The 103,297-nt window shown below is 40.5% G+C and overlaps 4 protein-coding genes and 1 long non-coding RNA gene across 12 annotated transcripts; 2 read left to right on the top strand and 3 right to left on the bottom strand.

The window, feature by feature from the left end:
• Positions 1-562: 562 nt before the first annotated feature.
• Positions 563-6,599, top strand: akt1s1 (AKT1 substrate 1 (proline-rich)). Of its 2 annotated transcripts, none has more exons than XM_071467139.1 (6): positions 563-697; positions 1,219-2,070; positions 2,157-2,424; positions 2,508-2,591; positions 2,668-2,843; positions 5,675-6,599. In XM_071467139.1, exons 2-6 carry the CDS (start codon positions 1,678-1,680, stop codon positions 5,810-5,812), a joined length of 1,059 nt encoding a protein of 352 aa, XP_071323240.1. In that variant the 5' UTR covers positions 563-697; positions 1,219-1,677; the 3' UTR covers positions 5,813-6,599. The 2 variants fall into 2 exon arrangements, with proteins under 2 accessions (XP_071323240.1, XP_071323245.1); XM_071467144.1 differs by lacking the exon at positions 563-697 and having other exon boundaries at positions 1,302-1,435; positions 1,620-2,070.
• An 838-nt stretch (positions 6,600-7,437) lies between these two features.
• LOC139612000 (tripartite motif-containing protein 16-like protein) lies at positions 7,438-15,785 on the bottom strand. Its single transcript, XM_071467125.1, has 5 exons — positions 15,662-15,785; positions 10,694-10,720; positions 10,509-10,571; positions 9,033-9,172; positions 7,438-8,243 (listed from the first exon to the last, which is right to left on the bottom strand). Exons 1-5 carry the CDS (start codon positions 15,681-15,683, stop codon positions 7,839-7,841), a joined length of 657 nt encoding a protein of 218 aa, XP_071323226.1. The 5' UTR covers positions 15,684-15,785; the 3' UTR covers positions 7,438-7,838.
• Positions 15,786-22,435: 6,650 nt separating this feature from the next.
• emc10 (ER membrane protein complex subunit 10) lies at positions 22,436-29,868 on the bottom strand. 2 transcript variants are annotated; one of them, XM_071467110.1, is made up of 8 exons: positions 29,689-29,868; positions 29,483-29,549; positions 27,643-27,755; positions 27,284-27,397; positions 26,145-26,329; positions 25,717-25,810; positions 23,532-23,629; positions 22,436-23,042 (listed from the first exon to the last, which is right to left on the bottom strand). In XM_071467110.1, exons 1-7 carry the CDS (start codon positions 29,851-29,853, stop codon positions 23,543-23,545), a joined length of 825 nt encoding a protein of 274 aa, XP_071323211.1. In that variant the 5' UTR covers positions 29,854-29,868; the 3' UTR covers positions 22,436-23,042; positions 23,532-23,542. The 2 variants fall into 2 exon arrangements, with proteins under 2 accessions (XP_071323211.1, XP_071323204.1); XM_071467103.1 differs by lacking the exon at positions 23,532-23,629.
• Positions 29,869-37,285: 7,417 nt separating this feature from the next.
• mybpc2a (myosin binding protein Ca) lies at positions 37,286-92,187 on the top strand. 5 transcript variants are annotated; one of them, XM_071467053.1, is made up of 30 exons: positions 56,838-56,871; positions 57,174-57,191; positions 57,501-57,521; positions 60,499-60,513; positions 61,184-61,267; positions 61,402-61,550; positions 62,853-62,970; positions 63,210-63,258; positions 66,408-66,464; positions 66,542-66,711; positions 66,973-67,105; positions 70,862-70,986; positions 74,600-74,705; positions 76,085-76,254; positions 77,926-78,091; positions 78,573-78,679; positions 78,759-78,788; positions 80,249-80,388; positions 80,626-80,785; positions 82,131-82,235; positions 82,409-82,597; positions 82,735-82,869; positions 83,961-84,128; positions 84,810-84,898; positions 85,926-86,121; positions 87,252-87,391; positions 88,944-89,103; positions 90,555-90,691; positions 91,294-91,480; positions 91,797-92,187. In XM_071467053.1, exons 1-30 carry the CDS (start codon positions 56,853-56,855, stop codon positions 91,829-91,831), a joined length of 3,378 nt encoding a protein of 1,125 aa, XP_071323154.1. In that variant the 5' UTR covers positions 56,838-56,852; the 3' UTR covers positions 91,832-92,187. The 5 variants fall into 5 exon arrangements, with proteins under 5 accessions (XP_071323183.1, XP_071323154.1, XP_071323173.1 ...); XM_071467072.1 differs by lacking the exon at positions 57,501-57,521; XM_071467082.1 differs by lacking the exons at positions 56,838-56,871; positions 57,174-57,191; positions 57,501-57,521; positions 60,499-60,513 and adding exons at positions 37,286-37,386; positions 52,571-52,606.
• LOC139611977 (uncharacterized) lies at positions 40,604-56,811 on the bottom strand. Of its 2 annotated transcripts, none has more exons than XR_011686410.1 (4): positions 56,510-56,811; positions 47,761-47,965; positions 47,502-47,620; positions 40,604-45,203 (listed from the first exon to the last, which is right to left on the bottom strand). It is a non-coding gene; the product is annotated as an uncharacterized lncRNA (long non-coding RNA). The 2 variants fall into 2 exon arrangements; XR_011686411.1 differs by lacking the exon at positions 56,510-56,811 and adding an exon at positions 50,493-52,187.
• Positions 92,188-103,297: the final 11,110 nt, after the last annotated feature.

Below are 103,297 nucleotides of genomic sequence, written 5' to 3'. Positions count from 1 at the left end.
TCAATATATATCCAACCGATGACAGTGGTGGAAGAAGTCTTTTTTTTTTTACTTAAATACAACAAGCATAACAATTCAGTTATATGTAATCCATACATTCAAAATTACTGATTTTATTAACTGCTTTTGAATCTTTCCCCGGAATAAATAAAGTCTTAACTTAACCTTAGAGCATCTATTAGCATTATTATCATAATTTAATCCTCACATCAACAAATTAATAATAATGATTGTATATATATAGCCCTTTGTGTAACCTAAAAGGAAGTACAGAGTTGTTTGCAAAGCCATGAAAACAAAAAACATTACCAGAGAATGGTAAATAAAAGCAAACTACAGTTACAGTAAGTTTACTAAGATACAAACAAAATGATACTCTCTCATAAATTAAACTACCAAACACTAAGCAAGTAATATAAATAATTCAAATCATAATTTAATATAATGTTATATATGTCAAATAAACGTGGTGTATTAAAAAATAATAATTAAAAAAAAAAAAAAAACGCGTGTTCATCGACACGTATTTTGAAAGTCATAACCGGAAACGCTTTTATTAGTCGTTGTTAGCTTGCTGCTGGTGCAGAGCCTAGCAAGGGGAGAGAAACCGTGGGAGAAGGTAGAATACGTATGATAAATAGAAGTAAAGTTTAAGGTCGATAAACATCTGATAAGGTGGAAGAAAGAAACTGAACAGGTAGGTGAACGTCCTCCCAAGTTTCTGTAATTTATACTTGTGCGTCTCTGCTCCTGCTAAAGCCTGAAAAATGGTGGTGAAATGTGGGTCCGTCATGAAGTGGCTGCACACAGCGCTGAATAAACAACCAGATCAACAACAACAACAACAACAGCTGCCGCTGCAGCACAGAAGTCCACAGCAGGCAGTTTAACCCGCGGCAGAAACGACTGCAAACATGGCACCAAGGGGAGATCAGTAGAGAGCGGGGTCATTACAAAGCTACAGGAGCTACAGTGGTTAGCACTGGTTGGTGTCATGCAACTCAAAGAGGTGGTGGGGGCTGCGACAGTCAGAGGACAGATTAGATCCTAGGGGTTGTGGTTATATGTTTATTTGCACGAAAGTAAACGTATGCAATCACTCTTGCAATCCATAAATCTGACCCACCCAAGGTAAATGAGTGGTCTTTGCATTTTTACAGTCTAACAACAACAACAACAGACAAACCTTTCCTTGCTCTTATGTTTTTATTTTACCAGGTATCACCAGCAACTTGGCAACATCTTTTCTCTCCCCTGGCTCTCCAGTGTGTAAGGATACCGCCCACTAATTTATACATACTTATACATCTATATATCATATCATATCTTAACGTCACCCAGTGCCTCTCGACCTGATAGATCATTATTTCCCCCTGCATCTTCACCAGTGCAAAAATTATCCGTACACCAGCAAGACAGAAGAAACAAAACTCGAGTGAGTTTTCAACCATTTGAACAAAGTCAGATGCACCAGAGCTACCAAAGTTTACCATCTTTAAGAGTTAACTGTAACTGTTAACTTTTAACTTTCCTTTGTTAAGTTTGATTCCCCCAGAATCAACCATATCTGGGTTTCTGCTTAGTCTGTATCTCAAAACTCTTCATTCATCATTCATCAGCATTGCTCTCTTCAAGTCAGTCCACTGAAGAAAGCTGTAAACAGCACTTAGCACCATTATGGCCTCCATCACCCAGTCATCCGAGCCTGAGATCCCAGACAACCACAAAGAGAGCTGGCTGGCGCTTCTTTCTGCTGCGGAAACATATTGCCAAAAGTCAGGCTGCGACCTGGCCATACTTACAGCCTGTAAGAAGTTCCGGTTGTCAGCGGGAGATGGGGAAGGGGTGAGGAAGCGGGAGAGCGGCAGTGCCTTTCAGAGAGAGTGTGATTTCTCCTACAACGTATGGGGTCAGGGGTTTCTGGCTGAGTCGGCGCGCCGCTACATGGACGACATCGGCGTGCTGCACTCCACAACCATGCTAACAGCCCAAAAGCACACGCGCCAGGCAGGGGGGGAGGGAGGAACCAAGCTGATGGTCGACCTGACCTCTGACCCCGGACACAGGGGGGTGAGTAGCCTGCTTGCGCTGCGTTCTGCGCTGTGGTACTCATTGAAAACGTTCACATCCATAATGTTGCTCTGTTGTTGTTGCAGAGCTTCACAGGGGACGGTGGGGTGGGCGGAGTCAGTCCCAATGGCAGACTCTACTCCCAGAGCTACCCGTCGATCTACAGCTCAGGAGCTGTTACCGGGCAGGGCGCCGGGCAGAATGGCAACGGAGACAGGGAGAGGGAGAAGAGCGTGCTGGAGGCCGAGCGAGGGCGACAGAGGTCTGGGATTGTGGATTTGGAGGAAGAATGTGAAGACGAGGAAGAGGAGGAGGACATGGATGAGAGGAGACCCTATGGGAATGAAAGTGCTGGTGAGGAGTGATACAGTTTATCTCTCTCTTTAAATACTTTTGCGTTGATGCTTAGGATTCACATCATCATCATCCTGCCGCAGGTGTCTTCTCGATGGATGAGGACTCCCTGTCTCGTGACTGCGAGCCGTTCTTTGAGTCCGACGGGGAGGAGGAGAGCACTGACGGTAAGACTTTGCTCCACTGACTCCTTGCATCCATATAACGCGCATTATCTGCATTAATTCTTTGTATCCGTCTTAGGTTCTTTGAGTGAGGACGCCCCTCCCCCATCTCGTGGCATGGCTGTGGGTCAGGCTGCGTACTCGTCCCGTCACGCCCACCCCATGGCTCTGGCCCGCTCGCTGCCTGTGACTGTGCCCGTGTGGGGCTGCAGAGGAAACCGAGCTGCTCAGGGAGACAGCAACAGTGGAGAGCGGGTGAGCACACACACACACACACACACACACACACACACACACACACACACAGTATCATTTTACAAAAGGACAAAAAGCTGCTGGTTTGCATCCTGGGGTTAAAACCTTGTGGTGCCTGTAACACAGAGCGAGATTAGTGGCTTATCCAGATATCTTTGGGCTTAAATCATTGCTTTCTGACAGCGTGAGGCTGGCTTAGGTTTGTAACCGGGTATCACCACATTAACCTGTTCTGCCCCAGTGCAGGTTAGTATCAGAGGGTCAGATTAAAATGTGTTTACAATGGAATCCATCCATCCATCATCAATCCTTCCTGCAGGATTTATTTAACCGTTGTTTGTTTTTTGCAATAGAGACAAAAGTACTGAATTACCAGTAAAGTCAGAGTAATGAAGATCAAAGAGCAACGTTTTTATAGATCAGAAGAGTCACTGTCTGTGATAATTATATCAGAGACAGAGGGAGTTGAAAACATGGCTTAGAACAAACAGATAATTTACCCTGTCAATTATGCACAATGCTCTGTTAAGATGAGGGGACTCTAATGAGTGTTCAGTCATTTTAGACTCAAAGAGATGAGAATTGGAATTAAAAGGTCTTCTCACCTTCATATTTTAATATCACAAAAATCCACACTCAGTCTAATTGTAACATTTCAGTCAGTTTTATCAGCAGGAACAGTCTTAACTTTACTGTAAACTGCACTAAATGCATCACTTGTGTAACATTTAGTTTAATTTCATGGTTTGAGTCGTATCATTGTGAGATGCACCAGGTGGTTTGTTACACAGGGGCTTCTGGGAAGGCTTCACTGGAAACTAAAGGGCAGGTGCTTTCAAAAAAATACTTGGTGATTGGATGAATCGTCCGTCTCATATAATGTAGTAGAAACACTACACAGCAACAATCCGCAGGCTGAGGAGCTTAGAAAGCTGGTTAGCATGTCAGCAGACGATTCCTGTCGCCTTTGTAAAGAAGGTTTGTGCATAAAAGGCACAAATACCAAAACAGTCACTCCTCCATAGCTGCCAGTAGTTCCTCCCTCGTGGGACACTGATTGATTGGTCCAAACCACTGTGGTTCAGCCACAAGCGAAGAGCTTGGATCACAGTGAGGCAGAAATCCAGCTGCCTTACAAGATTAAGTATGAGACAAAAAAAGCACATCACATAAATGTGTTTGTAACCATTACTTTTCTAACTATAGACTAAACATGTTGAAAATGGTAACTGTGTTTGAAAAGGCCTGTATGATAATCTCCACACTCATTTATAGCTTCAGCCTTACTTTTAACTTTTATAGTAATTTGTAGAGATTCTTATCCTGTTCTAGTTGGGTTATTTTATTATATGATAGATTTTAATCACTGAATATCACCCATTCATCTCATGTCACACTAACTACTCCGCTGGCGTGTAGCTGGATTAGTAAACCCAGAATTAACTAATTCTAACCAGCTTCATGATCCGGGTTATCCAGGTTCACCAGCGTGAAGCCAGGGAACCCACAGAGAGCCAGAATCAGTTAAACCTGCTTCATGATACAGAACTGCCTAAAGTTATTACTGCTGAGTCAGCAGCCAGTCATTCTAGTACTGGCCTGTTATGAAATAATTACAGGAACAGGATCTGGTGTTTATCTGTGTCTAAAAACCCTCAGTACAATCTAACTGTTAAAAACCAGGTTTTACATAACAAGGACAGACGTTCTGGGTGTGTGCAGGTCTGGAAAAGCCTTGAAAAGCATTGAATTTATTGAATTTAAAAAGACCCTTTTTAAAAGTATTAAAAAGTCTTAAATTGAATTTACAGAACTTTATGATAATAATGGTATCTGGTCTTCTCTGCTGTAGTCAGGCACGTTGGTTATAAAAAGGTTTTGTATCAGACTGTGTTGACTCAGTCAATGTGTAAAAACACTGTCACTGCTGCTGGTCCCAGCAGAGACAGCTCTCCATGACTGAATGATTAAATTTACAATCATTTTTATTGGTGAATTTATTCATCCATTTTCTGCCACTTATCTGAGACCATGTTGCCTTAATTCATCTTAATTGATTATTTCATTAGGAATTATTGTTATATACAGCTGGAAGTGCTAAAAATAGGATATAATAAATACTCCCATCATACTTTAATACAACTGAGATGAGCATTAAATCAAAGATGGTATCAAAAAGGTTTTTAAAAGTCTTGAATTTGAAACCTTATCTACTTCAGATCGGTAGGAAAGCTGAAAATTTGATCTAAGTAGTTTTGTAAATGTTTTAATAAATGAGATATTTATTTTCATGTCTGTGCCAGTTCCAGTGATGCAGATACCAATGAATCTCCAGTAAACTGAAAACTGTTGAATCTGTTGCTGTGTCATCCCTGTGACAGGAGTGACTGAGTGTTATTTTTTCCCATCAAATAAACAAGTTAATTTGAGAATTAACCACAGACAAAATACAAATCCTGTTTCCATCAGGTCAGTGCATCTGAAATTGCATAAACAGATTTCCATTGAAGTAAACAACATAATGAGAGAGCAGATCATTAAGCGAGCTGTTGTTTTTTTGTATTGATGTTGTCAGTTGATGCTGACATAACTTAACGCTGCCTAAAGACCAGGACAAAGAGACAATTCACTCCTCAGTTTTCTGATGCACTGGATAATGGCCACAACGGCTCCCTCAGTCCATGTGACCGTAAAAGTGTGTGTGACATTTGTGTGAGGTCACACTGGGCAAACATTTCACATGTAACATTAACAATGTCAGACACTATTTTGTGAATGAGCGAACAACAGGAATTTGAATTTTCGCCCTCCGTGTGTGTTTGTCCCCTCAGGTGGGCTGCGCTGACCTGGAGCACATCGCTGCCAGCATGAAAGCCCTGCTGGCCCCCGGAGCCACTGATGGGACGGAAATGTTTGGGGCCCTGCCTCGGCCCCGCCTCAACACAGGGGACTTCTCTCTCAAGCACTGAGGGAGGGAGAGGCGAGCTTAGACAGAGAGAGAGCGAGAGAGAGAGAGAGAGAGAAAGGGATAGAGATAGAGGGAGCGAGTTAGAGCGATTAAGGAAACACAGGGAGATGTCGTCCTGACAGGAGGGGACCTGGGTCGGCTGGCTGATGTGTGACGTACAGTATGTGAAACAGTGTAAAAGCTGGTACCTCCATTTATTTCTCACTAACCAAAATTAACGGCACATGCTTTTGAGGAGTAACTGAGAAAAGAAAAGTTGTTATGAACACTAGTAACATTTTCAACACTACCCCTCCCCCTCCCTTCCTGTTCTCCCACCCCGTCACTACACATTTCACAATACTAGCGACTACACATCCCCCAAACACTACATTAGGATCAGACGACGTGCTCCTGCAGAGGGGTAGAACCCGGGGAAATGGCTGACCTAACATAAAGCTTGTGGATTTTCAAAATGTGAGTGGAGGACACCAGCACCTCCTCATAACATGCCTATTTGTACTTTTACTTTTGCCAATGAATGACTGACTGATAGAATGATTGTAAATCAATACAGGGTTATTGGGGATGGGTTTTTTTTTTTTTGTTTTTTTTTTTGTTTTTTTTGCTCCAGATATGTTGACATGACTGAATGAATGAGACAGTGATTGTGTGTGTGAGAGAGAGAAAGCGAGAGATGCGTTGATTTAAAAGGAACAAATGTCCATCTCTGACATTTGAAAAACAAATAAATGTTCTGTTAAGTACTTTTATGTTTCAAATAAAGGAGCAACACCAAGAGAAGAGAAGACTCCTCGTATCATTACATGCAGAGGTGGACACAGCTGTATTACTGGAGTATAGATAGAAAATAGATCCTGGTCAAATATTTGAAGTGAAAGATGTTCAGTCTAATTTTTACTTGAGTTAAAGTACTGGAGTACTTGCTTTTAGAAATACTGAAGTATCCAGAAGTACGTTTTTTTTATGTCAACACATTTACACAACCTACTGACCGACTGTTGAACCTGTAGAATAAAAAGCTTGTAGACTATAATAAAAAGCCTGAAGACCCAACTGAATCAGCAAAAGGAGCCACTGTCATTTTCGTATTTTTTCTTTTTTTTAAGGCAGTGATAAAGTTTGGTAAACAAACCAAACATTGGAAGCTTTTTGAAGATAAGGCTGTGGTCTCTGTGGTGAATCTGCTGCCTCATCTTTATCTAATGAAACCATCGCTGGGACACTGCCATCAGCTGATTGGTTTCTGTGATGCACACAGGTCTGTCACATTTTCAAAATAAAATAAAATTCCTTCCGCTGACTCGCCTTTAAAAATAATGAGAACTTCATAGAGATGTAGTGAAGTCAAAAGTACAATAAAGTAAATGTCAGAACTTAAAAAAAATATGAAATAAATATCTATAAATTAAATATAATCAGATAAAAAAATAATACTAGGGTAAAGAGCAGATACTCAAAAACTATACTTAAGTACGGTACTCCAGTAAATGTACTTTGTTAGTCTCCACCCTAATTATGTGTGAGGCTGCAGTATTATTGAAATCCACTAGAGGACCTCAACGCTCCACTGTGCAAGAGAAGAACATGAGCTAATGTGCAGGGTCATAGAGAAATAAAACAGTGTCAGTGTTATTACACAATAGTTCAATTTATTGGCTACATCCAGCACATAAAAAATATATCGGCTCTAAAGTTAAACAAGCACTCAGGGACATGCAAAGCTCTGTGTGTAATAAAAACATACACAGCTTTGCCTGTTTTCTACATCGAATAAAATACATAAATAAACACACAGTAGTTAATAAAATAATGAGGCATCTTTGGATATAATATGAAATAAGGGAACTTTCTTCATGCACCAGAGAAAGCAAGCACAATCTACAGTGATCTCATGACGCGCTTCGGTTCAGTTCTACAACTCTGACATTTGTTCCCCAAACATCACAAGCTTTCCACCTTAAATTTACACTACCTGACCCCCCCCCCACCCCCCCCCACCCCGCAGGTTAAACCCTTTTAATTTGTCAATGATCCTTTTTCCGAAGAAGGCAGTATGAATTGGTGCCAAGCCAGAACCCAGGGAAAACCTTCTCCTGGATGTTGGCTTTGAACTTATGGATCAGCCGCACCTCCTTCTCGCCCTCTCCCTCCACCAAGAGGAACTTGATGATGCCGGCGGGCTGGTCGACGTAGATGCCCATGGTGGAGGATGGGGGGAGCTGGACGTCCACGTTCTCGCTATTGTGCCAGACCTGGTAGCAGGAGCCAGACCAGCCGGCGCCCCAGGAGGTGTTGTTCTCCCCGAGGCCGCAGGGCCCGTCCTGGCCCTTCCGGGGTGAGCTCTCGCAGACCAACCCAATCACCACCCAGCCGTCGTAGTCCACCTCCCAGTACCCTCTATAGCCCTGCAGACCCTCCTTACACAGCACCTGAGGCAGAGAGGTAGGGAGGTGAGCTACAGTCCAACATTACACAAGACCAGTCTCAGAAATAGAGCTGAAATCATTAGTTGACTGACAAAATTAATATCAAATAGCTATTTTGATCATTTTTTGGTCATGCTTTTCTTGTTATATGTGATAGTAAACAGAATATCTTTGGTTTTTAGACAAAACAAGATTTTAACCGTAGATTCTCACAAATTATAATTGAGATTTTTCATATAGATCATAGAACAAAAGATGAATCGATGAAATATTTAACACATTTATTTGATAATACAAATAATCCTACCAGCTTCTCAGGATGTGTGCAGATAAAGTATTATACACCTAGTATTTACCTTACACTGTCATTTGCACTTTTTCAACATGAAATAACTGCACTAACATATAATGCAGTTTATGAAGGAGTGAAAATGTATCTGAAATAACAGCAGGAAACAACCCCGAATTCCCCAAAGTATTAATAAGGAGACCAGTGGTGGAAAATAACCATTTTTCAGTCCTACTTTATACGTCTAATGCACCGAGTTTCAGAAGGAAATATTGTGCTAACAGCTGTTGTTAGGCTGCTAGTTTCTTTTCAGAACAAGATTTTACATTAAAAACATCTTTCTATAGAAAACATTTTAACAACAGATTAAACCAGTGATTCTTGACTTTTATGTGACCGCTTACAAAAAAGGAAAGTCTTTCTTGGGGATCCTGGTCTTCACAATTATTGAGACCAATGACAACAACGCTGCAGGTGTGAATACCCCCTAAACTCAGGCCTACCTGTGGGGAGTGTTCATATCTCTCAGGCCTGTTAGGATATGGGCAGACTGCATCAGATGTCCGAGCCACTTTAGACCCACCCTCTGAAATCCACAAGAGTTTCTGTGCAGTTTTATCATCCAGAGAGAAGTTGAACCAGTCTGGGAGAGTGGAGAGAGATAAACGCAGACAGAGAGAGGAAAACTAAAGGTGAAGAGGCAGAAACTGGTCACATGACATTAGGACACAAAGTGGCAGAGAAGTCAAGAATAGAAAAGACAAAGGGAATAAAAAAATATTCATTGTCTCTTTACAAGATGGTTTTAGTCATGACTAAGTCCCTGTGGTTAACAGGGAAAGCTATAACTGAGTTCATCTGAATATGTATTTGAGAATTGAAAAAGGGTCCAGTCTTGGTTGATGAAAGAAGTTGAGACAAGTGAATCTAAATTTGAAATGCCATGTTCAAATTTCAGAATATATTTCCTACTGGTACAGATATCTGCACTTACTTGCTCATGTGCAAAGTTAAAAAATTCAAGTGACAGCATTTTTGTTTTTGAGTGATTTTGGCTTTGGATATAAGCAGTCACCACTCCAATAATGTAAAAAAAATAATCAGTGCAGACTGTGGTTTACTGTGGTTTTTATTCTGGTTTCTTGTACTTATTCCCAAATAAATACAACAATCTTTCTTAAAAACCTCTTTTAAACCTAAAATTCATAAACTCTTGCTTGGTGGAAATTGATTTTTTCACTCAAATAAATTTCTCATATGTCATCTGATTATCATTGACTTGTTTACTAGTTAGTCTTACGGGTTATTAATTGATATAATTAACAATATATTTATATTTACAAAATTAAGGTTTATTAAATTTGTATGTATCAAATTTTTTCCCGAATCCCACACTGTACCCCCCCGGAGTATAGTTTGGGTTCTGTTATTTTTTTCTCTCCTCTCCTCTCCACTTGTCCCCCCCCCCCCCTTTTGCAGCGCAGTCATCCTGTTATGTCTGTCTTACTATATGTTGTATGCCCTATGTGTAGACGGGGTGATTGTTGTAATTTCGCTGTAATTGTACTTGTACTGTTACAGTGACAATAAAGCTCATCATCATCATCATCATCATCATCATCATCATCAAATAACAAAATGATACAATGTCTATTAAAGTAAGTTAAAAGTAAAAATAATTTATTGATAAATTTTGTCTCAATTTGTATTTTATTGATTTATGAATCTTTTTGTTAATTGTGGCCTAAAACCTGAATGTAAATATTCACTCTCTCCATTGTTTTAATATATTTATGTTTATTTTGACTTAATAATTTATGATATTTAGGTTGGCACACTGAAGACTCCCCACATTAGTCAAATAGTTTGAATTAATATTGTTTGGCATTAATTGGCAAAAGATAAGGGCAAAGCTGTTTTACATTAAACATTAAAACATTAAAAATGTGGCTCCCAGGCAATATAAAAAAAATCCTTACATTTCATGAAGTCAGCCCTGGTGGTTGGCTCAGGGATGTTTGGCTCATATGGCGGCAGCTTTTCTGAGGTGACAAACAGAGATAACAAGAGGATTAGAGGGGGATGCTCATGTCATTTGAATGAATTGAATGAATTGATCTCATTTACAAAGACAACAACATCAATACTTCATGTTGTTCTTTACCTTCTGCTGCAGCGCTGTTTTTCCTTCCTGGAAAAGAGAGAGCCAGTGTGTTATTTTGCCAACTTCTACCACAGCTTGTGTGTGTGACAAATAGATACTGTACAAAGAAAATGTTTTATAGCCTCCCCCCAAAGATCCCTCTTGCAATGTCTTGTATAAAACAAAATGCACAGCACTATTCAGGATGGCACTGACAACTAAACTGCAGCCAGCTACTTTGAAGCCTCTCATCTTTCTCTGTAGCCTCTCCCTTCATCAGTGCTTCTGTCAGGCTGCCATTCATCTAGAGTAAATCACCTGCGGCTGCTCTCAACATGCAGTCGATCACAGAGGGGAATGTGTGCAATGTTGGCTCAGCACTGATTCATGAAGTTTCCCCGAGCTGCTCAAGGTTTAGGTTTCAACACAAGGAATCTGGAGGCCCGCGCATACATTTGTTAAGGACACGCATCACGGCCACTGACAGCAGGAGTCTCAGTCTAATAATACACTTTCTGTATGATGCTGTTACTTCACACTGCTCAGGGCATGTTTGTCATGTTGTGGGCTGGCGTGTAATCTCTGTGCGTTTGTTCCTCCTCCAGTCTGTGAGTCACTCTGTGTCTCCTGACATTCGGAGAAAACTAGTACCGGCCGGTGTGGTCATCATCCGTCACCACCTCTGCGTGGGTCACCCAGTCCACGCTCATGTTACTGTCTCTCAGGTTTCACACAGACAACTAGCCCCTCATCACTCTTACTCACCTATCAGACAGTTGCATCACCACATTAGCTTGATTTGTGTGTGCTTTGCTATCGCCAAAATTAGACAGAACAGCCTCATTTTTCCTCTGGTTCCATATAAGGCGGCTTCTAACTGCGGTTTCCTTATGGCTCATGGCTGTGAAGTAAATGCATTAGTGAGCTCGGGAACAGGATTTCTCTACGTTTGCTTCTTTTTAATCTTACCCACCAGGTATTCCCATACTTTTCCAATTCAGTCTTAAAAATAGCATTTTCCCCGTGACTGCATGAGAGTACCACACATATTCTGTATCAGCTTGTTCCAACACTCGATACAGACAAATATAGAATTAAAATTAAATTGAATTAATTGAACTATTTAAACCCACGATGCCATGATTATGATTATGACTACACCTCTTCATCAAATGGAAAGATATAAATTTCTCTGTTGTTCAGTTGCCATACTTTGGGAACTTTACTCCTTACAATTTAAAATAAAATAAGAAGAAATAACGGTAACGGTTCTTGGCCATTTGCTGGAAACCGGCAGCTTCAGAAGCTTGGCTTAGGGCAGTTTTAACTGCTTTATTCCTTTTCATGCTTCATCTTAAACCAGTACATTGTTGCTTCTAGGTATCTACTGTTTTAGCAGAATAGAAGCAGTTTACATCAGAATGAAATATAATTAGACACGGCTTTTCATTCTCTCTGTAGCATTGAGTTTTGCATGTACTGATGAACTTTTGCACAATAAAAAAGAAATTTTAAATGTTCAGATTTTTTTAAACAATAATTTTAACAATAATTTCATTTTATCTCAGCTAACATTTACATTACTCTGAAAAGCCATATTATTATTATTATTATTATTATTATTATCATATGGTAATAGTTGCATCAAAGCAGCGACATGTTGCAAGAATCTGATATCTCAAAGTCCTGAGTTTACATGATTTATCTGGTAATCAGGTTTTTTTTATAAAGAGTTAATATTGGTGTTGCTTTCCACCTCTGGAGACAGATGTTGGTGAGTAAAAGGAATAAAGTTTGATGTTGAACTCACGTTTCTTCTAGATTGATAAGCAAACAGCTGCTAATGCTAACGTTAGTTACGTAGCAATAGAAAAACTTACAAATAATTGCTTTAAGTACAGCACTTAAGTAAATGTACTAATTTACATTTCACCACTGGAAGTAGGTTATTTTAACTTCTAGTATTTTTAGCTTTTATTGTGCTTCATTACACACAACACCTTGTTTTTCTCATGCTATTAAGCTTTATGTGGCTGTAATCAGATTATTAATATTCACATAATTACAATAAATGAATGCCCTTTTTTTAAGGTGACTGTTGGCGTGTTGATGCTGGTCCCTGCAGTGCTGGCAGCCATGTGCCTGAAGAGGAGAGTCAGCTCTTTCAGGTGAGGTGGTGGTGTAACATCTGCAAACATCAGATGGGACAGAGGGGACGGCATTGCTTTCTCTGAATCCTGCTGGCCTGCAGTTCTTCTAATGGTGGCTAATGAGTTGAGAAGGGTGGTGGGGCTTCCAGAGGGTGAGTGGGCCAAAGGCAACAATCCACTGCTCCCTCTTCAAAGCCTAAATACACAGTGTTACTGTTTTAGAGGAGACTGTTATGTAGAAGACAATTACTTCACCAAAGCCACTAAGACCAGAAAATCTGATAATTGCCTGGGCATGCAGAAATATTAATTGGAACCTACTGAGGCTTAGGATCCAGTAACAGACCAGATTTGAGTTTGGATTTTGTCCACATGTCCTTAGTTTCTGCAGCAGTGAGTACATGTGTATAATGCAGAACAGCAGATGGACAGAGGAGGAGAGGTTTGGCAGGATGCAGAGGGGACAGAGTGAAGGTCAGGTGCAGTCGTCGTTAGAAATTGGTGAAGCAGAGAGACGCTGGTGACAGATCACTTCATCTGTCTTTCCTCCCCTCCTTCCCTGATTAAAGGAACACAGCAGGTGAGATGAGGAGCACGATGAAAGAGAAGCCTTGTGCAGGCTTCATCAAGACATTAAGAGGAATTACTGAGGAGGGATTAGAGGACAGGTGTCTGGAGAAATGATACGGCATAAATAAATTCATCTTCAAGTTTATGAGATGTTACAACACCTCTGTAACCTTGAAGTGAGATATCAGGCTGGGGCCCGGAGACTGGCCTGCTCTCCAGCTGCTCCCCTGCAGATGCCTGTCCACGCTCAGGGAGATCAACAGGAAAGCCCCAGAGAGATAAACAGGTACTCAAAAAGACTGATGACTTGACATCACTGCAATAGAGACATGTAGGAGAAGGAGAGGGATGCGATATTGAGGTGTGAGCAATAAAAATATTTAAGGGCAGAGGGACCATAAAAAAAAAGACACCTCATGAATCAAGTGGGAATAATGGATGAAGACCTGGATGAAGCTGAGGAGAGAAACTGACAAGTAGCCGAGCTGGATTTGAGTGTAACTTCAAAAGGATGAAAGATCTTCAGCTGTGTTGGATTTTGGTGACAAGCTACAAAGCACATTTCATCCTTCTGAGCATGTGTTTAAAGGAGGGAAGAGCTCACAGAGGTCCCGCCAAAAGGTCAGAGCTGGATCTTCATGATGACACGTGAAGGCTGTTTGACTTTTTCCCTCCCCGGATTCCCCTCTCAGTGGGACAGAGCTACATTATCTGTGCAGATCAGGTTGAAAACATCCCACTGAGGCAGCAAGATCAGAGGGTAGCGAGATGTGGAGGAGGCAGAGAGAGATGAGCGGAGGTGGCGCGGGCCCAGACTCATCCCTCTGGTTCCTGTCAGGTGTCAAGACTCCCTGGCTGGAAGCCGTACGCACGTCTGAGAGACGGGAGACAGGAAGGAAATAAAACACATGGGGAGGCAGATGGATGAAGGAAGGATTCTGGGAAGGGTTAACACAAGAAATAAAAGGACTGCTCCTACAAAGAGCTGCCACATTAAATACACCAATCAGCCATTTGTATTACATTTTAGGCAACCAACATAATCACACTCGCTTATTATCAATTATCTTTCAGCTACTGTGACAAAGTAAAGTTTTGATGGTGCTAATTACTTCAGGAGAAGTCAGGGTGCAGAGGCCGGGAGGTGCTGTATGTTACATAATGACAGAATCAAACAGCCATAAATAAAACCGAGATGGGCTTTTACATTTTGGGACTTGAATTACTGTGCAGCATTTCACACTTCATTACTGTGGCTGCCAGAGGAGGGATTAGGAGGGGCGGGGAGAGGGCAAAGGGAGTGGGTTGTCTGAGTTATTGAATCTATTATTGAATGGGAAACACTGAGAGTTGATTAGAAATATCCAAAAAGAGGCAGGAGGGGGCACAATAGATTTCCATTTGGAGGAATTTCTGAGAGGAAGAGAATGAAGCAATGACAGCACGCAGGGACAGGTGCGTCGTGGGCAGAGGAACCAGAAAGACAGGCAGAAATGTGAGCTCTGAAACTGCAGACGAGGCCCAGACGTCGAAGGGACTTCAGGAAGAGGCGGCACAAGTGCAGAAGAAACAGTAACCGCCACCAGGCAGAGGCTCCTTCATGCACTTTGTTGACATGATTAATGGGCCAGAGAAAAGCGGCAGATTCCAAGGTGAGGAAGGCTGTTTGGCTCTGCGCTAACTCACAGGGATGGTCGGCATGTGGTCACTTAACAGCATTGAGTAAACAGCATATTAAACACACAATAAAACACTGTGACAGGCAACAAATCAAGTCCTATGTGCTCGAGAAGTATGGTACATCTCTATGTTCTGTTAGTATGTCATTACTGAAGCAATCTATATATGAAGTGTGGACGTTTGTAGTAATAATAGAAAGTAAATTAACAAAAAATAACAATAATGATTTTAAATATAAAAATTTCAGTGATGAAGCAAAGGAAAGATGTTAAAAAAACTGCAAGGAAAGACTGAAATTAGAAGCTTAACATAGTTTAGATTCTGCGTAGCTTTGAGAAATCAAATGTGAAAAATATTTATTTATTTTACTTGGAGCTAACTGCAAAGTTACCCTTGTATTATAAACACCACTGATCTGATTTTAACATCTGTGTTTCGTTATAAACTGAAGTAAAACTTAACTGCACTTCATCTAATGCTGATTATCATAATTTCAGTGATAAACAGAGGAAGCTTCTGGCTCATTTTCCCCACGGTGTAATGTTCCTCGCAGGTCCCCAGGGAGACTCAGGTGAGGATGGTTTCTTACCTGCTTTCTTGGGCACCGGCATGATTCCCTTGGTGCTGTTTAGCAAAAAACGGGGAGATTCTTGTGACAGTAATGCCTCTGTGTCCCTGGAGGGTCTCTCTTATTGACTTCCAGATGAGTGGGGAGGGGGTGAAACGAGCGGGGAGGAGGGAATGTGCATAAGTTTTGGTTGGATGTAAGGGTCACCCAAAGGGATCATCCTGTCACATGAAACTCTTGATCCTCTCTAGGGATCAGATGGATGTAGACAAGCAAACACCCAGCATATCCCAAGTATGCATGCTCATTTACACACACATGGACTAAGCATGTGCGCGAGGTACACGTCCTAGATCTGACAGATATGATATAAAAAAATACAAGTTTTTATTATAAATGGGAAGAAAATTCTGCAGCCATGTTTTTGGGGTTAAAATGTGACTCCAACAACATTTTGGTGTTTGACAAACAGAAATTTATATGATGGGTGTTTAGTTGTCTTGGCAACGTGACGAACTCTGACCCAACAATGCAGGGCAGCTGATTTTAAAACTTTAACTGCCCCTGACACAAGCGATAGGTGATTGTTTCTGCACAGAGAGCGAGGGACGTCAGTATTTAAGATGGAAGCCAGCTCCTCACTAGGAGGCCGTCATCAGTTTCCCATCAATCAGCGGCTGCTGTGGCGGCACCCTGGCAGAGAACTCAGGGCAAAGTGCACTGAACTGCTTGTGCAGCCAAAACTTGAAAATAACAGGTTGTAACTTGTGTGTGCGCAAATGTTGCTGATGTTTCCTTTCAGTCATCTCGTCTCAAATAACTGCTTTTAACTGAGAATAGATGTCTAAGTTAGTCTGTCTTGTATTTTGGCCTTTAACTCCCAAATTTTAAAGGAGCTATTTGTAAGTTTTGCTATCACTACATAGCCAACGTTAGCATTAACAGCTGTTTACCCATCAGTATGGAAGAAATGTGAGTTCAGCAGCAAACTTCAGTCCTTCACTCATCAACAGACCTGTCTGCAGAGGGGAAAGCAGCCCTTTTCTTTTGCTTCTGTTTCTATCACTTCTTTTCTTCTGCATTGGTTAGCATGCTAACCAGCTAGCCGCAGCCCAGTGTCCTGTAATGTTCAGTCTGTCGAGAGAACATAGCGCTGCTCAGAGGACGTACGCTGACTTGTGAGTACACAGCTGGTAATGGTCACGCAGGATATATAGCAATAAAACTTACAAATAGTTCCTTTAAACTCACAATTAAAAACATTTCAGATGAACCACTCTTAAATTTATATCTTGATAGAAAGCAATGAACTATTTCAGTAGTTGAATTTATTTTTTACATTGTTGTTGATGGTTTACTCTTCTTAATTTGCAGAGATAAAAGATTTTGCATCTGCAGTTTTCCATGTTTTCCTTTAAAGCACTTCACAATCTTTTGTTATTATGACTGCAAAATAAATAAAGGTTCTTCTACTTCAACTTCCTGCTTCACAGTACAGCTGGCGTAAAACGTATTGTGCTAAAAAGATTTTAGAAGAAGGTTTTTGCATAAGATATGGATCCTGTGCAGACCTAATATGATCTATGACTCTTGTCTGGTCTATATCGACCGAGATCCTGTGTGCACAAGATAAAAACATATGTTTTGGGAGCTCCATAACTTTTATTCAGTCAAACAATTAGTTGCTCTGGGATCTTACCATCGAATATGAAGCAAGTAACAGTGTAGTGGAGCTGCATAAGATGGAAATGCTCAAATACAACTTGGTCAAAATTATACACTGCTAATGCTAATTTCTTTAGTTATCAGCAACCGCAGACTGATGAATGTGAAAAGCAATGAAATGAAAAGTAATAAAGATTTAGATTATGTTTAAATCATGGGAATTAGTGGTTTCCTGCTTCAGGCTGTAGGGCATGTGTGAGCTGTCTCTGTGGAACCTCTGGGTCTGGAGGGTTTCCTCAATTAGCTGCGTCTTGATTGATACAACTTAATAGGAAATAACTAAGAGAACGTGCCTCACTGTCATTAGTAGAAGAATTTTAATGTAGTGTAACTACCCGCTTAGCGGCGGCTCCTATTATACCAGATATGCTCCGTACGAGGCATGAAAACAAATTTCAACACCTGCTGCTTACTGCTGTCAGTGAGTGGGCTTAAATAGTATTGTACCATGACCCCTGGGTGTGTTTAGGGGCAGTATTTCAGTGTACATTACCACCCAGCCTGGACATTAAATGCCCTATCATGTTACTTCATTACACATTGACATGATGGTGCTATGCCAACATGTATAGCATGATTGGGAGCAGGGGATCGAGGCTGTAATCTGTGAAGGCCTGCTGGGATGCTTTTCAGGGACTGTCAAGACTTTCCCTTGTAGTTTTCTCGGCTCTCCTCTGATTGACAAGGCAGCTGCTTCCTCCTTCTCACTTCCCTGTCTTCCTTTTTGTCCATGTGTATTTGTTTCTCAGTATGGACACTGTGGACTGTGTTTATCCCAGTGACTGAGCATCAATACAACAAAATCATAATATTATTACAATTAAAATCTTGGATTTAAAATCCAAGTATTATCTGTTAGATGTACTTAAAGTAAGTTTGACTCCTGATCGATATCATGAATTATATAAGAGATTATTAACATGGATGCATCAATATGGAAGCAGCTTTTTACTGCTGTAGTCTTTTTTTTGTTTTTTTGTTTTTTTGTTTTTTTGTTACTTTATATACGGTTTAGTAGTTTAGTCTAGTGGTTCCCAAGTTAGGGGTCCTCCAAAGGGTCACAAGATAAATCTGAGGGGTCATGAAATGATTAGTGGGAGAGAAAAAAGGAAAAAACAACGTTCTGCTGCAAAAATCTGTAGGAATTTTTTTGACTTTTCTCTAGTTTTCACATTTTTTGTGAATTAATGGATAATTTGACATCTTTGGGCCTGAAACAGTAACTCTGAATCAAATAATGTGAGAAATTTAGAAGGGAAATGTCAGCTAACGACAAACAGACATCTGAAACAGGACTAGGGGTCCAAACTAGATACTGCTTTATTATAAAGGTTCACTAACCAGAAATGTTTGGAACCATTGGTTTGATCTTTATTAAGTATTGTATTGTATTTTATAATCTTATTAAACATGTTTTAAATTATTAAACTGGATGTTACTAGTAAGTATAGCAGTACAAGAAAAAATACCCAAAATTGTACTTGAGTAAAGTACTTAGGTAAATATACTTTTTACTTTTCACCACTGGTTATTATTCTCCTAATGAAACCACAGCAGCTCTGAGAATCAGAACAAATGTTGTCTTCTGGACTATTTGGCAGGAGAGGTGCAGAGTTTAGATGCAGATCACAGCTGAGCATCTTTAATAAACCATCCATGGTTAAAGTGGCCAGATTTACAGCGTGGGAACAACAGGCCAAAATCAACTGGCCCCCCGCGGATTCAGTGCAACATAAACCTTGTAACTGCTCCTAAATCACAAGATGGCATAAAGGGGGGGGGGGGTTTGCCTAACACATGGCGTCATGCTGACACCGGTGGTCTCCAAGTGACAGACAGCCGTGAGATTTATGAGTAACCACTGCTATTCAAGCGGCAGCCTGTTTCATGTGAGCTCCTGTCCTCCCCTCACCCTGCCCCCCCCCCTCTTTCTATGATCATGTTTTCCTTACATAATATTACATTATTTACCTTTTATCATCTCATGCTGTCAAAGCCATGTGAACACTTATGTTCAGTCACTTAACTCTAATATGTTTGCATCAATAAATCATTTTTTATTTAAGATTTGACATGATTTACAGTTTCTACCGACCTTTACTTCCTTATAGATTATGTATGACTAGGTTGGACTTAGTGGAGAATTTTCTGAATTGACAGTGACAAAGCTACCAGATACTTTAACCACTGTCTGTTTCAATTATAGTGATTAAACCAAGGTTGCACAAACATCAACTATCCCTGTACAGTAAAAAGGATTTTACAACACACCTCTTCTGCAGCTTTATCAAAAAGAAGTCCCTTTTTTTAGCTCATTGTTTTAGGTGTTTGCTTGCATGTACAGAAAGCATAGAAAGCTTGATGCTCCCTTTGATTATCAGAAAAGGGAAAAAGGAAAAGGACCTTTAATGGTTTTTGTGGTGGTAGGTTTGGTGCAGAACAGTATTGGAGCGGTTGTGATTCACGTCATCCTGAATTATATTAACCACCTTTTTAATAAGATCCAGGCTGAAAAACAGTCAATTTATTCATTACAATATGAGTTTTTAATAAACTATTAAAACTGCAACATGCAGTGAGAGGCATAAAAAGGGCTTTTAATCCTGCTTGTAATTATCAGTAACTCAAATATTTTAATGAACCATTAGATTTGTTTTACATGGATGTAAGTTTGTTATGTTTGTGTTAATTTTAGCCTTTTCCTATTTGTTATGCACTTGTTGAAAGCGACATATGTTTAAGTGCAGACTCAATGTAACGGCGAGCACATGATTCCACCCCTAAGGATCACAACAATCACGTGGCTCAGTGTCAGTGTCCCTAAGCTTCCTGGTAGACGGACATACATCACAGTCCACGCTGATAGGCCTCCCATGATTCATTAGTGTTTAGGCTGAAAGTGAATTCACACACATATAACTGAGACTGTGGTTTTAAAGTGGAATAAGTAGCTGGATTGTTTGACACTTTAAAACATCTTTAATCACAGCTCATCATATCACTCTGATGGTATTACATAGATGATCACCGGCCTCTCTCTGGGTCGAGCCCATACCCCCACCTGACAGAAGCAGATCTCTCTACAAACTTTTGTCGTCCTGATCGCCTCATTAAAACTCTCCCCTTTCTCTCAGCTGTTCTTACCGCCTTATTCCTGATGTTATACAGCGAGATAGCAGGCGGAGGTGATTGAAAAGACGGCGTGTTTGTGTCATTCTCAGAAAGGCCTGGATGGTGATAGGTCCAGGGCAGAGGGCACTGAAGTGTTGAAGCTCAGCGCAGAGCCTCCTAAAATAAGAGGATATTCCTCACAGCTGGACACACGGACTAAAAACAGCCTGACTGACTGACTGACTGACACAAGGAAGAGGAGAGGCGATGTTGACACAGGGATTTCGGGACATTCTTTTTCCAAAGCCAGGTTGTTGTGAAGCTTTGATCTCCCGCCCCCGACTCGTGATTATAAATACACAGATAAGTGCAGGGTGATGGAGCAAAAACACAGATGTTCACATTAGGTGACCAAAAAAAGGCCAGAGTCAGACAGACTGGTTGTCACCCTTTAGTTTGGATTGGACTGGCTATTAAAGGTGCTGTATGTAAGTTTTGTTATCGCAACATTAGCGTTAACAGCTGTTTAGTTACCAGTCTAGAAGAAACGCCAGTGGTGGAAATGGACGCCGATGTTATCTCTTGTTTTGTTTCTATTTCTATCATTTCTTTTCTTCTACTGAAGTTAGCATGCTAACCAGCTAGCCCCACTGTAGCGTCCAGTCTGCTCTCAGGTCTGAATGAGAGGATGACGACATAGACTACAATGTTAAAAGGCTCTATACTCTTCCCTCCAAGTATGAAGAAAGTAATGCAGAAAACGATTTATTACTAAAATTGTGATGCATTTCTATTATTCCTTTTAAACTAATTCTTTTTTTTAGGCTGAAAAAACTAATTTTAAAAGAGAAGACCAATAATCCAATAATAATAATAATAATAAACCAATAATAATGTTTTATATTGCACGTTAAGCATAATATACCAACAACAGTTGCAACAGTCTCACTATATAAACATTTTCATGAAAAAATAATGAAGTATTTGGAGGAATACCATGCAATTATTTCATTACTGGACAGGGTTAGGGTTAGCAGCAGCTGCTCTAATCCCAGTGGGGTAAACTGCTGCACGGAGGCTTTCAGTTCAAATGTGACAAACTGACTCTGTGGTGGTTCTGTTGGACCCATTAGTAAAGGAAACCAGTCAGGAACCATTTGGACATCTGGGTTGTTCCTGGAATTAATTTTGAAAATGCAAGATCTACAATATTTGTCTTCTAAGTGTCACAGAATTCCTTGAGATATTATCTGTTACCTAATTTATTGTATGAATACAGCAAGATTACTGACCAGTGGTGAAACTAAGTACATTTACTCAAATACTGTGCTTAAAAACAATTCTGAGTATTTTTTTCTTCTGCTACTTTATACTTTATTCTAAAAATATTGTACTTTTACATTTATTTGATGATTTTGGTTATTAGTTACTTCATGGATTCAGATTAAGAATAAACCATAACAAACAAATAAAATATTATGTATTATTATAAGCCAAGATAAAACTTTATTGATCCCCTATGGGAAATTCATAAACTACCAAGATGCAACATTAATAGTTATAGTTATAATCCATTAATATAATGTACATTAACCTAAAACAGGACATTCTCTTAAAGCTATTTAACTTTTGGTAATTTATTGTATTCATACAGAAACTCCAACCATTTGCAATGTAAATAAATACATTACAACACATTTAATTTTTTCATTTATTTTAGTTTTTTTTCTTCCAAGAGAAGACTTTTGTACACCTTATGGAGTCCTGGATGACGTGTACAGGAGAAAGACGAGGTTTGAGTAATAAGCTATGTTATTATGTACGGTAGTTTCAAAAAGTATTCAGTTCTTCATTGTGTAGTACATTGATTTTGCCCATTAATCGGCACTTAGTGACCCATGATGACATAATGAAAACATGTTTTCAGAAACTTTTGCAAATTAAAAGTCCAATACTGAATACTTTCAAAAACCACTGTGACTTAATTTCATTTTAGACACATTATTTTACTCTAAGCATCGGATTAGAGTTAAGTGTAAAACTGTGATTAATCACTATTTAAGAAGATGTAAGCAGATCAATATCTCGTACATACTGATTCTTTTTCTCCTTCAGCAATCAGACATTTGTTCTTACTATATGTAAATACAGATCTACTTCCTGTTTTATGTGTATTTCATATTTCTGTACTGGTGTTACAACTAAATCTGAGCCTCAGAGCAAAACACAACGTGTAGCTCTAAAAACCTTCAGTATTCAAGTAATAAATACTTTATTTTCACATTAGTATTAAAAATGCAGTCATCTGCAGGGCACAATATCTCCTCTATACTGTACAGGTTTCAGTTGTGTGTGACAGACATTTTCTTAAATAGCATTATGTACAGCAATTAAAAACTGTTGTAGAGAATTATTGTTCGGTAAATCTTCACAAAAACAAAAACTGTTGTTGTCGTGCTGATCATCGGCCACCGCCGTTTGCTGCTCCACCCCCGGCTCCACCTCCTGATTGGTCCTGAGCGCCGGACATCATCAAGAAGAGGACGAGAGGAACGATGTACATCCACTGGAAAAGACAAGAAAAAAATTGAGGTAAATACAAAAATATCTTTCTTTTAAACATAACAAATTTAATTGTGATCACTGACGAGTCTTTTCAACAGTTCCTTCCCAGATTAGGTTCAATTTATTTTCTGAACAGAAGAGAAGAAGCGGTGAAGTGTAAAAGTGGGGGAGAGACTGTAGAATCAAGAGGAAATCTCAGGGTCAAACACCAAACACATGCTGAACATAATCGCACCAACAATTAAAACTCAAGATTTATTGACGGTTTATTATTACAGGCTTCCTCATACAAAATACTTTAATTCTGAAAATTTTAAATGTATTTGGCATTGAACCTGGAAAAAAATACACCAAAGAATAGCAAAGAAGGAAGGGGTGGGAAATGAGGGGATGGTTTTCAGTTAGTTACAATGCTTAGAAGTTATTTTACAAAACTTGACAGACACAGGAGGAAGGCGGACAGAAGTAGCCACAAGAAAGAAAACAGTACTTCAGTGGGAATCAGCTCTGCTCGCTGCCTCCCCCTGCTGGGGGCTGTGCCGAATTGCTGGCCATGAGGAAGATTGCACCTCCCAGAATCAAATACCACTGGAACACAGCACAGCACCAAGTCAACACACTGTCACTGGATGCAGCACAGAGTCAACACAGGTCACTGAACATGGCATGACACACACACAGCACAGTGCAAAACAAGACAGAGAGTTCACAAAAGAGCTCAGACGAGCCAGGCGGCAGGATGCGAGTCCAGGTTCTCTGTGGGAATGTTTCCAAACATGGAGAGATGGTTTTACTCCAACTGACAGGTCGAAATGTCAGGAGACAAACAAACTCTCTCTGCTGTTTGTTAAAGATGACTCAACTTTATGTTTCTAAAGTTTAAATCTAAACTTTGTGGGCAGAATAATCTTGGAGGACTAGTTCAGTTGAGGGCAACAGCCTCACACAGGGAAGAATGGCACCACGGAGCTGGGACTCAAACCAGGACTGATGTAGGGTGTTTTCATACTTGGCCTGTTTGGTTTGGTTGAAGCTAACTCTGGGTTTGGGCTTAGTGTGACAGCTGTCAGCTGAACTCTGGTGCAGATGTAACTGGCCCGAGACTCTCAGGTGGTCCCAGGTGGACTGGGACTGTGTGAGACTGGGGACGTGATTTTACCATAAACTGAAAACACTAAACTGCTATTAAATCAGTTTGAATGAACTGTTCACAAAGCATCCTCCTGATGTGTATAAACGATATTTATATGAGCACAATGGTAACCATGGGAACAGATACAGCATGCGCATCAAAACGTTGGTAAAAAGATTTTTGAGTGAAACACAGTGACCACATAGTAACTATCCTGCCTTAATGTTAATGTTGTATAATGACTGTCCTGGTTTGTCTCTTTATGACACACAGTCCAGTTACAGTTACAGCTAATAAGGCTCATAATCTGTTATTACTTTGTGAGATTACACCAGTAGAGATGTTCTGATACCATTTTTCTTCATGATCCTGACTCCACAACTTCAACTTGTGTGTCAGAGGGTAGGAAGTACTGATCCGATACCAGTGCATTAAAAAAAAACAAACTGAACAGCTGTATACTATTTACCCTATATGGATGTGACATGGTGCTGTCATTGTTGTATGGCAGGGCTCAGGTTAAACCCTTTGTAAAAACGAACAGACACATTAATGCCGTTTTCCTGGTGGGACTTTCCAGTGCAACATGCTGCTGAATTGCTGACACTTTCTAACAGCTAACTTTACACTATTTACAGGAAATCAATTCTTTGCCGATCTAAAACAGTAGCTGCCAGTGGCTGCACAGAGTAACTTCCTGTGTAAGCTACTGTTAAAGAGCAGTGAAGAAGAACTGATTTCTGGGAAAACTGTCATTTTCTCCAGGTGTCAAACTATGCAGTTTATTAATAAATTACATGGTACTGGATCAGTGCATAGGCTTGTGTACTTGCCGAATTTAAAGCAGCATCAGAGGGATTTACTATCATCAGTATTGGAACAACTCTAGACACCGGAGAAGATAAACAAACACATCAGGTTCACAAAAGTGATGCATAATCTGCTGTCAGGTTAAAATTCCCTGCAGTGCCACTGATGCAAGATGACTATAACTGTCCAATCAGTTAGTTACCAATCGGGCCACATGACTTCATGTTTACTCCTCTTGGTTTATTTGTGAGAAGTCAGTGTAAGCACAAACTGGACCTGAACTAAAAGGAAACAATGCATCAGTTTTTCTGAGCCAGTTGGACCAAACAGAGGGTTTGAAAGCAGGTTTAAACAGGAACGAGGGAAGCACATGGTAGAGTGAATCCACAACACCGAATCCAACAGGAAGAACAAACTAAAAATATGCAGCCATTTTGACTTTTTAGAAGAGATTCCTACTTTCCTGCCACAAACATTGGCAAATAAAACAGATGAAAAAACAAACTGCACCACAGTACTGATGTTCCCTCTATATTTTAACACATGCTGCATGTGTAGAAAAAGCTGTGGTGGGTCTGATGAAGCAAAAAATGATGAGAAAAACAGGCATTTTCATGTATTCATTAACTGTATGGGCCATTACTATTATCAGAGCCCAATTACTGAAGGAAGAGAATATATCTTTAGGCAGTGCCTACTGGTCTTATCAGCAGGTTTCAGTATGAGTACTTACATATTTAGCGAAGAAAGATTTCTGCTCTTGTGGATTCTTTGCTTTCTTCTCAGATTCCTGTTCCATTCGCTCAAGGAACAGAGCCGTCTCTGGTCTGGAAGAAAGTCAGCAATTAGTATTCAAACAACCCCCACAACAGAGAGTGTGTCTGAAAGGCAGAAAAGTGCAGAGAGACTTGTTCTACCTATTGGGAAATTATGTGAAGCTGCTAAGCCAAGGCAAATACAGTATAACTGAATCAAAGGCATCTGAAAAAGCTACAGTCAGATACACAAGAGGATTTCACTGATGCACAGACTGCTACAGATACAGATGGAAGCATAAGCAGAGTAGATTTATCAAAGTAGATGAGACAGAAAAGACAAAAACAACAGTGAGAAACAAGAGGGTGTGTAAAAAGATGAACAAACATATCATCTAGGACTGACCCAGGTGCATTCACAGGCGCCATGACACGGAGCGTGGTGTTGAAAACTTCAAGATCAACTTCATCCTCAACCTCAGTGCCCCTACAGGCCCCAGGAAACGTTACTATAGAGACACCGATGAGAGATCCAGAGACATCAGCGTGGAGAGTGATTGCATCACTGAGATGGGACTCCACCATGGCACACTGAAGATCAGAGTAGAATACGGGTTCATGTTAGAGTTACACCGGCATTACCCTGATAGTATCACCCACATTTATCACATGATGGATATGATGCCGTTTCATATATTACATTCACAGTGCACTCATTTTTAAAAGATCTTCTCTGCATCTTCTCTGCTTAGATATTCATCAATTCATACAAGTGTAGATAATTTTTATCTTAATCTTTGTTTTGTCATGCTGCTTTATACACAGTTTACAAGGGAAAACATTTTAGATAGTGTATCTATCTAAACGTTTCTAGCATAAAAATGTTATAATGGGGAATATGGGCCAAAATAGTGGCTGGCTGTAGGAACACTGAAAAAAATAGACATAACACAACTATTTTAAATGTCCCCTGTATAAAGAATTATTTTTTGTGTGTACACAACATGGCTTATGATAAAACATTTGTTACACAGTCACAAGTTCTCATTCAGTACCTGCAAATTTTAGAGCAGTTGGCAAAACAGCTTCTGTCTAGTCAACCAAGTAATTTGGTTTCTTTTTCATTTTGTCAATTTATTTAACAATGAGTGCAATTCATATTAAAATGCTTAGAGACATTTTGTTTAAAGTTAAAACAAAGAACAAAGTATAACAAAATACACTCAGAATGCAATTAAAACAGTGAGAGGTAAGTGCACTTGGAGCAATCAGTGGGGTTACAGGCTTTTCTCTGCACTGAAGAAGACACAACGGCTGAGGATCATTTGTTATCAGTTTAAAATCACCCAGAGAGACTTTCAAAAGAACTATCACTTCAGTTATTTGTCCCATTATTGGCACAAATATAACAGGAAGCTGACAGACTTCTAAAACCCCTCATGTCGTCGCTCTCTTGGTTCCCTAACACAGTCTTATTGAGCAATTTTAATTAAATGTTTTTTTTTCTTAAGATTATTTGCTGGCTAAGATGAGTGAAATACATACGGCTCTGACAAATGCTGTGAGGTAACCTTCCATCTGCATCTCTGTCTGTCTGTCTGCCTGCAGGAAAACACGAGGCACTCTGATTCTGTACAGACCGTCCACTGCAGCCACTTCCTGTGGAGTCATCCAAGTTCAAAACAAACATGTTAGATATGTAGGTTGTCGGGCATATTATTAATAACTTTTTTTCATATAGCCCATTAATTTTTTTGTATGACCTCTAACGTAACGAGCTCTTTGCTGCAGTCTTTTGGCCTGCTTAAAAACTTATTTAAAACATCTCTGCACAATAATCTATTTTGTACATGGCTACAGTACTTGTCACTCCATGTCCTTTCAACCTGATGATCATAGTTCACCTTGAGTTTGGTTCTGTCTTCCTCTGATAGTTGGTTCTGACTTAGTGAGACGCTGGGCTCCCTTCCAGGTTTCAACACCAGTGCTCCACGTCCTTGAAACTTTGCTACATCATCTGCAATATGGAGAACAACAAATAGTAAGAGGAGATACCATGAATAAAGGACTGGAGAGACAGCACCATAGTTACTAAGTTATTGTCATGTTGTTCAATGAAAAATCAGCAGCAGGACTGTTGATGGGTCATTGACATGACATGCATATTTTTGTGTCCGAGTGTATTACTTTCCTTTAAAATAATTTTAATTAATTCATGACATGCATCATTTTATTCTATAAAACTGCTGTAGTTTGACCATGTTTTCAGTACATTATAATAATGTATAAATTTTATATTTTGGCCTGTCAAACCACCAAAATGTCAGGTGGTGCAACCGTCCGAGTAATGAACAGCCTGAGAAAAGTATTAAATATGATATTTTAATAATAATAAATTCAAAATAAATACTGTGGCATGATTTCATGTTTGAGACCTTTCAAATAAACTAAATTCACAAATATTAATAGTTTTAAAGGTGTTAAGATAATTCAAAAACTTTTGTCCAGGAATTTGTGTATTGTCAAATGTCAGGGTGGTGCAACTGTATACGTGCATCTTTTATTCTGAAGTGAATAGTTACAACATCAAACAGGATATTCCATCAGCCAGAGGACCCCAGGTGATCTTTACTGATGAGTGAAAAGGTTTGTAGAGCTCTCTCAAATATTGATAAAAACAGCTACTTTCAACTCATAGTTGGGCTGGTGCACTTTTCATGTCAGGTGGTACGACCAAGGTAAAACTAGGAAAATGTTATTTTATTATAAGACTCTTCATTTTATTAGAAAACTATATGTATGAACTTGCTAGCAAAAGCTAAAGGTTAAACAGGTGTCTAAGTAGAAGCCAGTTTAATTTGAAATTAGCTGCAAAAGTCAGGTGACACAACTGAATCGTCAGGTGGTGCGACCAGGTAAAATATTTATTTAAACCAATAAATGATGAACAAATGGTTGAAAACTATGAGGTATATAGCTATTGTATTAAATAGATTCATTTGTATATCTATATACAAGTTTTTCTGTATTTAAATGTAAAATTGAATATTAAAAATATTAAATACCTGGCCACTGAAATGCAAGAATCTTAAATTATAGTTAACAAAAAACTCAACCACAAAGTAACAATGTGTTAGCCACTATAGACACACTCAGGTATACTTCCCAAAAATTTCACTTAGAATAAATAGAAGGAAAGTATATAAATTTGGTTGCGTCACCTGACATTTTTCAGGTGGTGAAGTTAAAAATACAGTCAAAAAATGAATTTAAAACTTAGAAATGTTGTAACACAAATAAGACTTAAGTAAGACAAATAAGACACATTATTCTAATATCAAAAATAATATCAAAAATATGCATAATATCCATTTTAAAATTACATTTTTAAAAGCTTTATTTGTCAATGACCCTGATAACGTTTACATATCAATTACTACAGCAAAAACAGGAAGTGACTCTCCGTTCAAACAATGTAAATATTGGAGCTAATGGGAAAAGATGACCCAAATGTTTCAGTGAGACAGTACGTGAAGCTGTAAAGCTGTCCACATTTGTTGAAACAGCTAATTAACTATGTATATACACACAAAAAATATGAAACTAACACATTTTGAATGGAGTTAGTTATGTAGCTTTCTCCATTCGGCTAAGGCGTTATCGCTGGTAGCACACGGCTGCTTAGCTAGCTCACCAATCATAGCTATAACACATTATACACCATAATAATAAAAACTTTCTCACCGACTTCGAATGAGTGTTCAAGAGGCACAGAGAAACCACTGAACTCAGCGTCCAAGGAATCACCAACCTGAGAATAAAAAGTAAAACCTACTGTTAGCCTTTAGCCGGTCGCGCAAAGCTAATGCTAATCACACAGCTAACAGGTGCAGTTTCCGCTAAACTGTAGTCAAATGTGTCGGGTTAAATTACTCATATTTTACACTTACCCTCCTGCCGTTATTACAACATACAAAATTTGTGCACACGAAGAACAAAACAGTAGAAACAACTACAGTTTTAATTGATAGTAGACGAGCCATTTTAACAGGAATAGCCAAGAAGAGGACGGTCGAGCTAACTACGACAACATTAGCCCTTCCGGTGATTTTCATAACAAAAGCCTTTAAAATGAATTTACTTTTTTCTTTTCTTTTTTCTTTTCTTTTCTTTTCTTTTCTTTTCTTTTCTTTTCTTTTCTTTTCTTTTCTTTTCTTTTCTTTTTTTTCATGAAATGTTCAACATATTAATTTACAGATTTTGTTGTTCTCATCTAACTAAAATTTATTTCTTAAATTTCCTTAGTTTTCCATTAAATTTTGACCCAGCAGATCAACAAAGAGTTTCATCATCATGTTTTCTTTAAGCTGAGAGATGGCTTCATCATTCAACCATCACACAGCTTAATTTACATCACTCTTTCATGGTTGAAATGATTGGCAGCTTTAAATGCAGGTGACAAGGGAAATGTTATCTACAGAAATACAGACACACATGCTAACACCCCCCCCCCCCCCCCCCCCCCACACACACACACACTGAGTGTTAATTGTTCAGCCTGAGCTATTTTGGGTATGTGCTGACCTACTTGTGTGCATGTTGTGTCTGCATACCTCTCAATATTATATCAACTTACTTTACTTTTCAGTTCTGTGTGTTTTTGAACATGCAATGTTGTCATCTAATGTGTCGATGCTGCTGCACAGGAACAGTATTTTAGTCTTTGAATTATGTATTTTTAGCATTTTGGTATTTACAGCAGTTTCTTTGTCTGCTGACAGAATGCAACTAATGAACCACCACCAGGTCTGGGTGTGTGCTGCTGTCTTTTAACATGTCAGCAGCAACTTTGTGTGCAGTTTTGTTTTCCTGGCAAATGAAAGCAGGTCTGATTTCTATATTTTGGGGGTGTCTAATTTTCAACTTAATGTTGCTCTATATTTTGGCTGCGGTAAAAAAGGTTATATCAGGACTGATGTTTTACCTAAAAGACAAGTTGCTGGCCTGAACCAATAATCTACTTGGCCTATTATGATATGTTTTTTTGTTTGTGGGCGGCTAAGTATTGCCTTATATTCAGAGCATCACCTACTGTAAGATATGCAAAGGATTAATAATTTACTATTTGTGTCTCCGCATCTGTCAGTTGGAAGCTATTGTGTCAAACAAACAGCTTCCCTCTCCCTGGCATTACAAAAAGGTGTCTGTGCCTTGAAGTCAGTGTAATGTACACTTGTGACTATTCATTACCACCTTGCCTCTGGATGCACTAACACGTCCAGGGCCAACAGAGGCTGCTAACAGACCAGAAAAGGCCCTCAACCTCCGTCTCACCCCCACCCCCTAAAAGTGCCATTTTATCAACTGAACAAATAAATATTTATGTCTTTAAAAATTAAAATCCTTCAGTCAGCAATCTAAATTCTACCTCAGCCAGAGGTTTATTTAGCTAAATGTCTTTTTAAGGAGTAAATCTGTTCTGAATCAGAGAAGAAAACTGCTGCTGCACTGATCTGCAGACCTACGTCAGTGTCTCACTGCATATCCACGTTGAGTATCCATCCAGCTGGGGTGGACTGTTGTTCACATCTGGCATCAGAATGTGTCTCACATGTGTCCTGTTGCGATCACATTTCTCTTCTCTGCTCAAATTTATTTATTTACTTTTTATGTGTGGGAAACTGACTATTTATTGCAGTGGTTAGTACAGGCTGTAAAACTGGAGGAGAGGATCCCAGTGGCTATTTGATGCCGTCTGACTCCTAAAGTTGTTTCGCACAGGCACATCTGCAGTACCCGAGAGTGTCTGCAAAGCTTGAAAATGTTTTTTTCCCCCCATATTTTTATTGACACATTTTTCATACTATTATATAAACCACACAAAACCCAACAAAACATAGACACACACACACACAAACACACACACATGCACCAGGGGAGAGAGATAGTGATAAGAGAAGTAGATTTTAACCATGTGTCAAAAACAGAAAAACTCTTAACAGTAGATATCATCCAACAACAACAACAACAACAACAACAACAAAACATTAAATCCAAACTGCACTGCAGGAGGCGCAACACTTTACAAAAGCAAAATATAACTTAACCTTAAATAATGTTGGACTGAGACACACAGAAAAAGACTCAAGAAAACATTTTTGCCTGGTACTGGTCACACCACATTCACTATCACCACCACATCACAAATCATATCACAACTACAACATCAGTCTTGATAATTGCACATTTATGATTTTTTTCAAAATCTTCCAGGCCGGATGCATAGGTAAATACAGATGTGGTCAAGTTTGAGGTCAGATATATTCTTCCCATTTATGTTGACATTTTAAATTATTAAATCACAGTTTTTTAAGTTTTTAGGGACCTTGTGATGGCACAGGGGTTTGACACTCTGACCATGGAGTCAGGTTTGAGTCCCTGTTCGGGTCCCTCTCTTTATTTATTGTCTTTTCACCCCCATCCCTTCTGAATAAAGGCAGAAATGCAAGAAAGAGAAGAAAATGAATATTAATATGATGATTTATTGAATGTACGTGCTGATCTGCCGTCTGTCATTGGAGGAAAACATTTGAATGCACACTTATTTTGTGGAGTACAGTGTGTTTGCTGCTGTTTTGAGGTGGAGCGTTCTCCTTGATATGGCAGCGACTCAGGCCTTGGTTTGTTAGCAGCGTTCCTTCAGCTCAACAGGCTCAGTGAGCTCAGCCTACGATATGTTACACCTCCGAACCAGAATTTATGGATCGTTATTCTTCTTCTCTGGGCCCGCGTGCAATGGATGCTGGCTTCAGTTACTAATCTAACTAGGTTTACAGTTGCCAAAACCCCATTAAACAGTCCAAGGGTCACAGACGGGGCAGAATGTCTGTGACTTCATTGACGGGGAGGTTGTGGCCTGAAGAACCCAAAACCTAAAAAGTATCACACCCAACCAGAAGCAGCAGCAGCAGCAGGTTTCCGCCAAATGTGATTGATGTGATTTATTTCTCAATGCTTATTCCTGGCTGAAGAGTTCTGCTGACACACTATAAAAACCTCCGTGGATACAAGTGAGAGGCATCCATCATTTTAAACTCCATCATTTCAGCATCAAAGTGCTGAAAAGGAGTTTTGAATCCAGGGCTAATCCTTTAAAGTTTAGAATATAAAGAAGTCCAGACTTAATGTCCTTTTGGACACAAACTTGTTTTCACCTTTTTTTTTGTTGACTCTTACACAAAAATCTTGACAAAATGACTTTGTTGGACAGTGTAACAACTCATCCAGCATCATTTCTGTTCTGACATTTGCCAGAGCGACAGTTGGACGATCACTGCCAAAAATATCCAACATGTTTGGTAACAACAGGAACGTCCCGGATGAAGTCACGAACAAAAGGGAGGATGTGGCCCCACAGCAAACCTGGCAACCTACAGACTGTCTGCGAGCAACTGTTTATACAAACCACTACGAGGATTTATTTTTCTACATGTCCAAAAGGTCCCGTTTGACACCATTAATGCTGTTTCTAACTTTGATTGCATAAACTATTCAAATAATAAACTAGAAGAGGAAAACAGGTGATGATCACCAGGTGTCCTCTGATTTTACACATGAAAATACATCTTGTGTAACCATAAGTATTTTGATGAGTATGTGTCACATCATTGTTATTGCATTACTGTCTGCATGGAAACAGCCCGTCTCTCTCGGGGCTCCTGTTCAGTTTGAAGGTGGGGGCGCTCTGTATGGAGCATATGGCGACTGAAGCATGTGATTCCCCCCGGGCTCTGCCTCTGAAACTATGCAGGCCCATACAGTATCTATTCCCCCCCCCTTACTGGGACAGCCCATTACTCTCTGTCGCTGTCCTAAACAACAGTGTCACCTTACTATTTTTAGTCAAATGTGAAAGCTTGTATATTTATATGAAAAGACAACAGGACTTTCACTTTGAAGGAAGAGGCTGTCACGTCCTGTCGCCTGCCTGCTGTTCAAAATGGAGCATTGTGAATAATGAGAAAGAAAAAAGAAAGTGTGTTGAACCACGTTTGAAGTTTTTAAGTAAGACGGTTCATGATACTCCTACATTTTGGGTTTAATCAGTGAAAAATTAATTAAAAATTAAAAATGTTGCAGGCTGTAGTGCCAATAATGGATCGGACTAATTGACCCGTTACAAAAAATTGTTTTCAGTATTTTACGGCAGCGCAACAACAGCTCATCCCTCCAAGTTTTATCTGTACTGAGCCATCAGTGTCTCATGTGTCACATCGTATTTGTTTCACCATAATGACCCCAGTTACAGCAGCGGCTGCCAACCTGTGGGCCACGACCCACTATTGCAAGTGGCCGACAAATCATTTGCAAAATAGCACGATTTGTTGTGACACACTGTAATTATGAAATAAAAAATTTTAAAAAAATTATTAAATAGATATTGTTTTTATAGTTTTAAAACTAAATGATCTTTAAAAACATTTAAAATGATTAAAAGAAAACAAAAAGTTCTTGGGCCAATGATTAGAACTTTTATGTTGTCACCTCTGGACCTCATTGTCAGTGATATGGTGTGTTTTTTGTATTTGTGACTTTTGCATTGTGTTGGCCCATCTGGGCCACCGTATGATGGGTCACAGATGATTGTTTGCATTAGCCAAACATATGTTTATCAAACGTAATTTTACCAAATACAGGTACATCATATGTTATCATTTAAAGGGGAGGAAAACATTGGTCTGAAAACCTTGTTTTTTTCATTTTAATGAATTCTGATGTGGTTCATGTGCTGATTCTTTCAACACAGATCAAACTCAGTTTCTTGACAGTTCACTGTTTTGGCTGTTCTCAGTGGTTAGTGCATACAACCAATTACATACAAGTGAGTTTGGCCTATTCAAAAATACACAGTTCACCCAAAAAAGTTCACAAATGTTATGTTAAAGTAACTAAAATCTCATTAGTATGTTTTGATAGGGTGTGGCATCAAAACAAACTATAATCAGGTAACATGTTATAAAATTTAACAGGTTTGAGACCTGGTTCTTTACTAAAACACTGAGAAATCTTGTCTCAGTCATTGCAACACATTAGTGCACCACTTTTTTTTCTATAATCCATAAAAATTCTGTCACGCAGTCAGTTTAGTTTTGTCTCAAAAATAAAGATATTTGAATGACCTATTGGTTAGGGTGCATACCACCTGGTCCCCGGCTCGACTCCCGGCCGGCTGTACCATTTGCTGCATTTCAATCCCCTGCATTTCCTGTCTGTATCCACTGCTGCTATCTAAAAAAAAGCATAAATATGCCCCCGCAAAAAATGAAAATAAAAAATGATAATCCCATTTAAAAAATATTGCATTTTGATGGCACATGCTGCCCACTGACAGCTTTAATCTCTACCGGTCATGGGAAAGTGGCTGTAAAGGTGGAGAGGACCTGCTTCAGTTGGCTTAACGTCTTCTTCAGTGAGGCTTAACTAATGCAAGCGTTAAATAACTCTGGTGTCATCCTCCACAGCGGCTCACTGGATCATGTAGGACACCTATAGTTAGTCTCCTGTATCCACTTTAAATCCACAATATATGAATAATCTCAGCCCATTTGAGGAGTTTAATCACGGTATAAATCACCACTGATGAGCTGTGAACGCATCAGAAAGATTTATTACACACTAGTCTGCTTAAAAGTCAAGTAATGTAAAGTCAGAATATACAGTAGACTCAGGGACCTTTTATGTCCTATTCAAACAGCCCTCCATAATCTTCCTCGAGGGTATTTTGTTCTCCTTGAACATCTGAATCTCAAGTTGCACTTGCCTTAAATAGCTGTTCTTCAATCTCGGCCTCTCTTTCTGACTTAAGTTCTCTCTCCAAAATTAAAGTCTCAAACAATGTTTATTGTTATAGTCAAGGTTATAGCTGCCTGGGCAATTTGGGCGAACGAGACGACGAGCGCAGAATTCAGAAAAGGGATGACTGAACGGAAAGTGGAAAGCGGCTTAAATGCAATTTAACGCTGATGTTTATAATATCCATATGAGGTCTGCATTGTCATTTAGAATGAGTGGAAGGAGGATAAACACCACAGCTGTGCCTCTGTCACTTATATGTGCAGAAGCTTTTTAATGTATAATAAATATATATATTTATTTCACAACACATGTGAAATTTGTGGCACATCCTCAGCGTAGTAACACGTCTGGGTGTATACAGAAATTTATACCTCTCCAAGAGCTCCTAAGGTCAGCGACCTCCCTCCACTGTCTTTGACCTTGGTCCTCACATCCCTGCGCGAGGGCTTCCAGTCCCATAAAATACACCCTGTTGACAGCTTCAGCTACTGGAGAACAAATGGGATTGTCAGAGCCTGTGGGAACGCAAGGCTGCTGCTGCTCTGCTCTCATTTTCATCCCTGACTTTGTTCTCAACGCATCCTCTTCACCCAGGGACTGTGTGAAAATTATTGCAGAGGGGGGCTGGAGCTTAAGTTTGACTTTTTCAAAAAGCAACACCCTCCATAACTGGGAGCAACTAAATTAACTGTTATTTAGTTTCACTTTATCAGTTAGTTATTAACAGGTTGGGATAAGGTTGTGTTCAGTCTCTACAAACTATAAAGATCCACATCTACTGACAGGGAGACCCTGCACCCCAGCCTCTGTATGAAGTGACTGTTAATACTTCAATCAAATTCAATCAACTACAATCAAGTAAAATGAGACACAAAACAACCACAAAGACACACAAAATGAATAAAAGGAGATGCAAACTGACCACAAAGACTCACAAAATTAGTAAAAAGAGATGATGAAATGACCACAGAGTCACAAAATGAACTACAAAGAGGTGCAAAATGAGCAAATAGAGACACAAAGACACACAAAATGACAAAAAGATTCAAAATGAGTATGGATAGACAGATTATGACTCCAAAGAGATGTACTACATACAAAGAGACAAAAAAAAGCTTGTGTCTCTTTCAATCTGTGGTTTCACTGAGGGTGAGAGCCTTCAAGTTTTTTCAAATCCTACGAGAAAACAATGAAGTTTACATTTGGGACTCCTTTTCTACCCCCACATCGTCCCCTAATAATTTTAATACTGTCCCCTAGAAAGATTTTCAACATGATTTTTTTCCCCACCACAGTCAAAGACTGTCCACTTAGCATCCCTCAATCAAATTGTCAGTCAGAGCTGATTAGCATCAGTCAGTTTGTTACCGTCCTGCCTCCAGGGCCTAATGAGTTAATCAGCTGGCAGGTTTTCCCGAGGGTTGGACTTTTCTTTATGGCTCTGAGCCGCTTTTACCCCTCATGGTGTCTTCCTCCTCCTCCTCTCTCTCCTGCCAGGGTTTCATGTGACAGCCATTCTGTCACTCTCCTCCTTCCTTGTTCCACTTCTCGGGGGGAGGAGGATGAAGTGACTGACTGCGGTACTGAGTTAGTGTGTGTGTGGTGTGTGTGTGTGTGTGTGTGTGTGTGTGTGTGTGAGTGTGTGAAGGGGGGGGGGGGGGGGGGGGGGTGATGAGGTGATAAAAAGGGATGGAGGAGGAAATATAGGCAGATCCACAGACAAGGAGCGAGGAAGACGCTTTCAGAGGAATCACTATAAACAGACACAGACATGCCTGAGCCCAAGAAGCCGGGTAAGCTGGTCCGACCCCTGGGATCATAACGGAAAACTAAATGATCTAAAAAAAAAAAAAAGGAAGCTGACAATGCAGTGAAATTTTCGGATGAGTGAAAAATAATCTGTAACCCATAATTTTAACCCATTCTAGATAAAAATGCTTGGATTTTGGATGAATTAAGCTGTAACTGCATCATTACATCATGATACATCATGGCTTGGCTTCTATAAAGATTATTAGCCCTAAATTCAGGGAAACAAAGGCACTTTTATTACTACTTTTTCATATTACTTTTAATACAGCCAAGTTATCACTTAACATGATAACTTGTGCGTGTGAATCAGAGCTGTTAAACACGACTCAGTAATCTGTGGTATGAGTTTTTGATTTCATTTCTTAGTTAGAAGCTCATGTCCTCATAAACTCAGCGTCCCTGGATTGCTTTCTATTTCCCTGACGATGTTCTTGAGGTACATTGGGACCATCTCTAATATCTCTGTGTCTTTTGGGGGGAGATATTTTATTGTGGGACAAAATAACTGTTTATTTGTACTATTTTAATAACCAATATCTACAGCGTTTTAGTTTGGAACTATAATGTGGCTGGTTTTATTGGCCACTTAAGATTTGTTTTATTAAAATAAATGTAAAGTGAGACAAAAGTAATGGGAAAAAATGCTGGAGGAAGGAGCCACTAAAGGTGGTGATAATGGATCTTAGAGTCACTTATGGGAACAAATGTGTTGTGTGTGAGGGAATCCTCTCAGGTCCTTCAAGTTCATTAAAGCGAGGAAAGAGGGGAATGGAGAAAAAGGGCAGAAGTCAGCACGCTTACAGTAATGTCAGACATAAGGTTCAAGGTTATAACCGAGGAAATTAATTGCGATATGTAATTGTTTTATGTGATTATGTTTCATTCAAAGCTGTATTTATATAATCTAAATGCTATGAAAACATGTATAAGTCCAGTAAAACCAAAGAACCTGAATATTGATGAAGGCTAAAAAGCCATACTGATGATTTTTGTTACACTTAAGTGATGGAAAATCATAAAGTGAAGTTCTTTAATCAACAAAATGAAAAACAGGGTGAGTAAAGGGCAGTAAATGCCTCGTTTCATCACTGATAATAAGACCTTTCACTGCACCATAAACTGCGCGTATGGGATTACAGCAGTGTAGCATAACCTTACCATATATGTGGTATAACATTTAATAACCTACACATTGAAGCATAAACCGACCATTAATATAGCACTGTAATATGTGACATTAAACTCCACATTGCTGCAGTGTCTGTTTTAATGTATCAGTCATGGGGTTTAAAATATGCTCTGCTGCCTTTGTCAACAGCGACTTCAAAGCGTCGTAAATCAGCAGGCAGCTTGAAACCTGAGAAACAAATGCGTGCATGAGGAAAGGAGGGAAGGAAGGCAGGAGGGAGGGGAGGAGGCAACAGATAAAAGTGAAGAGATGAGCGGAATGATTTGTTAGGGGACCTCTGCCAAGTCAGGTGTAACTACCTTGCGTCGTATCTCTGCACCGCAGACACCTAATCTATCTGACCCTGATTGCCTCCCTCATTCTGTTACGCTGTCTCCTCCGCTGGCATCCATCTCCCCCTCGCCAATCTGCAGGAAGTTCACCATATCACTGTTATTGTGTGAAAAAATCAGAACTCCCTTTTTTTTTTTTTTTTTTTTTGGATTTCAGTCGAGGTATCACATTTTCCATCATGGCTTGATAAAAATTCTGTGATCTCTTCTCCTTATAGAGGTTTTTCTTTAAGCAAAAAAGATTTTTCCTAAAAGCAAAATGCGTCCTTCATTGGTTCCTTGGAAGTCCACATACGGAGACACATGTCAGTGTTGACGTGTGATAAAATATATTCATGAGAGCATCTGATAGAACTGAAATCTTTCCCCTCTGGAGCAGTTTATACCCTTTCCCTTTTTATTCTCCATCATGCAGTAATTCCATCCGTACATTTCATTATATCTGACCAATGTGTCACCAATCCAGTGTCCTGACATCATACATATCATATTCCCAACACCACATTACTACCTTCTCTCAGGCTTCTCTTGTTCTTGTGTTTCCACCCATCCCAAATCGTTGGCCCTCTCTTGAACTTCATCACACTTTCTCAGCTTTGGAGCCCCTCTGCCCCTGTCGATCAGCTGGTTACAGCTCATGTGACTCCCCTGGTGGCGTCTTGCTCTCAACGGTTAAGGCTGTCCCGGGAATCAAGAAGCCGTGGGGATCTGGAAGTAGCACGCATCCCAATAAACAGCCACAGGAATAGTTTTCAAGTATAGGAGTGCCTACTGTGGCCTTGTGGATCCACGAAGGGAAAGGCGCCTCTGGGAAGGCAGGGGTGCGTCCACTTGGGTTAGCCGCTGGGTGACCCACATTTGAAAGAGCACGACAGCCTGGCGAGATCATTGTTCCTCACAGCAGCTATGAAATGTTGACTTGTTTTGTCTCATGAGGCAATGGGCTCTTTGGAATGAACAGAATAATTAGACCCTGTGCACCAGTGTTGATGCTTATAGTTGCAGGGTGCCAGGGTGCTGATTCTCTGGCGCTGCTCCACTGCTCAGTGTGTGCAGAAATAACAACCCAATTTTTAATCACCAGTAATACTGCCAGAGGCCATTATCACTACCCGAACTGCCACCCCCTTCCCCTCTCACGACAAGGCAGAGCAGGGGCCAGTTTCATAAAGACAGACTTTAATCATGATTTACTGTAGATCAAAGTGATAGATTCATCTGTTGCACAAAGCTATTGTAGTTCTTGACTAATTGTAATGAATTCCGAGTAAAAAAATAGAAAACATGGCTGACTTCTTGAAGCATAAATTGTTTTGCTTACAGTATATTTCCAATGTTGTCTCTAAAAACTTTTGTCATCCATCTTTGTTAGCGAACTGCAAAATACGGGCAATGTTTTGCTCCTTTTTGTTGTTTGATACCACTGGCCAGCAGTTAGCTTGGCAGTAGGTTGATTAACTTTTTAGTCTTAAAATAAGTCAGTCAGTTAATATTAATAAAATATTTTAGATCTGTTTGTAGTGTTGGGCTAGTCTTAATTCTGCTCTTAGCTCATTAGCTAATTTTCCTCTTTAATAACTTGAGGAAAATCAGCGAACGAGGTGCTAATGGCCAGTTAGCAAACTTGTATTCTTGTTATCTTATCTTTGTTGTGAACAGGACATTAACTTCAAACAGTTTAAAGGTGTTTTTGTAAGATGAACTCTGATCTTCTAACTGTCTGCAATAATGACAACATTAGGACAATAACTTCACACAGTTTTATTTAAAGATGTTTTCATACCATCATCTCTAAACTCATAACTGTCTGCAAACCACGGAACAGTTTTTACTCCAATAGAGGAGTTTCAATAAGCTATTGAGCTACAGTAATATGCTATGATAGCTTTCTCCATTTTGGACGCCTTCTCCTTAATGGCCAGCGCTGTCGAGGCCGGCTCACTGTTGGTCGGCATAATTTTGTGGCTCAAAGTTGAAATTGAGGGAATTAATTTCACCTCCTCAGATGGCTCCTTTGATTGAAAATTTACTTACAATTAAGCAATGTTGTGGAGAGAATAATAAGTCTGTAAAGAGTTTTAAGCTACTGCTTAAAACCAGTTGGATATATAGACTACAGCAGTGTAATTTTTATTTGGCCAAAGACATTATTCAATCAGAAAACAGCTCTACTACAGGTTTACACTGTGTTGAGATTTTAAGCTACTGGGAGTTTTATTTGTTGAATTCTGCCTCTAAAATGTCCTTGTAACTGTTAAATATCTCCAGAAGACAAATATTTTCTGCTGGAGTGAATGGTGTCGAGTGGTTCCCAGTATACCGGCTCAAGTATACTGGACATCTATGGGTCTATTTTCTTGTTTTTGCAGGGTAGCAGTTGTTTAGTGGAAGGTTAAACCTCCTGTCACCTCTATAGGCTGCAGGGTAGAAGGAGGCTAACATCCTATCACCTCCCTGAAACCGCACGTCTCACAACTGGTCCAGTGTAGCATTACCTCATACCAAGGCCATCATCAAGTCCCCGCAGGTATGCGCCCGCCACTTGATGGATTACAGACAGATGCAGAGTCAAGCGACTGCGCCATGAGGTCCCACAAAGAGAGTGTGAAAAGTTAACTTACCCCTGATATATCATTAACAAAGACTCTCTAAACGCGGCCGCACCGGTGTGTTGTGCAGCCAGACTTTATCCCTTATTCTAAAAAGCTTCCTCTGTGATCTGAGAAAGGCCTTGGCCTATTTGGAGCGCAGGCTGTGTTGTTGTGAGCTGCAAGACAAAAGGAAATGAATGGAAAGCTGAAGTGGATGACAGCTTAATACGGTATTTAAAGCCGCCTTTGTTTACCGAACACCACAGATTCCTCATCCCTAAATTAGTGTTGCATTTAGCAATTGTTTTCCTGTGTTGAGACCGCTTTATTCACATAATAACAGTTCATTCAAATCGTCAAGAAAGTTTACAGCAGTGCCATAAAATCTAATCTTCAGTTTCACACCCCTTTTATTCCTCTTCCAACCCTATTACCAAATCCTTCCTTGTTCATCCATAAATCTTTATCCTCACGTGCGGCAGAGAGGAGAGGGAAAGAAATGGGAGGGGTAGAAAGACATCACTGGAGGAATCCAAACAAGTCATAATTCTTATCATCATCACTATAACCCAGTGTTATATACAGCCCTCCCGTCCCTCACATTCCCTCCACAGGCTCGCGTGTCTAATCCCTCAGTCCTCAGCCACAACAGGCTTAAAGCATGACTGTTACACCATGCATGCACATGAAATAGCACAGGAACGTCAGCACCTTCAAAGGTTTATCAGCTTGTCTCAGCGGGAGAAACATTATTAGTGACCTTTTTCTTTGTATGAAAGGTCTCGATGGAGCTCGGTGTATGCAGCTGAGATCAGAATGAAATACACAGGAAAATGGGAAGGAATTGTGTGTTGTCATATAAATTTTGAATCGCATCTTTACTTCAATAATAAAACAACACAAAATGGCCACTAAATATTTCACCTCTGAAGAGACAACAGTACAATCATCTTTTAATTAAATTAAATTAGAATTATTATCAAAATAGTGAATAACATTTTAACCTCGTTTGATTAATTAACTAAACAGGATTCAGATTTAAGTAAGTCAAAATATTTTCATATACAGTGAATATGATGAGAAATTTGACTGCACACTTGTTTTAGTGTAGTTTTTCTTTTGTTGATATAAGTTGATATAAAACCAATGAATTTATGTAGAAACTATGAGCAAAGATTAAAAAAATTAAAAATCTGCTAAACCATGCAGGACAGAGCACACAGGAGTGGAGAATCTTATACCATTGTTTTCTAAATCTTAGTCAAAGCACCTTTAGCAAGTTCTCACACAGGTTTGTAAAAAATAGAACCTTTAAAATATTAAAAATATTCTTTTTTTTTATCCCACTAGCTGAAGCTCAGCAGCCCAAAAACAAAAAGTAGGTCATCCAAACGTGCAAACGTCTCCTGTTCCGTTCATGGTCAGTGTGTATAAGAACAACCAGCTGATGACTTCACTTACAGGTGAAAGGTCACAAACAAGATGAAAAGTGATCAATTCAACAACTGCTGAAGTAGTTTCTGTGCATCACACCTCACGTCTACCTCAGTATTAAATCCAAGAGGCTTCCTGGTATGGAAAACCTTCTTATAACATATAAATAATATTTAATCTAATCTTGCCTTTTTGGCAGCATGTCAACTTGTGGTATGACAAACAAAAAAACAGAATAACTTTTCTTTATGTAGGTGTCTTACAAACCTGAGAAACACACGAAAATCTAATGCTCTTAACTGGATCCTTCAGACTTTAAGATGACCTGGTTTTCTAATGCTGTTAAAAATTGATTTTGCAGAAAGCTACACTGTGGTGAGACTTACGAGAAATACTCAAAGCGCCCTTGTGTGGTTATTATATTTGATGTGACGATTGCAACACTGACAGTCACCGGAATTATTGGAATATCTATCTGTCCTCCGAGTTTGGTTCTTACAACACCCGTCACTGATCTGCATGTCAAGCTACTATTTAATCGTTACTCTGAGTTTATCCATTTACCCTCTCCTCCTACAAGGGGGTGACGCTCTATTCAGCACATGATTTAGCTGCAAGTCAGATCATCAAGACTGTCAAATTAACTTGGCAAATGATTGAATGATTGGGAAGGCAGGGGCTTAAGTGTACCCCGATTCTGCCGACAGCGCCGCTCTCCATCCACATCATAAAATGGTGAAACTCCATCAGTCACGCTCTGCCCCCAGTATGGATGCCAGCCAAGTGCCAGCGATACCATTGATACTCATCCACACTCTCAGGTTTATAAATAGATTGTTTGAATATTAATCTCCTTTTTATACCCTGCTGCCAATATTTCCCCCATTTTGATGTATATTTGAATATTATGCAAATACAAAAAAACCTCTCAGTCACACCATCATGTGGTTTAAGTACAGTAGCAGCGCCTTGGCCTTGTGTGATCGTGTGGTATAATAATGGAATGAATTGCTTTTTAAGCGGGATTAAGGTGCTTTTAAGGCATTGAGGAATTTCCCTCTTGGATTGCGGTGGCAAACATGCGTATAAATTGGAGCGGATTGGAGTTTTAGTTACTAAAAACATCACTCAGATGCAGAGCAGCGCTTCAAGCAGGAGTAATATGATCAGCTGAATTTAATCTATGCATGTAGAGTCAAAGATGTGCAGATTTCAATGTTGAAATTTGTTGTTAAATTGATTATTAGATTAAATTTCATATTTAAGATCAGTAAATTGAAGTCGTTATTGGCTAAATCTAGTTAGGCTTTAACAGGAACTTTAACAGGACATTAAAGAAAGAATGAATAGAACCAATGCAGCTTTTTTGGGTCAAGCTCCATAACATGCAGGATCCTACACTTCCCATAATGCAACTTGATAATATCAGACCCTCCCTGCCAATAAACTGTCTTGTCTTTCCAGCCTCACGAAGGCCAAGCCAGCCTATGAAATCTTGCTCCGGAACTTGAAGATAGTTTTACAGCTTATAACTATATTTATAGGCTGAGTAATACTCCCCATGATGAGTGCACTAATCATCATGTGTAAAATTACTGGAGTGCCCCTTTAAAAATAACCCCCACCCCCCCCATGTCTTTTCTTTTTCATGAAGCTGCAGGTACATTAACACAGTTTGTTCATAATTATGGTTGTTCATGATTGAAGATTTGGGGTCAGCTGTTTTACATGGGAGGTGATTTAATACAGTCGGGTGTGTACATGTGCCGACGCCTTTAACAGCTGTGTGACACACACAGGACGTCCCAACGCATTCACGTCTTAATGGAGGACATGAGCACAAAGAAAGTGAAATGGTAAAATCTTTCCTTTGATCGGTTTATTAAAAAGGTTTAAACTAACCTGCTGCGACTGACTGACATCTGTTTATTCTGACTGAGGTGTTACATGGAGCATTTTTCTTCTGAATTTGAAACAGATCAGAATCAGAATATTAGGCTCCATGTAAACAATCATGGTTTTCTTCAGTTTGATTTTGTGTCTTGGTAGAAAATGACTTTCAGAACTTCTCTCGGAAAACAGAAACTTTTACAGAATATAAACACATACTGATGTGGGATGGTTTTGGCTTCATGTTGTGCGATGATTGAAGATGCACAGATGTTACTTTATTGTGTGGTTGAAGCAGGTCTACACTTTGTTTAGTGATGTACCTCGGGGCTTCCCTTCATCCTGGTTTTCTGAGTTGCCATCTGTGGAAAAATAAACTTTTAGCATCTCAAGGAAATATTATTTCATGTTTTATGAATAATGAAGTAACACATGGATGTATTATGAGAAAGACTCTGCGGTCCTTGGCTCTGGACTTCGAGGTCTGACTCAAACACTTGTCCTACAGAACGGGTTTGACTCCAAGTCGTAGATGAAACTGCAACCTGCTACCCGCTGATTCTGCATGTTACAGTTATGTGCTAACAAACCCACATGGTAACACAAGCTTATAGTTTCTCCTGTGACTGACACGTTGTCCAGTGTTACAGGGGTGCAAGTGCGGTGCTGTGTAAAAGGGCACCGGGTGGCATTAACAAAGTATGAATGGTGGGAATATGTTACCACCAAATGGCGTTGCGCTCAGTCAGAGTGAAGGCCGTGTGGGCCCCAGTCTCTAGTTAACACGTCTGCTGTTGCCATAGCTTACGGTTGTAGACACGCTTAAGTGACTTAATGTATTCAGCAGTCCTCCAACATCAGGCTCCAGTAGAAACAAAACCACTTAAGAGGTGCATTCCTCAGCAGCTGCATTAGATGTATCACCCTCAGTTTGAAGAGACAGCTGCTCGAAAATCTACCATCAAAATACACATTCAGACAAATGCAGATGAGGAATTTGTGCCCTTTTTGGCTTTGTTCAGCAATGAGAGAGAAAGATTTAAAGATTCAAATGTTTGGCTTGGCCTGACTCCTTTGGCTCAACCGACTGAACAAGCAGGAGACGTACGCTGCAAAGGAAGACAGGGAAATGTCAAGAGAGATTAATGAAGCACATTCCACAGAGGTTACCCTTCAAAAGCAAAACGGGAAGAGAGAGCAAGAGAGAGAGAGAGAGAGAGAGAGACAGAGACACACTGTGTGGAAGATGAGCAGAGCAATGTTAATCTACTCATTGTTTTTCAGTATCATAAAGTGATGCTGATTTCTTTTGAATGTTAAAATAACATCTTACAGGTTGTTGGGTCTCATTACAATAATATGTGGCTTATGAATATATATGAATATATTCTTACTGATATGCACTATATTAATGATTGTGCATGTTTTTGAACTATCCAAAGAAACTCTGTGTCCGTTACTGACAATAACAGACATCCACTGTAAGTAGTGGGTGGTTCAATACTAATAACAACAGTGCTACTGATACTACAGGTGCTTTCACACCTGCGCTTTTAGTCCTGTTAAACTGAACCCTGGTTCGTTTTCTCCCTTGGTCTGATTCTGTCAGACACATCTGTAATAAGTGTCATTAGTAATCTTACTGAAGCCCAATTAATCTTAAGTCTTAAAGTGGCTTTGATAAACATCTTTATATTAATAATGTATCATGTGCATGTTTAATGTGATTCTGCAGCTCCTCTCAGATGTTTGGAGCGTTGTAGCATCTTTCAGCTCATTGTTTTGATTTTCAAGCCCACAACTTCAGTCCTGTGCTTCTAGAACATGGCTTCAGCCACAGCAGGCAGCTGCAGACAAGCAGATGAACATTGTAAAGCATTTAGCAGCTTAAGAGCCAGATATCTTTTCTCAAGAGTTGGTGGAGACCAAAAACAGAGCTAAAAGAAAGTGAAGGTGGCCAGAAACATGACTCCAAATTACAGCTAATCTTGTTAATGTATCGTCTGGGTGGGTAAGGAGACAACTGTTTGCTAATAAGTTCACTATATCAGCATCAATGTTTTTCTGCTGCCCCCACGCGGCTAAAAAATCCCTCATTTCAGTTTTGGAAAACATAAAAAATGTTGAATAATACATATACTATATTCATCCTTTCAACCCAGTTCAATATATATATTAAACATTACATGCCATTTAGTGGATGCTTATGTTCTAAGAGCCTTGAAGAATCAAGAATGCATACATCTTTCAGTAGCAGTGGTCAGAGACAAATCCCCAGCCCAGGCGCTGCTAGTGCTGCGCTCTCTCAGCTGAGCTTTAAAAGCCTACACATGCCCATTTTACACAAAGACACCCCCCCCCCCCCCCCCCCATGTCTCATCTTAGGTATCATTACATTTCCTTAATCTTCACCAGTTTATGGATAAGTCCTGGAGAGTTTAAAATGATATTAGTGATAAGCTTTTGGAAATAAAAACCATCTATAATTATGTTGCACAGAGCATCAATGTGTGTATTTAAAAATATTGACAGTGACAGTGACAGAGTCAGTGAAAAGTGAGTAGATAAATCCTCTTTCAACAAGCATCTCACATGATTTGTTAAATATAAATGTTGTACATCTCACCCCCCACTGAAGAACCCAATCCCCTGGCTCTTACTGTGAGGCTTCACGTCATCCTTGACCCCATGTTGGCCTGGCTCATTCTTCTTCTCTCGCCCAGTTTTAGTTTCCACCTCTTCTCTCTCCATCTTACTTAGCCTAAGTCTTTTTTTTTTTCTTGGAAAAAACCCCCCAAAAAACTAAAGTAGGACAAAGAAATGGTGGGACAAAAAAGTGCTGAGAGTAGGGATTTGGATTAAGTGAATAGGAAGAAGGAATGGAGAGACCACAAGAGACATTATCCTTTTAACAGATACCTGGATGACGGCTGAGGAGTGAAATTATCCAGGCCAGACTGGACCGTCCATGAAGCGTGGACGGTAATGACAGCAGAGATGCGTCTAGAGTGTTCATCAGCTGTGCATTACCTTCAGCATTAACGTGGGAGGTTCGAGGGTCACAGCAGTTCTGGTCGTGACTTTAGCGGCTTGCTAACAGGTTTTTCAGAGCAGGATGGACAGGCTGGGACAGAGGAAGAGAGAGGACCATGTAAAGTTGGCTGAACAGGTCTCTTATGATAACCAGAGGAGCTAAATCACAAAGTCACACCTTCACTAATTGAGATGCTGTAGATTTGCCCATATTAAATATAAGTGTTGTGTAAGAGATGACAAAACTTAAAGCCTAAATTCAGCCCTTTTTAAAAACAAGATCACAGCTTCCCATCCTTTCCCGACCTACTGGTCATTTTAAGCCTTGCTAGCAGTTTGACTCTATAAATGGCAATGTTGGTGTGTTGGTCAGGTCACCACTTTGATCCAGAGGTTGACTCCGCCTGATTTGTGATACCATGAATTTCCCACTTTTCACTTATCCAGTGAAATATCTCAACATCCTCTCGCTGGATTGTATCACAATTTAGTACAGACATTTATGTAAACCATCAGATTGACATTTATGGTTTTGGTTGAATGTACAGTGGTGGAAGAAGTATTCAGGTTGTTTATTTATGGCGTAAAAGTAGCTACCACACTGTGAAAATACTCAGTTACCAGCAAAAGTCCTACATTCATAAATACACGCCATCAACATATATTAGATGTACCAAAATTAAAAGTAAAGATTATGTATAATGGCCCTTTTCAGAATAATATACATTATAATATAATTAGTGATGCATTAATATGTAAGCATCACTAATGTGGCAGCTGGTAATTTTAACTACTTTATATACTGCTGGGTGGATTAATCTAGTACTGGATTTTATATCTGTAATTGTAAACTGCAAAGTAGTAGGAAAGGTAAATTTATTTCTATAGCACATTATCATACAAAGAGATCATTCAATGTGCTTAACAGAAATTAAAGAAGCAAAAGCTGTCAAATAAATGAAGTGGAATGAAAAGGACAATATTTGCATCCAAAATGTTGTGGATTAGTGGCATAAAATATACTCAAATAAAGTACAAGTACCTCAAAATATTTACTTTTCATCACTGGAAACGTCCCAACAACTATAGGAAGGACATGCAATTTTGCACAGGCAAAATTTAAATTTCAAAATTTAATTTGTCCTCTATTATGGCTGAATAAAATAAAATAAAACAGCAGGACATCAGCCTCAGCTGTACAAAGTGTTTAGTGCTAATTGCTAAATGTTAGCATGCTAACATGCTAAACTAAGATGGTGAACGTGGTAAGCATTAGCATATCAGCATGTTAGCATTGTCACTGTTAGCATGTTAGCATGCTGATATTAGCATTTATATCAGCTGGCTTGGTTGTTGACTCTTAGTCGTGACCAGTAACACTCAAAGCCAAGTCATTTTCAACACATCAGCTGATGAGCACACATGCATCTGTGTTGTCAGCAGCAGAGAGCGAGTGCTCTGTTCAGAGAAAGATTATCTCACCGCTGCTTGACTTTTTACCTCTTTTATCCCTTTGCCATTTCTCCCCTGTTACTCCTGGGTATTTTTTCAAACACTTATTGCCACTTGGAGCTGCCAACATAAAATGTGCCTTGAACATCTTTAAATATTTTCTCTGTGTGATATTTCTGATGTTGTGTAATAGCATTTTTTTTTCTCCTCTGGTCATCTGCATAAGATCTTATACAGAAAAGACATACAGAAAAAAAATCAAAAGCAATCTCCAGATACCCAATTTCACATTGTTAACTACCTAAATTCGAGAAAAAAATAGGCAATACCAAGCAGGGAAAAGCTTATAAATTAGATATGAAAGGATGAGCCTGATAACATGTATAAAATCCCTGTGTAATCATCTGTAGAGGAGGTAGTTGTGACCTTGACGGTCTAAAAATTCTTTTGTGGAAACTCAATTTACTGCAAACACAATGTTGCTGGAAGTAAGAGAGGAAACGGCACGGTGACAGATGAGAGTCTTTGCAGTGACACAGCACGCCGCCGCAGGGTAAAAAGATATTATATTTTATGTTTGTTATAGCCGCTGTATGATGTTTTGTGATGATATTTTCAAATTATGATGTAAAGAAAGAGGTTGTCAGTTGGAATATGAATTAGCCTCTTTTTTTAACATCTCCCAGAAATTAGCAAGTCTAATCTCCTCTAGCTCTTCAAGGTGTTTTTCCAATTTATCGCGTGACTAAAATATTTGTTTTATTCATGTACTGTTTAAGAGAGCTCACACACACACACACACACACACACACACACAAGTCTGCAGGATTTAGCAGCAGCCACGGCGACACCTTTAATCAACACTGTTAGAGTTGTTTAAAATGTCACAACACATATACCACCCCGAAGGTTCAACACAGTCAAATCAGAGTTTCTGAGCATTAGTATCCTCCTCTCAAATCTTCAACCAGCGAACCACAACTTTCATCTGATATTCTTACATTGATGTGCAGCCGCTCCACTGACAATAAATGAGACTCTGACTGGGTATTCATACAATGACAATGGAAACTTCTACATCTAAGAAAGCTTTAGATAGATATATATGTTTGTCTCTGTAAGGAAACGCTCTGTCACCATCAATGTCAGGGTAATGTCATACTCACCTCCTCCTTCTCTCCTTATTCATGCTGGTCGATATTAGTATGACATTACAGGTGTGTTGTGTCTCACCTCTGATAACAGGAGATGAAAGGATGTGCTCGCTGAAACAGAGCAAACTGTCCTCACACCTTCATGTAATTCCAAAGACTCAGACATAAACTCAAAATGCAAAAAGATCTAGTTGGAGGTGGTTGAATTTTTGTGACGCAGAGGTGATCTTTCAGCAGATACATTTTATTCTACTTCGCTGTCATGTTGAGGGGTTTACTCGCATTTATTATCAGCCTTTCATACGAAAATTTCCTCTCAGAAGCCATTATATTCCTGTTGGATCAGCAAAACCGATGGGACCGCTCCTCTAGCACACATTTTTTGAATTTCATTTTTTTTTTTTTTTTTTTGGTAAAACGGTTATATTATTAATCACATATCTGAAACAGCAGGCATCTGTTTCCATGGTGATTTTATGACATTTATTTAAAGCCCCAGTTGTCTCTGAGGGTGAGGATTGTTTCTGAGAAACAAACCCTCCTCCTGTCTTCTGTTATATCATTGATGAGTCAGAGATCAAACACTGCTTGCAAACTCCTTGACATCAAGGTAAAACAGCCATGAAAAGAGATGAAGACTCGAAGATCACTTAAATAATCTGAAGTTCAGCGACTGACTTTCCTCTGATTTACAGTAAAGGGGTGGGATAGATGCATAGATGCTTCAGCGGGAATCCAAAGAAAGTTTTTACTGCCTGGTGCGTCACGGATCCCCTCTTGGACTGAAGTGCTGAGAGAAGCATTAACAGATTGCTGCCTGAAAAACAAACCTTATCCAAAATAGAAGTGTTGCCCCCCCCCCACCAGTATCCCAGACATAGTGTGCCAGCCTTGAGCACATGCAGAGTGCCAAGGCCAAGCCTTGATATCTTAGACCCACTGTTAAGTAGGCTCATGAGACACTTGCTCTGCAGTGCCAGTTGTGGCTTGTTGTTGGTGGTTTGGAGAGATGATAGTTGTCAAGATAATCTCCTCATTCATTTGTGGGGCTCAGCCCTTCACTTCACTCGCTCTCTCAGCTGTAACTCCCTGGCAAAGTAAGGCACTGAAGCATTAAACACTAAACATTTTTAACATTTAAACAGGGGCCCTAATGAGGGAGCAGACCTGAGAAATTAATGAAATAGAAGGTTAAGATGTGAATGCTGCCAAAGTTGAATTATTACTGTGCAGCCGTGTGCTTTAGTTTGCCTGGCAGACAGAAACTCATCCCTAATCTGCCATCTCATTAGACGCCCTCCAGCTTCTAAAGTAACCTAGATCTGGGATCCTGGAACTTTGATGTACTTATCCTATCAAAAGCATTTTTGTCTTGAGGCCGCCCCTTTCAGAATTTTTAAGCCCAATTATTCCTCATGATCTCTGAAAAAAAAACATACTTATATTTATCTCAGCCTCACTGTTTTTTCGTAAACCATGCCTCATCTGAATCATATAGTACCCCCCCCCCCCCGCTTCCCCCGAAATCCAATATTCTCCCTTCTGCCAGAGGCAAACCCTGCAGAAATCAAGAAGATGTGCACAAAGCAAGGTTGCCTGAATGTGGTTTTCATGTAGAGGGGTTGCTGTGAATGTGTGTTTGTGTTAATGAAATTAAACATCTTATTTTAAAGTGTATTTTTTTGTGTCCAGTTTTTTTTATTTTTATAAAGATGTCTGTTTCCAGAAATGTAGATTGTGTATCTGCTGTGTGGTTCCTCCGATTGACTGAAAGCATGTGTGAGTGTGTGTGTGTGTGTGTGTGTATGTATGTATATATATATATATATATATATATATATATATATATATATATATATATATAGGGCGATATATATATATATATATAAAAGCATGATACATTGCATTGTAGGTAAATAGAGTGAGGAACAAGTGTCCTCCTCCTGAGGATTCAGATCACAAACTGTAGCTCTTTAAACCGTTTACTGAGTCTAAAGCTGTGACTTTCCAAACACTGTGCTGCTGGTGTTGTATGATATGAAATAATGAGGATGTACAAATTAATTTACATAATTGTTGTTTAATTGCAGCAGCCAAGGGCGATAAGGCTGCAGCAGCCCCTGCTGGTAAGTGTCTTCATGACATCTAATCTGAGCCCACAAGCTAATTTATTTTTGAGTTACACATACAGTAATCAGCTATTATACAGTTAAACTGGGGCAGCCACTGAAAAACAAATGTTTTAATAAAAGCCTCTCATAAAGATTGTTCACATTGATACATTTTTCTCTCCTTTTCAGACAAGAAGGGTAAGAATAACACACTGCATTTACTGTTTGTGTGTCTGTGTGTCCCGTACATCATCACCATCATCAATGTCATCATCATCATCATCATCCTCATCCTCATCTGCAAAATAATGTGTGTCTTTCCCCTCATTCAGAGAAGCCAGCAGAGGAGGAGGGTAAGAGTTAAAGATGAGACAAACACAGAAGCAGTGAACTTCTGTGGTGATGGAACTGAGTGTGGAGAAGCATGATCCTCACTGTGCTGCTGCTACACACACACACACACACACACTTTGATATTCTTTTATTAGCACTGAGGACATGTTTTGAGTTATTTTAAGCAGCAGAGATGCTAATTAAATTAGGTGTTAGGAGCAAAATAGAAGGTGTTTAATTCATGGGGTAAGCATCACACTGTATCTTTGCATATGTGTGTGCACTGACTGTGTATGTGTGTATCTGACTTTCTTATTTTAGCCTGGGTATACTTCACTCTGTGAATGCATACAGTACATGCAAATTAATCTTTCACATTCGTCCTTCAGCTACCATTGTAAACGCGTCTTGTTATCAGTGTTTGCATTCCTCATTTAAACCTTATGGGTGCTGACTATAGCTCAGGGTTTCTAACCAGTGCAGTTCTTAGTTAGATAAAAGGCAATATAAAAAAGTTGTTTATCACATTGGCACAATGCACTGCAAGGAAAGAAAACTCTCAGAGTATGTTTTACTCACCTTTTCAGTTTTCTATGAAGCTGAATGATAAGAATCAATGTTTGCGTCATATATATGAGTGACAAACTAATGTAATTAACTCCTCTAAGCTCCAGTGTCATGGAGGACAAATCCACTGTAGAATATATTAATCAAGTTAAAGCAAAATATTCTTTATCTAAAACATCAGTAAGACACTGTTTTAGCTGCAGTTTCTTTATAATCTCCCCATGTTATCCTCAGTGTAAATCATGCAGTGAGAAATCAACTATTTTTTTCTTTTTTTAACTCGTACCCAGAGAGCAAAATGAAACTTCTGGCCCGGTATACACCCTGGTATCACGGCCCGAGTCTGGCCCATATATCATTCCACATCTGGGTAGATTCTGGCTATAATCCTTTCTGTGTGTGAGCCAGAATTGGTCCAGATGTGGAAGTAGCATCTGACAAACAAGCTGTATAAGGGCCAGACTTGAACCGTGGAACCAGGCCGTATATTGGGCCAGAACACACACAAGCATGTAGTACAAGTATAGGCCAGATGTATCTTGCTATCTGGGTAGTAGTCAAAATAACAATAGCCAAAGGTAAAATGATTCTGATCAGTTATTCAGTGAGGGTCAGAGCTGTAGGTTGAGAAGATGACACTGTTCTGTATGTGTGAGATGGAGGTCTGAGACAGATTGAGGATGGCAGATTGTTCCTCTCATTTCACTTCCCTGTGCGCCTGAAAATCCTGACCTTTCAAAACCAATCCATAGCTGAGGTAATGCATGCAGCTAAACGCGTGAAATAATTGTGTGTGGGTTCAGTAGCCTACAGCGGAGAAGCTACAGGATATGTGAGCTGTGTGTACCGTGTGTACGTATATATGTGTGTGTATGGATCAGGTGGAATCATGTACTATGTTGCAATATATCTGTCAAGCATGGGAATACACAATATGTATATATATGTTTATGGAGTTTTCCTCTGTCAGAAGCTCTTAAAAAATAATAGGTAACGAGTCCCCTGAGATTAAAATGTAGCATGTAGAGTTTATTTTTGAATGTGTACAGTTTCAGTTCAACTTGGTGGATTAAATCTCAATTTATACCTCAGAGCAACTGTAATAGAAGGTATCTGAGAGAACATTGTACGCGTTTCTGTTTGTGTGTGTGCATTTTGCTGTGTATGTGCCGTCGCTGTCAGTCATTTGAGATGAATTGTTGTGTAAACTCTGAGGCTCGCTGAGAGTGATTAAATTTGTATGTGTGTGTGCCTGCAGGTGCAGGAGCTGTGAGTTATACTAATGCTGAAACTCATTTCTGCCCAAACGCTGTGTTTGAAGGGCAACGCCAGCAAAACCCATAGTAACATCTCCAAGAGTCATTTACTGCAACCAAATATCAATGAAAAAGCAAAACGTAGCATCGCTGACACATCTCATATTCCCATGAAGCCCTGAACAGACACTTCACCAACTGGAAAATTTAGTGCATTAGTAAATCTTCGCTCTACTGCGCCTACAGTGTTTCAAGAACTTGCTGCCACCACCCCCTTCTGGTCTAGCCTAGAAAATGTTCTGTTGTATCGTTGTGTGTTATACTAGAGAGAGCTGATGTTTATGATATGGTTCTACCAACCCTGTCTCCTAGAAATCACTTTCATATACAATTTAAGTGCGAAACCTAATCGCACATTTATTAACAGCAGTGGAAGGATGGTGGTTGGGGTTTAGACTCTCACAGGACTTTGTTAAGGTCAAGAAAAGATGGTGGTTAAATAGGAATACACACATTGTGTCTGAAGTCACTGTTCCCTAACCTTTACTAGGTGCTTTGAGTGTCTGAACATAAGCATCAAACAAGTTTAACAATGCTGCGGTTACTACAAATGCATATCGTAGTGCAAGATCAGCTATTTTATCGGAAAACAAATATGACATCATATTTAATCTGTAAATTAACACATATCCTCATTTACAGTGATAGAAAATGTACTCTGGTAGCATTCACGTTTAAAATATATTTGCTGTTGTAGTTTGTACGAGACAGGGTTGGTGCTACTGTTGGCCACTTGAAAATGAACAGGTTACACAGCAAATTATAGTGTTGGCTGGTTTCTAAATTACCATGTGTAAATTAGATGCAGTTAGCAAAATTTAGCTAAATAGCGAGCTAAAATTTTGAACCCCGTTTGATGAAAACTTACAGCTGAGAACTAACCTGAATCTGTAAATATATACTCTATGCCAGACTTTTACAGGAGCTATTTGTTAGTTTTGCGATTGCTACATAGCCAGCGTTAGCATTATGAGCTGTTAATTTACTAGTAATTGGCAAGAGCTTCGGCCATTGTTGCGTTTACACTACAAGAGGTTTTAATTGTTATATACAGTCTATGGTTTTAATACGAGCAGCGCTACTTCGTCGGGGCAGCAACGACGCTGCAGTGACTCAGTATCGGAAAGTGACGAGATGGTCTGACTCGACTGCGGCTAGCTGGTTAGCATGCTAACTTCAGTAGAAGAAAAGAAGTGACAGAAACAGAAGCAAAACAAGAGGTTTACTTCCCACCTCTGCAGCTCTTGGTGAGTAAAGGAATGAAGTTTGGTGCTAAACTCGTAACATTTCTTCTAGACTGGTAAGTAAAGAACTGTTAATGCTGACTCTGGCTATGTAGCGATAGCAAAACCTACAAATAGCTCCTTTCATTTGTAATCTAAACTTCAAGGAGGTAGGATAGAAGAATAACTCCAGTATCATAAATAATAATACTGAAACCTGTAGTGTTTAAGTTGCAGTTGGTTGAGAATGAAAGTGTGTTTTTGTCTTGATAAACAAGAACTGAACATTTTTATAAACTAAGCTAACAATGAAGTTTAGCTAGTCTGTTGTATGTGTTTGATAAATTAATTTGATTTGTTTTAACCTGATTTTGTTTTAGTTTTAATCTTATGACAAAAAAGAGGAATTCATTTTAGATTTTACTCAGGCCTAAAATCCCGTGTTATATCCACAGCGCTTGATAGTTAAATTAGCTTACCTTTTTATAAATGCTCACATGAAGAGACCTGATCCATAAAGGGACCTAAGGACAGTAAAACCCACCTCGGGATTAAAAAGACCAGCTCCAATCTGATAAATGTCATCACGCCACAAAAAAACCTGGGGATGTAGAGTTAGAAATAAAAGAAAGGGTTAGAAGAAATGCCTTTACTTATCAAGTGAAGCCATTAAAACCTAAAGTCTTAGTGGCTCTTTGCATGGCATGAAAAAAAAATCAGTAACACACTTGTAACAGGGGAACCAGATCATTTGGATATATTTTTCAAAATGGCTGCTGTTCCCCTTCACATTACATTATTATGTCACTTTCATCGGCAGAAATGCAGCCTGCTGTAGAGGGTAAGCACTGTCCTGGCTAAGTGGTTGTCTGTGTGTGTGTGTGTGTGAGTGTGTGTGTGTGTGTGTGTGTGTGTGTGATCATTGTGGCTTTACTCATCTGTTAAATTAAACACATCGATTTATCTCTAAAATGATCAATATAAGTCATTGCTGGCTGATGAAGCTCAGTGTTACTCGGTCATACTTGTGTGTGTTTATGTGCAGCATGTGTAAGTATGAAATGCTCACAGAACATTAAATCTGCATTACCACTAATTTGGTCCAGGTCATCTGCTTAACCTCTGCTTATTCTTCATTAACAGATGTCCAGCCTGATGTAGGTAAGCGCTTTGCTTTGTCATTAGTGTGTTTGTGTGTGTGTGTGTGTGTGTGTGCGTTTGTGTGTGCCAGCCTGTGTGAAGATGTTGTAGTTGTCTCGGTGAAAAGGCTTATACATTGTCTTTAATCCGATCTTTGTTGGACAGCTTTTTCATTCATAATCACACACACACACACACACACACACTCGCACAGACACACACATGCATCTCTGCAGTCTGAGGAGACCACAGCAGCACTATGGGAAGTGTTTTAACCCTTCATTGTCTACATGACTAACTTCCATGTATCAACTGTTTCTTTTCATTCAGCGAACAATGAGCCTAGGGATGGTAAGGACAAGAAACAACACACTATTTATTTGCTTGTGCTTCCTGTTTTTGTGCTTGCTTTGTGTAAACCAGCCTGTGTGTTAGGGTATCTGTCTGGGACTGCTCTGGTGATGGCCACTACTTGTGTGAAGATGATCATTTTTTGCAGGGATATAGGTTAGGCTTGAAGATTTCTGGACATCTGGAGTGTAATAATAATAATAATTATCATCATAACAAAATAAACTTTATTTTTGTAACAAACAAAAGTGACAAAGCTCCTCAGTGCAAACAGATGAAGGATGGTAAAATAAAGGATGAAGACGCAATGAAACAACTTGAAAGCATCTCAAGTCACAGCGAGCGACAATCAGATAAACTGTCACATGAAACATGTTGATGGTAAAATAAGTAAATAAAGAAGAGAAGCTTATGACAGCATCTTGCAATAAAAAAAACAAAACATGCTTTCCAAGTGATTAAAGTAGAGTGATTAGATCGGTGTCACCAAAGCATCCGAGAGAACGTTTGAGTGTTTTAAATGTGAGATGAACTGACGAGGTCTGGTTTCTAAAAGGTGATATATCCTGCCTGTACTTCTGCTGGGTATATATCGTATTTGTGTGTGATATGTGTATAAACTACATCATACTACTGCTGAAGAACATTACCCTGCAGGGGAAGACTTCAGATTCTTTTGTTCGTCATTCATGACCTAACTGTGGTTCATTCCTTTACAGTAAACTGTACAACAAGAGACTGAAGGGATGTGACACGCTGTGTGTTCTGTCTGCTGGTGCTCTGATGATAAATTGATAATACCCTGAATAAGTTATAACTTGAAATGACATTACTATACATTCTATGTATAGAACTATATTTTATAGAGGGAGCTGATAGATATGTTCCTATTTTAATATCGTAATAAGCAGTTTGGGATAGGATATTAGAACCTCTTATTTTACTGCTTTTACGGGTCCATAAATTCCTGATCATTTCCTAATAATTTCCTTGGAAGGTTTCCAGAAATAGCTACGTAATTTGGCACTTGGTTAGGGAAACATGGTGGTTTGGATATGAATGTAGTCCTTCATATAACAGAGGGGAAGTAGTGAACTACTAGTAGTTCAACTATATTTTACAGTAGGTTGCTGATGGTTCAGCTGCATTTATATGCATATAGTGATTCAAGTAGTTATATGACTTTTTTCACCATTTTTGTGAACAAGTGAAGCTACAAACAATTTTGTGCCATAAAAAGAAAGGAATGACTTTTTTTTTAATTTTACCATCGTTTCTTTACTGTAAGTGCAGCCTCTCTGACCAGCCCCGACCACGGTGAAGGACGCCAGTGCGTTCGTCAGGCAGTCACCTCCACACACTTGACCTTTGTATCGTGCACGTGCAAAATCCAAGGGTGGGCGTTACTCAGTGCTCGCACAGAGACATCTCCCTGAGGAAGAATCCCCGTACCACCATACTGCATTGTTAAATATTGTAAACACAACCAGAGCTGACAATTCCTCACACTTCCCTATAAATAGTAATAATTCTTGGTTTATGTATGATCTGTGAACAAGTAGGAGCTTTTTGCAATAAACTCAAATGAAAAGCTGTTTTCAAAGCAGCTTCCCCAACACTGATCCTAGCTACAATAACAACAGCTTGGTTGTTATTGGTTGTCACAACACTGACATTATTAAAGTCCAAGGTTTGTTGATCCTCACCTCATTCCTTCACAGACTTTTGGCTCTGTAATATTATCACCTGACTTCCTCTTCTTCACCTGACGGACCAGAGCCGTGATTCCTCCCGCGATTAGAGGGTTTGGTCACTTGACTGTAAACATATGTTTTTTGGGGCATTTGCTGAAACTGATACTGTTGCTCTTCTCGGGAGGGCAGTCTCAAACTAAACTCGTCTCCGAACTCCATCTGTATTTCCCTGCAGTAAGGACCAAAGTATACTGTTATTTCCAGTAAAGCTTCTAGAAAAGATTAGGAAATTTTGAGGAAACAATGGACCCATAAAATAAAGATCAAATTTTACCAAATCTTTTCTTAATGTGGGTTGTTACATATCATCCAAAATAGAACAGGACTCCAGCCAATTAGTCCCAGTGGGCTTTTTTCCAAAAGCCAGACATTCCCAGAGTCAAGGACAGTGTCTGGAGTTAATTTCACTTAGCAACCCTCATCCCAAACACAGCAAGTGTCCAGTGTGACATAAATAAACGAGAGTGTAAACATTCAGAAGTGTCCCCTGGGTGCCATCCCAGGATCAACTTTACCCACTTAACATTCTAACTGAAACCTTTTAAATCATCCAGAACATCTGAACTTGGATCAGTCCTCAGGGGCGCTTTTGATTAAAAGATCAAATTAACTGAGCCCATAAAAGCAGTGAGAGGGAGAGAGAGAGCGAGAGGGGGGAGAGGGAGGGAGGAAGAGGCGCAGACAGTGTGGCTCTCTGAATTTATGGCGGTGCATGACCTTTTTTGACACGTGACCCTGGATCCATTCACTCAGCAACTCCTCTTGTCCAATGGATGCCCACCTGGGGCCCTACTCACTCTACTTGATTGGTGGCTTTATTCTTTTACCTATTGCTTGTCCACAAACCCTTTCCTGTGAAACTTACTGTACGTCTGACTCAGACTGTGAAAGAAACAAGAGAAATGTACATAATAAACAGTTAACAACTTTCTCACTTCAGCACAATTAAAGTGATTTTTGAATATGGTTGTTAAAGACATAACCAATTAACAGCGGAGTGGAAAAAAAAAAAAAACAACAGGATTTGTTAATTAGAGTCAGAGAAAGAAAGATGTGTTTGTTGGAATGTGAGAGCACGTTGATTCAATGTGTGAGTGTTCCTCACCTGAAGTCAAGATTATCATTGGGCTAATTAACGCTTGTGTTTAACAGCACAGCACAGATACTGTACAGACTGACGTGTTCTCCGCTCTCTCTTTCTCCCCCTGCCACCTCTGATGCAGAGTTGCCTCCTGATGGTAAGAGAAATGATTACGTTAGCGTCTCTGTAAAGCGTATCAACTGACAAGCAAACACCTTACAGAGGTTACATCAATTTACTTGCAAAAGAAACAAGTGAGCGGATAAAAGAGCAGCTCATTTTTTATCGCTGAGATAAGAACATACAGCTTCCGCTTATGTTCTGTCAGGGTGGCAGAAGATTGCGGAGTCAAACCTAATGTGATGTTTTCAGAGGTGATCCGAGGAGTGTCTTTATTCCCTGGGGCCAGTCTGCACCGGGGGGCTTCTTGGTCGTCTGTCATTTGTCAAAACAGGGTCCCATATGGTTTATGCAGCAAAGGCATTACGCAAACACGCCGACTGGTTCTGCCTCATGGAAAGACTGTTGCTCAGTCTCACTGCTAAATAACCATACAATATGAATAGACCCCTGTGATCAGGAGGTGGAAGTTAGAGATTTGAGACTCCTTATCATCAAATTATACTTATGAAGTTTCCCAAACGATCAGCAAAGAGGTACTTCACTGTAAAAGCCCCAGGATTAAGAAGACTGCTGATTTGGAGGTTTGCTTGATCACCTTGTCTCCTGTTGTTGTCTGCTGTCTGTTGGTTGTGTCTTTATCTGAGTGGTGCGTGCACCGTGTTTTCTTGCGTTAATTTGTCCTCTGTGATCCCTCCGTCCCACAGAGCATGTACCAGGGGAGGATCCTCAGCTGTCCGAGCTTACTGGCCTGTTTGTGGTGAAGCCGGAGAGCGCCACAGCAACAAAAGGTCTGGAAAAAAATGATCCGCCATAAAAATCCTGAATTATATCCACAATGAAAGGAGCGGCCCACTTAATGCCAAATTCCAATTGGAATACAGACTGTTAATTAATCACTGCATTTAATTCCTGTTCCTGGCAGGCAAGGACATCACGTTTGTGGCTAAAGTGGACTCCTCCAACTTAACAAGGAAGCCGACCATGAAGTGGCTGAAGGGGAAGTGGCTTGACCTGGGGAGCAAAGCTGGAAAGCACCTGCAGTTCAAGGAGACCTATGACAGGAACACCAAGGTGTGTATGTTCACACTGTATGTGTTAATATGTTTGTGCATTCACTGCTACACACAGATGTTTAGCCATGCTATGCTAGCAGCTGGTGTTTTCTCCAGCGCCACCAGCAGGTCGAAATTTACAGCCATTCAGGGAAATAGTTTGACAGCTATTACTGGATGGACTGCAGGTAAATTTGCAAAAGGTATTGAAGGTCCCATGTGGATAAATTATAAAAACTGGTGATTAACTGACTTTCATCTCAAAATTTTAATCTGTCCAATACTTTGGTTTATGAACTGATACCTGTAACTGCTGTATCTAGTACAGTGCTTCATATGTTAGCATTATGAAAGAATTAATAATGTTAGCATTATGAACCACTGTGCCTAGATACAGCCTCATAGAGCTGTAATCATGGCTATAGACTCCTCAGTTTATTTTTACCTTTCTTCAAACTCTGGCAAAACCAATAGGAGGTTTTCAGGACTAAATGGGAATTTTTTTAACTGAGGCAGCCAACATTCAGCTCTACAATTTATTAATCTCTGTTGCTTTTTCAGCACATTTCCATTTGACCAAATTGCAAAATATTTCTAATAATAAACACATTAATGTAGGCCTATGCCTGTGAAGAATTTAATAAAAATGAAAGTAAATGGGAATCAATAAAAAGGGACTTTCTGAGACAACTAATATGGTATGAACTGTACAACAAATGAGTCTCACAAACAACATAATTGATTTTCGTGATGGCACTTTTCAGAGCCATAGATTGATAGATCTCAGTGTGTGTGTGTGTGTGTGTGTGAGGGTGCACACACACTGCCTCTCAACTTTTAAATAAATTTGTGAGACTGCAGAAACTTCACTGCAGTTACAGTATTTGACATCACAACTTCCTCATTCAATGGATTTCACATTTTTGTGACCAAGATACTCAGATCCAGATAAGATGGATCCACAACTTGTACTTCACAAAATGCCAGAATAAGAAGTACGATTTTAAATTTTGCATGTTCCTAAAGTATAGGAACCTATTTTGTTGTTTTTGCATTGAATTCTGTGCATAGCAGTTAATTAAAACTGGATGAAGAATACGTAATCAAACAAACCACTGACTGTCCAGCACAGAGCCATTTTCTAATAATGGCCAATATTGACCCTATGGCTTTATCAGCAAACTGATATATTCTGGATGTGTTCGTGAGCACGTACTGCATATTGCTGCATGCATGTGTGTGTGTGTGTGTGTGTGTGTGTGCATGTGTGCTCATTTAATTGTGTGTGTTACTAGCATATCATCACCTCTCTTTCTGTCAGATCTACACGTACGAGATGAGCATCATCAAAGTAGTGGACGGAGACGCAGGTGGCTACCGCTGCGAGGTCACCTCCAAAGACAAGTGCGACAGCTGCACATTCGAAGTCTCCGTGCAGGGTGGGTCCTGAGACAGACACTTAATCACATTATTGTCATCTTCCATTCAGCATATCCACCATTACTATGTAACTGGCTTTGTCAGCCAATAACTCAGTGAGTGCGATACACATTAGGTCCTATCATTTAGTGGCCTAGCGAGGTCATCAGTCCATTATTCCTTTGCTGCTCAAGCCCACTGTGTAATGAATTAACCTAGCCGAGCTTTCACCTGTCTTCCTCCTTCTGTGTGGTTTCAGCTGTACAAGAGGAGCAGCAGGACAACATCTTGGAGGCGTTTAAGCGATCGTGAGTGTCAGCGTTGGCGAGGGTCTACTCAATGTGTCACCCATCACACTCTCTCCCATATGCTCCTCTGTAGATCGCTGCCTCTGGGCATCTGTCAGTCTCAACGAGTGTCTCTGCCCGTGTCCCTCAGTTGTAGCGAACTTTTTATGAGTCAGTCTGTCTGCCATCTTTCTCTTTTTGCCACGTCTCAGTGCATCTGCTGCCTTACTGTTTTGCTTCACCTGGAGTCCCTCATGGTTTAGCATCTCATGTATTTCGTCACGTCTTGGTGACAGTCTCTGAAGGGCCTTTTTCTTTTTTTTATGTTTTTCCCGCACTATCTATTTCTGTTTCTGCTTCTGCCTGCGTGAAGTGTATCTATGTATCCATCCTGTGACTTTTTTTATTTCTGCTATACTCAGCCTTTATACTGTATGTTTGCTGTGTGATCGTAAATCAGTCGACACCTTCACACTGACACCTTGAATCTCCATATTTGTAATTTGTGTTTAAAAATATAATTTCCTTTCCTCATTAGAGCTCGAGCAGAAAGCACAGGTAAGATGAGAAACACAACATGCTGAAAGACAGCATCATATTGTGCTGCAGACAGGATGTCAGTGTGCTTATTTGCAGAATGCTCATATGAGGGAGAGTGTGTGGAGAGAGGTTGGTGTGATAAATGAAAAGTGAAAAGTTGGTAAAACTCTATGTTGCTGGGAAATAATGGATGAGTGTGTTAAACACCTAGTTATGTGGAGATCATGCAGCACAAGGTAAGTATGGAGGATCTTATTTCAAATTTGATCCTCATCCGCGTGTTTCTCTTCACATGTATTACAGCACCACAACCAAATACATGTGGTCTGACACCATTCTTTAGGACAGTGGTTCCCAACCAGGCGTACTTGAAATAGCATGGTTGAAATAGCTAAAGGTATGGAACAGCAGTTAAAATAGCTCATCTGAGGGAGTACATCAGACAAAAAAAGGTTGGGAACCACTGCTTTATATACTCACTCCTGTTCACTCATTTTCTCTGGAGTTTTCTTTCTTTTTTTTTTTTTTTTTAAATTTCAGCCTTAATGTATGTTTCATGTCTGAAATAGCCCAAGCTCTCCATCTTATGCCCAGGGCATGTTAGGCTATTTTTTCTCTTTCATGTTGACGTTTCACTGACTGGTTGGTCAGTTGAAAAGGCTTCAAAGGGAAACAGAAAACATTCTGTAGAATATCTTTCAGTTTCTCACATGGTGTGGAGCTGCTTCAAAACATTTCAAACGTTTGCATTCACTTCACGCCACAGTATGTTTATTTTCTGACAAGGCAATGTGTGCAAGCATGTCATTAAACATACAGCATTTGGACTGTGTGTCGTGACAATGTTACACACAGATGAATGCCAAAATAAAGGAAACACCAAGTGATATGTGGGGTCAATGTGTAGACAACTGAAACTGAAATTCTCCACGAACAACAATTTAAAACGTTCAGTGCTGCAACCCAACCCAGAGACAAAAAAAACTGGAAATGACTTGGCAAGGTGAACCTGGTGTCGTGTGCAGTTTTTGATTTTTCCAATTGGAGTCAAGAAAGGTTGAACGCTTGCAGTCGAGACATTTCAGCCTCAGTTCTGTACTTTTCAAATTTACTTCACTGACACTTGGAAAATTGGTAGAGAGCAAGGTTTGCAGTTCAGTTCATGCTTTCATGATCAGCATCAACTACACTGTTATGCAACTGCAGTTGCAGCTGCATAGCAGAAGATGCATTTTTCACATGAAACATTTATGACAATATGGTCTATTATTAGATCAGCATTTTGTGGTCATTAATCCCCTGATCTGCATTGTCATCTGAACTCTTGTCCAACTTGCTAGACCACAAGAGTTTTCTGAAAACACAAATCCTGTGACACTCCTACTCCTTCTTACTGCAAGGTCCTTGTTTGATAATGTTGTGTTTGATGGTGGTCTCTCAAAAGTGCTGAAGTAGGTTGAGCTCTAGTGATTGTTATGGCCGCAGTACATGACTAACACTGTTTTCATGCTCACCCAACCATTTTATGATCACGTGTGTCCTGTGAACAAGGGCATTATCACACTGGGAGAATTTACTCCCTCTGGGGCGGCAAGGATAACGTGGATAGATGTTATCCTCGGATGAACCATTCACCCATAGGACAAACATGATCACTCACAATGGCTTTGAATTTATTGTCGTTTATCTTGCTTTCCAACGGGGTTCAATGAACCTCAATCATGCCAGGAAAATGCACTCCATACTGTAAAGGAGCTGCCAAAAACATTCACAGTGGGAAACCAACAGGCACTCGAGCCTGTAGACATTTATTGGCGTGTGCCACATATAGTACTTGTCACCTTGTTGAGTACAAGAGGGTGACTGATGACTCAAGACCACGTGAATTTTTTTCCATCACTTGCAAATGTGCACGTGAGGAGTAATAAAGGGTTTATAGAGTGAAACACAGCCATACACAACCAATCCCCCCCTTCTCCCACGTAGTTCTCAACATATATATGTATATTTTATTGATCCTCGTGTGTGTACTTACATTCACTGATACACATATAACATCACCTTTAGTTATACATGGTGCTAATCATAATCAAATGCTATCAGCTGCCTTCATGAGGAAGCGCCTGTTTTAAATTTCTGTTCTTAAATGCTTTTTACTTTCGCTCCCTGTGATTTATACAATGTGCAATGTTGCTTATGGCTTATTTCTGTCATGTCTGTTGCTTACTGTACATGTTGCTTGTCTATTGTGATTTCTGTCACTTGAATTTAGGACATGATGGTAACTCGTAATCCTCATCAAATGCTGTGCTTTATGTTCTGACACATCCTATTTTTGCCTCTATCTGAACGCAGGATGAAAAAAGGGTAAGCTTTAACTATAGGCACTAATTCATTAGAAGTCCACTCTGTGCTGTTGTATTAGCTCATGTTATCTTTGTTGGGATTATAATTGTCTCTTGTAATTTCTGTGTCTATTTACGGCTCTGTGTAATGTGGACGGAAAGTGGATTATTTAGTGAATATTATTAATGCTGTTTTCTCGCTATCCAATTCACCAGTGTTGTAAATAGCACAGGTTTATAAACACAGCTTGATAATCCCCCAAATCTCTTTTATTCTAACTCCAGTGGAGATGCAGGTGAGGATGCGGGCGACCTGGACTTCAGTGCGCTGCTCAAGAAAAGGTAAGAGACATGCATCTCCCATCTTCAACTATCTTAATAATTTGGTTTCATTCACAATCGCTCTTGCACATAATCAGGGAGAAGAAACAAGAGGGGCCCAAAGAAGAAGTGGATGTATGGGAAATCCTAAAGGAGGCCAGGCCCTGCGACTACGAGAAGATTGCATTTCAGTACGGCATCACAGACCTCAGGGGCATGCTGAAGAGGCTGAAGAAGATGAAGAAGGTGGAGCCCAAGAAGAGTGAAGGTGAGGAGCAAGGGAAGAGAGGGGTTACGAGGCAAAAACAGAAAGTGTGCTGGGAGTGAGGCAGCAGGCAGGAAACAAGAGCTCTGTAATGCAGCAGGCTGTAAATGCCAGCAGTGTTTAAAGGCCTCGGGGGACAAGTCATGAAGCTGGGGCGACAGGTGGAATGAGTGCTAGCATATGCTTGCTGCTGGTTGGCACTCATGGATTATTTGGCTATTAAAGCAGTGGTTGAACTACACTAACAGGATACTTAACTCTCAGCTTTCCTGAAGAAGCTGGATTCAGCCTACTCAGTGGACAAGGGCAAGAAGATCCAGCTCACCGTGGAAGTGGCTGACCCCAACGCTCCGATCAAGTGGCTCAAAAACGGACAGGAAATCAAACCATCAGCCAAGTGAGCCAATTACTTCTGTTTTGGACATGCACCATGGATGTATTATAAGACTTATAATACATCCATGACATGCACTGTACACTCTGTGTGTGTGTGTGTGTGTGTGTGTGTGTGTGTGTGTGTGTATGCTTTGCCTTGAGCTGAAACCTAGTCACCATGACCAGGTGGTTTGACTGTGACTCTTGTCTATCAAGCAAAGCCAAGCATGCTCCCAAACTTAGCTCTCTGTAATAGCCTCAATATGAAATGAAACCTGAATTAATTAATTATTTGGCCGCTTTCGGGGGAGTATCAATCTGTAAACACAACAATTACATAATATCTCATTATCAAGTTGTTAAGATGAATGTGTCAGCAAATTAGGCATATTTATGAAAAAAATACCAGCTCAAATAGACAGCAATTAAAATTGATTAAAAATTAATATTGTTAAAACTGTCAGTGTTATTGTTCCCTCTGTTCCACCAGCCTCTGTAACTCTGTAACTCTCTCATTCAACATTTCTTAGGTCCATATAAAAAATTCAATTTGTTCCTGGACTTTCCATATTCTAAGATAAACCGTCACGCTACAATTGCCATAAGGAATGGAAACCTTTGTGATTTTAACATGAAAGACATTTAAATCATTGTAACATGGTGTCATCCATATCCATAAAACTAACCAGCGCTCTCTTCTAAAGTTTTTTTTTTTCAACTTCCTAGTTGTAATCTTTGTCCTGCTGTTATTACAGAAATGTCTGAACAAACCACAACCCCTCGACTCGCTCATGGCCTCCTCTCAGCTGCTGAGCCGTGACATTTAGCCTGCGAACATTTAGGACTTATGGGAAATGTCACAAAAACATAAACACTGAATAAACAACATATTAGATTGTTTTTCTAAAAGATACCGTCCTTATCTAAACACATGAAGAGAGTACTGTTGAGAATACTTCTAACTTACAATTTTAGTTATTAGATTATCAGATTATTGGATTTTTAGTTATTAGCTCAGTCACAAATATTAGTGCATTTTGAATGAGGTTTTACATCTAGTACAGAACCCAGCAGTTACATTTTCACTTTAGCTCCCTGTAGCATCAGTAACAAGTTATTTCACAAGCTAATGGCTACTGCTATTGAAATAAAGTTAATGCTGGCTCACAGGCTAATAACTAACCATACCTAACATGGCAGTTATGCTTAGCTATTAGCTATTAGCCTATGCTTAGCAACTGGTGATTAGCTGAGCCACAGTTCAGTTCAGTGGCTGTTCAGGACAGTCTGCATTGTAACACCATGACATTGCACATAGACTGAAACCCCGCTGACAACAATGCTTTTCATGAGCGGACAAGTCGCTGTTTAATCAAGTTGCCCTGGATAAACTTCTCCTGGCCCGGGGCCATCAGTTGTGTCGGACCACTCCACCATCTGCCATTTTGATTAGCTTCATGCTGCTCATTGAAAGTAAGGCAGCCCTCTTCCTGTTTTGATGAAGACAGTTACGATGGGAGAGGGACTATTTGTCCTGAGCAGAGTCTCTCAGGAGGTTCCTCCAGGCTGTGTACTGTTACTGTCGGCCTCTAATAAATCAGATGTTTTAGGTTACCGACTTAGAGCCATTTGCATTAGGATTTCCTTTCCTAAAGAGACAGCCTAATACAACCCTGTTCTACTTTGTTTCATTTTAAACACACCACCGCTGCCTGTGTGTACATTTAGGATGACAAACTATGATACAGAAAATTATGATTACATTAGAGGCAAAGATTTTACTACGGGCAGTTAGGCCCAAGTGTTTCACCACTTAGTGTTGAAACTGGTCGTATGTCAGACTGAAAGAATAAAAGTGGACTTGTGTATTGTGTAAATAGAAAATTAGTTTCATTTTGTTTTCTATTGTCATTTTTACTGGGAACCAGACAATCCGTAATAAGATAAAAACAGAAATAGATTTTTTAAGACTCAGTTGTCTGTTTAGATACAGATCATTTAAGTTAGAGAAAACTCATGAGATGAGGAAAAAAAAACCTTTATCAGGATAACTTTAGGCTCATAGCATTTCACTTTTTCTTCTGCTATTCAGTGTACAATTTAAATGGAAAGTTTTCACACAAATAGAGGTTATTTGAAAGTAAATTTAATAATCTAATAGATATTTTTCTTTTGATTTTGTGTAAATTACTCTTACCAGAAGATGTTTATAGTCCCATGTGATATGGGCTAAATGTTTGGTATGACACAGGAATAAAAACTAACCATACTACTTAAACACATCGGTTAAATGAACAGAACAGTTGAGTTGGTTTAATACCTATGTCGACTAATATAGTGGAATAGTACATGTATTTCAATATTGTGTCTTATTACTATAAACTCTACTGGTTTTACACATCAAAGTCTTTTTATAGGTCTTGGAGAGTACTACTGCATATGTAAAAAAAAGTTTGTTAAGTCTTTTGTCCACGAGGAGCTGTGTGAAGTCAGACAAACTGGTTGGATCTGAAGACTGCAAGTTTGAAAACGGGGGCGTTAAGTCAGAATTAAGTGGGTCTCCATCCAAAGCCACGTTTTAATCGAATTTGGAGAAAATGCAAATGAATCTGTGTTTTCATCCACTGCTGTTAGGCAAATATGAGGTGTTCAAGGTTCACCGAGATAAACTTAAAAGGGCACTAGTCAAATCCAAAACGGTGAAAAAAACATGTAGGAAACATGGTGGAAATGTAGCAGTTCTATTTGTTGCATGTATTAATTGAGGAGCATTACAATCTCATTTTTGTCTGCCGCCATGTTTTTTGTCTCTTCAATGGACGTGTAAGTCACATGTACATCATGATTAATTCGCTCTATGGCTCTGATACTTCATACTCCCAACTTTTCTACTTCAAACATATTTTTTTTTCTGGCGTTTCCACTTTGTATTTAATGCCAAAATTGAAAATGCACATTACGATGGATGGAATATATCACACCTGGATCTCTGACTCAGCTGTTGGCTATAGACAGGACAGTTGACATTATTGACAAGGAAGAAGAATATGTGAAATAAAACAAAAAAAAAAACCAAAACAGTATCTCTGACTCTGCTGCATCCATTTAGATCTTTTTTTTCCAACACAAGAGCTAAATTTGTTAAATTTGTGGATTTCTGTTTTCACGTCTGAAAAGCAAACATGAATCGCCCCACAGCGGGTAACATCATTCATTAACAGACACTAAATCCTGATTTAACACTATATTGATCATAAACACCGTCTTACTCCCACAAACATCTCTCTGCCTCAGCTGCAGCTCAGCCCTGCACCAGGTAACTATTCATACAGTTCATGGCAGTCGCCACCTTGAGTTGTCTGATGATGTGAGAGCTTGCAGCTCGTAACCATGGGAATCTTTCCCATGACTACCCTCTATTACGTGTGATGAGACTGAGGCAGTACTGTAGTCTTTTGATGTTTGTAACCATGTTTGTACAACAACCCAAATGTATGTTAGTGGGAGCATATACTCGTGTGTGTGTGTGTGTGTGTGTGTGTGTGTGCGTGTACATGCTCAGTTCTGAAGGTCTGTACATGAATGCGTGGATCCTTTGTCTTGGCTTATAATTGTGAGTCACTCCATTGTCTTCCGGCCCTTTGAGTCTGATTGTGTCTCAGATTTGCTGAAAGCATTTATTCTTTCTCTTTCTTTGTCTCTCTCTCTCTCTCTCTCTCTCCTCGTTTGGTCTTCATCCTCTTCCTATAATCTTCCCCCATCATCCCTGTGCGTCCAGGTATGTGTTTGAGAGCGTGGGCAACAAGCGGACACTCACTATCAACAAGTGCAACCTTTCAGATGACGCAGCATATGAGTGCGTGGTCGGGGAGGAGAAGAGCTTCACGGAGGTTTTTGTCAAAGGTATATGAGTCACTGTCTTTGGAGGAATCCTTCTTTCAGGAGGGAGAGGGATCTTTTCTGCTTGGTTTAGAAAATGTTGTCACTTCAGCGTCGGGAGGCTTGACAGCTCTGTTCCCTTCTTGTGTCTGTGTTTGTCATCTGTTTATTTCAATGCTTTCATGCCACACAGTAGCATGCCGCGCTCTGTTGTCTGCTCACTCATTTTTAATGGGTACGTGGCGTGTGAAATTCTTGTTTTGTCTATTGTCATGTATCATCGTCTTTGTGCTGTATGTGTTAATGTGCTGTCATGTTTATTAGAGTCGGGCCAATAGGCCAATATGAATACAATTCAATTTAAATATTAATGTGGTCAGATTTGTTATATTTCAGTTTTATATTTCATACCATGATTTTGGAAGGAAGCACAAATATATATATTTTGGGAAAGAGTTTAAATAGACACATATTATATAATGATATTATATAAGACATATTAGACTGAACAGGGCCTACACTATGTAATCAACCTAACTTTTTAACACATATCATGCTGTCATTGATGTATTTGTCTAACTGTGGTGCTTATGTCTCCATGGTCTCTTCTGTGTCCTTTTTTGAGTGCGTATGAGAGGTTTTAATAGATGTAATTGGGTCTGCTGCTGCTATATTAATCCCATGCTTTACACTGTGTGCCCATCCTGCTTTTACATTATCAGAGAGGCCGTGCAAGAGGGTAAGCTCTTCACCACAGACACCGCTCCTGTGCTGCTACAGTGTGTGTCCGTGCATGCACGCGTGCGCGTACGCGGGTGTCTGTATCCACAAAAATATCATTCATGTTGCTGTTTGCAAACATCCACATCAGTACCTTTTGTTGCTGATTCATCCTGACATAGTGAGGGCAGTGGGGAGTTCAGCAAATGACAGCCAGTCAAAACTAGCAGTCACAGCGCTTAGACATGAAGTACTTAGGCAAGAGCCTGGACGTTTGCTCTGTTGTGGTATGAAGTGATTCTTGAGTGATTCCACCACATGTCGTCAATCACTCACAAAGCTTTGTGAAATGAGAATCAACTGTCAGATGGAGGGTTATGTGATGTTATGTTCCTGCATTAATAAGTTTCTTCAGTTTGGTTCTTAGGTAAATAATTTGCTTCACTTTTCCTAAAAGGTTAAGGATTTACTAAGTTAGCCTCTATTGACAATAACAATCCTTAAAGTAAGTTTGTCATTTTGAGAAATACACTTCTTCACTTTCTTTCCAGGAGCTTGACACCACAATCATGTAAACTGTAAATATTAGGCCATAGCTAGCAGCTAGCTTAGCAACTAAGTTAAACACCTGACTTATTTATTTATTTAGATCCCCATTAACCACTGTATTGTAACAGTGGCTACTCTTCCTGGGTTCCCAATGAATTTAGAAATAATACTTCATTGACAACAGATAGATCAATACACATCCAATCATACTCGCTCAGTGAGACTTACACAACACGACCACTACGACACAACAACCAACACAAAACCTAATAACATATGATAGCTCCATTTAATTTCTTTAACATCTGAGAAAAGAAAATATTCCACAATTCAATCTGCCATGTCACAAAAATAAATTACTAAACTAATTAATTGGATGAAATAGCTCCCTGTATAAAGACATGACAACAATGTCATGTTCTATACTATTCCTTGTGCAAATAAAAAGTCTTAACTTTTTTTTTTTAAATTCCACGCCACCATTGCTCAATATTTAACTGTTCTCTGTATTAAACTAGTTCTACATGGTGGCAACAGAAAATGATGCCTGCCAAGTAAAATAATTATGCCTATCTGCAAAGAATAATAAGTTACTGTAAAGTATTTATATTATGTATTATAAGTAGTTTAGCAGCTAATGGGGAAACAGCTATCCTGACTCTGTCTGAAGGTGACGAAATCCTCCTACCAGAACCTCTAAGTCTCACTTATTAACATGTTACCTCTCATTTGTTTAATCTGCACAAAACCCAGGTATAAAAACAACCAGTTTTGGTTTTATAGTGACAGTGATGTGCAGGACTGATTCTGGGCCACGTGCAGGGACTTCCTGGAGTCTCTGCTGGTTATTTGCCAGCCTCACGGTGCCAAAAGGACATCAGGAAGTCACTATGCCTGAGCAAGGAAATAAATTGTTGCTGTCTTTGTCACCTTTTGGATGAGCCAGGCTATCTGTTTCCACCGGTTTCAGTCTTTGTGCTAAGCTAAGCTACGATAAGCTGCTGGCTTTAGCCACATATTTAATGTACAGATATGAGAGGGGTATTGATCTTCTCAGCTGCTGCTCAGCAAGAAAGCACATAAGCACATTTCCCCAAATGATTTTTAACAGACATAAAATTATAAAGTGGTATTTGTTAAAAACCATACTTTGGCTTAAAATGATGATTTCATTCATGTTAGAAAACATTTCACGAGTTAGGCATTTAGGTCAGATCATGCCAAACCGCTGCTTTCTTTTTTAGTTGTGTCTCCTCCATGAATTCCTGAGGGAAATTAATTCCTCTCGGTTTTTTTTGTGGAAAAGCCCTGAATTACACTGAACACATCGAGCTTATTTCACCAAACTTTTGTGAGGCCCGCAGTCAGACTGTACGTGTGCCTGTGGTGCTGTGACTGTGGTTCAGAGGGTTTCTGGGCTCTCCAGCTGAGGTTGTGGAGAAGTGAGACGTCCAGAGGGGGACTTGATGCTGACGATGACAAATGGCTGAGGCTAGCAGAGCATCAAGCATCACACCATGTGGTTACACAATGTGACTCCCATCACCTCAGGAGACTTGAGGTACCTTCCACCTCTGTGAGACAGGTGTGTTTGGTGGCATTGATGAAGAGTCAGGGAGCATATTGTGCTGTTATTCAAATTCAAAAAAAAGGGCTCGGATGTGTTATGTGTGTTTTCTGCTTACTGAGAACACGCCACCACACATGACACCCACCACTCATCCACAGAGGAGGGAAGAGTACTAAAATACCTCAAGTTTGACTTGAACAAAGTGTGCTATCAAATAAAATTAAAGCTGTGGCTAATAGGGCTGGACAACATGGTTGAAATCAATATCACAGAATTAAACACAATATTTTTCCAAATAAAATGAAGAAATTTATGTCCTTATTAATGCTGTTCTGGTTGATGCTGATGTTAAATTGGCTGAATTTCACTGTTAGCTTCACATATAAAAAAGAAATTCTGCATCTCATCTTGCTAGTTTTGGATTACAGGGTCAATTAACTGGACACGAACTGTGGTTGATATTGCAACCAACCCCACTAGCAACTCATTTTATTAATCTGAATTTCCACTGAACTGTGTTTGACTTGGAAAGCCTATCTTTTAGTGCAAATCAAGATTTTTGCATGTGCCAGAATTTAGCCCCAGGCTCAAACATTTATTTTACTGTTTTTTTTTCATGCCCTGTTAAAACACATTACTCACTCTGCTACCTTCCAGCTCTGTTTATCCCGTGTGCACAGTGCTTCTTTTATTCACCACTCATGTTCCTGGTCATTACGCTGGTGATTTAGATGTGCACAGTTTACAGTGGGTGATTTACATAATACAACTGACTTAAGGCTTTCTTTTTGTCCTCAGAGCCTCCAGTCACCATCACCAAGCTGCTGGATGATGTCCACACTGTGGTGGGAGAGAGGGTGGAGTTTGAGGTAGAAGTGTCAGAGGAAGGAGCCAACGTCAAATGGTAAAATAGTGTAGTTCGTTATGTGGTGTGTTCACATATTAATATACCTCAAAAAGCATTAGTCATTTAATAATCAGTGGGGTCATGGTTCATACCCGTCTAACAAATATTTTCCAGCCTTGTGAAATAACTGTAAAACGTCTGATGGGAAATGTTGGCACAGCTCATGTAGGAGATTACTCATCATTACCGTACAATGTTATGTCAGCATCGAATGTTGCTTTTATTACCTCCGGTTATGTTTTTACCTGTGTCTGTTTGTGTGTTGGTTTGTCAGCAGGAGTATACAAAAAGTACTCAACCGACTGGCACAAAACTTGGTTGAGGGATGGGGCACGGGCCAGGGAAGAAGTCATTAAATTTTGGTGTGGATCAGGTTAAAGGGAAAATCTAGATATAGGCCATTGTTCTGATTCCATTCATTTGTACAGATCATAAAAAAAATCACACATGCTGTTGAGCTTTGTAAGTTTGTAACATTTGGTGATATAATCTGGATTTTACAGACATGTGAAGGATTGTCTGACCTTGATGGAGGTATGTGCTCTACTGAATGCCATTCTAGTTTAATAAAGAAAGAATTATTTTCAGGTAATAACAGCAACATTCATACAGTTAATGTCAAATATTTAACCCTAAGCAGTAACAGATTCATACATCACAAACTTAAGGAACCAATCCTGTCTACTGGCGAGGCAGGGACAAAAGAAACCCGAAAACCTTGTCAGTACAGACAGCGGAAGTTTGCATTAGCACAACCACTAACACTGTGTCAACCACTGCCAGTTACATGGTAACAAACAAATAAAAGATGTTAACTACACTAACTGTCCTGATACGTCTGCTAGTCACCGATTTTGGTGCAGGCGGATCCAGAATTTTTCAATCAGGAAGTAAGCACAGATGTGCAAAAGTTTTTTTTGTGAGAGAAAATACATATTTTTTACATAGTTTGAAATGTCTGGAGGGCAAACTGTCTTCATTGGATAAGCAGGACTCAATGATTCTATTCTATTCTATTCTATTCTATTCTATTCTATTCTATTCTATTCACATCTTCAAACAAAACGATCAGTATGATTAAAAACACACTTTTTTTTTCCTGTGGAAAATTACTATTGTTTCCTAATGGATAACGTTTTATTTTGAAAAATGTTCTGAACTAATTTTAGGATTACTTTGATTGCAGCACCTCAGTATATTTAAAGAACTGTTTGACTTCTGCATCATTTTTAAAATGTGCCAAAACCTTGTGATCCCTGAAGGCTCTAGCCAAGAAGAACATTGCAGACGTGTCAATCAGCTCTTCCTCTCTTCTCTACGTGTTGAAGTGTCACTAAAGCATATGTGTTTGTGTTTGTGTGTGTGTGCCTCCTCAGGATGAAAGATGGAGTTGAGCTGAACAGAGAGACAGCGGGTTCAAAGTACAGGTTTAAAAAAGATGGGAAGAAGCACATTTTGATCATAAATGAAGCTACTAAGGAGGATATTGGAATGTACCACGTCTTCACCAACGGTGGAGAGTCAAAGGCAGAGCTGGAAGTCGAAGGTGAAGTCCTGTTTAGTTAGACTCACTGCCAGTCAGTGACATTTCTTATAAACAAGTTAGTTAGTTCTGTGATTTTATGCTGAACTGCCTATTACAAATCAACCTGAAATGCATCAGGGAAATTACATCAAACCAAGATAACTTACAAAAAGAACAATTAAAGGTCCCATATTGTAGAAAGTAAGATGATTATAAAGCAGGTCAAGGTTCTATATTAATACTGTGAAATACAATACAAAATACACAAGGCCTGTATTCAGAAACCTGAAAAAAACCCTGATATTTTCATTCGATCTCTCAGAAAACTGACCTGTTGTTACAAGAGCTCCAGAGAGAAGCCTCAGAGAGGAGATGCAAAACTACACAGATGGTTTTTGGGAAATAAATATAGTTAAAAGCTTCAAGATGTAGTCAGAAAATCAGCACTCTTATACCTCTAAAGTTAAATCTAACAGCAGCAGAAACAGTTACAGACTATCAGCTGGTACATAAAGTTTACTAACAAGTATTACATACATGGTTCTTTAATTAGGAACTTGGAGGAAAATTTACACAGCAGCGCATGTTGATGTTTTCCATTCTGACAAGCATGAAAAGCAATAAATTAGTCATTACTCGTGTCATAATTAATATTACTTCATTAATCTCTTGTATCAGTTGTTCATCACACTATTCGTCATGCTAATTTTCTTTTACGCCTCCAAAACCGATGTCTGGGTCCCGTCTTTCCCTTCAGATATCGGGCTGTCTCTGTTAAATGCAAGCCGGACGAATCTCCTAAATTGATTCGAATGTGAGAAGACGTCTGGCCTTCCTCCAAACTGGGCACTCCAGTCATAGTTAGAGTGCACCAGGTGGCCGATATGAACATAGTGTTGCAACCTAAATGGCTAAATAGACTGCCTGCATAAGGTGCACCCTAAGATCATGGAGGAACACCTCGTTATCGTAGAGTCTAGTGGTTCACAGCGAGTCAGGTTGTGCCTGACATCCACAGAGTCAAGAAAACATAGCCTGGAGGGAAACTGCCACATTATTTCTCACCAGTATCCAAACGCTCTGCTAGCCACCGGTATGTGGCAATAATCCCTTCACAATTTGTCAAATTAAAAATAACATTTTAAAGGCTGAAAGTAAGTTGAAAACATTGATGCTACAGCTCGCAGTCTTTTAGCTTAGTTTGGCACAAGACTGGAAATGGGGAGACAGCTAGCCTCACTCTCTCTGGCACATAGCCTCCCATTGTAAAACTACATGCCATTTTTACACTTTGTTAAAGTTTTAACTTTTGTACAAAGTAAACACATGAGATGTTAATTAATGAGATTTGGAGGTACTGTTGTGTGGATTTAGTTACATTTGGACAGAGCAAAGCTAATTGTTTGGCTAAGTCCAGCTACATATTTACCATACAGACAAGGGGGTGAAAGAAAGTGAAAAAGTGATGTGAATTTAGATTTGAATGTCTTCAATGCTTCATACTCAGAATATTTGCAGTATATGTGAAGTTCATTTCTTCTGCCTTTGCAGGCTGGATTTTGTCTATGAATAACATTAATGTAGTGCATTTAAAACCTATAGTCACGCATTCCTACCAGACCCTGGTCAAAGTGGGCTGTAGTATCTGTGTACTACAGTATGTACTGATCTATGTTGGTGTGTTTGCTACAGATAAGGAGCTGCAGGTTCTGCAGAGCATAGCTGACCTGACAGTGAAGGCTGCTGAACAGGCTGTATTCAAGTGCGAAGTGTCTGATGATAAAGTGACAGGAAAATGGTTCAAGGACGGCGTCGAAGTCCAGCCCAGCAATCGCATCAAAATGACGCACATTGGAAGGTATAACAACAGACTGCTGTGGGTCCATGTTTGAATGTCAGGCAGCAGTTGCTTTGATCTTTCTGTCCCAGTTGTCATGTGCTGCTACAGAAATACAAACACAGACTCACAAAATAATATAACTATCACAATAAGCAGTGTCTGTCCTATGGCATGACAAACTATTACCAAAGGGCTTTCCTAGTTGCTTGACCCACTTTTTGGATTCTGTAGAGCTCTAACCTCTAAACAGACACACGCAAACACACTCACACACGGCATACACACCCCTAGGGTCTGATGTTTCTCTCAGTAATCCCTCCATCAGAACCGCCTATGGCAGGAGATATGCCAAGGCGACAGCGGTCACACAAGGTGAAAGCCATTTAGTATGTTTCTCACTCTGTGATATTGCCTCCTGGAGTATGTTACTAGGGCAACTGTCTTAACTATAACTGCGGGTCACAATGAGTGTTTTCTCCTTGGTAACATCCGGTAACAGGACCCACAAGCTGACGATTGATGATGTGAAGCCTTCGGATGCAGGAGATTATACGTTTGTCCCTGATGGCTACGCTCTTTCTCTCTCTGCCAAACTCAACTTCCTGGGTGAGAGCGACGCACAAAACTAAATAAGCATCTGATGTAGTTTCTGGATATGCGCTAACCATTATTTTTTCCTTCTCAGAGATCAAGATTGATTATGTTCCCCGACAAGGTAAGTGCTGTTTTCTGTAGAATATATATATTTAAATATACATTTATGTTATTCATCACCTTACATGACAGTGAATGTTAGATCTTTGTGATATCAAGATCCAGTATTGGTCTAAAGCTGGATATCAATGCAAAGCTGCCCCATAGAAACGTTGTTTCTATGCAGCTAAACCACAACATCAAATATGTTTTCTAGAAGATTTACTGCGACCAGATTATATTTTCTTTTAACATATTTGCCAATTTTTTGATACTAAAGTAAAATATTCACAGACAACGTATTTGTTTTCCACAAACTATCCAATCTTATAGTACAATATCCACTGATAGTGACTGCAGCATTATCAAACATGTTGATACTCGCACTGGCAGCACTTGGTTAAGTTTAGGGAAAGGTTGTGGTCTGGTTTAATCCACAAAAAGTTCACAGTGACTTCAAATTCAATGTGTTTATTTACACCATTTTTCTCTGACCTTAACCAAAATGCTTTTGTTGCTAAACCACGGACAGGACCATGGACGTGAACTTCGGTCTCGGTGCCACAGTCCACCGACCACCTCCTACTGACTCAGCTACTGTTAAAATACTTTGCAATACAAGAATAATCCACCCAGAAATTATGTTTCCTACAAAACGTATCTGCTGTTGCAGTTTAGCTAATTAGACAGAAACAGAGTTTATCAACAGGACACCTTTACTCTACAACTTAAAGACTGTAAATCTGAGGAACCTGTGTGAAAAGTGCCTTAACCTGCAGAGTGCAATTAGGAAAAGTTGGTTTCGAAAATTTTTTAGTAAGGATAGGTTTGCTCTAGTTGTCTTTAGCAAAGCAGAGAAGTACTGGTGCATGAAAAAAGCACCTGAAAAGAGAGTGTTAATTTTTTAATTGCAAACGTCAATATGCTGTAAAAATTTACTTAAGACCAGACTGAAAAACAGCAAGTTTCAAGCTGGGAGGTTTGCTTTGTTCTACTTTTAACCACACCCTGCAGTGATGTCACAGTGTACCTGTAGTACACTGTGACATCACTTCAGGAACGTAAGCAGTGAAATCAGCAAAAACAAGTTGCTTTTAAACTTCTTTCCGCTCATGAAAGGTAAAACTGATGCACTAGTTGTCCCTTCTTTGCACACGCAGAAATTATTTAATGAAGTGAAAAAAATGTCATCTTAAATGTTGAAAATGCTGGTAACAGTCACCTAGTGGCCCTAACTTGCCTGTTCAACAACAACACTTCAACGTGATGCTGCACCGAATGTAAAAGCTAAATGTCAGTTTTCTACTAAGAAAAGTGTTATAGTCTGAAAAAAACCACTAATTAAATATGTTGACTATTAGGACAGAATGTCATCTTTAAGAAGCGTCAAAGTAAAAATAACCATGTGCGTGTCTTCACTCAAACTGTTGTCTTTCAAACCTGAGTCACCTCTTTCCTCCCATCGTCTCCTCTCAATGAAAGATCCTCCCAAAATCCACCTGGACACCAGCGGCACCGGCAGCAAGAACACCATCACTGTGGTGGCGGGGAACAAACTTCGCCTTGACGTTGAGATCACAGGAGAGCCGGCGCCCACTGTGTGCTGGATGAAAGGAGACCAAGTGAGCGAGAACAGAGAGGATCCTCACCGTTCACCTCATACACACTCAAACACACGTCAGATACTTTCCACCTCTGTGCGTCAATCAGAGTATCCAGCCGTCAGTCACAGCACAGGCGAAGAATGAAAACATCAACTAGAGTGGGGGAGGTTGAATCACCTTTCATTGTGGCAGCTGTGCGACACCATTCCCTTCAACAGTGTCCTTTGTTCTGTCTGTCTCTGTCCTGGGTGGTAGGTGGTGTCTGAGGCCGAGGGACGAGTCCGCGTGGAGACGAGGAAGACTCTGAGCAGCTTTGTAATAGAGGGGGCGGAGAAAGAGGATGAGGGCTACTACTCCATCACCGTGACTAACCCTGCCGGAGAGGACAAGGCCGAACTCTTTGTCAAGATCGTGGGTCAGTGGCTTCTTCTCACCTTTCCTTTTTCTCTTCAGATTTTCCCGCCTTTTAATTCTCCCATTCTCTTTCTCCCGGCTCTCAGACAGAGAGCCTGGTGGTTCTGAACTGAGACTGGGCGATGGTTGGACAATACCGAGTGAAAATAATATAAAATTATCACTGTTGGATTCATTTTTTAAAACCCTTCATCATCTGAATTTTGCAGCCAGTTGAATATTCAGACATGCTGCATGTGCACTAAATATTTGAATAATGTTATGCTTATTTTCATATAAAAACAAAAACAACCTTCCAGAGCAAACTTTAAACTTGAACTAGATAATCATAGGTTATGTTATTGTTGTGCATTAATGCAGTTAAATGTGAGAAACACTGTAATCACAGCATAACTTAACAGGATGCTCACTGTAAGCAAGTTTCAAGTCTATACTCCTGGTTAGATTTTCAGACAAAGAAACAAAAAAAAAACCAAAAATGTGTTTTTAAAAATGATAACACCTCATAAGTAAAATATATATACAATTTAACATCTGTTAATTACACAAAAATTTTGTCAGTGATATAAGCAAAGAACATATTCACAGTGACAGCTCAGGCAAGACCAATGACAGGAACATGGTAAACAAACTATTTTTTGCAAAATGCAAAAGTCTGAGACCATTTTCCCAAAATGCGAATAAAGACATGTTAAATTTAATGCATTTGGATTTTTATATGGCCACAACATGTTATTCTAGATATATGTAGATAAACATTATAATAGAAAAAATAATCATTTAGACATTTTAATACATGTACATCTACATATTTTACTATGGGTGTTTCATATTTGTTATAAACTTATATCTTCATATATCCAGAGGCTGTATATGTGATAATAATAGTAGGTGACATATAACATAGCTAATCAGAAGGTTGGTGGTTTGAATCCCAGCTCCTCCATTTTGCATTTTGAAGTGTCCATAGACAAGATACTGAACCCCATTGCTGATGTATCATCGGTGTGTGAATGCGTAGGTAGAAAAGTGCTTCTTGTGTGTGTGAATGGGTGAATGTGGCCTCTGTTGTAAAGTGCTTTGAGTCCTCAGTTAGAATAGAAAAGTTCGATATAAGTGCAGACCATTTACTGTTTACATGCGCACAGAAGACAAAAAAAAAGATTGAAATAAGCTACAAATATAAATTTTAAATGGGATCATTTCAACATCTGGAAGCTTTCTTACATTCTGTTCTACCTAAAAATCCAACGTCTCATACTCCCTCATACCCAAGCCTTCTCTCTTTTCTCTCTCTGTTTCATCTCTCCTCTCTTTCCATTTCCGACCGTAACCTGCCTCTCCAGATGTGCCCAACCCTCCTGAGAATGTCAAATGCATGTCAGTTGGCGAGGACTCTGCCACGATCACATGGGACCCTCCTGCATTTGACGGCGGAGTTCCTGTTAAAGGTACCCCTGAAACACACAGCGTCTAATGTTCACATCTGATGTCTGCCTCCCGGGGGGAAACAGCAGTTTAGAAGCCTCTCTGTTTATTACAGTGCAATGTTTTTGAACTTCTTTCCAAAGAACGCTGAGCTGCTTTTAATGACTTCACCGTATGTTGATATCGCCTCCTCCAGGGTACCTGATGGAGAGGAAGAAGATTGGCTCGTCCAGATGGACCAAGCTCAACTTTGATGTTTATGAGTCCACCACGTACGAGGCTAAGAAGATGATTGAAGGCGTTCTTTATGAGATGAGAGTGTTTGCAGTCAACGGCATCGGTGTCTCTCAGCCCAGTGCAAACTCGAAGCCCTTCATGCCCATTGGTGCGTTGCCATTTGTCATTAGCAGAATGGTTAATTAGCAGAGGTTTTGCACACAATGCTCATTGAGGCAGCTTAACCTACCTCCCATCCCATTTACACTGGGTATTAACGTATTAATTAGCTCCTGTCTCTCTCAGCCCCCACCAGCGAGCCCACTCGTCTCATGGTGGATGATGTGACAGACACTACCTGTGCACTCAAGTGGCGTCCTCCAGAGAAAATCGGAGCAGGCGGCATCGACGGATACATCATCGAGTACTGCAAAGAAGGAAGTAAATATATGCAAAAATAGATACCACTTAATACGAAGGTGTTACCGAGGGTTTATCTTTTGTAACTAATGGCAGCATTAAATCTAGAAAGCATTAAATTGATTTTTAATGAATTGTAGTTCTGTGTTATTAAGGAGAACTTTGGTTATTAGTTAATTAAGGTGGTGAAAAATTCATTCGGTTGATGTTCATTCTACTTCAGCACAACTTCATTTATCTTTTTAGCTGTATAAACCTTTTTTAGTCCAGTCATACAGTAGCTCAGCAAATGTAACTTGGCAGGCTTTGGATTTTCTCCACACACTGCATTGTTGTGTGGGCTCTAGTGGAACGAAACTTTGGAGTTTAAAGAGTTTCCATTGTTGTGTCTTTATTTTTTAACCTTTCCAGAACCAAAAAACACAGCCAAAGTGTAGGGAATGATTAAACAGTGTGTTAATCTGCTCTAATGTAAGCAGCAGTCATTAGCATATCTGTCTAACTTTCCTTCCCACAAAAATAAGTGCTAAGCTTTACTTTCAAGGCCAGGGCATATAATTGAATTAAATAATAATACATTAGTTAGTGGGGTTACAGTTAAAGAGGCCCATTGTGAACTCACAAACCCACTGTGCATTGTTTCTCAGTTTCATCTTTAGCCTTAGCCCCAGTGTCTCAGTATTCCTGTCAGGTTCATGTTTAAGACCCTTTTTACTAGATTTTCATGTTTAAATCAGCCATAGACAACGTTTTTAACAAGGCCCTGGAGCTAATGTTAGCTAATTTAGCTACCTAGCAACAGCTGATAAAATATGTCAACCACAATTATTGTTTCATCCAAAAAAAGTTGTTAGGAGGTAGAAATTCAAAGCCTACTTTTGTCTGAAATTAAGAAGCTATTGTTTCATAAAGTTTATGCTTATTGTTTCAAGTGGTAATTTGCTGCCATTATCACTGTAAACATCATGACACGTGAGGTGAAAATGTAAAGTTTGAAACAGTAACTGTGGGGGAGCAAAACAGTGAATTCCTGAAAACCAGACTGACTCTGGTTTTCTGGTCTGTTCCTTGTTCACCACCTTCTCCTCTTCTGATGCGACTCATCCCCTCAGGTGACCAGTGGGTGCAGGCTAATGAGGAGCCAGTGTCAAAGAACCAGTACAGGGTGAAGGGTCTCCCAGTGGGGGAGAAGATGCTGTTCAGAGTGGTGGCTGTCAACATCGCCGGGCGCAGCCCCCCCGCCATTCTCTCCCAGGCCGTCACTATCAGAGAGATCATGGGTCAGATACACGTTTTAAATCATCTGTCTTTTTTTTTTTAACTCAACAGATATTTTATAAGTATATTGATGTACTTCATCTTTAAAATTGACCATAGTGCAAAATCAGAAACCCAGTTTGGTGCCAGTACAATAAACATTTTATTATCAAGCTGCACAGATGAAAAATGAATCCGACCATTACTTGGGCCACATGCTTGTTTTCCTCCGGTCCAGTATGTGCCCAGTTTCACAGCTCAAATCTGGCCCACACACAGCATGATTGTCAGATGCTGCTTCCACATCTGGACCAAATCAGGGGCACACACAGAAAACCTTCCAGCTGTCAGTCAGTACCAGAGGATAAAAGCCAGACTCTGCCCAGACATGGGCCTAGGACCAAGGCACATGTTGGGCCAGAAGTTTCATTTTGCTCTCTGGGTAACCACTGGGTCTTTAAACTTTACTTTAAACCATCTTATTGATGATTTCTTAATCATATACTGCATCTAAGAAGGAATATACTATGTATTTTCATATCTCAGTGATTATGTTTATGGTACACACACAATCATAACCATATTTATAATATACTCACTGTACATGCTGTACAATTACACATATATCCACACTCCCCCGCACCACCCACATGCCACAAATTCCACTTATCTTTTTTGCTGTCTCTTCTGTATCCACCACCCAGAGCATCCAAAGATCCGCCTGCCTCGCCATCTGAGAACCAAACTCGTCACGGTTGTGGGCGATAAGGTGAACTTGGTCATCCCCTTCCAGGTTAGTCCAAGTCTGGCCCGGCTGTGGCTTCTTTTTTTTTCTTTGATTATACAGACTGGATTTGCAACAGCAGAGTAAAACCAGTCCTGCCAAGCTCCTGCTATACAAGGTGCTTAAAGATTACAAGGTTGCTTTCACGCTGACCTTGTGCTAAATGGCTATATCAGACTCTGAAGCATTGGAAACTAAATTTGGTTTATTTGAAAAATGCAGCAGAAGCCTAAAAAGCCACTCCATGATCCACATAAAATAGGTCACTGCACAGGGGTTTCAAGTGAAGTCGGGAATGGTTTATTTGAACAAAAAAAAAAAAAAAAACTCAACTGGGCCAAGACGACAGGCAAGAGATATGTTTAAAACAGCCTGTTTTAATTTATGTTTGCCCATAGTTTTCTGTAATGTCTAAATACACTTTGCTTATAGTGGATATAACCAAATAACTGCTTAAGACATCCCTTCTGCTGCAATCTGATAGGGCAGTTTTATTTTCCTCTGAAATGCAAATCAGATCTGTAAACCCTGCAAGTAACAGAGAAAGCAAGAGCTCAAAGGGCATGGGGAGCATCACAGCATTTGACAGCAGCTTGCAAATTGTTGTAATGGTGAAAAGAAGCAAAGCATAAGTAGCAAAGGGGGAAGCCATTGTTATAAATAAAAATAGACAAGAGAAAGTGAGCCTCTGCTCCACTCGCGTTTGAAGAAGCAAGATGAAAAGCATAGTGGGAGACAGAGGACGTGGCTTCACGACGCTCTCCTGGGAGAGAAGAGCACCCACGGCTCTGTGGACAGACTCCACTCATGATGGAGTAGGTTTTCTAACTACAGCTGAGACATGTTTCACCAGAGCGGGACGCCTCGAAACGGTTCACAGTCAAAACATGATGAATTTTTCTGTCGCAAAAAAAAAAAAAAGAAAAAAAAAAGACTCCTTGATAATCATGAGACTCACATATTTCTTTCAAGGTTTCTTTCTTTGAAACATTTCTTTTTTTATTTTACTTCTGTCTTTCTGTGCCTGTAACTGCAGGGTAAGCCTCGCCCCGTTGTGACCTGGTTCAAAGATGGCGTCCCCCTGGAGGACAAAACGGTGGGAACTCGTACCAGTGAAGTGGACAGCATCCTCTTCATCCGCTCGTCGGAGAGGAGCCACTCAGGAAAGTACACGCTGTCCGTGCAGATCGAGAACATGTCGGACAGCGCTGACATACACATCCAGGTTGTAGGTCAGTCCCCGTCATGGCGCCGTCACCATCTCAACTTCTCCTCGACGCTTCCTGTTGCATGTTCTCGCATTAAGATTAGGACCCAGTGCATGGCTCCTGCTTCACAAGGTACCCTGTTAATAACCTGTATGGAGGGAGATGACGGCTTGAGGCCACATCTGTGACATGTCACGAGTTGTCTTTTTCAAATTTGATGATAATTCCTAATTTCATACTCCCAAGGATCTGCGACTCAAAGTAGCAAATCATCAAAGCGCTGATTCCCCTCTCTCGCATAATCCTTTGCTCCTGCACTGCCACTGTGGCCGCCAGCTTTCCCCGTCTTATGGCTCGCCTGCCTGGGTCAGGGTGCTGGGGTGGATTATTTGCTGGGGCTCCACTGGGATTATTTGCGTGTAGACTGGGATCAGGCTTGGATTTTGAGGGCTACTCTGTCACTTCCTCTGCTGAGAAGGTTGAGCTAATGAGAGGCTGTGGCTCCTCTGATCAGACCCCCCCCCCCCCGCCCCTGGCTGATGTGTCACCACACTTTTTCAGCAGAAGACAGTACAGGAAGGATTAACAGAGGAAAACAGTTGTACTGCTCACAGTTTGTACTGTACTCCACAGAGGAGCGAGTGCAGAGCAAGATTAATGACAAATACATTACTCTGTTGTACAGTATTTCTGCACTGCGCTCTATACAGCACAGGCCACACAGAGGGATCGATGATAAACACACTGCATTCTTCTGCTCTGTAATCCAGGCGGACAAAGGGTGCTATTTCTCAGTTTGCCAGCTCTGTGCCAACACAGTTTCCCCACTAATGTTTGCATCTATCACCGACTTTCCTTGAACCTTTGTCTTTTGCTCTGCTAATCTGTCAATTTTTTGCCAAATCTCTTCTGCTGCAAGTGTTGATTTCCTTCTCTCCACGGGACCTCCCTGCTGCAGATCTGTTTATCAATCTCTCTCCCGCTCTACCTCTAAAAGCTTTCCTGCACCTCCACCCAGCCAGGGAGAAAGAGTTAGTTATCTCAACCTGCTGTACAGCGTGTTCTCTCCTGCTCATGACTGCCTAATGAACTTGTCTTGTTCACAGTTTCACACAAAAATCCTCCAACTCTGTCTCCTCTCACAATCCCACCAGACAAGCCCGGCCCTCCCATCGCTGTGCACGTCACTGACGTGTGGGGTTTCAACGCCGCGCTGGAGTGGAAGCCGCCCAAAGACGACGGCAACTGTGAGATTATCGGCTACACCATTCAGAAGGCTGACAAGAAGACCAAGGTACAGGAGAAGAGAAGTGAATAGGGGAGTAGATGTGGGGTTCAGGTGAGGTGACTCACCGTCTCTTTTTATGTAAAGCTTCTTAACAGAATAAAACAAAGTTCATGGTTGTGTAATTTCACCTTGTTCATTCTGTTACAGACTCATTCAGTCAGTTTAGGTCAGTCTGCTATTGGTTTATCAGTCATCTGGTTTAATGTGTGCCGTCAGCACAGTTGACTGGAGCGTTAGTTAATGTGTCCAGCAGAAGTTAACATGAGATGTGGAAATCACATTAGCACTGACTGGACACGAGGGCTGTCACAATCCAGTTTGACAGAATTTGACACACTATTAGTTCTAATTATTTTCATTAGGGTGACCCGTGTAAAGTGTAGATTAATGTTCTGTTTATTCGAGGCTCCGCTGCCTCTTTACTGACAAGTTCACATCAGCGTAAACTGGAATCAAGAAATACACGAAATGCAAAGAAGAGCAAAACTACGGTGGCCCTGAGAACAAACACAAAAACAAAACACAAAAAGATGAACCTGAACATGTTATTCAATCTTAAAAGTGCTGAACAATAAGTGTGCAAATTTGTAGTATAATGCATGTGTTGTAATACATAAAAAAGATAAAAATAAAAAAATACTTTATTGATCCCTATAGGGGAATTCAACATATATTATAATACATCCATGCAAGTGTGTCCATGTCGGCTTCCTCACTTTTTACTGTCCCCTGGAAACACTTCTGCTGTGTTGTATTTGCATCACGTGTTGTCAAATTGATGAAGATTTGAATTCGATTTCTGAATTTGTTTGCGTTTTGTCTGTTTGCATGTGTTCAGTATGTTCTTCAGTGTGTTGAGCCCTCAGAGCCACCGCATGAAACTCACTTTGGTTTCATGATTTCTTCTACATTTTATAACATTAGGAAACGTTACACTGCTCCCAAGTGAACGGGTACATTATACCGCCCGGCTGTGTAAGTATAAGAAAACACACATGCGAACATGTCCAAACAACACCTGTGTGCGAGAACTTTTCAGTTTAAGGCAAATGCAAACTTTATCCACTTTTTTCCAACTATGAAGTCAAATCCAGAAAGTGTTGTTCATGATTTTCTGCCAGTTTTCTGCACAACAGCCTGGTTTACTGACAGGAAACAGGGTGTGCACTCAGTCAGAGGGACAGTGGATCAAGGATTGAATATTGTTCCCATGTTTAAATGGTATTTAAATACTCTGCAGTGACGACTGAAGACACAGGAAGAATATGGAGCAGAAAGCTTAACGCTTGTGTCGTAGCTATTTTCCCTCCAAGTGTCCAGTGGAGCTTCATGATGGTTTAATCTGTACCTGCTCTGAGGTTCGTCACGCAACTGCAAAGCCTCACCGTACTGTCATGGTCATTATGTTTTATAATTCGACTGGATGGACTAGAAGAACATGGAAGCTGGTGATAGAGGATTCTTCAGCTTATCCAGATCTCAACCTCAGCTATAAGCCTCTCTGAACCTCTGCTTCTCCTCCCTCTCTCTCTCTCTCTCTCTCTCTCTCTCACATCAGGGGTGGTTCACGGTGTACGAGCACAACCGCAGGCCCAGCTGCACTGTGTCTGACCTGGTCATGGGGAACGAGTATTCCTTTCGAGTGTTCAGCGAAAACATCTGCGGCCTCAGCGACGAGGCCGGCATCAGCAAGAACACCGCCATCATCACCAAAACAGGTAATGAGACCCCCACAGGGCGCCGCGCGCTGCAACATGACAGCGCTGCTTTCCATGCCAAGGAACATGTGACACACGCTGAGCTGTGGGCCACAGTAAAACATGAACTACTTACACTGAAAGGAGAAAGTTGTCAGTAATGGTGATTAACAATACACATGCTAAAATGACTACTGTAATTTGTTTAATTGTTGGTTGTCATTAATTACTTAAACATATTATAAAAGAAAATTAATTCACGCTGATCGTCATGCTAAACAGAAATATTCTTTGACAGAGTGTTAAATAACATTTAATACCGGCTGCGGATTAGGAAAGCAACTAGGCTGGGAAATTAACACCTGCCACCAGCCAAATGCTGCTAATGTTGTTGTGTTGTTGCATTTGCTCACTCCACCAGAAGATTTGGCAGCCAACCAGCCAATCTCCTTTGTGTTCCAAGGAGCAGTCTGGCCTATAATACTGTGAGAATTGTTGATCATTGTCGCCCACCTGACCTCAGGATGAAACAAAAGTCAGTTTCCTCTCTAGATAATTAAAAATCGTAATCTGTAAATTAATACAATTTGCTTGTATAACAGACTGTGGTGTGGTATTAAAGGAAAAACAATACAGTAAATTATTAATTAAGCATTTCAATAGACTGTTTTACACAGTTATTCAACAGAGACCAAACTAAATATGTAGGTGTCCATCAAATTTAAAACCACGCTTAATTCACCAAATGTTTCTGACTGTCTTTCCTTCTACAGTACAGTATATTTATGGTCTATTGATCAGTGGTGTGATTGATAATCACTGAAGAGAGCAAGTAAATGACCATGATGCAAACATATCTCACAGATTATTCTCTAGTAAATTCAAACTTTAATCTAAATCCATCAACAGATAAAAAGGTTTAATATCCATCTTTAATAGAACTTATGTAGTGCTCAGTTCTTACATCAAGGGTCTCCTGCTGTGCTGGAGCTTTAGCGATGTCCATCACTTGTAAGTCGCTTTGGATAAAAGTGAAATGAATAAATGTAAATGTAACTAATTCTGTTTTCCAACCTCACATACCTTATATAAGAAGACTGGAACCAGCCTCAGACGCCACCCTGCTGAAAACATCTGGTGAATAAAACACGATGCAGCGGAGAAGAATTGTGCCAAAGTTTTTTTTTTGTTATGTACTTGCACTGAAGTTCATACCGGTCTGTACAGAAGCTTAATGCATTCACTTAAAATAACATCTGCCACAAAATATATACACAGAAAAATAATATTAAATACATTGACCATTTTTGTGAGGAGAGGTTTAAGAGAAAAAAGAAATAATGTGCTGTATCAGTGTTAACAGAGCAGATTTTTTCTTTCTCAAGTGAATTCATTACGCTTCCGTAGGTCTGCACCCTGCTGTGTGTTCTTAAGAACATGTAAGTACATGAACCGTTTCTCTGCCTGTCCAGGTCTGGATTATAACGCTGCACCCTTCAAAGAGAAGGACATGAACAGATCCCCCAAGTTCACGGCGCCCCTGGTGAACAGAATTGTTGTCGCAGGTTACACCACCGCCATCAGCTGTGCCGTCCGCGGCTACCCCAAGGTATTTACATCTCTGCAGAATTTAAAAATATAAATATACAAAATATTTGACTGGAGAATAGAAAAATATGTTAATATTGACCATTATTATATAAAACATTTGTCAGATGTCGTCAGACTAGAAAGATATTAAAGATACAGTAGGTGATGATCGAGCTGTAGCTGGCAAATGAAACAAAGCATCCACCACAGCACCATCCAGCCTGCAGACGCTGCACTGGCGTTGGCCCCTGGTCGCTCTGCTGCACCACAGATTTCATGCTTTGTGTTTCTCAGAGCGAGCGTACACGTTTAAAGTGTCAAACAGTGAGTGTAGAACAGTCAGAGGATTTTGATGCCTTTGCAGCAGTACTGTATTTTTATGTCTGAAGCTAGAACAAGAGGTGGAGCAGAAAGATCTTTGAACACACTTTTTTTTTTTTTCGCCGAATCGGCGAAGATTTGTCAAGCCGAAATGTTGACCTAATTTCACCTCTTCCCTCCTCTCTCTGCTCTCCTCCCCTCCCAACCTCCCTCGCTCTGTTTATACGCTCCCTCCTCCTTTTTCTCTCCTCCATCCCGACCAATTTTTGCCTCCTCCTCCTCCAACACACTGTTCCTCAGCCAAAGATCATTTGGATGAAGAACAACATGATCATCGGTGAAGATCCCAAGTTCCTGATGCAGAACAACCAGGGCGTGTTGACTCTGAACATCCGCAAGCCAAGCCCGTTTGATGGGGGCAGATACTCCTGCAGGGCCATCAACGATCTCGGGCAGGACGAGGTGGAGTGCAAGCTGGAGGTTCGAGGTACGCCGCCTGAAATTCTCTTCCCATAATGCCACAGATTCAAAGCAGTGAGCCGGAGCGCGACCTGGGTCTCTCTCTGACAGTCTTCAATAAAGCTCAGCGTGACAAATCTCCATCCCCTCAACACTTTGACTGATCTCTTGTTTGTGAAACCGCAGTTGAAATTCAAGCCTGGCTGCGCTAAAAATAAATCACCTTATTGTATTTGTCAGTTAAAGTTTCGGAGCCGCAGACGACTCCTGAGTGCTGTAGTCTCTTTCAGCGGGATGATCTACCGGCCTCTCGTGCTGATTTCGATTTCTCTTTTTCTCCGCAGCCGTACAAGAGAAGGGAGAGGAGGCGAAGAAATGAGCGACAGCACGAAACAGCAGAGGATACAGACGGACAGGAATAGTAATGGATTATGTATAACGGGATAGTCATGAATAAATATGATTAGAATAGATCACTGGTGAGGCACTAAAGCCAAATCCCCCCCCCCCCCCTCCATCCTGTGCGCTTGCCTTTCACCGCTGCAAAGACGAATGCCACATCAGTAATACGCCATAAATTCTTACAGCAAGCTGCCACCTTGTCACTCCCTGACTGAGAAGACGCCACAGAGTAGTGTAGTAGCACTGCCCCGCTGTGACCACGCACAGATGGATTCGTCTTATCTGTGAAGTGGACCTGTCACTGAACACACTTATAAAACAGCCTTTCATCCATTACGGCTTCCTGTGTGGTCTGTTGTGTGTCCGCGACGTTTTTATGGGTCGGGATGAATTTATGATTGCGATGCAGTCGTAGTGCTGAAACGTGACCGACCGGCTGCACACCTCTGCCCCCCCCCCCTCGCTGTGGCGTCAGGTGTGTGGCATGTGAGCAGGGTCCCGTCGGCCCCTGTGATGGTTGAACGGAGGGATCATTTCTCAGCTGAGCATGGCCGGCATCATGGAGCCACCAGGATTAAAGAGGGTCTTAAAGACCTGCTGGATGTTCACACACACACACACACACACACGTTGACTCACACACACTCTCCCTGTCTCTACCTGCTCCCACATGCTCTCACACTACCATCCTCATGGCGTGACCTATAGCGTTAGGCCTTTACAGATACATGGCTTACGCTCATGCACATGCAAACACAAACACACACCCTGAATCAGGGTCTCATTAGCATCACACACTAGAGACTAATTAATGCACCCATCAACACTGCCCTAATTAGCTCTCCCACGTCATTACTGAGCAAACGAATTACCGCTAATTTACACACCCGCAAAACAAACACAGCACCGTCTCTGCTGGGAGAGTCCGCCGCGGCTCGCCTCGCACACCAAATTAAAGCCTCACCGATGTGCTGCAGCCCAGACCGCCGTCCCAAGTGACCCCGCCCTCCCTCACACACACACACACACACACACACACACACACACCTAACTCGACCATCTGACGACAGGAAGATTTGAGGAAAAGATCAAGTTAGAGACAAAAAGCAGAAGTAGTTTATGGAGTTTGCTGCTGCAGAGCAAACACACCAGCCTCCTCTGAGGGTGCCTCGCTCTCCAGGCCTGTCCCACCTCCGACCACATCAGGTCCTGGTCTCGCGTCTCTCCAGCAGAGGGGGTAAGAGCATAGTGACAAAGACCACGACTGACCATCATTAGTGTCTGTGATGTAATTGAGAGTGGCAGGTTACTAAGAACTATTACATCCAATGCATCACCAACCGGAGCTGCCTACCTGACGGCTTCCAAAAAAACCCAAAAAAAAACACGTGCCAGCCCGATCCTGAGGCTTGGCACTCGCCCTGAAACACTCAGCACTTGTGAGCACAATAGATCACATTCCCTCCTTTACATTGCAGCATGCTGTTAAAGATGAGTGGAAACAGGGCGAGGGGCATAAATGCCCAGATAAAGCAGGAAAAAGCCTCCGGATACCTGAAAGTAGGCCACGAGTGGTTGCACAGTAGACCTGCAGTGCAGCACAAAGCTTAAATTTTCACTCCTGTTGAGCAGTAAGTGACTCCGCGAGCGTGTGCGTGTGGTTGCGCGTGTGCGTGGATTATGTGCGGTGTTGATATAATCTCTTTGTCAGTTAGCCTGAGATGCAGCGTGCTGCGTTGCTCCGCTGATTGACACATGAAAGCGGCGCTGAAGGTACACCGCATGCTACTTTGCATGGAAGTTTTTGGGGGGAAAAACAGATTCTTCAGAAAAACAAGGTGCGAGCTCGAACGCACCACCTGAGCTCTCCCCTCTGTTCCCGCTCTCCAAAGTGATGTTCGGTTGCTAAGCAATCAAACTAATTGTATCTACTGGCATCATCCGCGAGCCTTAAGAAACTTTGAAAACAGGAGAAGGTGCAGGTTTGCAGTGCTACTGTCAGTGTGTGTGTGTGTGTGTGTGTTTGTGTGTGTGTCATCTCCTCGGTTTAAGAATGCTGTAAGTAGTAAGCCAGGAAACAAAAAAATAATAGAGCATTTTGTTTTCCCCTCATTCCCTGTGACACACCTTCAGGCTCTTTAAGTTTGTGATGTCTGAATGAATAATTAATGAGGAAGCATGGCAGCCCAGGAGTAAACCATCGGCTTCTTCTTCACTGTATCCTCTGTGCTGTCTTTCCAATATTAGAACAGGCCTGCCTCAGACGAAAGACGAGACAAAAGAGACTGACAAGACAAGTCTCACCACCAGGCGAAAAAAGGGAGGGAGAATCAGTGGGGGTGCGAGCACTGTTACGTCTCTGTGTGAGTGTGTGTGTATGTGTGTGTTCATGAAAAGACAGACAGGAGATACCGGAGAGACAGAAACAGACCTCCTGAAACAGTAGGATGGAGGGAACTATAATTATGCAAGTAATTATACATGAAATCACAGACTTGGAGTGAGAGAGGAAGAGATAGAGGGAGAGAGGAAGAGCACTGGAGGGAGAGAGCCTTGCAGTGAGTCTCATCCGTGTAATTACAGTATAAGAACTAAGTGAAACAGAGGGAGAATACATACACACACACACACACACACACACATATATATATATATATACAGGACCATTCTACCTGTTTTCTCTGCACTGCACAAAATGTCCATCCACCTACTTTAAACAGTGCTGTGCCTTTAAGCACATAATCACACAGACTTTCTGTTTTCATCTTCAGTTGCCCTGTTTTTTTTTGGGGGTTGCCATGTTACGCCCTATTGAATACCTGTATGACTTATATCCTGTGTCATCGTGTTCATTGATTAAAGAGCCTACACCCTCCCCGAGCTCACAGCCCATATAATGAGCACAATGTATCTGAGGGGGTGGAGGCGTTAAAGGAGAGAGATGCCCTCACATTTCACAGTAATGACAACTTCATGACTGCGTGTGGGTGACAGCTCCGTCCGCGCCGAGGGCGGCTCAGTGTCGTCGCGCAGAGGACATCTTTACAAGACGCTGGTCGGGGTCGGCAGGGTTATATTATCGTTCAGGTTGGAATCGGAGGGAGGTTGGAGGAGGGACTTGATTTGCAAGTTCAAGCACCAAGTCAAGACCAGAGGTGTAAATCAGAACTTTTTTTCAACATTTTGCTTTTGTGCAGTTGTTGACGCTGTTGACGCTGTTGACAGGAAAACATGAGAGAGTGAGGGGGATGCAACAGTGGTTCCTAGATGTTGCAACTGGCCACAGGGACAACCTGTCAGATTTTGGTTTATTAGCTTCATAGAGTCCCTGGATAGACACGCGAAGACAAGAAACAGAAGCTGTAGTGCAGTTATATACAAAATGAAACAAAGCAAATGATACTGAACTGTAGGACTGGGCAGAGCTGACAAAGGATTAGATTCCAGATCCAGACAATTCAACTGAGTGCAGCCAGATGTATCTATGATGGTTGTGTTTTGATCAGTACCCAGAGCTCATCATCGTAGGTGAGCTGCAACGTAGATCAAAGTGGTTCCCTGTTCATCACGAGAGTCTGATACAAGACCGTTACCGCTGCTGATCCCACAACAACCTCCTGACGGTTTACTACGACACTGATGGACAAAAACGTGAGAACGTCTTAGTTTGTCCTACTGTGGACACAATATCTCAGTAACGCCAGAACGGAACTTCTTGGCACAAACATTTACTTGGACTCGAGGATGAACTGATTAGATTTTGTTGGTCAAAGGTCAAAGGTTGGTACGACCTCACAAAACACTTTTTAGCCATTACTCAAGACTTCACACAGCAGTTATGACAAAATTCACTCAAATTGTTAATATTTTATATAACTCTGGATAAAAAGGGATGAAATCTGAAACTAGTCTGAGTGGCGGAGACATACAACTGCGAGGCGGTAGTTCTAGTTTGAACCTGTCTTAAAATAAAACTCACACAGCCATATATATATATATATATATATATATATATAAAGGGTCATAAGATGTTGTAATCATCTCTTCCAAAGGCGTATCCTAGTGTGAGTAAAGGATCAAGTCTACAGTCCTCTCTCTTAACAGAAATGAATCCTAAAGTTCAGCGAAAGCTACAAGGATCCAAGTGTGTGAGTTAGTCGGATCAAGTTCATCTTCAGTCTTTCTTTAGCACAAAATTATCTCTTTGTTAATATTCCTCCACTGCAGCTCAGCATGGAAACTCAAAGAAGAAATTTTGTAGTTAAAAACCTTTGAAACATCCCGTCTTGATTTGACCAACTCAACTTCAGCTGATCTTTAAAAGCCATTTGTGCACATAAAGAGGTCTCATGCTGTAGATCAACCCTCCATTAAAAAAAAATTTAAAAATCCAACAGACTTGACGAGGCTCAACCCTGTTGGGGTTTAACATCTACTGGTAACACATCTGATCATTTCTCACCAAAGCTGCAGCAGCTGATTTGTGATGGAGCGTCTCATTCCTCACTGTTCCCCTTCATAGTCTTAACAGGCTGCTCTCAAATCCACAGCATTGATTGCTCTCACTGTAATGAACATGTCTGCTGAATTACAAATTTTGTTCAGTATTGATTAATATGATAGAAAAAGGTGTTAGAATCAAGTCTGGAGTTAGGAATTATGAGTTTAACCCTTTATAGCTATAGGTTGCTATGTTGAAGTGAGAATACAATAAATATAGCCAACAGAAGGTTCTCATAAGTAACATGTGTGGGTGCACACATGCATGCATATGTGTGTAGGTGTTTAATGTGTTGGCACACACAAATGAGCCGCATACTGGGTGTGTAAATCCATCTGCGCAGTGTGAAAGCAGTAGCAGCCTGAAGATAATCAAAACATATGCAAAACGCTGATAAACTGCACTGATAAAGACGAAGAGTGGACGAGACAGACACTTAATAGGATCGCTGCTACACAGTTACAACACTGCAGCCTCAAAATCACTGCATAATGAGCTGCTCCAGTGAAAAGCATATGGTGAGCTTGACAAAGCCTCAGAAGGAGGATTAACGGAAACAAAATGTAATTAAAGAGAAAGATTTGGGTTTGTTGTTTTGTCCGTTTGTCTGTGAGAGAGACGGAGGACACCCTCAGTCCAGTATCTGTTGTCAGCGTGACATGATGGTGGATCTGCAGCAGCGACTGTGGTCAGTTCTGCACTGGAATTATGTCCGATGATTGATCTGCATGCTCATGTAACAGACAAGTACTATGAGGCCATTTCAAATGGCAGATGCAGCCTCGGGTGCAAACACTGCTCCACCATGACGTATCCACACACACACACACACACACACAGACACAAACACGCACTCTTACAAGAGGCAAATGCATGACAAGACTCTGTAAGTACTAAGACATCATCTGTGATCATATATCACAGATGGATCTTTGCTGTCTGAGCTCCAGAGCAGATTGGACTGCAGTCCTCAAAACACAGATGCCGTAGGTCTGCAAGGAGGTGTGAGGAAAGACACACACACACACACACACATCTATCTATTGACTGTGGGAGTCTGTCATTGACATAATGCATTCCCTAGCCTCTTAGCAAACCTCAAGCATCACACCTAAAGGCCTGACCCTGACCCTCAAACACCCATTTAGACTTATTGGGTCCAGAATCTAGCTCCACACAAAGCTGTCAGACCCCACATGTGTAGTGGGCTCCTGGTTTTCAGACCTCATGAATATAGTAAAACAAGGAAACACACAGATGCACAAACACATTGAGACAGCTGCAACACCTGAACACTAGGGGCCAGATGCATAAATGATGCATACACACAAAATCCATGCGTACGCCATGTCCCGGGTTGGAATTGCCAAGTTAAGATACAGTGAAGCGAAAATGCAAAATAAAGAGGAGACATGTCATTAACAGACAAATTCACACAGCCTGAATTCATTATTATCATTATAAGGAAATTGTGTTTGTGTACTCATTGTTTCCTTTAGCATTGACATTATATCCTCATTATTTATTGTGAGGTATTCTGTAAACTGTCTCCCGTCTCGTAGCCGAGTTAATGTCTCTCGTCCCAACAGATGAAGGTCAGAGTAAAACAGGACTTCACAGTCAGAGTTATTGTACTAAAGTTTTTAACGATGAGCTTCTGTTTTTAATCCGACCAAACACTTGTGAAGTTGTGTTTCTTTAGTGTCGTTCTTTTCTGTGTCATGCCTGATAACTTGTGGCACAGACAGTGTTTTTGTATGAAAACTGATGGATTATGGGAGTGTCTTCATCCATTTCTGGCTTAGTATGGGAGTGGAAATGAGGCTCGTGCAATTTCTTAATAAGTGACATTTATAAAATGAAATCACACTCCTGTGTAATTCTGACCAAAAGAATGTGTATGAATGTTTCTGGTTTTGTGTGAACACATAGTTTTAGTCATGAATCTACAGAGTTTTATAAAATCTGACCCCTGGTGTTGCAGTTGCAAACCTGCGAGCAAGTGAGAAGAAAATCCATTCTTCACAAGTAATGGATAAATAGTTGAAATAGCTAAAGGTCTGAATTGTTAACATACTGTAATTAGTGAATGAGCAGCTTCTGCCACTCCAGTAGAGGGAGTGTGACTGAAATCTTCAACAGGCTGATGTAAAGGTTGACAATCTAGTTTCAAATCAGTTAAAGTCAGTTAAAGTGGATGTTGTCACAGGGCTGAGGGGGGTACATCAGACAGAACAGCTTTAGGAACCACTGCTGTACGCCAATTGCACTAAAAAAAAAAGGCAAGAAATACTTCATGGCAGCCCCTGTGGGAGGCCAGACTGTGCACACTGCAGGACACTTCGAAAGTATTTTTAATCTGTTCCTGCAAGAAAATAAAAATATTTCAAATTTGGAATGACTCAGAGAAAATGTGGAATTGTCTGTCATGGGAAACCAGATGTTTTGAATAAAACTTTGTCTCAGCTTTGTCTCAGATCTAAACATGAAGATTTTTCACTTCCCTCGCAGAACTGGAGGTTTTCATACTTGAAACAGGCTCCAACAATCTCACCACACGCAGTTCAAGAAACAGCATGAAAGCTTCCCAGGGAGGACCGGAGCTGGTCGTCCTCCTTATTATTCACATATTGTTGGGGGGTACTTCTTTTTATTTTGTCACCCCCCCCCCACTCCTGATTGTGTTCATTTTGTTCTCCCTGCATGTGTTTGATCATAATGTTCTCACCTCTTCTGGCTCCTCATTATTAACTCCCAGCAATCCTGCACCCACTGAAGTTGTCTCCGCAGTCTGTCACAAACTGGATCGGTCTACGATACGACCCCCCCCCCCCCCCCCCCCCGGCAGCACTAACTACTAATCTCTGCACTTGGGGAGTTTTTCCTCTTCTCGTAGGCTCCTCTGCAACAGAAAACCCTCCCTCTTGAATTAGATTTGCTTACTCGTCCTCACCCGTCTTCAAAGGCCTCAGATAACTGAATATACCTTTTATTCATTTCATGGCACTGTAATTGTTTTTTTTTTCCCCAGTGAGCAAATCCTGAGCAGGTCTTTGGGGAATAGAATTGCATATGTGGCTGCGCTTTCATCTGCATTATGTTTAGTAATAGTATTATTATTTCAGGGTATTGTTTTTGGTCTTTTTTTTTTTACTATTTATTATATTTTCCTGAGAGTTTTTCTTTTCTGCTTCTCTCTCTGATTTTGGGGCCAGCCTTGTGCTTCAGGTGAGAGGGACTCATCTGCTATCACAGGGTGGAGGAAAAAAAATTGCCTTGAGGTCCTCCCATTAAAACAATTACGCTAATTTCACTTTACTTGCTAAAGAAAAAAAATAGAAATGCTTTATTTTATGGAATCTAGGGTTGGAAAAACTGCAAGCAGAGAGAAAAGTACAGTACATAAGAAAAGGAGGAAGTGTGAGTCAAGAAGAATAGTGATTAATGTTTCTTTGATGAGGGCAGCTTAGCATTAAAGGATTTCTGCTCATCCTCCTTTACCATTAACGATGGGAAATATTTTATCTGCCCAGTGTAGAGAGTGATGTTATTAGTTTCCCTTTGCTTGTATGACCACAGCTTTACAATTAGATCTCTCAGATAAAAATCAAAGCCTTTTGACGCATCAGAGCTGTGGCGAGATATCAATTATTACCGACGGATCTAAAATAGGACGGATTAAATTTCACAGTTATGGCACTTCTTCTTCTTTCTTCCCTCTTTGGCACGCATGAGAAGTCGCACAAAGCGTCGCTGGTTGCATTTCTGTGTAAATGTTTTCTTCACATCTCTTGTCTCAGTCAGCAATGTCACGTTCAAAGCCTCGGTGTTAAAGGAGCTGCTCTGATATGTGCCTGAAAAAATACAAATAAACAACTTTTAATAGCTCTTGGATGATAAGTCAGATCCAGCTCACTGCAGACATGGAGGCCAGTCAAGTTTTGAGGCCCTTCAAGCAAACTTCTACTTTTGGGAAATGTTTTATTACATAAACACAAACCATGGTACAAGCTACAGAAAGCTCTATGCTGTTTATATGCTTGGCCTCCATTTCCTCTGAACAGGGATGTATCAGGGTCTGTAAATGAGGCAGGAAATGTGTTTTAAATATGTAATTAAATATGTAAATATTGTGGACAGTCAGTGGTGAAAGCTGTTTTAGCTCACTTGTCTTTCACTGGAGCACCTGTGACCTTTAAGATGAACTGGACATTTCTGCATATTTACAGGTGGATTTTGATCAGTTTAAATACCCAGACATTATATAAAAGATGTCTTTAAGGAAACAGCATCATGTTTACCTCATTTCTTCTCTTTCCACAGGAAAAATGTGCACACATCCAATATAAAAAACTCTTTGCAGGTCAATTTGTTTTTAATAAAGGTTGCACTTTCATCTCTTTCTTCACTCTTTACTTGTTAAAAAAATACTTGCTTCATTATGTGCCTGTATTTGTTCTTTGCTCTTATAGGTTTAAACCTTTTTCATGTTGTGCATAATCAAATTGTGTCACAAATATTGTATTTTGTAATGTTATACTTCAGTGTTCCACTTGTTACAAACACATTAAAAATAGAGCAATAAAAAAAACATAATGTTCACAAACACAGCAAATGAAGTTGGGATGCTCTTTTCAGGGCTGTTTTAATTTAGGTGTTAACTATTACTCACTGCAGCTTTAAAATGAAACCAGAATCTAAAATTAGATGTTTTAAGGGGGAGGTTTGTCTGGCTGGAGGCTCGTGGCTGCAGTAGTGCCAGGCCCAGTCAGGAGAGGGCTGCTGTGACTGGGCTCCAGTCACTTCAGTCTTACTCCAGTTCACATCATCAGGCTGCATCCCGGGGGAGGAGTCAGACGTTTGACAGACAGGCGTGCAGCTGAAACACTTGAGAGGACAAGCTGAAGGTAAGTAGAGGAGGAGGAGGAGAGGCTTAGGCATCATGGTACCAGCCCATAATCATGTTTGGTTCTTGCAGAGAGTGCACAAAGAGTGGATGCAAACATGCACAGGTACACACACACACACACGCATGTGTTAAAGACAATCGGCTCACACAGCCTCACAGCCAAAACCTATCAAAGCTCAAATCCATGCATGATGCAGATTTACCCGGGTGCAGTAATGGCAGGTTGGGTTGCATAAAAAGTTGAGTATCTCTCTCACACACACACACACACACACACACAAATACACACATACACACAAACATACAGTACGTTTATATACTAAACATATATAGACATATATACATGTGTAAGTGGACTGCGACAACAATATGGTCTATACTGGGGGAGAAAAGGGAGAGTAAAGATAGTGTGAGGGAGAGGGAGAAAAGAGGTAGAGTGAGGGGACGAGTGCAGCAGTTTTGAAAGCTTGGCTCCGTTCAAATAGTTGCCATGGTTTCGAGATGTTTCCATGGAAATGCTAGCTGCCAATAAAATGAATTTGAGGAGGATCTTTGCAGCAGGTTGGCAGGAAGGTGAGAGCGATGCGGGAGAAGGGGACGACAGGAGCGGCAACGGAGTGGGGAGGGCGGAGAGGGGAGGGAGGGGAGGGGGGAGGCCTCTCCACTGGTTTTCCTGATGCACCAGTCACCTGCATGGGCGGAGGACGGGGTGGGGTTGTGGGGGTTCAGGAGAGGAATTTAGGGTAAACAAGGTAAGGGGAACATGCCATGCAATGGAAAGCAAAAGGCACCGAGACTATTTCAGTCTGCATGGGTTGCTATAGTAACCGCGGCCTCACAACTCAGAGAGCAGGTAAATACATAGGAGCCTGGCTGGTCACTGATTAACATGTGTATGATCACAATCACGTCTGTGTGTGTGTGTGTGTGTGTGTGTGTGTGTGTGTGTGTGTGTGTGTGTGCGCGCGCTGGACAGAATGCGAGCAAGGAAGAGTGTGTAAGAGAGCATGTGCGTGAGAACGTGTGTGTGTGTGTGTGCGTGCGTGTTGGCGCACACAAGCTCAACTGAAAACACTTTCCTCTAACTCTCTTTCATGGAAGCGGAGCCAGTGAGGGGAGCTGAATGCATTAGCAGGGCGCCGACTCTGACGCACATTTGTTTATGTGTGTACGCGAGTGTGTAAGATCAAAATGTTTCATACTTTAGCTGCTCCTTCAAGGGCTAAACAAGGCTTTTAATGTGTGCTCAGCCACTGAGTGATGTCTGCTCCCCTGTCCCGCTTCCTCCTCTCCTTCCTTCCTTCCTTCCTTCCTCATGCCCTACGTCTCATTCCATCTCTGTCTTCTCTCTCTTTTACTCTCTCTCTCTCTCTCTCTCTCCCTCTGAAGGACAGAGGTATTCCCACATTTCTCGGTCGCCATGGCAACGCTGCAGCAAGAAAGAAAGAGGCCGCAAGAGGAAGGGGGTGGTGGGGACGTGGGGGTGGTTGGGTGGAGGGGTGTGAGGCTGGGGATGTATGAACAATGCTAATGCTACTTCACTGATCATCGATTGTGTGTTCCCCACCCCCCCCCACCCCTATGCCCCCCACCCAAACCCATGACACACACACACACACACATTTATTTCCCTCTTTTCATTTGTATTGCTCTCTTTCCATCCTCATTACTCTCACGCTCCAGCCGGCGTCCTTCTCCCTGTGGTTTTAAAACTCAATCTCCACATAGTGCTGTCATTGTTATCATTATTATTATTGGGTCATTTAGCAGGCAACGTTGGTATCCATGGCAACCCGGAGTAGTGTCAACGGTTCCTTGGTGAATACCAGTATAGACAAGCATCCATCAATATCCCAATGACTCATTATCAGTCTAATGGTGAGGCCGCTGCTGTCACACCAGACTATAAATAATGTTGTCTCATTAGGCGGCGCTGCCGCCACCGCCGCTCCATGCGTAAATAGGTCCGATGTGTGCGGTGTGGGCGCGGAGGTGGGGTGCCCCTGCATGGTTAATGAAGTTTGCATGTGCAC

The sequence above is a fragment of the Trachinotus anak genome, unplaced genomic scaffold (genome assembly GCF_046630095.1).
Source record: "Trachinotus anak isolate AG129_WGS33_773 ecotype Australia unplaced genomic scaffold, CSIRO_AGI_Tana_v1 ptg000003l, whole genome shotgun sequence".
Taxonomy (NCBI): Eukaryota; Metazoa; Chordata; class Actinopteri; order Carangiformes; family Carangidae; genus Trachinotus; species Trachinotus anak.
This window is presented reverse-complemented; position numbering and strand designations above follow the sequence as displayed.

Excerpts from the sequence above, each read along its gene's own strand:
- akt1s1 (XM_071467139.1), top strand. The coding sequence starts at position 1,678 with ATGGCCTCCATCACCCAGTCATCCGAGCCTGAGATCCCAGACAACCAC. Across the intron at positions 2,071-2,156 it reads CTGACCCCGGACACAGGGGG|AGCTTCACAGGGGACGGTGG; the intron begins GTGAGTAGCCTG and ends TTGTTGTTGCAG. Across the intron at positions 2,425-2,507 it reads CTATGGGAATGAAAGTGCTG|GTGTCTTCTCGATGGATGAG; the intron begins GTGAGGAGTGAT and ends ATCCTGCCGCAG.
- LOC139612000 (XM_071467125.1), bottom strand. The coding sequence starts at position 15,683 with ATGCCGGTGCCCAAGAAAGCAG. Across the intron at positions 10,572-10,693 it reads AAACAGCGCTGCAGCAGAAG|AAAAGCTGCCGCCATATGAG; the intron begins GTAAAGAACAAC and ends TTGTCACCTCAG. Across the intron at positions 9,173-10,508 it reads CAGGGCTGACTTCATGAAAT|ACTGGTTCAACTTCTCTCTG; the intron begins GTAAGGATTTTT and ends CCACTCTCCCAG.
- emc10 (XM_071467103.1), bottom strand. The coding sequence starts at position 29,853 with ATGAAAATCACCGGAAGGGCTAATGTTGTCGTAGTTAGCTCGACCGTC. Across the intron at positions 29,550-29,688 it reads GTTGTAATAACGGCAGGAGG|GTTGGTGATTCCTTGGACGC; the intron begins GTAAGTGTAAAA and ends TTTTATTCTCAG. Across the intron at positions 26,330-27,283 it reads TCACAGCATTTGTCAGAGCC|TGTGCCATGGTGGAGTCCCA; the intron begins GTATGTATTTCA and ends TCTGATCTTCAG.
- mybpc2a (XM_071467062.1), top strand. The coding sequence starts at position 57,461 with ATGACTAACTTCCATGTATCAACTGTTTCTTTTCATTCAGCGAACAAT. Across the intron at positions 62,971-63,209 it reads ATTCGAAGTCTCCGTGCAGG|CTGTACAAGAGGAGCAGCAG; the intron begins GTGGGTCCTGAG and ends GTGTGGTTTCAG. Across the intron at positions 87,392-88,943 it reads AGGCTGACAAGAAGACCAAG|GGGTGGTTCACGGTGTACGA; the intron begins GTACAGGAGAAG and ends CTCTCACATCAG.